General features: G+C 42.8%; 2 protein-coding genes across 2 annotated transcripts in view; both read right to left on the bottom strand.

The window, feature by feature from the left end:
- The window catches only part of gramd1ba (GRAM domain containing 1Ba), a 92,113-nt gene extending 72,351 nt beyond the window's left edge, over positions 1-19,762 (bottom strand). The window contains exons 1-2 of the mRNA XM_060909093.1: positions 19,713-19,762; positions 4,211-4,288 (exon numbers count right to left, since the gene is read on the bottom strand). The gene's annotated coding sequence lies outside the window, so the exon portion shown is untranslated. The remainder of the gene's footprint in view (positions 1-4,210; positions 4,289-19,712) is intronic.
- Positions 19,763-70,794: 51,032 nt separating this feature from the next.
- On the bottom strand, positions 70,795-136,029 carry LOC132873844 (CXADR-like membrane protein). The gene is made up of 7 exons (XM_060909651.1): positions 135,789-136,029; positions 79,709-79,863; positions 78,621-78,819; positions 76,062-76,229; positions 75,483-75,605; positions 74,648-74,789; positions 70,795-72,358 (listed from the first exon to the last, which is right to left on the bottom strand). Exons 1-7 carry the CDS (start codon positions 135,823-135,825, stop codon positions 72,019-72,021), a joined length of 1,164 nt encoding a protein of 387 aa, XP_060765634.1. The 5' UTR covers positions 135,826-136,029; the 3' UTR covers positions 70,795-72,018.
- Positions 136,030-144,179: the final 8,150 nt, after the last annotated feature.

Below are 144,179 nucleotides of genomic sequence, written 5' to 3'. Positions count from 1 at the left end.
TCTGTAACACGCTACAACATGCAGCACCTCTGTAACACGCAGCACCTCTGTAACACGCTACAACACGCAGCACCTCTGTAACACGCAGCACCTCTGTAACACGCAGCACCTCTGTAACACGCTACAACACGCAGCACCTCTGTAACACGCAGCACCTCTGTAACACGCTACAACACGCAGCACCTCTGTAACACGCAGCACCTCTGTAACACGCTACAACATGCAGCACCTCTGTAACACGCAGCACCTCTGTAACACGCTACAACACGCAGCACCTCTGTAACACGCAGCACCTCTGTAACACGCTACAACATGCAGCACCTCTGTAACACACAGCACCTCTGTAACACGCTACAACACGCAGCACCTCTGTAACACGCAGCACCTCTGTAACACGCTACAACACGCAGCACCTCTGTAACACGCAGCACCTCTGTAACACGCTACAACACGCAGCACCTCTGTAACACGCAGCACCTCTGTAACACGCTACAACATGCAGCACCTCTGTAACACGCAGCACCTCTGTAACACGCTACAACACGCAGCACCTCTGTAACACGCAGCACCTCTGTAACACGCTACAACATGCAGCACCTCTGTAACACGCAGCACCTCTTTAACACGCTACAACATGCAGCACCTCTGTAACACGCTACAACATGCAGCACCTCTGTAACACACTACAACACGCAGCACCTCTGTAACACGCAGCACCTCTGCAACACGCTACAACATGCAGCACCTCTGCAACACGCTACAACATGCAGCACCTCTGTAACACGCAGCACCTCTGTAACACGCTACAACACGCAGCACCTCTGTAACACGCAGCACCTCTGTAACACGCTACAACATGCAGCACCTCTGTAACACGCAGCACCTCTGTAACACGCTACAACACGCAGCACCTCTGTAACACGCTACAACACGCAGCACCTCTGTAACACACTACAACATGCAGCACCTCTGTAACATGCTACAACATGCAGCACCTCTGTAACACGCTACAACATGCAGCACCTCTGCAACATGCAGCACCTCTGTAACACGCAGCACCTCTGTAACACGCTGTAAAAGACAGCAACTCTGCAACACGCTACAACATGCAGCACCTCTGTAACACGCAGCACCTCTGTAACACGCTGTAAAAGACAGCAACTCTGCAACACGCTACAACATGCAGCACCTCTGTAACACGCTACAACATGCAGCACCTCTGTAACACGCAGCACCTCTGTAACATGCTACAACACGCAGCACCTCTGTAACACGCAGCACCTCTGTAACACGCAGCACCTCTGTAACACGCTACAACACGCAGCACCTCTGTAACACGCAGCACCTCTGTAACACGCTACAACACGCAGCACCTCTGTAACACGCAGCACCTCTGTAACACGCTACAACATGCAGCACCTCTGTAACACGCAGCACCTCTGTAACACGCTACAACACGCAGCACCTCTGTAACACGCTACAACATGCAGCACCTCTGTAACACACTACAACATGCAGCACCTCTGTAACACGCTACAACATGCAGCACCTCTGTAACACGCTACAACATGCAGCACCTCTGCAACATGCAGCACCTCTGTAACACGCAGCACCTCTGTAACACGCTGTAAAAGACAGCAACTCTGCAACACGCTACAACATGCAGCACCTCTGTAACACGCAGCACCTCTGTAACACGCTGTAAAAGACAGCAACTCTGCAACACGCTACAACATGCAGCACCTCTGTAACACGCTACAACATGCAGCACCTCTGTAACACGCAGCACCTCTGTAACACGCTACAACACGCAGCACCTCTGTAACACGCAGCACCTCTGTAACACGCAGCACCTCTGTAACACGCTACAACACGCAGCACCTCTGTAACACGCAGCACCTCTGTAACACGCTACAACACGCAGCACCTCTGTAACACGCAGCACCTCTGTAACACGCTACAACACGCAGCACCTCTGTAACACGCAGCACCTCTGTAACACGCAGCACCTCTGTAACACGCTACAACACGCAGCACCTCTGTAACACGCAGCACCTCTGTAACACGCTACAACACGCAGCACCTCTGTAACACGCAGCACCTCTGTAACACGCTACAACATGCAGCACCTCTGTAACACGCAGCACCTCTGTAACACGCTACAACACGCAGCACCTCTGTAACACGCAGCACCTCTGTAACACGCTACAACATGCAGCACCTCTGTAACACGCAGCACCTCTGTAACACGCTACAACATGCAGCACCTCTGTAACACGCTACAACATGCAGCACCTCTGTAACACACTACAACACGCAGCACCTCTGTAACACGCTACAACACGCAGCACCTCTGTAACACGCTACAACACGCAGCACCTCTGTAACACGCAGCACCTCTGTAACACGCAGCACCTCTGTAACACGCTACAACACGCAGCACCTCTGTAACACGCAGCACCTCTGTAACACGCTACAACACGCAGCACCTCTGTAACACGCAGCACCTCTGTAACACGCAGCACCTCTGTAACACGCTACAACACGCAGCACCTCTGTAACACGCAGCACCTCTGTAACACGCTACAACACGCAGCACCTCTGTAACACGCAGCACCTCTGTAACACGCTACAACACGCAGCACCTCTGTAACACGCAGCACCTCTGTAACACGCTACAACATGCAGCACCTCTGTAACACGCAGCACCTCTGTAACACGCTACAACACGCAGCACCTCTGTAACACGCAGCACCTCTGTAACACGCTACAACATGCAGCACCTCTGTAACACGCAGCACCTCTGTAACACGCTACAACATGCAGCACCTCTGTAACACGCTACAACATGCAGCACCTCTGTAACACACTACAACACGCAGCACCTCTGTAACACGCAGCACCTCTGCAACACGCTACAACATGCAGCACCTCTGCAACACGCTACAACATGCAGCACCTCTGTAACACGCAGCACCTCTGTAACACACTGTACTGATGTAATGCACTGTACCTCTGTAACACAAACACACAAACTGTACTGATGTAAGACACTGTAACACACCATACCTCTGTAACACACCCCTGTAATAAAGCCTGTATGTCCCAGAGCAGTGTTTAACCTGAGAACAAGCTCAGAGCATGATGTTCCTTCTGCACAGGATCTCAACACACAGCTAAAATATATGGTGAAAGTCGGAATGTGAGAATTTGCTGACGTAAACATTTGCAGCATCTGTGTTCATGCTCCATGAGGCTATAAAGAGGAGTGTGTGTGTGTGTGTGTGTGTGTGTCCAGGAGTGTGTGGACTGTATCACCTGGAGCGATGGAGTTTATAATTAACACAAGGAATGAAACAAGGTCTGATTTCTCATCACCTCGCTGATTAAAATCCTTCTACTGCCATCTACTGGACACATCAAACAACTACAGCACTTTCAATGGGTACAACACACACACACACACACACACACCTGCATTCAGTGCACACAATCTTCCACTAACGTACACAATATTAATGATATTAAATACACAACATGAGCAACTTTCATCCAGAATTCATCATCTACAGGTGAGACAGAAAATTCAGGACGTTTCACTGCTTAATCCGGCGGCGTGAGGCGTCTGAGGAGATAAAAACTGAGCTAGTTTATCTTCCTATTTGGATGAAAAATATTGAGGGTTTTTGGCTTTTTATTCTTTCCTTTCATACAAGTATAAAAGAACAATGATTAGTAGTAGTATTTATTCAGAATGAAGCCACCCTGTCTGACATGTGCTTTGATTTTTGTGGTAAAATTCTTTTTTCTGCCTGATTTTCATGTTAGTGATGTTGTTGACACCTCTGGGAACACACACACACACACACACACACATATATACACATACACACACACACACTGTGTTTTTAATAAAGAACGTCATGACTGACATCTGAATCTCCTCCCAAACACACTTTATTATATCAGCCATGAAAAGCAAAGAGAAATCAGATCTCTCTCACACACACACACACACACACACACACACATATACACACACACACACTGTGTTTTTAATAAAGAACGTCATGACTGACATCTGAATCTCCTCCCAAACACACTTTATTATATCAGCCATGAAAAGCAAAGAGAAATCAGATCTCTCTCTCACACACACACACACACACACACACACACACACACACACACACACAGTAGTAGTAAGTACCTGTCTTCCCGGGCGTTGGGGCTCAGGTAGCGTGTCGAGTCGTCCTCATGGCTGCTCTGTAAGCTGCTCTGCTGGCTGCTGTAACACACAGAGTCCAAACTCAACTGAAACACTTCAGCACTGAAGCCTCTTTCACTACAACAGTGTGTGTGTGACGTGTGTGTGACGTGTGTGTGGTGTGTGTGTGGTGTTTGTGACTGAGTCAGATGTTTGCTTACTACTTCCCTCTCACCCTCAGTGATCAGTGAAATGGAGAAGAAGTGAAACATTTGTTCACATCCATTTTTAAATATCTGCTTTTAACTGTGGCTTATTTACTTCTGCGCACTGGATAAAACAAAACCAGTCGTCATCTTTAAACTGGGAAACGTGTCGACTACACCATGTGAGGATCGCTAACGTGCAGCGAGGTAGCGGTGACGGCAAATCGATTCAGTCAGAAATCACAATTGATTATAATTTTAAATATACAAATAAAAACAAACAAACAAACGTGATTATCTCATCTCATTATCTGTAGCCGCTTTATCCTGTTCTACAGGGTCGCAGACGAGCTGGATCCTATCCCAGCTGACTACAGGTGAAAGGCGGGGTTCACCCTGGACAAGTCGCCAGGTCATCACAGGGCTGACACATAGACACAGACAACCATTCACACTCACATTCACACCTACGCTCAATTTAGAGTCACCAGTTAACCTAACCTGCATGTCTTTGGACTGTGGGGGAAACCGGAGCACCCGGAGGAAACCCACGCGGACACGGGGAGAACATGCAAACTCCGCACAGAAAGGCCCTCTCCGGCCACGGGGCTCGAACCCGGACCTTCTTGCTGTGAGGCGAAAGCGCTAACCACTACACCACCATGCCGCCCACGTGATTATCAGTAAATAAAAATATTTCAAAGAATATAATAAATAAATACTTAATTACCAATATTAAACCATACTCCCCGACACGATCACCTGTTTACATGGGGACAGCGATTCATGGTGAGTTTGAGGAAATGATGAGGAACAGTCCAGAATGGTGTGTTAATGAGGAACAAAATCATATGATTATAAATATATAAATATGTAAATAACTAAACCAACCACAAAAAATCTACCTAATACCAAAGAAAAATTCCCTACAATTCTTTCGTACTACACTACCACAACAACACCACCAAAACCAAGCGGCCACCAACAGGAAGCGGAATTTCCCAAAAATCACACGAAAATTCCATGAAAGGGAAATTAACATCAAAACCAAAGCTCCAGTTCATCCACCAAGAAACGAGAAACAGTAAAAGACGATTTACAGCCGCTGCGACACCACTGCAGTCTCCACACAACAACTCAATTCATTTCTTCCTCCAAGCCAGTTATAGCTGAAACGTTCCTCATGGCTGACGTCCAGACCTCCACAGAAACCATCAAGAGAAATCATCTACACCTGACATGATGGCTACTGAACGGGTTTCCACGAGGTCGCGGCACGAGCACTTCCGAAGCTTCATGTTTTATTTTTAAAGCTGAAGCTCCTCAGAAGGTGGCGTGATGATGAATATTTGATGATGTTCCAGATGCAGAATTCACACTGTGCTATGAGCGAGTGTCACCATGAAGCAAACAGCAGGGGGTTTATACGAGTTCCTCACAGCCACGGTACTGCATCTGGAAGAAGAACTGGACAACAGACCCAGGAAATAACGACTCGATGTGTATCTGAGCTGAGATTTTGGTTAAGGAGAACATACTCCATCAGATATCAGGCATGTGCCAATAATCAGTGGCATTAGATACTGATATACACAACCGACACAACGCGGTTATCAAGAACATGTTAAATATGGTCAATGCACTCCTGAAAAGATTCCTCATGTGTTTTTTGGATAGTTTTGTGTTCTTAATTTGAGTTTTTGGCTCGTCTGAGAGTCATTTCTATTGTACAATTTATATCAACCCTTTAAGATTTCCTCCAAAGAAACAAACAAAAGAACCCTTTATGATGCGACATGGAATCATTCCTCTGGATGTTAAAGTAAATCTTGTTTTTGAACCCAAGCTGTACGCAAGAAACTGTGTTCTCTGTAAACAGTGCTCTGAAAATGGTGTTCCCCTTGGTGAAACCTTTCAAACAGACATACAGTGGTGCTTGAAAGTTTGTGAACCCTTTAGAATTTTCTATATTTCTGCATAAATATGACCTAAAACATCATCAGATTTTCACACAAGTCCTAAAAGTAGATAAAGAGAACCCAGTTAAACAAATGAGACAAAAATATTATACTTGGTCATTTATTTATTGAGGAAAATGATCCAATATTACACATCTGTGAGTGGCAAAAGTATGTGAACCTCTAGGATTAGCAGTTAATTTGAAGGTGAAATTAGAGTCAGGTGTTTTCAATCAATGGGATGACAATCAGGTGTGAGTGGGCACCCTGTTTTATTTAAAGAACAGGGATCTATCAAAGTCTGATCTTCACAACACATGTTTGTGGAAGTGTATCATGGCACGAACAAAGGAGATTTCTGAGGACCTCAGAAAAAGCGTTGTTGATGCTCATCAGGCTGGAAAAGGTTACAAAACCATCTCTAAAGAGTTTGGACTCCATCAATCCACAGTCAGACAGATTGTGTACAAATGGAGGAAATTCAAGACCATTGTTACCCTCTCCAGGAGTGGTCGACCAACAAAGATCACTCCAAGAGCAAGGCGTGTAATAGTCGGCGAGGTCACAAAGGACCCCAGGGTAACTTCTAAGAAACTGAAGGCCTCTCTCACATTGGCTATTGGAAAAATGTTTTGTGGACAGATGAGACCAAAATAGAACTTTTTGGTTGAAATGAGAAGTGTTATGTTTGGAGAAAGGAAAACACTGCATTCCAGCATAAGAACCTTATCCCATCTGTGAAACATGGTGGTGGTAGTATCATGGTTTGGGCCTGTTTTGCTGCATCTGGGCCAGGACGGCTTGCTATCATTGATGGAGCAATGAATTCTGAATTATACCAGCGAATTCTAAAGGAAAATGTCAGGACATCTGTCCATGAACTGAATCTCAAGAGAAGGTGGGTCATGCAGCAAGACAACGACCCTAAGCACACAAGTCGTTCTACCAAAGAATGGTTAAAGAAGAATAAAGTTAATGTTTTGGAATGGCCAAGTCAAAGTCCTGACCTTAATCCAATGGAAATGTTGTGGAAGGACCTGAAGCGAGCAGTTCATGTGAGGAAACCCACCAACATCCCAGAGTTGAAGCTGTTCTGTACGGAGGAACGGGCTAAAATTCCTCCAAGCCGGTGTGCAGGACTGATCAACAGTTACCGCAAACGTTTAGTTGCAGTTATTGCTGCACAAGGGGGTCACACCAGATACTGAAAGCAAAGGTTCACATACTTTTGCCACTCACAGATATGTAATATTGGATCATTTTCCTCAATAAATAAATGACCAAGTATAATATTTTTGTCTCATTTGTTTAACTGGGTTTTCTTTATCTACTTTTAGGACTTGTGTGAAAATCTGATGATGATGTTTTTATGCAGCAATATAGGAAATTCTAAAGGGTTCACAAACTTTCAAGCACCACGGTACATATTCCCTGAGAAATAGAGTTCAAGGTTTCTTTCATGGTTGATTGGATAATTATGGGGTTTTAGCTTCCAAAAATACATTCTTCTTTGAAACCTCTGACAGGAAAGCACTGTTATAGGGTTCTTCAAGAAGAACAAACCAAAGAACTTTTTTTTTTCCTCCAGAGGGGATTTAAAAAAAGGAAAAAAAGTATGATTTTATCCAGAACCTTTAAGCTTTCATACCAAAGAAACCTCACCAAAGAACCCTTTCTGGAGTCGTGTCACATTGCACTGAGAATTTGTCTTGTTTACTTGATGTCAGAGTTGTTTTTGAAGAAGTCTGATCCAGAAAACTGAAACTGTTGTCCTGAAAAGGGTGTTCCCTCTGTTAAAACTCTTAAGTTCTATGTAGAACCCTACCCTTAATTATCCAACAAACCCTTAAAGAACCCAACAAGTATCAAGACAATTTAGATATATGGTCAAGGGTTCTTGAAGAACAGTGGTGTAGTGCTTAGCACTAGCGCCTTACAGCAAGAAGGTTCTGGGTTCGAGCCCGGCGGGGCCTTTCTGTGTGGAGTTTGCATGTCCTCCCGTGTCAGCGTGGGTCCCCTCCGGGTGCTCTGGCTTCCCCCACAGTTCAATGACATGGAGTTCAGTTAACATGGGGTGGCCTTGGGCTAAAGTGCCCTTGAGCAAGGTACTTAACCCCTGACTGCTCCCCGGGCGCTGTAGTGTGGCTGCCCACTGTTCTCTGTGTGTGTGTGTGTGTGTGTGTGTGTGTGTGTGTGTTCACTGCTTCAGATGGGTTAAATGCAGAGGATGAATCTCACTATGCTTGAAGTGTGCATGTGACAAATAAAGGTTTCTTCTTTTAGGGTTTGTTGGATAATTAAGTTCTGAGCTTCCAAGGAAATGCTTTACTCTTTCTGAAAGGAAAACATTTTGTTGCCGGATTTTACATTGAAAAATTGAAGGGTTCCCCCAGAGGATCATACTGAGGAAAGCTTTAGGGTACTACATGGAATGTGTTGGGGTTTTTGTTGTTGTTGTTCTGGAGCCATGTCAGCTTGCATTGAGAGGTCAGCATGTTGAGCTGAAGAAAATATGTTCAAACCTTGGAAATGGAGATCTTGGGTAAACCATAAAGGTTCTATGTAGAACCTGATATGAAAGTGTTTCCCCATCATAAAGGGTTCCATTTAGAAGGTTAAGAACCATTTGTTAACTTGGGTGCCATTCAGGAAACTGACACCATGTTCCTTGCAAACTTTGGTTGTCCTGCTTGGGAAACCTTTAAACGTTTGATGGAGAACCCGACAACAGGAACAGTTCCAAGTATAATCCAACTATCCATCAAACCCTTAAAGAATGCTTTGAGTACCCCTTATAGTTTAGCCAAATGAAACTGTAGTTTTTGGCATTGCTTTTGTCTAAAATTCACCCGCACTATGTGGACTTAATGTAGTATTCTGTATTGAGTGTTGTATTTACATATGGACAGGAAGATAACAGAGTGGGTTCGACTCGGGTGGAAGGGTGGATGGAGGAATGAGGTGCAGTTGTCCTGGTCATACAGACCTGCTCTCACTGCTTTGCTCCTTCTTGTCACTTCCTCGGAGCCATTTCCTCAGGAGGGAGCGCCTTCGGCACGGCGAGGCATTCGGTGTAGATGAGCCCGAGCCGACTGCATCCTCATCGCTTGATGGCGTAATCTCGATGGAAGGGAGCTGCAGGTACTCTTTACAGCCCTCTGTTGGCTCCCTCTCGCTCTGCACATGCTTCATTCGGCGCATCTTAAAACGTTTGCGCCGAAGGGATGTACTGGGTGAGGTGGGATTTTCTCCACTGATAGATCCATCTTGATCCACATCGCAAGGAGCCTGCACTTGCAGTGCTGGGAGTTGCAGAGTTTCACTCATGCTTGTGCTTTTCTTTCCTCAAGTGGGCATTACCTCAGAGTCAGAGGCAAGGAGTTCAAGGGCTTGAGGTCTAAATGGAAGCTTGAGGATTGGCCATAAAGTGCAAGCCAAATTTAGAAGGATCTGGAGGACTGTTCAGGGTACAGTATTCCAGCACGAACCGTCTGAACATTGGTCTAAATGATCCATGAGGTAAAAGAGCTGGTCAGCATGTCTTCACTATCACTGTGGAAGTAGAAAACAAATTCGTTCGAGAGTACATGTTGATGCGCCTCAGAAGACAAGTTTCAGAATTTGCATTTTGATACCACGAAGTGTAGCATTTTGACGGCGCACCATTTCAACACTGAATCAGAAGAATCTTGACCCTCTTCTAGCTTCTTTAGGGTTAGCTTTCAGAAGCGGCTTGTTCCAACTTGCTTGCTTTGTGCAGTCTCTAACAGGAGTCCATAGACACACAAAGATCAGAGGGAGGTCAAATGGTAGTGGTGGGTATAACATGCCCTCATGCTTACACACATTTTAGACATGCTGCCTCACAGACAACACACAGGTAAGACATGAAACTGAGAGAAGTTCCAAGGTTAGAAGCAACCTTTTGCTACTTGCAACTTCTTGCTCCGCTACAGCTCATTATCCATTGCTTTGGAGTCGAGGAAAGGCAAGTGTGTGTACATACGCATATCTGGACACATATGGTTATTTATTCTGACATTTGAAAGCCCAGAAAAGGTACCACTGATTCCAAATAATGAGATGTATAACAGGTTTAGGATACGCGTGATCGACCGGAGCAGAACTCTAAGGATTTTAAATGGGCAGAAAGCCTGCGAGGTAAGTTGCTCTCAAAAAAGGTTTTTCGTCACCGTTATTTACAGTGTAATAGATTACTTGCTTTTTATTGAAGAAACTTGAATGTCAGGAAAAAAACATCAAAATAAAATCAATGCACATCATGTCAACATGTCCTTGTTTCACGTCACCACTCATACCAAATCCTAACCAAGTGCATCTCAAACTCAAGTCACAGGGAAAAAAATCTCATCTCATCTCATTATCTCTAGCCGCTTTATCCTTCTACAGGGTCGCAGGCAAGCTGGAGCCTATCCCAGCTGACTACGGGCGAAAGGCGGGGTACACCCTGGACAAGTCGCCAGGTCATCACAGGGCTGACACATAGACACAGACAACCATTCACATTCACACCTACGCTCAATTTAGAGTCACCAGTTAACCTAACCTGCATGTCTTTGGACTGTGGGGGAAACCGGAGCACCCGGAGGAAACCCACGCGGACACGGGGAGAACATGCAAACTCCGCACAGAAAGGCCCTCGCCGGCCCCGGGGCTCGAACCCGGACCTTCTTGCTGTGAGGCGACAGCGCTAACCACTACACCACCGTGTCGCCCCAGGGAAAAAAATAACCTTCAAAATCAAACCAACTCAACTCAACTCAGCAAAGCCGTGCCTGACTCAACAATCCGAAGCAACCAAGGCAATGTTAAAACAAACTCAATCAACCCAACTCAAATCCAATCCATTCAAATCAATTCAAATCAATTCAAATCAATTCCACTTGGCTGAGGAAGATCCTCACAGTAATTCTGTAGAAATCTACACAAACTCAAATGACAGAAAAACATTAAAGCTGATTCAACTGAGCTTTGCCTTTGTTCTGCTCACTCACCACCACCCTCCTGAAGAAATTCTGATTTAGTTCTAATGCAGAAGAGTAGAAAGAGAACATTGATAGGAAGTGTGTAAGATCAACAGGGCAACGATTTCAGTGATACCCCAACAACGCTGTCCGAAAGTCCCTCCGTCAGCATGCGATGTGATTCTGAGCTCAGCGAGCATTTCTCAGTCTTGGACTGGATTAGTTCTCCGTGTGGTGTGGTTGGGTTGGGTTTGATTTTGGTCCTGTTTCTGCTCTTGTTACATCATTTTGTTTTAATCCCTTCATCAGTTTGTCTACATATAGAGGATATTACATGGTGGCGCAAAGATATGATGTTTATCTTCAAGTAGTGAACATGTTCATGAGTGAGGAGCGAAACAAACGAGTGAAAATATTTTCAACACAAGAAGATAAACTTCACACCTTCATGCAACCGTTTAATATTCTTTATATTATAGAGAAACATCCACATACATGCACACAAAAACGCAAGTTAATCAAAATTATTTTAATTTTGAACCTGCTCTCCATTTTGACAACAAGTGTCCAGTTAGTGGGAAAACACTGGGAGTGATGTCATTGGAGTGAAATATCAGGAATTATATGTACAGGACACTTCTTCGATGGAATAAAAACGTGTTCTTTTCCCTTCTAGCGGGTTTCATTCATTTGGTTTGATAGCATGCAATATTGTTAGCGTATCGCTTATCCTACATGTATTACATCACTCTGCCCAATGGAGAATGAGTGTTGAATATGGTTAACAATATTGCACAGTTGTCAAGACAACATGACGTCACACGTCGGAGATGTAAAACTTCCGCACTAGCAAGTGGCTGTGACAATCTGTAAACAAACATGGCTGCCAGGTTTGCTTTGTTAAATACAGAAGATTTTGAGAAAATTTTGAAAGATAAAGACGCGTTGAACACCTGAAAGAAATGCGTATGGATAATAATAATAATAATAATAATAATAATAATATTGGCTGGCTTTTTTTCATGGTATATCAGATACCATCATCTACTACTCATCTTCGACTCGTTCCATTCAGTGAGCATGATATTGAACATCTGATATACCATGAAAAAAAGCCAGACAATATTATTTAAATCTGTCAGTCAGATCTACGAAGTATTTTGCATGAAAAATGTGAGTTCTTCAACACGAGAAGATAAACTTCATATCTTCAAACCAACGTGTGATTTTCTTTTTATTATAGCGACACATTCACAAACAAAAAGCCCCCGAATTTATCAAAACAACTCATCGATTTCCTCACGAGTGACAGATAGAGATTTACGTCACGGTTTTGGTTCTCCATGTCCCGGATGGAGCTCGGATGAAAAATACCAGTGGTGTATTTCACACTAAAACACTCGTGTCTATATAATATTGAAAGTTATTGTGTTTCTAATCCTTGTTTCCTGAGTACTGTGTTTCAGGATTTTGTCCCTCTCACACATTTCCCTGAGGTTCATCAACAAGCTGCCGGTGTTTTGAGCCGCACGAAAGACTACGAACATGATCCTTATTTCTCAAAAGAAAACAGTATACACACACTCGCATCCTACCTCATTCACCCCAGTTATACAGGACATACCCAGTTCACATAAATATTCACTGCGGAGTTTAAATCCCAAATCTCCATCTTCCAATTTTCAGGTCTAAGACTGCATTTAATAATATTCAATAACAAATTTAATCATCTGTCAACTGAACAAACAAAATGAATATGTTGGCTATAAAACGGTGAACACAGGCACATATGGCTGAGCAACATGCCTCAGATAATATCACACACTCCACTGGTTCCCCCTGCAGGAGTTCTGGACCAGAAGATCCAGACCAATCCACAGCACAGGAGACGGATATGTGCTGTAAAGTTTTTATCTCTTTATCCTGCTGCCTGCTGCCTGGGCGGCACGGTGGTGTAGTGGTTAGCGCTGTCGCCTCACAGCAAGAAGGTCCGGGTTCGAGCCCCGTGGCCGGCGAGGGCCTTTCTGTGTGGAGTTTGCATGTTCTCCCCGTGTCCGCGTGGGTTTCCTCCGGGTGCTCCGGTTTCCCCCACAGTCCAAAGACATGCAGGTTAGGTTAACTGGTGACTCTAAATTGAGCGTAGGTGTGAATGTGAGTGTGAATGGTTGTCTGTGTGTCAGCCCTGTGATGACCTGGCGACTTGTCCAGGGTGTACCCCGCCTTTCACCCGTAGTCAGCTGGGATAGGATCCAGCTCGCCTGCGACCCTGTAGAACAGGATAAAGCGGCTACAGATAATGAGATGAGATCCTGCTGCCTCTGGGCTAAATGTCAGCCGGGTCCTGTTGTATTCTAGCGCTACTCCATCCCAATCTGACCTTCATGAATCCAGAATTTATTGGATAATAAAACTCTCAGTAACAAGAAGGCAATATTCTGGCTCAGGCTCGTAACGCAGGACGTTCTGAATAACTATTTAGTCGTATTCGGTCCTCAGAAAATTCTAAATATGTGGATAAAGTACAAATAAAATAAAGCAAGGCCTCCTATGCAAATATATGCAACATGACAAGGATGCAAGAAGTCACACCGTGATGTGCATCTCTCTCTCTCTCTCTCTCTCTCTCTCTCTCACACACACGTTCTTGACTGCAAACTGCGATCATCCTCCGAATATACACTATAACTACAATCCACCAGCAGGGTAGACCTCACCATCAACATAACTCCATTCGCAGATGCTTAATGTAACATACAGTATCTCGACCCTGCCATACAAATCGCTCAAAATTATTGGCACTCTATGAAAATGAGCCAAAATGATTCATGTGTTTCATATCACTGGACTGTTTATGTCTCGTTGCACTGAAAGCGCTCTGGTTTTTCTCATGATGATGAAGAACAAAGGGATTTTACATGTGTATAATGTCTTATTAATACCTTAGAGACATGGAAAATGGGAAACGGGAAACAGGAAACAGGAAATGGCCCAGGGAAACAACTTGGGAGGACTGATGCCATTTTATAAAACTTTTTCCCCCAAGGGTGACAATGAATAACGTTTTTTTTTTCTTTGGCATGAACGAGAATGGGCTTGGAAGAAAATGCAAGTTCACCGCCAAAGAGAAAAGACAGACAGACAGACAGACAGACAGACAGACAGATGTCATGTGATGAACCACATACTGGAAGATTGTGGGAAATGGAGTGTGTGTTTACAGATCGTGTTTTATCAGAATCAGAATCCTGTTTATTGGCCGAGTATGTTGACACAGGCAAGGAATTTGGTCCCGGCAGTTGGTGTCTCTCCAGCGATACAGAAGGGAAAAAAATGTATTATATAAAATACATTTAAAAGTAGTTGTTACATAAAAATATACACATTCACTGGCCACTTTAACAGGAACACCCATACTGTACATTTATGGAATCAATTTTGTGCCAAAATGTTCATACAATACTTTTGAAATATCAAACAAAAACGACAAATCAAAATACAAAAAAACAAAAAAAAGTCAATTTTTTTTAGACTGGCAAACAAATTATTCGTGTAATCGTGCAAAATATCAGTCTATTACTCTTCAGAAACCTTTTATTTTTGTTCCGCGTCTTTCTCAGTTTTGTTTGCCGTAATTTATTTTGGTTGTGATTCCAGCTTTCTCGTTTGCGCTCCCTGACTTTTTGCTTGCAGTTTTGGCACAAACTTCCCGTGTGGGCGGGCTGTCCAGGAACGCATTCCCATTGGCTAACTTGTGTTTGACTGACAGCTACGCTCAGCCATTCCCTACTCGGATTCTGGCGGACTGTTTGACGAGTGACTGATCCATTAACGGTAAACAAGGATGGAGTGGACTTCAGTGGCGACTATGATACTGAATTAATTCAACAAAGTGTAAATTCAATATCATAGTCGCCACTGAAGTCCACTCCATCCTTGTTTACCGTCAGTGGATCGCTCACTCGTCAAACAGTCCGCCAGAATCCGAGTAGGGAATGGCTGAGCGTAGCTGTCAGTCAAACACAAGTTAGCCAATGGGAATGCGTTCCTGGACAGCCCGCCCACACGGGAAGTTTGTGCCAAAACTGCAAGCAAAAAGTCAGGGAGCGCAAACGAGAAAGCTGGAATCGCAACCAAAATAAATTACGTCAAACAAAACTGAGAAAGACGCAGAACAAAAATAAAAGGTTTCTGAAGAGTAATAGACTGATATTTTGCACGATTACACAAATAATTTGTTTGCCAGTCTAAAAAAATTTACTTTTTTTTTGTTTTTTTGTATTTTGACTTGTTGTTTTTGTTTGATATTTCAAAAGTATTGTATGAACATTTTGGCACAAAATTGATTCCATATACATTCACCTGCAGTTTTGTCTTCTGCAGTTCTGTAATCAGCCGATCCCTCGACAGCAGCACGATGCATCAAATCATGCAGAAACAAATCGAGAGCTTCAGTTCATGTCCGCAGTGTTCAAACATCAGAACGGGAAAAATTGTGATCTCACAGTGAAAGTGTGACTTCCTCTCACTGTGGTATGGGTGTTGGTTTGCGCCAGATGGTATGGTTTGAGTATTTCAGAAGCTGCTGATCTCCTGGGGTTTTCACACACAACAGTCTCTAGAGTTTACACAGAATGGTGCAGAAACAAAAAACACTGAGTGAGTGAGCGACAGTTCTGTGGGTGGAAACAAACGCCTTGTTGATAAGAGAGGGTCAGAGATCAGAAAATGGACAGATTGGTTCGAGCTTTTTTGCCAGGAAGGATATAGTAACTCATATAATCACTCTTTACAACCGTGGTGAGCAGAAAAGCATCTCAGCATGCAACAGCAGACAGAAGAACACATTGGGTTCCACTCCTGCAGCCAAGAACAGGGCTCTTACAATCAACAACAAGTTCCTATTAAAGTGGCCGGGGAGTGTGCATTTGTGTTCAAGTAAATGTAAGTAGTTCCTGGAGTAGAAAATCTGAAATAGCCAATCTTTCTTTCTCTACTTTGTATAAAGTCTGTAACAGAGCATCATAAAGGCTACAAAACACAGTAACGTGCAAAAGTTTGTGCACCCTTACTGAAAATGTCTGTTACTGTGAATAGTTAAGTGAGCAGAAGATGAACTGATCACCAAAAGGCATAAAGGTAAAGACGACACATTTCTTTTCAGCGTTTTCTGCAGGATTTGTGTATTATTTTTGTTTTGTACAATTGGAGAGTGAAAAAAGAAAAGGAACACCATGCGAAAGTTTGGGCACCCCAATACATTTGAGTTCTCAAGTAACTTTTTCCAAGGTTCCAGACCTTAATTAGCTTATTGAGCTGTGGCTTGTTCAAATTCTCCATTAGGAAAGGTCAGATGATGCAGATTTCAAAGCTGTATAAATTCTCTGACTCCTCAAACTTGTCCCTAAAATCAACAGCCATGGGCTCCTCTAAGCAACTCCCTCGCATTCTGAATAATAAAATAATTGATGCTCACAAAGCAGGAGAACACTACAAGAACGTAGCAAAGTGTTTTCAGGTAGCCGTTTCCTCAGATCGTAATGTGATTAAGAAATGGCAGTTAACAGAAACAGTGGAGATCAAGGTGAGGTCTGGAAGATGAAGAAAACTTTCTGAAAGAACTGCTCATTGGATTGCTAGAAAGGCAAATAAAACCCCTGTTTGACTGCAAAAGACCTTCAGAAAGCTTTAGCAGACCCTGGAGTGGTGGTGCACTGTTCTACTCTGCAGCGACACCTGAACAAATATGACCTTCATGGGAGAGTCATCAGAAGAAAACCGTTCCTGCGACCGAGCCACAAAATTCAGCGTCTGAAGTTTGCAAATGAACATCTAAATAAGCCTGATGCGTTTTGGAAACAAGTCCTGTGGACTGATGAAATCAAAATAGAACTTTTTGGCCACAATGTGCAAAGGTATGTTTGGAGAAAAAAGGGCACCAAATTCCAGGAAAAGAACACCTCTCCAACTCTGAAGCATGGGTGTGGATCCATCATGCTTTGGGGTTGTGTTGCAGCCAGTGGCACAGGGCACATTTCATTGGTCGAGGGAAGCATGGATTCGAATAAATACCAGCAAACTCTGGAAGCAAACATCACACCATCTGTAAAAAAGTTGAAGTTAAAAAGAGGACGGGTCCTACAATAAGACGATGATCCAAAACACACCTCAAAATCTACAATGGAATACCTCAGGAGGCGCAAGCTGAAGGTTTTGCCCGGGCCCTCACAGTCCCCTGACCTAAACATCATTGAAAATCTGTGGATAGATCTCAAAAGAGCAGTGCATGCAAGACAGCCCAAGAAACTTGTAGAACTGGAAGCCTTTTGCAAGGACGAGTGTGTGAAAATCCCCCAGGTAAGAACTGAAAGATTATTAGCTGGCTACAAAAAGTGTTTACAAGCTGTGATACTTGCCAAAGGGGGCGTTACTAGGTACTAACCATGCAGGGTGCCCAAACTTTTGCTTCAGGCCCTTTTCCTTTTTTGTCATTTTGAAAACGCAAAAGATGAAAATAAAAAAATTGTTTTTGCTTTAAGGGAATGAGTCATCTTTAACTTTATGCCTTTTGGAGATCATTTCATCTTCATCTTGCTTAAGGGTTGTTTTACAATCAGGGTACGCAAGCTAAAAATCACATTTAACACTTATCTTCAATATCAAAAGGCTTGACTAAATAAACTTGGTTGTTTATTGTAGCCCTGTGATAGCTCTATTTACCCTGCAAAAAAAATTTGGTAATAACATTATTTGGGTGGCACGGTGGTGTAGTGGTTAGCGCTGTCGCCTCACAGCAAGAAGGTCCGGGTTCGAGCCCCGTGGCCGGCGAGGGCCTTTCTGTGCGGAGTTTGCATGTTCTGCCCGTGTCCGCGTGGGTTTCCTCCGGGTGCTCCGGTTTCCCCCACAGTCCAAAGACATGCAGGTTAGGTTAACTGGTGACTCTAAATTGAGCGTAGGTGTGAATGTGAGTGTGAATGGTTGTCTGTGTCTATGTGTCAGCCCTGTGATGACCTGGCGACTTGTCCAGGGTGAACCCCGCCTTTCACCCATAGTCAGCTGGGATAGGATCCAGCTCGCCTGCGACCCTGTAGAAGGATAAAGCGGCTAGAGATAATGAGATGAGATAACATTATTTTTGGTGAATGTATGGCAATATATGTCATATTTAGCAAAATTACTCGTGTCATTTAGAAAAAGTGCTTTTTTGACCACAGGTAGCTCCAAAAGGGATGCACTTAAATCATTTTTTATACCATAAAACAAATATTTGGTTCCATATCATTGGAAACATAGTTAAGTTTTAATGTTGAATGCCAGTAAGTTTTCAGACTATTTTGATCAAATTAGTCTGTAATTGCGTCAAAAAAATGTCCTCTCCGAGACAGCTAATTTTTCAATATAAAATAACATATCTAAAATGATTTTCATCCTAAAATGTGGTCAAGATATTGGGACATAAATATTAGAGACAACTAACACAAAGCTTACAGCCTTATATTTAAAAGCACTATGGAAGTAGTGGATTCTGAATTGTCAAAAAAAAAAAAGTCCTCTCCGAGAATCACTTCATTTGTTTCTCCCATCTTATAGCAGATTACACAAAACTACCATACACACGTCAAAAAATTACCTGAAATCTGTTCTTTAGGCGGCACGGTGGTGTAGTGGTTAGCGCTGTCGCCTCACAGCAAGAAGGTCCGGGTTCGAGCCCCGGGGCCGGCGAGGGCCTTTCTGTGTGGAGTTTGCATGTTCTCCCCGTGTCCGCGTGGGTTTCCTCCGGGTGCTCCGGTTTCCCCCACAGTCCAAAGACATGCAGGTTAGGTTAACTGGTGACTCTAAATTGAGCGTAGGTGTGAATGTGAGTGTGAATGGTTGTCTGTGTCTATGTGTCAGCCCTGTGATGACCTGGCGACTTGTCCAGGGTGAACCCCGCCTTTCGCCCGTAGTCAGCTGGGATAGGATCCAGCTCGCCTGCGACCCTGTAGAACAGGATAAAGCGGCTACAGATAATGAGATGAGAGGAGATCTGTTCTTTAACTTGTCCTTCACTTAAAAACTGGTACAAGAACCAGTTTGAATCAATTTGAATTTTGGACCCCTGTGACACAAACTCTGTCCCCTGATTGTAAAACAGCCCGTAAACTGTTCACAGTAACAGCAATTTTGACCGGGGTGCACAAACTTTTGCACACCACTGTAACTGAACCTGAGCATGCAATAAAGATGTTAAAGCTGTAATAAGTGAAACGCAGTGAACTGAGAGAACACTCTGCAAAATAACATTCACACCACAGCCCTGCAGAGTTCACGCTCAAAGCACGCGCTTTTTTATTGAATTTAATTGGCTGATAAAGCTCACCGGAAGTTGCGTTGTGAATGCAGTGGCCCTGACCGCAGCCCCTTCCGGTAATGAAGCCAAACTGAAGCGGCTCGCGCGCTTTCTTTCTGTTCCTCTTCCCTGTGCTCGGACGAGTCCACTGCGCCTCTCCGCGGGGGGGTCACGGAGAACGGAGGAGAGAAAAAACGAGTTTTTAACTATTTTATGAGCTAACCTCAAGAATAACACGTCTTACAAATAGTTTTATATTTACATATGATAAATTTGTCATTCTAATATGTCTTAAGTGATTTGCATACGCTCTGAATTCGCACAGACACACCCGCAGCTCAAACCAGTCCATCAAACCAGTCACTGCACTGGAGTCTGGTCAGTGTTGCCAGATGCACGATAATTGTCGTATTTGTACGATAATTTTTCCCTCTGTACGATCAATAATGGGAAAAAAATCTGAAATGTACGATAATTTCAAAGTTTTCAGTTGGTTGTCCAAACACGCATCCCTCTCTCTCTCTCTCTCTCTCTCTGACCCCCAAGAATCATTTCGCAGGCTTTCCACTCAGGCGCCATCAAAAGACATACACAGAACGCACACACGTAAACACGTAAACACGTACATGGAGCCAATGGATGTCGATGAATTCTGGAATCACGTTTCTAAGGTGGAGAATTTACAGGGGATTGCTGTGTTCAGTGAACTGGGAGTTTGCCCTGGATGTGCTTGTGTTTCCCCACTCCAATGCATCATGCGAGCGAGTTTTTTCCAAAGTCAACCACATAAAAACAAAATCACGAAACCGGCTCATTACAGACACTCTGAATGGACTTGTGCACACATCAGAGTGTGTGAGGAATGCTGGTGGGCGCCATGCCTTCAAACTGACGAACACCATGCTGCGGTCCATGACGGCTAGCCTGGGCCCGCCCATCCTAAGCGTGACGCAACACGAGGGCCTGTTGCAAGCTTAGTCTGGCCAGGCAAGCTATCTACAGCTCTTCCAAGCTCCTGAAAAATCAGGAACCAATCAGCTTTGAGCATCTCCAAGGGCCCTGGGTAGAGGCGTGTTCAAGGCACTGACGTAGTAGAACTGCGACCGGAAGCCATAGATTGTTTACAAAATCTATGCCGGAAGCGCTTCATTCACGCTTCCACATCTATTACGCATAGATGCTGTATTGAAAGCATTCAACGGGAAGTTCTCATTGAAAACGGAGCAAAGAGCAGCCCTGGAGGTATTTATTGAAAGGAAGGATGTTTTCGCCTTGCTCCCGACCGGCTTCGGTAAGAGTTTAATCTACCAGTTAGCCCCGTCGCGTCGCATACGTCAGAGGAAAGAGTGATGTGATTGGTTTAAGCTTCGTCACAGCCTTTTCTGGCTTCGACCAGTAGCAAACTGAGGCATTTCAGGGAGGCGGGTCAACCATGGGCTCTGGGAAACGGTTGGGCTTAATATCTTGGCCAGACCAATAGCTCGGAGAGCTTTGCAGTCACGTTAGGCAGACTACATGATGGCATCCAATCTCTACCGTGACAGGATTACCCAACCAACAACATCTGCACAAGTGAGCGTGGCATCGCATGACGACAGCGACCTGGAGGTTGAATTTGAATCTTTCTAGTCTTACGGTAATTGTGCATTTACCGTACTTTCTCTTTGTGTCATAGTTTTCCCTCTACTACAGGAATATTGCGAATTACTGTTTAAAAATTTAAGTAATATTATTTGGAAATTAAAATACAGCTAAAATAACTATATTGTATGCGTTTTGTTTGTGTACGATAATTTCTAACAAAAAACTACAATTTTGAGGTTTTGGTACGATACTTGCATATTTTCTATCTGGCAACACTGAGTCTGGTGCTCAGGACCAGTCAGCGCTGGAGTGTGGTGCTCAGGACCAGTCAGCGCTGGAGTGTGGTGCTCAGGACCAGTCAGCGCTGCTGGGAGCTCGTGTGCTGCACAGAAAGCAGTATTAATCTGTACCTGGAATAAATTATGCTCCGTATTCATGTGTTTGTAATCTATAAGGGCTGCACTCATGCCATGACTGCCTTTGAGCGAACTCTCATGATGTGCAGGAAGGTCATGACCATCACAAGGTCATCATCAAGCACATTGTGTTTGTTTAATTAATTACTCATTGCCGATCACTGTAAGATTGTATGTGCTGAATTTTGTCTGATCCACATCTTCTGGACATCAATGGAGAGAGTTTTGAACTTCAGGTTCCTGGGTGTACATGTGGATGACGACCTGTCATGGAATACCAACACCACAGCAGCGTCTGGTAAAGAAGGCACAGCAGCATCTCCATTTCCTGAGGATACTCAGGAACAACAAAAAAAAAAACAGCTAACAAACTTCCGGTGTCCTAATACCAATGTTCTGTTGAAAGTGTGCTAAGTTCCTGCATCTCTGCTTGGTTTGCCAGCCAGTTGCTCAGCAGCACAGAAGAAAGCACTCCAGAGGGTCAACTCAAAAAATTATCGGATGCTCCCCGGAGCGTCCTCCCTGGAGGAAATTTACATAACAGGCTGCCTCAGAAAAGCTCGCAGCATCCTCAAGGACCCATCACATCCTGGACACCACCTATCCGAAATGTCGCCTTCTGGAAACCATTTCAGTGCAATAAAAACGAGCCATAACAGCATGAACACCCTGTAATAGCCATAATACTGTACAACACTATCATTAACCATGGTATGTCCAATACACATAATGAAGATGTGTAATATTGATTGGGAATGTGCAATATCTTTTGAATGTGTGTATTTTTTAAATGTGCCTTAGTATTAATCTTTTATTTATCTTTTATGCTATTTGCACCAACAAAGGACAGCTAACCATTATGATTGTCCTGTACTTGTGCATTACAGTGACAATAAAGGTCTATAAAGGTCTAATGTTCTGTCAAATTATTCTTTGTAATAATTTCCTTCTAATGTCCTGCGTTAGTGGCTCTCTGGGGGGATTATGAATTAATTAATTATAATTTTAAAAAAAAACTCCGGTAAATAAATGTAAAAGTAAACTTTTGTCCTTTTTAGTAGATAAAAAATCTCAGTATCAGTTACTTTACTTGCAGCGAGCCCTGATGACATCTTAAATGGGAATAAAGTTTACAATTAACAATTTTTGGATATTTAAATAATATTGTCTGGCTGTTTTTCATGGTCTATCAGATATATTCCATTCAGCGAGCATGATACTGAACGAGTCGAAGACGAGGAGCTGAATGGAATATATCTGATAGGTGCATAAGGGTAGGAGCAGGCTTCACTCAGTGTGTTATTATTAATTCTGAGAGTGCTGACCTAACATACGGTATAGTCAGTTCAAAAGAAAGGAAAAGAGGCTGCACTATGCATACAGATATTTATTCACACAAACGTGTTTCGGCGTGTGCCTCCCTCCGTGTGCTCAAGTACATCAGTGTTACTCCAAATTTGTCCTTTCTTTTGAATATATCTGATAGACCATGAAAAAAAGCCATTATTATTATTATACATACACATTCTTCATATCAGCATTCTCGAAGGCCAACACAAGCTTCTCCGTGACTCAGTACTGTTAGGGTAGCAGTCCAGTTAGCTTCTAGCTGATGTAGTGTTCACGCAGGCCAATGCTAGCACAGTCAAGCCAAATATTAGATAGATAGATAGATAGATAGATAGATAGATAGATAGATAGATAGATAGATAGATAGATAGATAGATAGATAGAACTTTATTGATCCCTTTGGGAGGGTTCCCTCAGGGAAATTAAATTATTTAATTTTATTATTATTATTATTATTATTATTATTATTATTATTATTATCCCTGTGCAATTCACTGAGTTACTTTTAAAATCAACATCGACAGCAACACACAACAGAGCGACCTGGCAGCCAAAATGATCTCAAAATCTTCCTCTTTTAACGAAGCAAACCTGGCGGCCATGTTTGTTTACCAACTGTCACAGTCACTCGCTAGCACGGAAGTTTTACATCTCCAATGCATCTCTTTTCCAGTTTCTCGATATCCATTGGTATGTCTTTCTCTTGTAAATATGTGCGAAGAATATCGAACTAGAAAAGCACTGGGAGAGCGCAGACCTCCGCCAAGAATCCTTTTAAAAAATCTGGGATCCAGACGGTGATCCGGATCACCACCAAAATTTAATGGATTGTTACTTGTGCCCAGTCACACCTCTGGAAAAAATTTCAGAGCAATCCGTTCATTACTTTTTCCGTAACGTTGCTAACAGACAAACCAACAAACAAACAAACCAACGCTACCGAAAACATAACCTCCTTTGCGGAGGTAATGAAGTTTTGATAGCCTTTCGGGTGTTCAGCGCAGCTTTGGTTTCATGTTTCAGTTTGTTTATTGAGTGTTTAAACCGAGCACTGGATGAGCCTCGTCTTTTCTCTTTCCCATAGAATAAAGAAATGATTGTGTGCATGTGCAGCAGGAAAGTCTTGTCATTGGATCTTCAGATGAGCTGTGACGTGTGACGCCGTGTTATCTTGACAACGTGCAATATTATAACAATATTGCACACTCATTCTCCATTGGGGAGAGCAGCATAATACACGGAGGATAAGCAATATGATAATATTGCATGCCATCAATAAACCCACTAGAAGGGAATAGAACATGTTTTTATTCCATGAAAAAAGTGGCCCATACATATAATAATAAATCATATTATTACTGCTACAGTGGTGCTTGAAAGTTTGTGAGCCCTTTAGAATTTCCTATATTTCTGCATAAATATGACCCAAAACATCATCAGATTTTCACACAAGTCCTAAAAGTAGATAAAGAGAACCCAGTTAAACAAATGAGACAAAAATATTATACTTGGTCATTTATTTATTGAGGAAAATGATCCAATATTACATATCTGTGAGTGGCAAAAGTATGTGAACCTTTGCTTTCAGTATCTGGTGTGACCCCCTTGTGCAGCAATAACTGCAACTAAACGTTTGCGGTAACTGTTGATCAGTCCTGCTGATTGGCTTAAGGTCAGGACTTTGACTTGGCCATTCCAAAACATTCACTTTATTCTTCTTTAACCATTCTTTGGTAGAACGACTTGTGTGCTTAGGGTTGTTGCCTTGCTGCATGACCCACCTTCTCTTGAGATTCAGTTCATGGACAGATGTCCTGACATTTTCCTTTAGAATTCGCTGGTATAATTCAGAATTCATTGTTCCATCAATGATGGCAAGCCGTCCTGGCTCAGATGCAGCAACACAGGCCCAAACCATGATACTACCACCACCATGTTTCACAGATGGGATAAGGTTCTTATGCTGGAATGCAGTGTTTTCCTTACTCCAAACATAACACTTCTCATTTAAACCATAAAGTTCAATTTTGGTCTCATCCATCCACAAAACATTTGTCCAATAGCCTTCTGGCTTGTCCACGTGATCTTTAGCAAACTGCAGACGAGCAGCAATGTTCTTTTTGGAGAGCAGTGGCTTTCTCCTTGCAACCCTACCATGCACACCATTGTTGTTCAGTGTTCTCCTGATGGTGGACTCATGAACATTAGCATTAGCCAATGAGAGGGAGGCCTTCAGTTGCTTAGAAGTTACCCTGGGGTCCTTTGTGACCTTGCCGACTATTCCACGCCTTGCTCTTGGAGTGATCTTTGTTGGTCGCCCACTCCTGGGGAGGGTAACAATGGTCTTGAATTTCCTCCATTTGTACACAATCTGTCTGACTGTGGATTGGTGGAGTCCAAACTCTTTAGAGATGGTTTTGTAACCTTTTCCAGCCTGATGAGCATCAACAACGCTTTTTCTGAGGTCCTCAGAAATCTCCTTTGTTCGTGCCATGATACACTTCCACAAACATGTGTTGTGAAGATCAGACTTTGATAGATCCCTGTTCTTTAAATAAAACAGGGTGCCCACTCACACCTGATTGTCATCCCATTGATTGAAAACACCTGACTCTAATTTCACCTTCAAATTAACTGCTAATCCTAGAGGTTCACATACTTTTGCCACTCACAGATATGTAATATTGGATCATTTTCCTCAATAAATAAATGACCAAGTATAATATTTTTGTCTCATTTGTTTAACTGGGTTCTCTTTATCTACTTTTAGGACTTGTGTGAAAATCTGATGATGTTTTAGGTCATATTTATGCAGAAATATAGAAAATTCTAAAGGGTTCACAAACTTTCAAGCACCACTGTAAATATTAAACATTATTGTATTGCCTATGTTGCATATTTATATCATAATTGATTTGATTAATTAATTGATTAATGATCATAAGGTATGAAATGTTGACCAAACATTATTAAATTCTAAATAACTCTGTGCACTTCATTCCACGGAGAATCATGAACAGACATTGCTGAGTATATTTACAATACGGGGTGGGGTCGTACACCAGAATTATTTGCTGTTCTCTGCTTTTAAATTTCCTGACGTTTCCCATTTATTTCTGCTGCACCAGCACATCTATCTCCTTTCTCACACACACACACACACACACACACACACATATATTATACTCCATTTCCCCTGCAAAGTGCCAGCGCGGCTTTGTTTTCAGCCCTTTTTTTACTCTGACTGATTATATAACAGCCTTCCTGACATAAACCCATACACACTGTTGCTGGATCAGCATGTGGGTAGAACTCAGTGTGTTACTTTCCACTGTACAAAAAAAAGGACAGTAAAAGTTCAATTGATTTAAAAAAAAAATGCTTTAAACAAGCTAAATGACAGTAGAAGTGAACAACAAATTTATATTTAATCGCACCCAGGATGGCAAATTTAACAAAAATAAACAGCGGGCTGAAAACTGAGCCTTGTGGAACACCGATCCACGTTCAAAGAAGAACTATGTCTACAAAGAGATTTCTCGATCCAAAAGTAGACCTGGAGTAGAGCTTTGGAAACTAAGAATGCTTTGATATCCAACAAGTACTAAAAAAAAAAAAACCTTTTACTTTTTTGAGTCACTCGAAAGATTTCCCCGCATGGGCAAGCAAATAACCCTTAAGGAATCATCAAAGGTTCTTCAAGGGTTCTTTGGATAGTTAGATGTTCTTATGCTCCTAAAAAGGCTACTTTCCACTTTCTATGTTCTATTTCCCTTTCAAGAATGGGAACACTCTTTTTTCGGGTTCTCGATACCATGCTTAAGGGTGAAACTGATGAAACCCTGAATGGTTCGAAATTTGACATCTGTTACAATGGATTTTCTAACCGTGGATTTTGAGAGTATTAGACATAAATATTCTCAATATATTGTTTAACAGCTTACTGCTTATTTTTAGTGAATATTTATATAATATATATATATATATTTTTTTTTTAAATGTTGAATGAAATAAAGTCTGACCCCCAGGTTTTATGTCATAGACGTTAAAGTGTATTGAATAAGAAACGTTCCTCCATCACCTCTGTACTGTAAATGGTTTCCACCTCACTTTGGATTGAAATGTTTGGCAAGTGGAACTGTAAAGCTTTCCCAGGGACAAGCTGAGTGTGTCCTAAGAGGACCAATCCCAGCCCAAGAGAAAAATAAAACTCGTATTTACAGTACAGAACAAATGTGCAAAGATACTAATTCAGCGTTTCATCGTCGGTGTGTGAAGAGGAAGGCCATCTGTTGGAGTGTGAACTGTAATCTGGTCAGTGTGACAGCTTCAGGGAGACTCACAGGAACACCACAACCATCTGTGATACACAGCAATATGTTTACCACGAGTCCAAATGACCCACTGGCTTAATTTTTCCTTCTTGAAAAATGATATAATAATCACAGACGCTATTACAGAAATGTTACCACCACCACGGAGTCGAGTATGTTTCCCTAAAAGAAAAAAAAAACCCACCACACCACATGACACAGTCTTTTATTCCTCTTATTCCACAACAACCTGACAATTAAAATTGTATTTTAAAGAATGGCAAGTCAAACAAAAGTTCAGTTGGTTTATAGTTACAAATCGTAATGGAGTGGAAAGTCCATAAAAAAGTTAGTTCCTGTTCTCACGTTCGTGACGGCAGCTATAAAGTCATTCCCTCACTGATTTTTTTGAGAAAAAAAGCTTAAAGTCTTCTGTACTGAAGATGTCAGAAACTTCCTCTGATTGTTCCAAAGCTCCGAAACTGGAGGCTCCTTCCATAAAGACAAAACAGGAGGAAAAAAACAGATTTCATATTCGGGTTAGCCGCTGTTACAGAAAATGAATCAATACCTTCTGCCCAATCAGAATCTAGAATTCAACAGCACTGTGGTGTAAATCAAAGCATTTTCCAGTTGTCACCGTGAGAACTTCTCAATTCATCATTCATTTCTCGAAGAAGATTAAACTGACTTCAGCTCCATTTCTCTCAGGCCACAAGATAAAGGTCAGATCTGTGGAGAGACTCGTGGTGTGATTTATTCTCGTTTTTCTGCACACCATCACACGTTACACACACTGAGCCTCCATAACTAACATCAACGTGGACCTCATGGCCAGATCACAAGAGCTCAGAGGTCCTGTACCATGAAGAGCGCGGCAGTTCTGGGACTCTGAGTCCAGTTGTCGCGGCGTGCACTGGAGTAAGCGCTTTATTTCTGCAGCATTAACAATAACTGAGTCCACAGAGCCTGTAAGTGACGGAAGAGATTTATAATAATGAAGCACTGAGAGGACTGTTAACCAGAACAGGTCTCAGAAGCACATGTCTCATCCCATTATGGCAGCAAATCATCACTGCTACAGTAAATCTTCAGCGGTAAATCAAATAAAGTTATAATTATAGCTGGTTGGTCGGGGCGGCACGGTGGTGTAGTGGTTAGCACTGGCGCTTCGCGGTGAGAAGGCTCTAGGTTCAAGCCCAGTGGCCGACGGGGGCCTTTGTGTGTGGAGTTTGTGTGTTCTCTCCGTGTCTGTGTGGGTTTCCTCTAGGTGCTCTGGTTTCCCCCTATAGTCCAAAGACATGTGATTAGGTTAACATGGGGCAGCCTTGGGCTGAAGTGCCCTTGAGCAAGGCACCGACTCCCCAGCTGCTCCCTGAGTGCTGTAGCATAACTGCCCACTGCTCTGGGTAAGTACTGTATGTGTTCACTGCTTCAGATGGATTAAATTCAGAGGACGAATTTCACTGAGCTTGAGTGTACCCGTACATGTGACAAAAAAAGGCTTCTTATTCTCATCTTATTATCTGTAGCCGCTTTATCCTGTTCTACAGGGTTGCAGGCGAGCTGGAGCCTATCCCAGCTGACTACAGGCGAAAGGCGGGGTTCACCCTGGACAAGTCGCCAGGTCATCACAGGGCTGACACATAGACACAGACAACCATTCACACTCACATTCACACCTACGCTCAATTTAGAGTCACCAGTTAACCTAACCTGCATGTCTTTGGACTGTGGGGGAAACCGGAGCACCCGGAGGAAACCCACGCGGACACGGGGAGAACATGCAAACTCCACACAGAAAGGCCCTCGCCGGCCACGGAGCTCGAACCCGGACCTTCTTGCTGTGAGGCGACAGCGCTAACCACTACACCACCGTGCCGCCCAGCTTATTATTATTATTAAATTGTAGCCAATAACGCAGGCATTACCAGAGAAAAGAAATCTTTTTGATGATCGAAGAAGGCTCATATTTTCTATAAGGCTAAAGGCTAAATTTTCTATAACTTGCAGCAGCAGAACCGTAGTTCTACCTCATTCTATTTTCATTCTACCTGATTTACATCTCTCCACATAACCTCAACGGGCGGCACGGTGGTGTAGTGGTTAGCGCTGTCTCCTCACAGCAAGAAGGTCCGGGTTCGAGCCCCGTGGCCGGCGAGGGCCTTTCTGTGTGGAGTTTGCATGTTCTCCCCGTGTCCGCGTGGGTTTCCTCCGGGTGCTCCGGTTTCCCCCACAGTCCAAAGACATGCAGGTTAGGTTAACTGGTGACTCTAAATTGAGCGTAGGTGTGAATGTGAGTGTGAATGGTTGTCTGTGTCTATGTGTCAGCCCTGTGATGACCTGGCGACTTGTCCAGGGTGAACCCCGCCTTTCGCCCGTAGTCAGCTGGGATAGGATCCAGCTCGCCTGCGACCCTGTAGAACAGGATAAAGCGGCTACAGATAATGAGATGAGATGAGACATAACCTCAACCTAATCACTTAGGGAAGGAGTCTCCAGTGTCAACACTTTATAACATTTTCAGGAGTTTACTCTGCGTGGATTCTCAGTAACATGACAAGGTTGTATAGTTTATAGTTGCTGTAACATAAGCAAGAACAGGAATGGGGGAAGTCATGGCCTAAAGGTTAGAGAAGCAGCTTTGGGACCAAAAGTTTGCTGGTTCAATTCTCTGGACCAGCAGGAATGGCTGAAGTGCCCTTGAGCAAGGCACCGAACCCCCGCCTGCTCCCCAGGCAGCTCTGGGTATGGTGTACATCACTCTGGATAACAGCGTCTGCTAAATGCCTGTAATGTAATGAAATCATCTGAAGCTACATTTAGTTTTAAAATGCATCACTTTTGCTACGTTTACACCCGGCGTCCATGCTACTCCGGAGTTTCCGAGCCCCTAAAGCGAAGTTCTACAAGCCCCATTTTAGTTTGAAAACTCTGGTGTTGTGTTTTATCACAGATGGGCGAAAATGGAGACGTTTACAAACAATGACGCAGAAATCCATGTTACTTCCTGATCGGGTCTCATCAGTCATGATGTATCCTTCCATGATTCGTCACACTTGTATCATGTGACCCTTTTCTGGAAGAAAATGTGTTTTCAGGTGTGTTTATTTCTACGAACGGAGATTGTTTCTAAACCACAAAACAGAGATTTTAATTTTAAAACTAAAATGTATTACCGTGGATGTAGTCTGATTCGAGGATATTCCGCAATATTAAACAGATAAAAAGTAGATGATTCTTTATTTTCATTCCTTAATAAAAAAATGATAACCTTTGGTAAATTGTTAAAGTATAAGAATAATAAACTATTTTGTGTGGTCACAGTAACTCCGCCCTGCCCAATCACTGATTAATTCCCTGTTACAACATGACCCCATGCGTTTTATTCTTTACAGTCGCTCCAGTCCAGAAAACAAAGAAGCACCTGACGTACTGACGACTCACCAGCTGTTGCGAGTCCAATGGAGCGAAGTTCTGGCGTGAGAAAATGACATCACATCATCACATAGCTGTGATTTATTCATATCCCTCCAGCTAGAACCTGGAGCAGTCAGTGAGTCAGTAATGTTCAGGTCCTCACCCAAACACAATCCATCATCATATTAAATTAACACAGCTCCCTTCGCCTCGAATTCCTTTCACATGCTGCAAAATTACCACCTGACCCGGGTTCTTCCACAGCGCTCTCCTGTGGCTGCTTCACTGAAATTGGCTCAGAGAATCAAATCACGTCGAATCAAATTGAATTAATAGAACTGATTCAACTTCATTCGTTCCGGCCCTCAACGCCGCTGTTCTTTGCTCCTTCAGGTCACGCAGCATTGCAGGGAAATAACGTACCTCCTGCTCTTACTGCTCCGAGTTATTTCCCTGGTCCTGATTTCGCTTTAGTTACAGAAATGCTTTTTGCCTTTCGCTGAATAAAACATGCACTGTAAATAGAAATACTGATAAATAATTCATAATACGGGATGTTGAATAACATTCCAAGTGCATGTTCAAGGTTTGAATCTGGAGGATGAAGCAAATCAAGCATGCTGAGGATGCGTCATTATTTTTTGAGATAGATAGATCAATAAATAAATAAATAAATAACTCTAGCATGCTCCATCTCCGAGGACGCCCGACAGCCTACAGTGGGCGATGTGCAGTGTTCTAGAAATCGCTGTCAGTGAGCGTTATGTCAGCGACGATGACGAGCTCGTTAGAAAAGACTTCTTTCAATTACAGTCTTTTCAGCTTTGACTTATTCATTGTGCTTTTCACAATAGCTGTGACGCGATGTGACAAAATAGTCAGAAGTTATTCATTTCCAATGACAGTGACAATTAAATGTTGAGCAAAGAGGATAGAGCAAGCCTCAGATGCCCTACCCACTGTCCAAACAGCGCCTGGTACTGTTCATAAAATCCATTCTGAGTGTTTATCAGCTATGAATTGGCAAATAAACAATATGTAAGCTGAAAGACAACATGAAAAGTCCTAGTAGCACGTCGCTGCAGCGTGAAGCTGTTTTCCTCGAACATCATGTTGCAAAGATTTTTTATCTCAGCAATGACTCTGATTTTCAAATTGCATTATAAAGATGTAATTACGTCCACTTTTTATCAGTTTATATTAATGTTTAATGATGTGAAACATCCACGAAGCGAGTTAGTTCCCGTTCTCAGTTATATTATAGCAGCTATAAACACTCATTCCTTCAATAGACACTGGGTATGACTGAGAGGAGAAATTCCTGTCCTGAAGATGCCAGAAAATTTACAGCTTGACCACTGACTGGTACAAAGTGCTAAACCTGGAGACTCCTTCCACATTTATTCATGTAAAGCATCTGACGTATTAAGCCCCTGTGAATGAGCTGCTACGAAAGAAATGAAAACATATTCAAATAATTGGAATGATGAGGTTAACATGTAAAAATTAATCAACATGCTCTGACCAATCAGAATCAAGAATTCAACATCGTTAACTAAATGTGTGAAAACATCAATCCAAGCTGAAGAAGAAAGAAAGAAAGATCACGTGCATGGAGACGGCTGTTGTACTTTTTAGGTGGTACCAGGAAACCAAAGCAACCGTCTCGGAATAAACATCCAGCTTTGAGTCAAATCCAAAATGGCGCCACTGGTTTTCACCAAGAGGTGCACTGTGTAACCCAAACGGTGTTACTATATACTCAAAAAAATCCTGCAAGTCTTTATACTTTAACACTCATCCTTTTCAGTTCCTTCCAGGGCTTTGAACCAGAATTTTTTTCCTGTTGGTTCGTTTCGAACAGAAACGGAATTTTAACGTTTCCGGTTTTGGGTTCCACCATTAAATAGACGTTCCTGAACCAGTTAGAACAAAAAAATTTTGTTCCCGGAACGGTTAATTACGTTCCCTGTCAGCTGTTTAACAAATGGCTATAAAATTATGTTTCTGTCTCATCCAGCTTAAGCCAAATGTAGGCTAATTCTATTACAACCTTCATTAAATAAGACAAGAAATAATTCAAAACAATTATTATTTCAAATGTTGGCGATTTGGATTCTCAGTATGTTTTCCCATCTACACAAACAGAAAAAGTGCCAAAAATGAAAGATAATTCGTTTAGTGTGTTACCAAAGGCTAGTCAGGCCCTATACAGGGCTTTCCACAAGCGACGGCTGCTGCCATACAGCCGGCACACAATTAAGTCCAGCCGGCTACTTTAATGACTATTATTTTTGTAGCCCACAGGTTCTAAATATTAATTTTCAATTTTAATAAAATTAAATGTTTATCTAACAGACTGACAATAATGTCAAACTGAACCGCACTCATTTAAGTTGTGATTCGCGCTGTTTGTACCGATAATAACCACAAATTCCCCGCCGACTTCGCTGATCCGCGGCCCCGACATGCGGTGTGCGCGTGCGGCGGAGTTTATTTTGTGTTTAACACCCCTCCCAGCTGGCTACTTATTTGTCATGGCTGGCTAGTATGAGCCTTGTGGAAAGCCCTGTATGCATTGATAGGCTAACAGAGGTTAATGTCATTTAATGTTCGCGAGCCTCTCATTAACGTGGACAAATATATTGATATCGTGTTTGAAATTGACGTTTTTGAATAACGATAGACTGCGATATTTACCTCTTATTTAAGATGTGGAGACGTGATAGTAGTCCACCCTCCCGCTCTCTCCATTCAGTCAGCGAACGTCACACAGGAAGTGAACCCCAGCGGGTCATAGAAACTTGCGCAGGAGAAGAATGACTTTTTTATTTGTAGGCTACGGAAACTTTGAGGAACGAAATAAAAACCGGTATTAACCGGTTACCATTATTTTTAATAAGCGTTTCTGTTCCGGAACATAAAAAATAATAAAGTTTCTGGTTTCGTTTCTGTTCCATGTGAAATAGAAAAAGTTCACGGTTTTCGTTTTCGTTCCTTGAACCGGTTCAAAGCCCTGGTTCCTTCACTTCAAATTGTGCTTTTTCAGTTTCTCTGAACTTGTAGTACGGACCACAGCCTTCCAGTTGCCTTCTTTTCTCCACTCATGCAACCTTCCAGTATTTGCTCCTCTTCATGTTCTTCCTTCCTGTCTGTGAGCTTCCACAGCTCCCTTGCATTGATATTAGGTGGAAAATTAAAGCACCACTTCTGTAAAGAGCACGTCTCTTAATCTGTTTAACCCAAAAGAAGATTCTAGAGCAGTAATGAGGTCTCTCATCTAAGACGGGGGGAAAAGAGATTAATGGAAAACTGGGTCAGAGAAACTCATCAAAATTATAAACTGATCCTGGACACCAAATGATATGGTGTATTTTTATAACTTATTACATATTATTCATCTTTCCGAATAAAAGTGTTACTACTATCTAAGTATTATCTCAGGAGCAAATCATTCATGAGTTGAGAAACAGTGATCAACGTGGACAGGAATGTGAGAGTGCAAGCAATTCCACACGCTGAAAAGCGCTCTGTGTGTGAGAGCAGCGACTGTGTGAGAGATAAAGAAGCGAGCGAGATCACCCTCGCGTCCCACAGCAGATGGAGAAGCGTCGTTAAAGCATGGTTGGGAATTTAAATGCAGCGAGACAGACCTATGGCGTTGTTTTCATTTCAGAACAAATGAAACATGAATGCAATCAGGAGACCGTGGATCACAAATCCATGAATCAGTAGTTATGAATTTGTGCACAGCTGCAAATCTCAGATTATAGAACATAACCTCATAACTCATACCAGTGATGCTGAATTCTTGAATGTGATCACTCAGAAGAGTGATTTAATATTAATATTCCTTTTTTAATCCAGTATGTTATCACTTCAGCTATAAACAATCACAAGCGTGAAGTTTTCTGTAAATTAAACGTTTAAGGAAGGAGTCTCCAGTGTCAGGTAACGCAGCCAGTGCACAGAAATACAACTTTGACGAAAACATTTCACAACACGAATGTTTTAAACCGTGGAGTCGAAAGCAAATGGTGTGGTGGTTTGAGCTGTCAAAACTGTAGCTGGGTTTCCATTCCAGTTTCATGCAAAATAGAAGCAATATTTTAAACATTTTTGACAAATCACAATTGTGAATGTTCTGCACTTTCATCGAGTGATGTTGCATGGTTAAATATGTGTTTTCTCCTCTTGAGATAGCTCTTGTAGAGTGATATTTTTCCAAAAGGTCACATTTCCATTTGCTCTTCATGTCGTCACATGACTTAAATGAGAAAAATGTGTTTCCGTTTCAATTTTGCGAAATGTTGCTTTATCGAATCGTCCAAAAAAACCATCTCATGTGAGCATAAAAGTCTTTTTGCGATGTTTGAGAGTTTTTTCCCCCAAATTCATGGTTCCATTACTCTTTTTTTCTTAGTTTGCAATTTCAAATTGTGCGTTAAGTAGCTAAATGGAAACACAGCTTGTGTCAGACTGCACATACCCTTTCCTATGTTTTAGATACGACTATCTCTTAAAGAAGCCGGACAAGCCACACCCACAAGCAACAGTGGGAACCCTTGCCATTGTCATTACCATCATTTAGTGCTGTAGTGAAGACCACTTAAACCGAGACCAGAGTGGATCGAGACTGAGACAAGACCAAGACTTTGAGGAGGTGAGATCAAGTCAAGACCAAGACCAAGGCAGGGTGAGACTGAGTCAAGACCAGGACCAGACCAGTGTGTGCGAAGGGGGGAGGGGGCGGGGTGATGGCCATTAACAGAAACAAAAATTTAGAATTAGCAATGACTCATGTTATTGGTTGCATTTGAAGCAGGAAGTTTTATATCCAATCATGGTAACGATGTTAAATAAATCAGACGATGCACAGGCAATTGAGTGAAATCCCCACAGTTGTAGTCTAGAATCCAAGTCCTCTCTAAAAATGCAGTCAATTCCGAGACGAGGTCAAGACCTTCAAAAAGTGGTCTTGAGACCGGTCTCCAGTACTACAACACTACAACCATTCTCAAAGCGATTTGTCACTTGCTAGTGTAAACGCAGGGTGAGTCCCCTGAGTCTCCTTACTGCCTTGTGTTTTTTCCCTTTTTTGACCATCTGTTTTTTTGTTCAACCACAACCTGTTATTGCTCCATTATCAACCCCTGTACTGTATACTCATATATGATTACATGGGTATCTTGTTTTTCAGGTTCACCTTCTTGCCAAGTCACCTTGTACCCACTTCCTGCTTTCTGTTCCTTTTTGACGACAGGCCACGCTCCCACCCTTGTTTTGTCTCACTTGATTTGGAGCTTGCTTTGTAAAGTGAGTAAGGTGTACACTATACTTTCAACCAGTTGCTTCTCCCTTGGAATCTGTTTGTTTTGATTGGTTGTTCATACCTTTATCTGGGAAGAGCTGGGCACAAAGTGGGAGAATACACCCTGGAAGGGACCATTGCAAACACACCACACATTCAGATTCTCAATCACACCGAGGGACGATTTTGTGTAGCCAATCCACTGACCTGCATGTTTTAGAAAAGTGGGATGGAACCAGAGAACCTGGAGGAAGCCCACACAAACGCTTAAAATAACAGTAACCTGAGCTCAAGATCAAACCAGGGACATTGGAGCTGTAAGGCAGGGACACGTCCCACTGTGCCACCAAGTAGCTTAGCTCAGGTTACAGCCTTTCGCATGCTCTCCCAGACTTTCATCTGTGTGGGCTTCCTCCAGGTTCTTTGGTTTCTGCTCATCTCCAATGAATATATGTGGTGCCTTGTGATGGACTGACATCCCAGTCAAGGTGTAGCCCCACCTCCAACCAGTTCCTGAGATGAGATAGACCCGTGTTACTCACTTCATCCCTGTGTTAGCGAAATAGACCTGGGTCTTGACCCCTACCATAGCACACTTTCAGTACACACCATATACTCCAAAGCAATGGATGAGCTGTTGCAATGAGGATAGAATCGAGATTGGCCAAAAATGAAATCTACTCCATATGGCTGATTCGCCAAAACATTTTTGTTGTCTAGACAAAGCTAAAGCTTTTGTAGCTAACAAGTAAGAGAAGTGTACAATCTCTAATTTACTAAAAAAAAAACGTGTTGCGTCTTTCTCCACAAATCAGCCGGATGGAGTTCTTCGGTGTCTCTAACAGACTTGCTGATGTGGTTGTCTGTAAACAAGGATGAAACGATGTAAAGTTGTAGCACAAATTCACTTCCTCGGGACATCGGGTTCAGGTCGAGGTTGTGACCTCAGGTATAAAGAGTTTTATCCTGGAAGCGAATTGTATGATAATATAGAATTTGTATATTTAATTTTAACGCAGACATATTTGATGATCGTGTTTACATACGAATGTTTCAAGGTGAGCACGGGTGTGACGATGATCACCTTTCAGTACTTGTTAGCAACATTAGCTTTGTAGCTCCAGAGAAAATCTAAACAAACCAAAGTGCATTTAGTGGAAGTGGAGGACGTTCCATTTCTGGCTCAATGATTCCTTTAATATTGATTTTAATGTCCTATGATAGAAAACAAAGAAGCAACTTTACCAGCATTGCCCTTGGTGTGTTAATCAGCATCAGCACCAGCAGCACTGTTCCTGCTCTAATCCCGACAAACACCATCGTCTCGTCCGTTACCTCTGTGCTGAGACTCGTTCTCTCCGTTCAGTCATGTGGACGCTCTCTCTACCTTCCTCTCTGTCCATCCCTCTGCCCTCGCATTAATCAGTGATGGTAAGATCTCTGCTCCTTTCTTTCCCTCTCCTACACGGTCCTCTTTAGTCTCTTCTTTCTTCCTCTGCTGTCTCTTCTCTCGCTCACACTCACATCCCTCTGTTTCTCTCTCTCTCTCTCTCTCTCTCCGTCCCAGCCTCTCTTGTTGTCCCTCACCATGCACCCCTCCCTCCTCTAGTCTCTCTGCCTCAAGTCTACTTACCTTCCTCACACACACACACACACACACTCTTTCCCTCTCATGTCATTTCTCAATCTATCTTCCTCTTTCTCACTCCATCATACTCCCATTCTGTCTCCCTCCATCTCTCTACCTCTCTTCCTTTCTTCAGTCTCTCTCCTTCTCTTCTTGTTTTTCTGGCTGTATCTGTCTCTCAGCACCAAACCACTACACAGCGACTGAGCTCGAAAAGGAAGCTCAAACTTGTCTTTCTTACATCACTAGACAAATGTGGAGCCAAATATATCTCTGTGCCATGTTCGCTCGAATCCGGCTGACGAGTCCCTCCAAAGCTGAGCTTTAAATCAGACACATGCTGCAGTTTCAATCAGACGTATGCTGGTGTTCAGCTGGATGTGATTCAAGCTGTCAGGCTTTTCGGGACATCGTGGATCTTCGAGTTGCAATGGGAACGATTTCGCATGGACAGACATAAATGTTGCACAGTGCACAGATTTTCCTGGAGATTCTTCTGAGCCCTGCAGATTGTTGGCAGAATAAAAATTGACTGTTGTTGTATCTGACACACACACACACCAAATAAATATTTGCAGATGGGGTAGAAAGGTGCCAATACATTTTCCAGAGCATCAGATGAGTTCCAATCTGTAATTCTACTCCTACAATGTGTGCAAATGTTTGTACACTCTGAGGGCAAAATAAGGACGATGCTCAAATTGTGGATGTGGAGATATAAATAGTGAAAAATATTAAACTGAGTTAAATAAAAAATTTGCATCCCTGTTTGTTTGTGTATGTTTTAATTATATTCACTAATAATTCATATATCTATCACTTGCTGTTATAATTATTTGCTTTCAACAACTTTTGTGTAATTTTTTTAATCCTCTCAGTTATATTGCATAGAATGTCATAGTTGAGGGGAGTCAAAACTTTTGACTACCTTTTCTCCATTCTTTTCAACCCAGGCTTCCGTTTGTTTTGTAGTTGCAGGATGTGCACAGGTTTCATCGCTAACTGTTTTTTGCCATGTGTTAGCAATGGGGGATGCAAACTTTTGCACACAACTGTATATAGTACTTCAGTGATTCATCGCATCACATTCCACTGCATGTGCATGATGCGACACAGTGCCATTTGCATACTGAACTGCTCAGAGTAATGGTACTTGTGTGTGAATAATAATAGTAGATATTATGTGTGCGCACGGCACGGTGGTGTAGTGGTTAGCGCTGTCGCCTCACAGCAAGAAGGTCCGGGTTCGAGCCCCGTGGCCGGCGAGGGCCTTTCTGTGTGGAGTTTGCATGTTCTCCCCGTGTCCGCGTGGGTTTCCTCCGGGTGCTCCGGTTTCCCCCACAGTCCAAAGACATGCAGGTTAGGTTAACTGGTGACTCTAAATTGAGCGTAGGTGTGAATGTGAGTGTGAATGGTTGTCTGTGTCTATGTGTCAGCCCTGTGATGACCTGGCGACTTGTCCAGGGTGTACCCCGCCTTTCACCCGTAGTCAGCTGGGATAGGCTCCAGCTTGCCTGCGACCCTGTAGAACAGGATAAAGCGGCTACAGATAATGGATGGATGTGTGTGTGTGTGGTGCTGTAGTGCACCAGTATAATATTCTATGTCATGTTAGCATTCACTCTAAAGAGATTTGCACAGTGTGCTATTAAACCACAGTCACAGCCCAAGGGAACAAACTGTCTCTCTGTGTTTTAGTTTTATATTTCACTGTTTTGTCCCTCAAGCCTGAAAAATGTATGAGACAAGACATGGGACTGGAGACACACAAGTGAATTTTTTGACATTCCAAAGTTATACCATTCCACAAACAATCCAGTATCTTATATTAAGCACACTATACAGCGAAACGTGAAATAAAAAACAGTGGTGATCTCATTCAATTCAATTTACAATTAGATGAGTATAATTAACTTTATGCAAAACATTCCTGCTGAAATATCTGCAAAAATGAGCAATTTGTCTATTTTAGTTCTGTCACAATGTTCCAAAGTAAATTCAGGAACGAATGCAGCCAAAGGCGTTGGTTAAAGATGTAAATTCCCATGTGAACGAGACAGCCAGTTTCACACAGGAAACTTAATTTACACTAAAAAAACCCCACTCATTATGACAAATTTAATTGAAAATAATGTCATTTTGCAAGGAATATTTTACTACAACCCCCCCAAACCTCAGGTACATGTTTTTTACAGATTATATGAAGTCTATTTACACAGAATAAGGATAGGTATACACTGAATTTGTGTTAATAATGAATAAGATTACATGTGCTCTATGATATTGTGCTCCGTGCTCTTTGGAGAGTCACATGCTTATTCCCAAATCAGAACAGATGCCACCCATGCCCTCATAACAAGGGCAAAACGGTCCTCATTTGCATGCGAAACACATACGCAGCTTCTGTGTGTGAAGAGCAAAGTCATATTGTGTGATCACCTCAAAGAAAATGGCCAGTATGATCTGAGAGGAATTCCGCAATCACCAACTGTATGAACTGTAAAGGAAACTCATTCTACATTTTTTCTTTTGCTTTCATGAAGGTTTGCGTGCTGATGTCATTGTGTGATGTGACGACATCTGCTCTGAAAGAAGTCCTCCTGCAGCTACTTTTGTTGTCCTTTAAAGCTCATTAAAATTCCTGCACTGTGGCTCAGTAAATTCCTTTTTGAGCAGCACTTTTGGAGCCGCGGGTTGCACATCACTATCCAATCTCTCTCAGCTCGTCAGGCTTCAAAGGCACATGAGCATGATGGCTCAAAGACGCCGAATCGTTTTTGGATTCTATCTACTGATTCTGATTCTGAATGACTGACTCCTGGGTCAGTATCAGCCTGGAAAAAAACCTCCCAGACGCTGGACACAAGCTTTAATGCTGCGCAGCCTCAATTCCAGATGAGTACATTTTTTTTTAAAGTGTATGTCCTGAAATGGTACAGTGGGGCAAAAAAGTATTTAGTCAGCCACCAATTGTGCAAGTTCTCCCACTTAAAAAGATGAGAAAGTCCTGTAATTTTCATCATAGGTACACTTCAACTATGAGAGACAGAATGGAGGGAAAAAATCCAGGAAATCACATTGTAGGATTTTTAATGAATTAATTGGTAAATTCCTCGGTAAAATAAGTATTTGGTCACCTACAAACAAGCAATATTTCTGGCTCTCACAGACCTGTAACTTCTTCTTTAAGAGGCTCCTCTGTCCTCCACTCGTTACCTGTATTAATGGCACCTGTTTGAACTCGTTATCAGTATAAAAGACACCTGTCCACAACCTCAAACAGTGACACTCCAAACTCCACTAGGCCAAGACCAAAGAGCTGTCAAAAGACACCAGAAACAAAATTGTAGACCTGCATCAGGCTGGGAAGACTGAATCTGCAATAGGTAAGCAGCTTGGTGTGAAGAAATCAACTGTGAGAGCAATTATTAGAAAATGGAAGACATACAAGACCACTGATAATCTCCCTCGATCTGGGGCTCCACGCAAGATCTCACCCCATGGGGTCAAAATGATCACAAGAACGGTGAGCAAAAATCCCAGAACCACACGGGGGGACCTAGTGAATGACCTGCAGAGAGCTGGGACCAAAGTAACAAAGGCTACCATCAGTAACACACTACGCCGCCAGGAACTCAAATCCTGCAGTGCCCCCTGCTTAAGCCAGTACATGTCCAGGCCTGTCTGAAGTTTGCTAGAGAGCATTTGGATGATCCAGAAGAGGATTGGGAGAATGTCATATGGTCAGATGAAACCAAAATAGAACTTTTTGGTAAAAACTTAACTTGTCATGTTTGGAGGAGAAAGAATGCTGAGTTGCAGCCAAAGAACACCATACCTACTGTGAAGCATGGGGGTGGAAACATCATGCTTTGGGGCTGTTTTTCTGCAAAGGGACCAGGACGACTGATCCATGTAAAGGAAAGAAAGAATGGGGCCATGTATCGTGAGATTTTGAGTGAAAACCTCCTTCCATCAGCAAGGGCATTGAAGATGAAACGTGGCTGGGTCTTTCAGCATGACAATGATCCCAAACACACTGCCTGGGCAATGAAGGAGTGGCTTCGTAAGAAGCATTTCAAGGTCCTGGAGTGGCCTAGCCAGTCTCCAGATCTCAACCCCATAGAAAATCTTTGGAGGGAGTTGAAAGTCCGTGTTGCCCAGCGACAGCCCCAAAACATCACTGCTCTAGAGGAGATCTGCATGGAGGAATGGGCCAAAATACCAGCAACAGTGTGTGAAAACCTTGTGAAGACTTACAGAAAACGTTTGACCTCTGTCATTGCCAACAAAGGGTATACAACAAAGTATTGAGATGAACTTTTGTTATTGACCAAATACTTATTTTCCACCATAATTTGCAAATAAATTCTTTAAAAATCAGACAATGTGATTTTCTGGATTTTTTTTCCCTCATTTTGTCTCTCATAGTTGAAGTGTACCTATGATGAAAATTACAGGCCTCTCTCATCTTTTTAAGTGGGAGAACTTGCACAACTGGTGACTGACTAAATACTTTTTTGCCCCACTGTATGCATATTTATTATTTTCCACATTTATTACACTTATTTTATTTATTTTTGTCATGGAGCTGTAGATATTATTTGTATATAAAAGTGCAGTAGTAGAGCCGAAAAATAACAACGTAGTGATGTAATTGGAAACAATGACGAGTTGACGACTTCAAATCAATTAACGTTATAGATCATCGTCATTAACGTCATACAACAGACAGATGACAAATTACCAAAAATAAATCACTCAATTCAATCAGTGAAATAAATAAATATTACACAACTGAAGAACTTCAGCTCAGCTGAAATCACTGATTCTGGAACTGAGAGTGCAACATGGAGGCTCGTGTCCATGAACAGAGCTGTCTTTAATTCTCAATGAGCGATGTTTTGGCTTTTTTTTGTTTTTGTTGAATAGTAGTCGACTATTAAAAATTAGAATAAAAAAGAAAAAAGTCATGCATCATCTAAAGCACTCAATGCCAAAGAGCAACTGTGAAATTCACTTTTGCGTGTTATGCTTCACGGGGCTTTGATATGCCTGAGAGACTGCAGCCAGGATGTCTCCAAAGAAGCTGAGGTGGGTTTTTTTTTAGCATTTTAAAATATATTTGGGAATTGAAACTCCTCATTTTTTGTAAACGATGTGCATGAGCAGCAACTTAATCCATTTCCTCCCTGCAGCAGCAAAACGTTTGTGATTCAGTTCACCCCATTTTCACCATCAAGCCCTCGAAGGCTGAGCAAGCTAAATATAGCAAAACACACACACACACACACACTGAAATATCAGAAAACAAGCTACTCTTTAAAGCTTCCTCTGTTCGCTCAGCAAAGTGAGACTCCTGCCAGATTCTTCTCCAGTGATTTTCACATCAGTTCACACTAACAGCTGCTTTACCGTCAACTAATTAATGAGAAAACTTTGCTAATTGCCCGTCATTTTCCACCAAGGTAGAACAACTGCTCAGGAAGTTTTGAGAATGAAAACATCAGCGACTTTCATTCGGGCTCAACATGACAGCAGCGGCACAGACATTCGTTCACAAGATAAACTCTGACAGCAGCAGGTTGTCAAATCAGATATCAATAAAAATGTGAAATGAAAATAATATCCAACCCTCGACACATCCTCCATCCATCATGTTTTTCAGATAATGCATTGTGAGAGGCCTGAGAGATCACAATTATAAAAAATAAGAATTCAAAACCGTATTCCAACTGATAAACACGTAAAAAATTAAAGCTGTACGGCCTTCCAGATTTTTCAAGTGTAGGTCATAAAAATAATTTTCCCGACACCCGATTATTTTTGTTTAGTGACTGAAAGCTACTGAATTCAAATCACAGACTTTCAGTTTAATTTTTTAAAAATAGAACAATTAATAAATTTATCTCCACATGGCTCTAAATTCTCCGCTATTTTTTCCTGCTTCCCCATGACCCAATTCAAGATACTACGTCATGTATCACGTGGTGGGCTTTCCCCGTTCACGCAAGGCATTGTGGGATACACATTTGAAACAGGAGAGAAAAATGGAGGACGTGAGTGTGCGAATGAAACGTGAAAGAGCGACTACAGTAACGGAAAGAAAGCGAGAAGAAAAGACGTTATGTTCTATACGAAGGAAAGGAAACGCAGGACCAAACTAATAAATATTGGCGCTCAGCGAGCACCTCGGTGTGATCAGCTGTTCGTTTAGCGACAGAATGATGGAACTGTCAGTGCACGCTCAAAGGGAAACCTGTAGATGGCAGTAATGCAACACTGTGGATGCCAGCTGCCGTAAAACCCAAAAGAAGAAGAAGAAGGTAAACCTGCGCATGCGCACACGGACTTCCTCTGTCTGCTTGACTGTGCCAAGCGAGCGATTTCATGCACATTATTTGCTTTAATCCCCTCAAATTAAATAACTTCCCAGCCACAGAATGGCCTGATATTTTGTGAGATATTACAGAAATAAACAGATATCACAATCACCACATTTCAGACGGAACTAAATTTCACCGATTTTATGAAATCAAAAGGCCGTCTATGTTTAATAAACTGCACATCATTCCAGCATATTTGAATAAATATGTCCTTGAGAATTCCTGGTGTGTATTTTTATCTTTTTTCCCCACTGTTACATTCTGTCACTTTCCCTGATATGCTTTTTTCATTGCTTTACCCAATTAATTAATTAATAATTACTATTTTATCTTCATATAATAATAATAATAATAATAATAATAATAATAATCTCTTATTCTTCTTCATCTTATTGTTATTTATTTGTTTATTTATTTATTATCTTACTGCTCAAAACATTATTCCCTGCTCTCTATTTGCGCTCCTGTTTTGTTTTATCTCGTCTCGTCTTCATCCGCGTATCCGGGGCCGGGTCGCGGAGGCAGCAGTCTGAGCATGGAAGCCTAAACTTCCCTCTCCCCAGACACCTCGGCCAGCTCCTCAGGAAGAACACCGAGGCGTTCCCAGGCCAGCCGAGAGACATAGTCCCTCCAGCATGTCCTGGGTCTTCCCCGGGGCCTCCTCCCGAGGGGACATGCCTGGAACACCTCCCCAGGGAGGCGTCCAGGAGGCATCCGAAAGAGATGCCCGAGCCACCTCAGCTGATTCCTCTCGATGTGGAGGAGCAGCGGCTCTACTCCGAGCTCCTCCCGAGTGACTGTGCTTCTCACCCTCTCTCTAAGGGAGCGCCCAGCCACCCTGCAAAGGAAACTCATTTCGGCCGCTTGTATCCGCGATCTTGTTCTTTCGGTCATTACCCAAAGCTCGGTAATGCTCGGGGTGGTTTGCAGTCGAGTGTGAAGTGGCTGGGATGAGAATCAGCACCTCCAAGTCCGAGCCATGGTTCTTGACCGGAAAAGGGTGGCTTGCCCTCTCCAGGTTGCTGGAGAAGTCCTGCCTCAAGTGGAGGAGTTTAAGTATCTCGGGATCTTGCTCACAAGTGAGGGAAGGATAGATCGTGAGATCGACAGCCGGATCGGTGCGGCCTCCGCAGTGATGCGGTTGCTTTACCAGTCCGTCGTGGTGAAGAAGGAGCTGAGCCAAAAGGCGAAGCTCTCGATTTACCGGTCGATCTACGTTCCAACTCTCACCTATGGTCATGACCTCTGGGTTTTGTTTTGTTTTCCTCTGCAGTGTTCTCGTTATGAGCAGGCTGCTGCAGCACAATCCCCCGTGACCCTCTGCACCTCTGTGATGAGTCAGAGATAAAGCTAAGATCTCTGTAAGAAGCTGTTAAGATCTCCAACAGCTTCAGGACTCAGGAGTTTCCACTAAAGCGTTCTGATTTAGCTTCAGTCTTCACCAGGCAACATTTATCTGGAGAACGTCCTGACTGAAGTCCAGAGCGAGGTTATCGAGGACTTCCTGTCCTTAATTAGACATGAGTGAGTGAATCATATGTTACAACCATCAGGAGTGTTGCAGGAGTCAGAGTCGTGTCCCGTACCGCTGCACCGAGACACACAGAGATGTTCAGACGTCTGATGGGTGACGTGATACGACAGCATCCTGCCTTTAGGGACGAGGAAAAAACATGATGTCACATGACACGACGGTGCCTTCCTGCTTCCTGCATGAGCTCATGAGTCTCCTGTTCCATCTGAGAGACAGTAACGTTATAAACATTTCCACTAAATCACACACAGAATTAAATGGCAGAAATGGAAAGAGGTAAATGAAATCACATCAGGATCAATCTGATGTACAAACAAATGAGCTGAAACTGGAGACTCTGGCTGTCAATGAGCTCAGGTCAGAAAAAGCAATTTACACGATTCTGTAGATCATGATATTTAACGCTTTTAAAAGCAGTCTTATTATTGTAAGATATTATAGAACATAATATTAAAATTATCATTATATTAGTTGTATAAACAATAGATAACAAGTAAAATATTAGGCTGTAATTAATAAATTATAGTGTTAATATATAACCACGAGGTTGATGGTTATGGTTCTTCAAGAGGTTCTTTGTCCACTTAAAGGTTCTTAGCTTCCTAAAATGGTTCCACTCTGACAGAGAAACACACTGTAGTTGGGCTCTGTATAGAACATTCATACACATGAACCTCTGAAGCTCCAAATGGGTGGGACTAGCTCCTGTTGGGTGTGACTTGCTCCAAATGGGCTAACATGTGAACATCTGCTCATGTGTCTCAGGAGTGGATGAGTCTATGGGATATCTTCCATAACCTGAACCTTAACCAATCCAATATGTAACCCATTTAGAGCTAGTCATGCCCATTTGGAAATAGTCCCACTGATGTGGAGATAGCCCCACCCATCTCGAGAAAACCCCATCCATTTAGAGCTGGTCATGCCCATTTGGAGATAGCGCCACTCATCTTGAGATAGCCCCATCCATTTGGAGATAATCATGTCCATTTGGAGAAAGCCCCATCCATTTGGAGTCAGTGATACCCATATGGAGATAGCCACACCCCTTTTGAGGTAGTCATGCCCATTTGGAGCTAGCTCCGTCCATTTGGAGATAATTGTGCCCATTTGGAGATAGCCACACCCATTTGGAGTTAGTTATGCCAATTTGGAGCTGGATCCACCCATTTGGAGATAGCCTACTTGGAGATAGCTCTGCCCATCTTGAGAAAGCCCCATCCATTTGGAGTCAGTGATACCCATTTGGAGATAGCCACACCCATTTTGAGGCAGCCATGCCCATTTGGAGATAGCTCTGTCTATTTGGAGATCGTCAGGGCCATTTCAACAAAGCTGCATCTGTTTGTTCCTAGTCCCGCTTATTCTGAGATAGCCCCACCCATTTGGAGCTTGTTATGCCCATTTGGAGATAGCCACGCCTGTTTGGAGGTAGCCACGCCCATTTGGAGCTGGCTCCAGGCTGCAGAAAAACATACTTGAGACTCTGTAACTATGAGGCAGCACAAAAACTCAATCAATCAATCAATCAATCAATCAATCAATCAATCAATCAATCAATCAATCAATCAGGAAATAAACTGAAACATCCTCCCCGTGATAATCTTCACCCTCTGGAGCGTCTCTTCACACACTCCTCACGTTTCTGGAGCACTGATCTCACAATAAAACTTTTTCTTGAGTTTTCTTGACAGACTGTAGAAATGGAGGGACGTGTTTGTTTGTTTTTCCCCCCTCAAAACCCACGGTAGTATTTTAGTGGACATACAAGAAAAAAAATTCAATATAACAGCAATGAAAAAAGGAAAAATCCTCCGCAATTCCTCCCCCAGCACTTATTTCCATCTGAAACTAATGCCACATTGATTATAAAAAGAAATACTCATAAGTCCTTACGGATGATTAATTCTTGGTAATAATGGTTCAGTGGAGAACCGTACACGATCAGCGTGACTCCCGGTCACAGTGTGGGCGTCTTACACAACCCTGAACAAAACAGGCGCATGACAGTCTCATCATAACGAGCCAATCTGTTCATTTCAGCGTCACTGAAAGTCAGAACGCTGCTCTGTTTGTGTGAGCTCATCCTCTCCTTCTCCGAGTCACACTGCTGAAATACCAAGAAATCTCTTTGAGCAAAGTGCTGGGATGCAGCATCCTGCCATTCACACACACAGGAATCATGTTTATTACTCATATCGTATGATCAAATCTTTTCTCTGTGACTCAATAAATGTGGGACGTTAAGAGAAAAAATTATAGAAATATATTTGGGCAGAATGTACGAGGGAAAATGGATCAGTGGCAAGAATGAGGTTCTTCTTTGTGTCTAATCTGATTTTAAATCCCATTTAATATCAGGATAATTTTGTAAACAAGAGTAAAAGTAATAAAACGATAAGGAAAGTAATATATGTGCGTAGGTACATCATTAATGCCATCAAGAATCAGCATTCAGTACTGTCCTGTAACAATAACTGGCTAAAAATAAAATGTACAACTGGAAGTACGGCATCAACTGTAAATGTGAAGCTGAAGGTCTAAATTCTTCGGTTTTTTTCAGGAGTTACACCGAATAATTGGAATAAACCATCAAATCATTCTTATATTTGTTTGTTTAAAAAACACTACTGAAAAATTCATCATGCAGTGTCTCTGCAGTATTGTTCTGAACTCCCTGACTCTGTGTGTGTGTGTGTGTGTGTGTGTGTGTGTGTGTGTGTGTGTGTGTGTGTGTGTGTGTGTGTGAAGCCTGCCATCATGTGGTAAAGCTACAGAATGAAAAAAAAAAGGTTCCTCAGAATCAGTCCAAGCGATTTGGCCTCAGTGTGTGGTGTGGAGACGAAGAAATGAAAAATGAAAAGAAATAAAGAAAATATACCGGCTGTGAAATGTATCTGCATCCTTTTCAACTAAAGAGAAGGAGTCGATATACACAGACACATACTGTATTTCAGAAATGTATTTTTACATGACTGTTGCACATTGACAACTTTTGGCTCCAAACAGCTGAACAGCTGCACACATCTGTGTTATGCTTAGGAGGCTGCTGTCCAAGGTGCTGAGCGCTCTCAACTCTCATAATAGTCTATTAAAGGGTCAGTGTGGACAGCCGTCATGCTCACGACTCGTTTAGATCGAGGGAAAACAAGAAACATCAGGTTAATGCATGAACACTATAGACTACAGCTTTTATGTGCTGCCAGTACAACCAGACATGTGACAGGAAGTTCTGTAGAACAGGGAAATGGTTCACATATTGTGAACCATGGGAAACCTACTGTGGGTGAAAAATGGTTCAGCTACTGTACGTATAAGTTTGGAATCTGAGCCAAAAAAAAAAAAAAGACCCAAATGCAACACCAAAAGTCATCCATGATCCAAAGAGTTAAACATCCAGTCTGGGCTCAGATCTAGACAAGGCCATCACCTTCATCCTCTGGTGCCATGTGTGAAGTGCAGCTCGTGACTCAGCAAAGCAGCAACGTAACCAGTGGAAATGACTCCTGAATTGATTTGTACAAACTGATAATCCTGTGAAAAGGGAAAGAGGAAAGAACAGGACGTCCTCTCTGTAAGCAGGACTTGAAGTTTAGTGGAACAGGGAATAACAGTTCTATGGAAACTGAACAGTCACAGGAGGTCTGTGTGAGACAGGAAGTACTGCATCCCAGGAAGGTTTACAGAACAGAATATAACAGGAAGCTTGGTCAAACAGGAACGGGAAAGACAGCGAGTCTTTCATGGACTGGATTACTTCCTTGTGAAAGAGGAAGTTTTGTGGAAGAGGAAACACTGTAGAAATTAAAATGTTAAAGAAATAATAACGAAGAATGTTCAGAATGCAGAGTCCCGGGCGGCACGGTGGTGTAGTGGTTAGCGCTGTCGCCTCACAGCAAGAAGGTTCTGGGTTCCAGCCCAGTGGCTGACGGGGGCCTTTCTGTGTGGAGTTTGCATGTTCTCCCCGTGTCCGCGTGGGTTTCCTCCGGGTGCTCCGGTTTCCCCCACAGTCCAAAGACATGCAGGTTAGGTTAACTGGTGACTCTAAATTGACCGTAGGTGTGAATGGTTGTTTCCCAAAGCCAGAAATGGGAGAGTCGTAGCAGAAAGAGCATTCAGCATAAAACTATGCTCCAATTAATATGACGTGGATCAGCAGAATCCACGTGGACCCCGACCTGGCAACAGTGCTGGATAAAGGAGAAGAAGAAGGAATGCAAAGTCTCATGTAAAAGGAAAGATCAAAGAAGGTCTTCAGCGTGAAACAGGAAACATAACGGGACATTTTGTGAACCAGGAAATAAGACAGGAAGTTTTTAATAAAGAAGTTACTGGAGGAAAAACTTTGCTGTGGAACAAAACTTCAGACTTCAGTGTAACGTGATCACAGGGTGAATCGAATTTCAGCTCCAGAGAACTTCTCCTGGAGGCCAAAATAAAACACCTCAATAAGGTCTGAGAAGAGAATGTGTGTGTGTGTGTGTGTGTGTGTGTGTGTGTGTGTGTGTGTGTGTGTGTGTGTGTGTGTGTGTGTGTGTGTGTGTCTGCTGCCGTTTTATGAACCTGATGAACATTCGAGAGATTTTTCACCACTTGGGGGTCGAACAGTAAAGCAGAGAGCTGTTTATATGTTTTGTGGCTTCACTGTAATTATATTAAAAATGCGTCGATGATTTCCTCAAACCTCCTGACATCACGTCTTCACCCTCACTGCACGAATGCAGAGTTTATTCCTGGAGCTCAGGAGATCTGTGTTTCTGCCTCAGCATTGAATATGAACTTCACTGAACTGCAAATAACAAACGATCCTCAGTGGATGTTATGACACGACTAATGATCCGTATTTATCTGGATTTCTGCTGAAAATATCACAGGAAAAACATCAAAATCCTGAGATTTGGAGCTGCGGTGGTTTGTGAGAGATCACATTAAATCTCATGGAAGGATTCTGTAAAGAGAGAAAGAGTTCAAAACGATAATAAAGTGGTTCACACAGTGAGAACACACTGAACTACAGGAAGACGAAAACCGGCTGACTGTATATTTATATGGCAAAAGTATGTGGACACCTGACCATCACACATGTTGAACGTCTTGTTCCAGATTTATTCTGTTATAATGAGCTCCACTCTTCTCGGAAGACTTTCCACTCAATTTTGGGGCGTGGCTGTGAGGATTTGCGTTTATTAGTGAGATCAAGGTCTGATGTTGGGACGTTGTTGAGGCTCCACTTCCAGTTCCATCCCAAAGGTGTTCAGTGGGGTTGAGTTCAGTCAGTTTGCAGGACACTTGAGTTCTTCACTCCAACCTTCACACACCAGGTCTTCATGGAGCTCCTGTGCTTTGTGCACAATAGTATTGCCATGCTGGAACAGGACCAGGTTTGGACTCTGAGTTCCAGTGAAGGGAAACTGTAATGTTACAGCGTACAGAGACGTTCTGTACCGCTGTGGGCTTCTGAGTTTGTGGGAACAGATTTGAGGAAGAACTACATCTGGGGTGCACATACTTTTGGTCATCTAGTATAGTACAGTATATCTAATACATGGCTAATACTGACAGATTTCAAGTCTTTTCATAACACATAATGAAATAAACGAAAAGAAAGAAAAAAGGAAAAGGGACCAACATTTTTTAATCTTGCTGGGGGAAATTAATGTGCTGCCAGGAAACGAGAGTAAGGAAGAAAAAGAAAAGAACACAAAAGAAAAGAAGAGAAGGAAAAGAAAAGAATAAAATCTATCTATCTATCTATCTATCTATCTATCTATCTATCTATCTATCTATCTATCTATCTATCTATCTATCTATCTATCTATCTATCTATCTATCTATCTATCTATCTATCTATCTATCTATCTATCTATCTATCTATCTATCTATCTATCTATCTATCTATCTATCTATGTTGTCCACCAGGACGCCCCGCTGACAAGACATGACTTTTCCATTGATCTCTGTCCATCATAGCAGTTCGCAGTTCCTGAGTGTTCGCTATTCCAGAGTCATTCAGTAGGTCGTCTTTATACGTGACTCATCTTCGTCCTCTGTTGACTTTACCTCCGATTGGTTGCCAGAGTACAAGTTTGTTGGCCATTTCTTCTTCATGTCTTACACGATGTCCCTCCAATCTCATTCGACACTGACGAACCTTTGTTGATATTTTGGGGAGTTCCCCGTACAACTCTTCATTTGTGAGGTGATGTCTCCAAGTGACATTGTGCACCATCCTGAGCGTCCGGGTGTAGCATCCATCAAGCAGCTTCTCAGGAGTCTTTGTAAGAGTCCATGTCTCAGCACCATAAAGAAAAACAGATTCAGCTGTGGCAGTGAACAAGCGAATTTTCAGTTTTCTGCAACGTTGGGAGGACCGTATTTTGTGTAGCTTGTGTCATGCACTCCAGGCCAGTCCCTTCCTCACAGAGAGAGCTTTCTCTGTGCTTTCCGTCCAAGCTCTCAAGTATTTAAAATCGTTTACCACTTTTAGCTTCCTCCCATCTTTCGCCTGTCTAGGCTGATCCGGGTTAAATGGTTGCATTTCCATTTTCTTTGAGTTGCAGTGGAGACCAACCTTCGCAGCCTCTTCCTCGAATCTCGACAGCAGTTCCTGAGCCTGGTGTATTTCTTCAGTGATCAGTGCGATATCATCTGCAAAGTCTAGATCAGTAATCATTGCTGGTCCTGTCCTTCAGCTTCTCCTTCTCTCGAACTGGAAACCCAACTCTTCTTCTCTACCACCAGTGGCGCTTCTCATGATGAAGTCCAATACAACTGCAAACAAATATGGAGCGAGTGTGTCACCTTGGAGGACACCCACATGAATCTCAAAGAAATCTGTTGTACCATCGGGAGTGATAACTCTTGCTTTTGTGTTTTTGTAGAACTTCGCAATCATAGCAAGAAGTTTAGGAGGGATATCGTAAGCTTCCAATCACCTCATCATTTGTCCCCGATGCACCAAATCGAAAGCCTTTTTGAAGTCCATAAACACTATGATTGCTTTCCTGTTCCGACTCTTCACTCAACTGTTTTTGAGATTCTGATCTATTTTTGGTTGAATGTTGTTCAAAATCATCTTGTTCACTAATTTTGCAACAACTGAGGTAAGGCGAATTCCCCTGTAATTTCCTGTGTCCCCAAGATCTCCAGTTTTAGGAACAGTTAATAAATCAGTCAGTGACCATTGTTTAGGTTTGATGTTATCATTCAGTAGAATATTTGCAAAATCTAATGTGATTTCATCCAAATAGCATCTTTTTACAACCTCGGGGGGTCCTGCATCCTGCATCTGGATTACTCTCTGATATTTCCTATTATTGAACAGCATTCAATAATAATAATAATAATAATAATACCGCGTGGGTTTCCTCCGGGTGCTCCGGTTTCCCCCACAGTCCAAAGACATGCAGGTTAGGTTAACTGGTGACTCTAAATTGAGCGTAGGTGTGAATGTGAGTGTGAATGGTTGTCTGTGTCTATGTGTCAGCCCTGTGATGACCTGGCGACTTGTCCAGGGTGAACCCCGCCTTTCGCCCGTAGTCAGCTGGGATAGGATCCAGCTCGCCTGCGACCCTGTAGAACAGGATAAAGTGGCTACAGATAATGAGATGAGATGAGATGAGATAATAATAATAATGTTATCTGGTCCACAAGCTTTCCCATCACAAAGAATTTCTTTCACTTTCTTTATGTCTTCTAAGGAGAAATTGCGATCATCTATTTGAAGATTGTTGAGGAATTTGGGGAGGTCGTACAGAAGAAAAAAGAAAAGAAGAGAACAGAATGGAAAAGAAGAGGACAAAAAGAAAAAGAAAAAAGAAAAGAAAAAAGAACAGAAAAGAAGAGAAACAAAAATAAAGAAAAGAACAGAAGAGAAAAGAAATAAAAAGAATAGAAGAAAAAATAAAAGAACAGGAAGGAAAAGAAAAGAAAAAAATGTAAAAGAACAGAAACAAATGGAAAAAAGAACAAGAAAAAAGAAAAGAAGACAAAAGAACAGAATGAAAAAGAAAAGAAAAGAAAATGTCAGTTGTGTAACGTGTCCCTTTTTTGGGGACTTCACTGAAGTGGACACGCCCCTGCTGCAGTGCATTGTGGGACTCCATGAGAACCCTAAGGTTCTCCACTCAGTGAAGTCATGCATTACGGAGTGAGCAGCGAATAAAGAGTGACGTCGTGGACATGAATGTGGACTGATGCTTCTTATCCAGCATGTAATTAATAAAACACTCTGCGTCGTGCTGTTCTGGGAAAATAATCAAGAGCTGCACACGCCTGAGTGTTTTACTCCTCCAGAAACGAAGCCATGTTAGAGTTTTTATCCCTTTCGAGTTACCATCGATGTGTCAGGAACAGATTAACAGATATAAACCTGCGATCTGCGGCTGCACCGCCGTCACAGCTGCTGCTCAGGAAACTGAATCAACACCTGACGACCAATCAGAACTCAGGATCAGTAGCTTGTGATATTTTCAAGGGGAACATGGAGGAGGATCTGATCCCGAGAGTCCGGTGGGGACGTGAGCAAGCTGCTGGACGTCCTTCATCGTTCACCGTCAGGGACGAAGGAACCTGATAAGCAAGAAGCTAAAGGTTTAATTCATTACACTGGAAAAGTAGGTGATGAAGCAACAACCTTGACACAACCTACAGGACACACACACACACACACACACATGCAGGAAAACACACACTACTCCTGATCTCTTATCTCTCTGCTAACCACAAGACTAAAGTGACCTTCAAAGAACAGGATTCTCCACCTCACACACACACACACACACACACACACACACACACACGCGCGTGCGTCATGCCGCCTTCACTCAGTCTCATTTCAACACTGACCGGGGTTTCCTCGTTTGATTCAAAAGATTCAGAAAATAATAAAATCCACATCTTCTCTCGGATAAACGAGCAGACCTGAACTTCCCTGACCATATATGGACGTTATGTTGGTTTTGTCCTGTATTTATTGTGTTTATTGTGTCACATTTAATATCGGCGTGAACTTTTGTCTGTCTTGTCTGTGTGTTCACACAAAACCACCTGTTTGCACGTTATTAAATTCCTGTGTACTTTCTGAATCTGAAAATGAGAAGAGTAAACAAAAAAAATACAAGAAATGAGATAAGGTAAACATTTATTAGCTGCTCCTGAGGTGACTGTGTCCCAGGAGAACGAGAGGAAGAACAGTAAGGAAGAAAGAAGAAAGGAGGAAGTAAAGAACACTGTACACCGCTAAAGCAGGCCAGTTGGATGATGCAGTATCAATATTGTGATGAATTCGCTCACAATACACTTTTCGGAGATATCGCTCCTGGATCTTATTTTTAAACTTTTTGTCTTTTTTTTTTAAATTGCAAAACTGTTTATCAAAACAGTAATAATATAATATCTGTAATATCAATATTATAATTAATTACGTTGATTTTAATTTTTAAAAATAATTATAAACTGAATGAAGGCGGCACGGTGGTGTAGTGGTTAGCGCTGTCGCCTCACAGCAAGAAGGTCCTGGGTTCGAGCCCCGGGGCCGGCGAGGGCCTTTCTGTGTGGAGTTTGCATGTTCTCCCCGTGTCCGCGTGGGTTTCCTCCGGGTGCTCCGGTTTCCCCCACAGTCCAAAGACATGCAGGTTAGGTTAACTGGTGACTCTAAATTGAGCGTAGGTGTGAATGTGAGTGTGAATGGTTGTCTGTGTCTATGTGTCAGCCCTGTGATGACCTGGCGACTTGTCCAGGGTGAACCCCGCCTTTCACCCGTAGTCAGCTGGGATAGGATCCAGCTCGCCTGCGACCCTGTAGAACAGGATAAAGCGGCTAGAGATAATGAGATGAGATGAGAAGATAATGTATAGTTATTTACACGTATAAATATCATGTATCGTCGAAACATCTTTCAGAATGGTGATACGATATTTCTGTCATATCGCCCCCTTCAGTTCAGTTTGAACTTTATTACCTCCGCCAAGGAGGTTATGTTTGCGGTAGCACTGGTTTGTTTGTTTGTTGGTTTGTCTGTTAGCACAAGTAACAATCCATTGAATTTTGGTGGTGATCCAGATCACCTTCTGGATCCCGGAATTTTTTAAAGGATTCTTGGCGGAGGTCTGCGCTCTCTCAGTGCTTTTCTAGTATTTATATAAAATCGCTACGGGTCTCGTCCATACCAGATCACAGCGTGTTATATTACACACACACGCGCATGAGTGTTTTAGTGGGAAATACGCCACTCGAATTTTTCATCCGAGCTCCATCCAGGACATGGAGAACCTTAAACTCTGTGTCATAAATCTCTATCTGTCACTCGTGAGGAAATCGATGAGTTGTTTTGATAAATTTGGGGACTTTTTGTTTGTGAATGTGTCAATATAATAAAAAGACAATCACACGTTGGCTTGAAGATATGAAGTTTATCTTCTCGTGTTGAAGAACTCGCACATCACAGATCTGAGTGACATAATTCTTGATATTTCACTCCAGTGACGTCACTCCCAGTGTTTTCCCGCTGACTACATGCGCGTTGTCAAAATGGTGAACTGGTTCAAAATTAAAATTATTTTTGATAAACTTGCATTTTTTTTTTGTGGATGTGTCCATATAACATAAAGAACATTGCACGCTGGTGCAAAGATATGAAGTTTATCTTCTCGTGTTGAGAGTATTTCCACTTGTTCACTTCACTCACTCATGAAATAAACATTCACCACTCAAAGAAACTTCATATCGACGCACAACTGTGTAATATCCTCTAAGTATGTAGCTGCCAGGAAACTATAGGGGTGCCATTACTTTTGGGAGTTGCACTTTCTTTCCTTATTAGCTCCAAAACTGAAAACAGACAAAATCCTGTAAATTCTGATTGATTTGTTCCTGAAAATTGTTCTGTAATGTGATGTAATTTCTTACTGCATCAGGTCCCTGCCTTCCTCTCGTCCTCGTGTTTCCTGTCCAGCTCAGCGAGTGACATCATCAACCGCCAATTAACTCATTTAATTACAAACTGCCTTGAGTGCGTCATCAAAGAGTGTCTCATGACGAGTGAGGTGGAGTTTCATCACATCACAGGGAGAGGAATGTAGAGATGAAACAGATGAGAACTGATGTCCATCGTGTGAGAGAATAAACAAGAGGTTTTAGAAGATAAAAACTGAATCTAACACACACACACACACACACACACACACACACACACACATTAACGCACTGACACTTTAGACCCAGTGTCAGGATAAAGAGCAGAGACGCACGTCACTCCTCTGTAAAAGGTGAATAAAGTTGAAATATTTCTGGTTTTGTTGAAGATTTGTTTCTGTTCTGAAACAGAAGATTTTCTTGAACAAGTTTCTCACCTTTTTTTACAGAGTTTAATTTAAAACAAGTGACATGAGATTATCACTTTATTAATAATTTCTTATCATAGATGAATCAGGAATGAGAAATTAATTGACTCGAATATAAATGTATTTGTCCAGATTCTGGATGAAAATCCTTTTTTGGATTCATTGCATGAAACAGAAAATTACATGGAGAATAAAAAAGTTTTTCAGACTCTCAGGTGTGTAATGTTGTGTGACTGCTGCACACTTTTTTGCATGAACGAATTTATCTGAAATTATGATACAAATTTATACCATGATATGATACACAACAATACGAACCACGATTAAAAATGAAATATTTTTAAAATATTTAAAAATACCTTAAGTAGATATAAAGGATGTAAATATTCAGGCATGTGGAAGAAGAGATATTTTTATTATTAACCCAGTTTTTGTAATGCTGAAATATTCTTAACTAAAAAGAAATTTTAAAAATAATAAAAAACAATACATAAGGTGACAACAAATTGCTTTTTTCTTTAATGTAGTTAAACAAAAGCGCATCTAATTATTTCGAAAAAAAATAGTAGACTTTTCCTCCTTGAACTTTGTTTGTTTGTCTGTTTGTTTGTTGAAATGCTCTATAGACTTAGACAACCTTTATAGTCATTCAGTCTGCAACAAGAGTACACCGAACGAAATTTAGTTCCAATTTGGCTCAGCACGGAAATAAATATGAAGTGTATTAAATTAAATTATGCAGCATTAAAAATATGATAAAGTGCAATAGTAAAGGCTAGAATAGATGGATGAAGGGATGGAGAGATGGATGGATTGATGAATAGATGAATAGACGGATGGATGAATGGAGGGATGAACAGATGGATGGATGGATGGATGGATGGATGGATGGATGGATGGATCGAAGGATGGATAGATGGATGAATGTATGTATGGATGGATGGATGAACAGATGGATGGATCAAAGGATGGATGGATCAAAGGATGGATAGATGAATGAATATATGGATGGTTGGATGGATGGATATATGGATGGTTGGTTGGTTGGATGGATGAACAGATGGATGGATGGCTCAAAGGATGGATAGATGAATGAATATATGGATGGAGAGAGGAATGATAGATGGATGGTTGGATGGATAGATAGATGAATAAATATATGGATGGATGGATGGATGGATGGATGGATGGATGGATATATGGATGGATGGATGGATGGATGGATGGATGGATGGATGGATATATGGATGGATGGATGGATGGATGGATGGTTGGTTGGTTGGATGGATGGATGGATGGATGGATGGATGGAATGGTCAGGATCGTACCTGTGATGTCTCCTGGGAATGCTCGCGCCCGCTGTGCAGCTCCTGTTCCGGGAAGATGATGAAGATGAAGATGATGAAGATGAGTTGGTCTTCGGCGCCTTTCCCTCCTCGTGCTCGCCCTCCTCCTTCTGCAGGTGCAGCAGCGGGAGGATCCGGCCGGGTCCGGTGGAGGACATGCTGCTGCTGCTGGAGTGACGTCAGACACCGAGTGGAGTCTCAGCGGAAACCACCGCGCGCAGAGTCCAGCTCGGGACAGAGCGCGCGCGCCTTCAGGAAAACACACTTGCGGAAAGTGAACAGCGACCGAGAGCGCGCGCCGGAGCGCAAAGGCACAGTGGAAGGCCAAAAGAGTCATAACACGCAAATCCCTTTCATTATGGAACACCGACATGTCCATAAATATCCATCCATTATCTGTAGCCGCTTTATCCTGTTCTACAGGGTCGCAGGCGAGCTGGAGCCTATCCCAGCTGACTACGGGCGAAAGGTGGGGTTCACCCTGGACAAGTCGCCAGGTCATCACAGGGCTGACACATAGACACAGACAACCATTCACACTCACATTCACACCTACGCTCAATTTAGAGTCACCAGTTAACCTAACCTGCATGTCTTTGGACTGTGGGGGAAACCGGAGCACCCGGAGGAAACCCACACGGACACGGGGAGAACATGCAAACTCCGCACAGAAAGGCCCTCGCCGGCCACGGGGCTCGAACCCGGACCTTCTTGCTGTGAGGCAATAGCACTAACCACTACACCACCGTGTGCAAATCTATATGACAAATCTAATTTCAAGTAAGACGATGAAAATATCAAGCAACTAGATGAAAATTAGATAGATAGATAGATAGATAGATAGATAGATAGATAGATAGATAGATAGATAGATAGATAGATAGATAGATAGATAGATAGATAGATAAAGTGGCGCCGCCAGGCGTACGGCCGTACGCACTAGGCGTACCTTGGGGAGAGAGAGATTTTTTTTAAATTTTAATTGTTACCTGAATGCTTTGGCAATGCAACATAATTTGAGAAAGAGAGAGAGAGAGAGAGAGAGAGAGAGAGAGAGATGTGTGTGTGCCGGCGCATTTGTGTGCTTCAGGAGTGGGCGGGGTGTGCGTGACCAAGAAAGCTCATTGGTCAATGCAGATATACTTTTCTTGCACCACTGAGATTCTCTCCAGTTTTGAGAAACAGAGACAGACAATCGTCAGCAGTCAGAGCTTGTGCGAGATTGACAGCGAAGAGATTATGAGGCAGTTCGACGCTACAGGTAGAAGACGAATTAACTTTAAATAGGCACAATTTTGCTCGGTGATTGGGTGCGCCTTTACCTAGCGCTTGGTGGCCTGGGGACAGGACTGCGCTTGCGGTGTAGGTCTGTGTGTACTCGTGCGTGCGGTAGTGCTGAGCAAGTTCACTAGATTCTAATCGAGGCTATAAAGAGTTTATTGTTTATTGTCGTGTGTAGTTCACATATGTTGTTCAAATATCAGCCTGTGTTCATGGAAGGCTATTGTTCAATTTCAAGTTAAAGTTCTATCGTTGTTTTGTGTATAAGCCTATAGATCGACGCTTCATAGAAACTGCAGCACGCAAGCGTTTTTTTTTTTTTTGGGGGGGGGGGATTACACCGCTAGTGCGTACCTTACAGTTCAACCCTGCAGGCACCCCTGGATAGATAGATAGATAGATAGATAGATAGATAGATAGATAGATAGATAGATAGATAGATAGATAGATTTTTTTTCTTGTCATTGCACAGAGTACAGCGAAATTGGATGACATTAGATTATGACAATTATTGAAATTACAACATAAACTCCTCAATCAACATAAAATATATTTTAAAATAAGTTCAAACTGATGAAAAGTGGTAATGCATGAGGGGTTTTTGTTGTTTTGGTTTTGGTTTTGTTAAAAAAAAATCAGAGTTTTGTGTGTGAAATGGTGCATTGTTGTTGTTGTTGTTGTTAATTTTGCATCCATTCACAAGAATTTACTCTCCAATATGTTGAACTACAATATATTTTTTATCGTTTCATGTCATAGCACTGTTTACAGAAGGAGTCTCCAGTGTCAGAGCTTTGTAACAGTCTTCAGAAGAGAAGATCCAGAAACGGAGTTGAGGCTGGTGAAGGAATGACTGTTTATAGCTGCTATAATGTAAACAGAACAGGAAACAACTTCACCACGGACGTTCCACAAGATTAAATTGGATTAAAGTGTGACATTTCATTGTTTAATAATTAAAAATGTTCCTGTTGGCAAACTGCTGTGGTGTAAGAGGAATAAAACACTTCCAGATGTGCTGTTATGGGAAAATACTCAATGTTTGTGTGATTACCTTCACTCTGTTTCATCACTCCAGCCTGTTGTTGATAATTTTCCAATAACAGTGTGATACACAGTGCTTTATTTCTTACACAGCACCCATTTCTGGGTGTTCATGATGCTGAACTGTGTAATGGACAATCGGATGAGGATGAAGCAGGTATCCTGTGCCTCAAACTGTGGTTCAGAATGAACATTTTAAAAGGCCTTTTTGGGCATCAATGAGGACTCTAATGTGAGAGACTGAGAGGATCTGGAAAGCCATCGTGCCACCAAAGCCACAAGAGTTCATGGTTATTCAAGTTACTGTTATAAAAAGCTTCAGTGTCTGTTTTCATCTCAACCCTGATTTCATCTCAGCATCACGTTTCATTTGCCTAATGCATCTGCTCAATTACAGGAATGGGCTCTTAGCTGATTCAATTAAAACGCATCCCAAATGATTCGTCTGCCAGCAATCTTTTTTTTTTTACTTTTTCATAAATCCCATCTTGGCATGCCGTGCAGTCAGTAATGTGCATTATCTCTGCAGCTTATTCAGGTTCAGACGCTTCTGCAACACGATAGCTGATTGATCTGGAATGTGTTTGTTCTTTCCTGAGTTTTATCCGATAAGAACTCGAGTACCGTTTCAGTGATACTGACTTCCCTGTAGATGTTTGTTAAACAGTAACTGGAAACTGCATTATCATTAAACTGGTCCAAACACGTCATCAGTTACAGCAGCACTAACAAAATTCACTCATTCACTTTATGATGTTACTGAACTATTTCCAAAAATGTCATTTGGACGGATCCATCAAATCTTCATGTCATGTTTCAGATGCCTTCTCATAAAGGAAGTCATGTAGCTGCTGAAAATGAGGCTGGAGATGTAAAGGTGAGTTTGTGAAAGTCAGGAGTGAGCAGATTCATGATTCATGTAAAAGATGAGAAGGAATATGCTGAACAAACATTTTCCTTTCATTTGGAAAAACTCATTTCTCATTTATTTACACGTTGAAGATCTTTGACATTTGCTCTTTTGAATCAATTTGAAATTTATTTCAAGAGTAAGTATTAGAGGAAACATATTTCAGTGTTAATGTGCTGTATTAATTTGATCATTTAATAATGTTTTAGATGATGTGGGATCAGATCTGGGATAAATGAGATCTCTGTCTCAGCTGGTTTATTCCCTGCTGAAATAAAAATGGACGAATGAATGAATTTGTAAATGGATAGATACAGTATGTGAAAGAACAGATGTATGGTTGGATCATCTCATCTCATTATCTCTAGCCGCTTTATTCTTCTACAGGGTCGCAGGCAAGCTGGAGCCTATCCCAGCTGACTACGGGTGAAAGGCGGGGTACACCCTGGACAAGTCGCCAGGTCATCGCAGGGCTGACACATAGACACAGACAACCATTCACACTCACATTCACACCTACGCTCAATTTAGAGTCACCAGTTAACCTAACCTGCATGTCTTTGGACTGTGGGGGAAACCGGAGCACCCGGAGGAAACCCACGCGGACACGGGGAGAACATGCAAACTCCGCACAGAAAGGCCCTCGCCGGCCCCGGGGGTCGAACCCGGACCTTCTTGCTGTGAGGCGACAGCACTAACCACTACACCACCGTGCCGCCATGGTTGGATCAATGGATGGATAAAAGGATGGATGGATGATTGGACAGATGAGTGATGGATGGATGTTTACTTGGACGCATAAATGTACAGATGAATGGATGGATGAATTATTGGATTGTTACTCAGGAAGATGGATGGTTGGATGAATGGATAGGCAGACAGGAAGTATAAAAGGATAGGTTGACAGATGGATGAATACTGATGGTTATTTAGAATTGTTACTTTTAAAGATGTAGGCATGAATGGATAGCCACATGGATGGATGGTTGGATGGACAGATGGATGGATATGGGTTATTTAGAATAGTTACTTGTAAAGATGGAGGGAATAATGGATAGTTACTTGGGCATCTGGATGAATGGACAGGTGGATGGATGGATGGATGGATGGATGGATGGATGATCTGCCAGAAATGTTGTCTTTAAAAGCCCTTTATGGTTCCTGAGCTTCTTTGTCCAGCAGAGGGCAAGATTACTCAACATTTTAATGTCCCAGAGAGAGAGAGAGAGAGAGAGAGAGAGAGAGAGAGACATACAGAGAGATACAGAGAGAGACATACAGAGAGAGAGATCCAGAGAGAGAGAGAGAGATTGAGACAGAGAGAGAGAGAAAGACATACAGAGAGAGAGAGAGAGAGAGAGAGACCTACAGAGAGAGAGACTGAGAAAGAGAGAGAGAGAGAGAGAGATACAGAGAGAGACAGACATACAGAGAGAGATTGAGACAGAGAGAGACATACAGAGAAAGAGAGAGAGACATACAGAGAGAGACAGACTGAGAGAGAGAGACTGAGAGAGAGACTGAAAGAGAGAGATACAGAGAGAGAGACATACAGAGACAGAGAGAGAAAGACACAGAGAGAGAGAGAGAGAGAGAGAGAGAGACATACAGAGAGAGAGAGACTGAGAAAGAGAGAGAGAGATACAGAGAGAGACAGACATACAGAGAGAGATTGAGACAGAGAGAGACATACAGAGAAAGAGAGAGAGAGACATACAGAGAGAGAGACTGAGAGAGAGAGACTGAGAGAGAGAGAGATACAGAGAGAGAGACATACAGAGAGACATACAGGGAGAGACAGAAATACAGAGAGAGAGAGACATACAGAGAGAGAGATACAGAGAGAGAGACATACAGAGACAGAGAGAGACAGACATACAGAGAGAGAGACATACAGAGAGAGAGAGATACAGAGAGAGAGAGACATACAGAGAGAGACAGACATACAGAGAGAGAGACAGAGAGAGATTGAGAGAGAGACATACAGAGAGAAAGAGAGAGATATACAGAGAGAGAGACATACAGAGAGAGAGAGAGAGAGAGAGAGAGAGAGAGAGAGATTATCCTGGATCCTTTTTCAGAGTAATAATAATAATATAAGCCCTGAGGCGCAGATTCTCAGTATGTGTTGGATTAAAATGTTAAAAAGCAGTGTGCACACTTCTCCACACTTCTCCACACTTCTCCACACTGAACCTCCTCCATTTATCCACCATCCTGTTCCTGAAAGGTGAAGCGACGCCTCTGGCTCTGTGTTATTGATCAGTGTGTGCAGAGGAGACGCTCAGGACAGCAGCAGCGGCTAAACGAGAGAAAAATGACCTCACTGTGGCAGGATTAAGGAAAGTGTAATGAAGATTCTGTCTTTGTCTCGGCCCACAGGACGTCCTCGAGCTCTTTCAGCAGGAAACACTCCGGATGGATGGGTGTTTCAGCAGAGACGGGTGGCGTTTATTTTGTGTAGCTAAAGATCCATGTTGGATTTGTTATAAGGAGCAACTTAATGAACAAAAGGAACTTTTACACTCACTAATCTCAGTTTGGATAAAAGTCCAGATTTGTCTTTTTTTGTTGATTATTGGAACAAAGAACAAAGAAAATGCAGAATTTGGGGTTTGTTTTAATGCTAAGCGTATAAATAAATCCCTGGTCTTTACACTTTTGGAACACACACACACACACACACACACACACACAAAGAAATTCTGAAGTACGGTATATGCTACACATTGTACTGTTTGTCTTTTCATCCAATGATCTGTTTATCAGCGCAGAACAAAACACTCGCTCTCATGTTTTCTGTTGGGTTGCAAGAACAAGGTTTGCAAATTCTCATGTTCGGGTCACTGCACATGAATCTTCCAGCTTTTTCTCCTGTATGGAATTGACTCTTCTGCCAAATGACTGTTATTTGCATTTGGTCAGAGACTGCTAATTTAGCGTTTAAAAAAATTGCAAAACAAATCATAAACGCTGGGCTAAACCGTGGATGATGGCTCTATTCAGTTGGTGTTTGTTTCTCAGGGTGACATCTACAACGTAATATTTGCACATCAAGCTCCCTGATAAAACTTCTCCATGAATGAAATGGACACAAGATGGCTATTTTTTGCTTCTTCTCGATATTAGTGTCACATGTTCAGATAATGACGTCTAACGTTCCATGTCAGGAGCGTTAATGGATTATGGATTTATTTCTTTTTAGATTAAAGATGTTTTGGATGATGTTGTGGATGTTAAATCTTTTGATGAGATTGAAGTAGTTATTTCTTATTTTCTCACTAATTTTGGTTAAATTTCAGACAAACGTTTATGATCGGAGTAGCCATGTGCGAGTTCTTTAAATGCAAATTTCCCTCACAAGGAAATTAAAGAAATAATAACAATAATAAGCTGCAAACATGATGACATCATGCTTTCCAGTAGATCTGATTTTGCAATCATAGTAATGAAGCCATGTTTTTGTATCTGGATGAAGATTAAAGAAAAAAAGAAAAAAAGATAAACTGATCAGTAGGCTGATGTTCAGGCAGCAAAGAGTAGAACTTTTGGACGTTGGGATTTTCTCAGTGGAGAAACAATGAAGAATAAAATTAACTGGGATCTTCTTATAAATATAAACAATGGCTTCTGAGCAGCTCGATGGACGCGCACTCTCTCTTACTGATCTTCAGAACCATGAAAATACATTTCATCACAAAAACCAGAGAAACACAAACCGTCATCGTTCCCTTTGCCTTCGAATGCTTTATTATAAACCGAGGAGTAATTCAGATATCGTACAAATATACATTTTCACAGAGTGATTATATGTACATGTTGGGAGTTTTAACTGAACAAAGCATGTCAGAGACATTTCAGTTGTCTCACATGTTCTCAAAGTTCATTCACCGTCATTCAAAACCAAACCAAACCAAAAAGAGTCAAATATAAAATTCTTATTCACAGGAATAGCAATTGAGTAATTAAAAACAAACAAAACAAAATGCATTGGACATTTTGTCATTTTTTGATATATGACATACTTATATTAGCACTGAGGCAAGAAACAAACCCTTGCGAGATCTGAAACATGCATTCCTGTTGCTTTTCGATGCAATAGTGCACACTCAAGATACAAATGCATGAGAATTAACACTCCTTCTCTGCTTATGAGCGATATAACACATCTTTATTCTGCGTGAGGATAAAATTACAACCCATTCCACTTGGATTGGATCATTTTGTTTCATTGAAGAACTTTTTCTCTATTTTATTCTCTCTCTCTCACACACACACACACACACACACACACACACACACACACACACACACACACAATCTGAATCTTGAGAGTAAACATGCAGAAATAAAAAATAAAAAAAAACACGAGCAAAAAGGTGTTTAAGCAGAATCTGGCTCTAAAACCCTGCGCACGCTGCTGTAGCTGATGGATTCGAGGTTCAGGACGAAGGAAAGTTTGTGAATTCAAATCTTTACCGAGGTTTTAATGCCTCTGCTGTGCTGCACCTTGGCAAGACCACGGAGCAAGTTCTATAAATGTATGAATGTGAAGAAAATACTTCACACATCAACACTGAAATGGTATGGAGCAGGCAGATTGAACAAAATAAAATCCTGAACACACTTTAACAAGATTGCAAGCGAGGAGCGTCCACCAAACTCATTCTTTTCATCTTTGGTGGTCAGGATCACGGTGGATCCGGAGTCTGTCCCAGGAATGCTGGGTGTGAGTCAGGAATACACTCTGGAGCTGTCTATCTGTCTGTTTTCAGACACTGGGAATACACTAACATGGACATCGCAAGAAGGTGTGAAACTCCACCAACAGACAGTAATCTGAGCTCAGGATCGAACCAGGAACAATATACAGATACCAAACTGATGGTGACTGAACACCACCCAGATCCCACCTTCCAAAGTCTTGTTCCAGAAAAGTTACAGAAAGCTGGTTGATGCTGTAATTCCTCTCTGGACTTTGGGAAATATGGATCTTGGCTGCTATTTTATAAAACTGTGCCATTTCTTTCCAGAAGGTGTATGAAGATTCAGACAGAAGAAGAAAAAATAAAAATCAACTAGTATCGGATTTTTTTCCCCGCCTGAACATTTCCACTGGAAACTCAAACCCGGTTCCTTTTTCCTTTTTGAGACAAGAAGATCCTGCTTAACTAAAAACAAACAAACAAACGAACAAACAAACAAATCACCCTGCTGAAAGTATGTTCATCACAAAAGCTCTATTAACATCTTTAAAAAATATTTAAAAAACAAAAAAGATTAGAAAGAAGTACACGTCCAGACACATCTGCTTTACAGTGGTGCTTGAAAGTTTGTGAGCCCTTTAGAATTTTCTATATTTCTGCATAAATATGACCTAAAACATCATCAGATTGCCAAATTCTCCATACTCCTTAATACTCCTGCTCTAACCTTTGTAATCCCAGTGGTTATTTTTATTTTATTTTTCATTTTTTTCACACACAGTCAGGTGTTTTCAATCAATGGGATGACAATCAGGTGTGAGTGGGCACCCTGTTTTATTTAAAGAACAGGGATCTATCAAAATCTGATCTTCACAACACATGTTTGTGGAAGTGTATCATGGCACGAACAAAGGAGATTTCTGAGGACCTCAGACAAAGCGTTGTTGATGCTCATCAGGCTGGAAAAGGTTACAAAACCATCTCTAAAGAGTTTGGACTCCACCAATCCACAGTCAGACAGATTGTGTACAAATGGAGGAAATTCAAGACCATTGTTACCCTCCCCAGGAGTGGCCGACCAACAAAGATCACTCCAAGAGCAAGGCGTGTAATAGTCGGCGAGGTCACAAAGGACCCCAGGGTAACTTCTAAGCAACTGAAGGCCTCCCTCACATTGGCTAATGTTAATGTTCATGAGTCCACCATCAGGAGAACACTGAACAACAATGGTGTGCATGGCAGGGTTGCAAGGAGAAAGCCACTGTTCTCCAAAAAGAACATTGCTGCTCGTCTGCAGTTTGCTGAAGATCACATGGACAAGCCAGAAGGCTATTGGAAAAATGTTTTGTGGACAGATGAGACCAAAATAGAACTTTTTGGTTTAAATGAGAAGCGTTGTGTTTGGAGAAAGGAAAACACTGCATTCCAGCATAAGAACCTTATCCCACCTGTGAAACATGGTGGTGGTAGTATCATGGTTTGGGCCTGTTTTGCTGCATCTGGGCCAGGACGGCTTGCCATCATCGATGGAACAATGAATTCTGAATCATACCAGCGAATTCTAAAGGAAAATGTCAGGACATCTGTCCATGAACTGAATCTCAAGAGAAGGTGGGTCATGCAGCAAGACAACGACCCTAAGCACACAAGTCGTTCTACCAAAGAATGGTTAAAGAAGAATAAAGTTAATGTTTTGGAATGACCAAGTCAGAGTCCTGACCTTAATCCAATGGAAATGTTGTGGAAGGACCTGAAGCGAGCAGTTCATGTGAGGAAACCCACCAACATCCCAGAGTTGAAGCTGTTCTGTACGGAGGAACGGGCTAAAATTCCTCCAAGCCGGTGTGCAGGACTGATCAACAGTTACCGCAAACGTTTAGTTGCAGTTATTGCTGCACAAGGGGGTCACACCAGATACTGAAAGCAAAGGTTCACATACTTTTGCCACTCACAGATATGTAATACTGGATCATTTTCCTCAATAAATAAATGACCAAGTATAATATTTTTGTCTCATTTGTTTAACTGGGTTCTCTTTATCTACTTTTAGGACTTGTGTGAAAATCTGATGATGTTTTAGGTCATATTTATGCAGAAATATAGAAAATTCTAAAGGGTTCACAAACTTTCAAGCACCACTGTATTTCCAGCCAATCCATTTCTTTGCTTTGCTTTTTGTGTTGATTTACTGATTTGAGAACTGAACCAATAGCAAAGTGGCTTTCGGGGGGGGGGGTTACGGCACAAATTACTGATGCACTTTCAAGCTGATATTGTCACTTTCGATCTTGTGTAACATCTGAAAGACGAAGCAACACAACGATACCCATGTGAGTGAGGCGGGTTTCCTTTTCCAAAAAAATTAATCTTGGTTCCTTTCAAAGTTTCTTCCAAAAGTTTGATGCAAAGAGAGCTTACTGGAATTGAGACCTACATTTCTGGAAAGCTGCTTTGTAACAATTTAAATTCAACAGACACTTCTCCTCAAAAAAAAAAGATGAACAGTTAATTTCAGCAGATGTGGTGGGAAATGAATCCCAAGACTGTGAGGATGTTCTCCATCTCAGATAATTCCAAGAGCTTCAGGATGTGAGGAAGCACAAAGTCGGCAAATCTTTGCACTTTGAAAGGATGAAAGGAATTCTGAAGCAAATGAGAGCTGCATTTATGATTCAGTCATTTGGCAGACAATTTTATTCACAATAAGCCCTGAGCTTGTGCATTAAGAGCCTTGCTCAAGGGCTCCACATTGACTGTCTGGAAATCCTGGGATTTCAACTGACAACTTTTCCAGACACGAGTGTCGAACCCTGCAGAAGCTGGACTACTAAAGTTGGGTTCCATCCATCCATCCATTATTTACTCCACTTATCTGTCAAGATCTTGGAGGAAACTGGAGCCAATCCCAGCTGACTCTGGGTGGGAGGTGGAGTTCACCCTGGGCGGGTCACCAATCTATCACAGGGTTATACAGAGACCAACAACCATCACACTCACACTCACCTCTGGGGGATTTTGAGTAACCAGTTGTCCGAATCTACATGTCTTTGGACTGTTGAAGGAAATCCACACAGACATGAGAAGAACATGCAAACTCCACACAGAAAGACCCCACCAGGTCATGTGGTTCAAACCCAGAACCTTCTTGCTGTGAGGTGACAGTGATATAAAAAAGTGTAATAATCAGAAAATCGCTGCTGTGGTATCGGTGGATAAAACACTTCGGAAACATGCTGCTATGGGAAAATAATGAACTGCAGGACAGTAAGAGTCACTTCACTTCACTTCACTTCACTTCACTTCACTTCACCACCTTTGTTTGTTCCAGACTTATAATGTCAATTGATGTCAGTCTTCTCAAAAGTATTTATCCCCTTCTCATAAAGATGCTGACCATAACCAATCAGCTTCAATGAATGACCCAAATATTAAAACTTATCTTCCACTTATCTTCTTTCTCAACACTGAGGTGATGTTCGAGGACACTGTGCTATCCCGGAAGGACGTTCACGATCACTCGCTCACAATTATCCTTATTCCAGCTCTATTTCATCCAACAAAAGTACAAGATTGGAACTGGAAAGAACAAAATTTTCTCTGGGGGAAGGAAGCGTTTTACACCGGGTTTATTAAATCATGGCATCAGGGAGCAGGTCGGCTTTAACCAGGTTTATCATGTGAGAGAAATTTAAAAAAAAAACAGAGTGAGAAGCAAACCTTCAAAAAATGTGGAACATCCGAAAATATAGCGACCTGAGCAGAAAGCGTGACACAGTTTCTACAACGAGCTGGTCTGGGATAAAATTACAACCCATTTAGGTCAAGTCTGAATGAAATTACATTTTACGTCTTCGTTTTACACAGAGACAGAAGAGTAAGCAGTGAAGGACACTTGCTCATGGGAATGATAAAGTTCTTCTGAGATTTGAATTCACAACCTTCACAACACCTGAAGTTCTGAAAGTGAACTTCACTCACTGTTTGTCATCTCAAGAGCATGGGTATGAAACTCATATATTATATAGATTTAAAATAATAATAAATCATTTCACATGTAAAACAAGGGCATCACTCTCTGAGCGAACAGAAAACTGAGCTAAACGTTATTGCCATTTGTGTGATTAAATGTTGCACTGAACAGGTAAATTATATCAAAAGTAATGGAATGTAAATATAAAAATGCATCATGTACCATCACAACATTCATAACTGCTTCAATCATGTCATGTTCCTTACTGATTTTCATGGATAATGAACATTTAGTGAAATAAGCTCAGTGACAGATTGATATCTCCATTTAAATAATTCAGGAAAATGAATCCAGGAAGTGAAATGAATGTAGAAAGCTGTGTTTATTATTCAGGGCATAAATCAGCGATCAGTCGCAAACCATCAAATTATAAAATAAGTCAAATTCTAACCGTAAACTTCATAAAATGTGTTTTTATGATCAAATAATTTCAGGAACAGAGCTTACACTATGTGTAGTCGTACGTGCTGATGGTTAAAAAAAAACAACTCTGCAAAGCTGAAAATATAATTTAAAAAGTATTTAAAAAACAAGCATGTAGTTATTACATGATCGAATACGATAAAAGCCAATTAGGTTCCGGTATGCAAACGCAGGATCTGCGAGAACGTTTTCTCGACATGATCTCATGAAAAATTCATACAAATTCAGAAAAACAACAACAACAAAAAAAAAGTCCAAGTATTTGGAATTTGTTTTGATTTCATATTAAATCAAGTCATAAGCAAGTGCATGGACACGAACTCCACTAACTCCGCCCTAATCTGAAACGTCACTTTGCACAATGCTGATTTCCTACACCAGGAGGGCGGAGCATGTCAGATTTGGGGTGTTTCCAGTTTGCATATTAATACATAACTGTTTTACTATTAATCTATTTAACATGTGTGTGTGTGTGTGTGTCTTTACTGCAGTTTTTGAGCAAATGTAACACTTGCAGCGTGATAGTGTTGCGTCTGAAGCTTTTCATCAAGAACAACATGCTGTTTTTGCCATTATGTGTAAAAAATGACTTTTTATGACCTCACTGTACACGTTTTTAATGAAATTTTTAAAAAATTGAGATTTACAAATCAGCCATGTGGATGATTCAATTTCACTTCCTGGTTTGGAGTCAATCATATTAGCGTGACTAGAAAGGAAAACAGAGCAGGTGTTTGGAACAAGTCCTTGCAAACACCTTGAGTGTGTGAGAGCAGAGCCGCTTCGCTGCGTCGCTGGTCTGGAGTTTGAGTAGAGAAAGAGAAAGTTCTCCTCGCGCTGGATGGAGTGTTGTTTTCCTTCACAATGGCTATGTCTTTGTTAAAAATAAACCAACCGTTCCACCGGGCCATGCAGAATCCCCTGCACTGCCATCAAAGCGATAAACAAATGGCGTGTGTTTGGAGGAAACGCCACTTTCCTTTATTGTCGACATCAAGGGGGCAATCGCTTCTTATTTCCTATGTGTGGTGTTTTATTGACACAGCGATTAGGAACGCTTCAAGTGGCTTCACTCTTTATTTCCCTTTTTATTTGTCTTTGCTTGCTTTATTTCTCTTGATATAGTGAGACTGATTGGGTTCAAAGGCTCACAGTGTGTGTGTGTGTGTGTGTGTGTTATGATTTGACTTTCATTAGACTGGGATACATCATCGCCAGTGTGGCGTGGCGCTCGTGTGTGTCAGATAGCTGTCCCCAGAGTAAATCGGTATACAGGTGTGTGTGTGTGTGTGTGTGTGTGTGTGTGTTGATCTCTAGACAGTCTGGAAGGCCTTGGTTTGCGCCGGGATCATCACCGGCATGGCACCCATCCGTGCCAGGTTGCCCGGGCTTAGTTTGGGGCTGCTGTGCAGCTCTGGTAGTTTCGGGGCGACCTGCGTGTACGCTGGGGGCATGGCGGGCAACGTCGAAGGCTGGACGCTGTCTTTCAAAGGCCCCATCGAAGGAGGGGGTGGGTGAGGTTTGTGGCCACGCAGGGCACCACTGGGAACCATGGACTGGGTGGAGGACGTGCCTGATCGAGAGCTTCCTGAACGGGACGAGGAGAGAGAGTTGGGTTTCATCAGCTTGGCCTTGGGAGCCTCAGCATCCTCCCTGTAAAAATCATGCGTTTCAATTAATAATCAATTTATCATTAATATTATTCATAATCACTCCACCTCACAATATAGTCTCTGAACAGTGTGTTGTGGTTGCTAAGCAACATAACAAACAAATATTAGAGCGTTCTATGGACAGAACAATAGCGGAAGTGTCAGTTGTACAAAGATTTGTGTGTGTGTGTGTGTGTGTGTGTGTATTTCAACTTTGAGCCAATCAGATTTCAGAACTATCCCTTTTATAATTACAGATTATTTTGTCATTATGTTTTGTATTATTTTGTCAGTCTGATGTTGGAGATACAGTTTATTGATATTATGAAAGAGAGAGAGATTAAATAGTTAGTCCAGCTGTTACGACTCATTAATCGTTTCTATTATCATTTTTATAGCCTTAATAAACCTGATCAGAGAGAGAGAGAGAGAGAGAGAGAGAGAGAGAGAATGAGTAGGGAGTCCTGCCAGTCCACTTTCACACTCAGCAGAAGACAGGCGGCCTCAACAGCACCGCGTCAGCATTTCATTATATATCACTATAAATCATCCAATATCGTTAAAGCCCTGAGGATGAGGGGTCAGAACGACTTATGGCAACCTGTTCCTGCGCCAGCGCTAAAGCCTCAAGTGTGTTCCATCATCAGCACGACAATAAAGTCAAGTACATAAACAGAATGAGGTGGAGCGTCACTGCGCTGGCGGCTCTTCTCTCTCAACGCGGACAGTTTCAACGCACGTGACTCTCTCAGCCTGCACGATTCATCCACTCACTCGCAAATACACCCCGACGCGTACAGATTTACTTTAGCCACTCTTAATACGAATAAAAACTCTCACACAGAGATCATAAAACACCATAAAGGTACTGAGTGTCAAGAGTTTACCTGATTATTATTATTATTATTATTATTAACACCACAGTGCTGTTGAATTCTCAAATCTGATTGGTCAGAAGGTGTTGATTCATTTTCTATAAGCTACAGGTTTATATTCATGCACTTGTTCTGCTGTGTTATCATTTCTGTTGCAAAGATGCTAACAGGGACTCGTAAATGGAAAAAAACATGTCTTTATTCACATTTTCTGTAAAGAGACGTTTATTTAACATTTACAGAAGGTGTGTTAGAGTTAAAAGTATCGTTCGTCAACGAAAAATCATCATCTGCTGTGGTATAAGAGGAATAAAATGTCATGATATACTGTTTTTTTTTTTATTTGGTTTTGATTTTGTGCCAGTTAAAGGTGGAGTACGAGATTTTTTCGGGAGTATTTTTTACCATATTGCTTGAAAAGCTCCTCACACCCATGTTGCAAGCAGTACAATAGAAGGTTTGACCCAAAAACGAAATATTTTAATTTCAGTCTACAGTGTAAAATAAAGGAAAAACGCCATCCAATCCTATCGAGGTAACCACCTCAAAATGATTGGATACTGACACATCAATCAGACTGAAGCCCGCAACCCCAAACCCCCACCCCCGCCCCTACCCTTGCGCGTACAGTATGCGCAGGGACCACTCCAGCCATTTCAAAGCAACGGATAGATAGCCTACCATGCAATGGTGGCCCTGTTTCTACTCGATAGGTAAGATAACATTATGTATTTATTACATTTTCAGATAGGACAGTGTTGTCGCTTTAACAAGTGTACACCCTGGCAGCGAGAGCATAACCGATGATACGGACCACAATGTAGGTTTTGCTAAGTTAGCATGATTTGCAAAGTTAGCTGACACGGATTGTTATACTAATGCGTATAGTCGTATTACATCCTTGATGGTAGTTTTTCCATGGTATTTATTTCATGCATACAAACGATTTGTTAGCTTAGCTGTATGTGGCACAAACGATAACTCTTATTTATTGTTTTCTTAGTTATGAAGGCATGGCACAAGCCAGTTCGACACCAATGAAGCATGGGTTTTTGAAACCACCTCCTCCTCCCGTATCCACTATTCGTTTGGATTCACTCTCAGGCTCTGACCTGTAAGTACCATTATGTTCACATAAACATGGTTTTGGCAACATGCTTTGGAGGCGCGGGTAGGAAGGGGGGTGGAGATGCGGGGGGAGGGGGAGGAGGGGTTGAGACGCGCGGGGTGGGAGCATGGCGAGGGCGGGCGTGTTTCTTTTCAAAATATGGCTTGCGGGAACCGTTATTCCAAAATCTCGTACTCCACCTTTAAGGTTGTCACATCACAGCATACCCCAAAGTGTGTTAGGCCTTTTTATGCCTTATGTACCATTTATTAACCGTACTGTCGTACCCTGAGCCACTGCGGCTTACCTGATCTCGTTGGGCGTCTCGTCTTCTTCATACTTCTTCTTTTCCTTTTTGCGGAACACCAGCCATACAATGAGGATGAGGAGTAGCACGCCCAAGGACACGCCCACCACAGCACCAGCCATCACTCCCATACCTCGAACGTCTGAACATAACATAACATAACATAACATAACATAACATAACATAACATAACATAACATAACATAACATAACTGTTTTCCAGAGAAATCACTCGAGCTCAGCCATAACCCCTGAGCTTCCCAGTGTCCACACACTTAGCATTTAGAGACACCTGAATGCGCTTGACTGACACGCACTTGCTCACAAATGTGAGTTTAAACCCATCCTGGTGGAGATGCTGCGATTTAGGCAAAGCCTCGGAACAAGCCTCCGTCCACCGCACTGCAGATAGAGTATCTAAAGCAATCTGTCAAACAGTGCCAAGAGAATACACAGCAAACACAACAAGCCATTAATCAAGCAACCAGGGCCACAATTCTCCTGGAATAAAGCAGCGTGTTTCGATTCACGAGAAAGTTTCTCGGTTTCTAACGCCATTTAATGTTACCTCACGAACTTCCCAAATGCTGTTTATGCAGCATTTTTACGTCGACTCTTCAGTTTAAATCAGTTCAAGTATGCTGATAAATCTCTCTCTCTTTATCAGACACACATATTCACGCCTGCTAAAGGATATCAGGAGCATGCTAGCTTTGTGCCACAGTGCCATAATGAGGAGGTGTGTTACAGCAAGCAGGCAAAAATAAACACACTTGTGTGTGTTGGTGAACAGCACAGTGTTTTAATGAAACACACACACACACACCACACTTACAGTGAATTTTGACCTCCACGGTGCAGCTCTCCTCTCCCACATCGTTGCTGGCTGTGCACTTGTAGACGCCCGCACTCTCTCGGCTCAGGTTTCTTAGAGTCACGATCTCCGGGTTCTTCAGGTCTAAACATGCGTTATTTTTAGAAATAAACAATTCCTGAGTGAGAGATTATTTTTGCCGTATAAGTTGCTTTACTATAAATCTCTAAAACATCACTTGAGAGACTACAGATTTTTTTTTTATCCCATTAGTGTTGCTATTGTTCAGTGCTCATATCGTTTGCTTCGCTGAGATCTTTCTACAGCCCTGGAAAAGTCATCATTCACTTTATCACGTTGTCATTACTTTGTATTAGTACCATCTTTGCGTATAATTTCACTGGTGCTTTATCTAAAGAGATGATCCAGGACATCTGACCATTTATTTCTCATCATTGATTCAGCCAATTGGGTGAAATGAAGGATCGGGAAAATATAGCCACAGTGGAGGAGCTGTGCTGATTTACACACAGGTCGAAGGAATTAAAGCTGAAGTGGTGAGAACATCATGCTGGAGCAGTGCAGCTTGGAGGATCGTACCCAGGAGAGCGAGAGGTGGTAGTTTTCCCACATATCTTCCCTTGTCCAGGACTCTCTCCCATTTGTAATGGATGGGGTCGGATCCGTCCGAGGATTTGCAGCTCATCTTCACGTCACTGCCCTCCAACAGCCGTCCCTCCATCCAGCAGCGAGGCTTTGACGGCTTAACTGCTCAAAAAGACACCACGCTGAGATTCAACAGGCATGTTTTTGTCATGGAGGAGATTCAAAATACTTAATCTGTAAGAAGACTTTCTAGGAAAACACTCTGGAGAAAAGTAGAAGACGTGTTCAGGTTGTTTATTTTGCCCAAATCTGACTATCAGTCAAATAGCTAGAATCAGTTACCAAGCTAGCGTAGTGAATGTTTATGCTAGCGTATGGTTTATGTTTATTTTGTAAGAATCGTAAAAAGTTGAAAAGCTTATACACTCAGCTGGTTGTTTAGGAACCCAAACATTTCTCCATAATGGAGTTAAATATCAGTTCATTTCAGCGTACAGTCCTGTCTACCACCATACGGTACATCAAGGTTTTTGTGGTAAAATTCCATTGTTTGCATGTTGGGACAATTAGAGAACAGAAGTCTGAAGCATAGTGCACTAGGATGATAATAAACCTGAAAGAAATTCTGCTGAGGTTCCTGTTCTGCAAGAAAAAAGTGTCCATGAAGAACAGGTACAGCTAAACCTGTAGGAATATTGTGATAATGTCATAAAAATGAAACGATTATAGGATTTCCAAACACCTGCACAGATGGACCTGAATGTCCCGCAAGTGCCGTTTAAGGGCTGCCGGGTTCCACAGAGGACGTTTAATATGTAAGCGTAAAAGAGCCCCAGCTCACCATTAGCTTATATCACATCACCAATCACCGAATCACTCACCCCACCCCACCCCACCCCAGCCCATAAACCCCCAAGTCCCTGCTCCTCGGCTCGGGCTGGTTTGTGCTGAGTCCGGAGAACAGAAATGCATGCTCTCAGGATCTCGCTGCAGGATGCAATTAACGGAGTGGAGCCGGGCAGCAGTGGCCCTTCCATCTTCTCCACTGTCAGGATCACTTACACGAAGGAGGAGGCACTCGGGTCTGCGCCAAAGCCATTATCCTCGTGTTGAACAAGACAAACGCTAATGCCCGTCCCACCGAATCGAAAGTGTTGTCGCAAAGCCGGTAGCAATTTGTATAAATGTATGCGTAAATTTGCTAGCGCGCACTTTAAAATGTCTTTATAGCAAAGAGTGAAGAGTCAGGAATCTGAAGGAGTCGTTTCAATACCACATGTTCCTGCTGCGTGCTATTACGCCGATCAAAGTGCTTCACACAACATAACAGGAACATGTTCCGACGAGAGAACCTGATACTCGACTGAAAATCGTGCAGCATACAGAAGGCTGCACGCACACAGACGAGGTACCGAGCCGATATCAGGCATTAAGTCATTAATACCGTGCAGGCTGCATATGTATGACGTGTTTGTGAGCGTTTGGATTAATGCATAAAAATAAGAACAAACTATATTATTTTACACACGGGACACTTCTTCGATGGAATAAAAACGTGTTCTATTCCCTTCTAGCGGGTTTCATTCATTTGGTTCGATAGCATGCAATATTGTGAGCATATCGCTTATCCTACGTGTCACTCTACCCAATGGAGAATGAGCGCTGAATATGGTTTACGATATTGCATGGTTGTCAGGACAACATGACGTCACACGTCGGAGATGTAAAACATCCGCGCTAGCGAGCAACTGGGACAATTTGTAAACAAACATGGCTGCCGGATTTACTTCATTAAATACGGAAGATTTTGAGAGAATTTTGAAAGAGAAAGACGCGCTGAACACCTGAAAGGAATGTGTAATAATAATAATAATAATAATAATAATAATAATAATGGCTGGATTTTTTTTGTGGTCTATCAGATATATTCCATTCTGGAACAGAATATATCCAATATACCATGAAAAAGCCAGCCAATATTATTTAAATATTTTGCTCTCAGTGTAGCACGTTACACGGTGTGCTGTTCCTCGTCTATACCACAGCAACCTGCCAAACCATTTTTATTCATTAAAGAAAAACATGCTGCACTTTTTATCCATTTGTTGTTACATTTAATCTTGTGGAACGTCAATGAAGCAACTGAATTTCCCTGCAGTGAACTTTTTCACCATCGTGCCTTTCTGTCATGTTATGAGTAATATTCAAATATCTTTTCATAATCAAAGTGACATTCCACGGCTATGGCAAGCGCAAGTGTGTCATGATGCCATGGGGCAAGAGTGCTATTTTCAGCTTGCCATCTGACTGACACAAGACTGTCCCTTCCTGGGACAGGACTTCATTAAGCCTCGTCTCCTGCTGGGGGTCAAAGTGGCCCATTTACTCGTATATTTACTGTTTGATATCATAACCCTCTGAAATAATAATGATTTTTTGGAGCAATTTGGTATTCCCTTCATACCCGAGCATGGAAAAGGCTTTTTCCTCCAGCGATAACAACTAAAGATATGACTGGGGGCAACAAGACAGTTGTAGTGGGAAGGGACTCACCGAGGACGATGAGGTTGACCGTATTCCAATAGTACTTCCCTCCGTTCTTCACCTTGCAGCTGTACTCCCCGGAGTCTGTGAGTGAAAGGTCGCTGATCATCAGCGAGGCGTCGCCTTTCAGATAATCCCCCGCCAGCGTCAACCTGCCTGCCTCGCCCTCACTTGGGTCGTAGATCCGCCCTGCAAAGTAGGTGATGATCTGCAGAGATATCAGGAACCAAAAGGAATTTGTTCGGCTCCAATGTTTTAAGCACGATGATACTTTAGTCTAGCTATTCAGCAATAAAGTGGGTGGGGCTAATCTTGGGTAAAACTTCATACTGTGTTTATCAATCATAAGGCTGACAAACTCCGTCATCTGAGTAATACAGAAAGCAAAAGTTCATCCCGCGAGTAAGAACTACCCAAGACAGTGAAGATAACCTCGCATAGCTGACTGTGCTAACTCTATAATTGTGTGTTTGGTACTTGAGCGATGAAAAGTCCTGACTCTTGAGTGCTGAGTGCTGGAGCAGGCTGAGAGTCTGGGAATGTAGTGCTATCAATCAAATGTGCTTGTTATAATATTAAACCACGCCCGTCAGAAAGTTTGAGACGTGTGTCTCTTTCCTGGACACATGTTTACACGTCTGTATTTATTTAGTGTTCAATGTAATTCAGAATTGTTTTTCTTTTGTTTGGTTTTAAATGGAGAACCCATGGAGTCTGTTGGCTCTCACCAGCGTTACTATCACACGATGGATAATCGATAGCAGGCTATTTGAAATGCAGAGCCATGCATAACAGGAGATACGTTGACTTGAGCTCAAAGTGTGTGTGTGTGTGTGTGTGTGTGTGGTGTGTGTGTGTTAGATAACCAGAGGCCAAACTGGAATGGAAAATGTAAGCGGCTGCCAATTCTGAATCATCCTTTCATAAAAGTAATTGAAGAGGAAAAGCCAGCATCGGCCAGAAAAATGAGCACGGCTTCTAATTGAAGGGCGGCTTCAATGTTCCGAAGCTCACGATGTGGGCCTTCGATGAACACGGTCATAATTTCCACCAAGTGATTGCCATTTTTCAGATTCTGGCAGTGTGTGTTCACTCACCGCTTTCTGCTTGGCGTTGGGTTTCACCAGCAGCCACTCGATGTCCAGCAGTGAGGTGTCGGCATGCCAGAGCTGATGGTGACAAGGCAGCGTGGCGTTATCGCCCACCACTCGCTTCATCTCCGTCTGCCCACTCGCACGCAATACACCCAGCACTGCCAAGACACAGAGAGAGACCTGATGAACCACAGTGTCTCCTCTAGCATCCATAATACACATCATTTCGAGATAAAAATGCTCCAGCTTTTCCACTGACAAACCTAACATCCATTAGTGTGTCTCGTTGGCTTGCATTATTTCTGCATGTTTTATTTATTATGTTTTATTATCTTTATCAACTTTTATTGCTTCTGTTGTTCTGTCATCACAATCCACCATATGGACATATTGATCAAGCAGTTATGAGTTCACTCTTTGCACTGATATACATATAGACACTTGTGATGAATGAGAATTATAAATGTAAGAGAGAGAGAGAGAGAGAGAGAGAGAACGGCTGTGAAGAAGCTCAAAGCAATCTAGCAAACTTCTAGAAGATGAAGATGGACAAACTGCACCAATCATAGCTATATTTATTACAATTAATACAAATGAGAGACAGCAGATAACCAAAAACACTTGGTTTCTTAAAGCCTTAATTTATTGTGCTTTATAGGAATTCTGTATTTGTAGCAGTCCAAAAAAGTTAAAGATATCGATGCAGTATGTTCTTGAGTTTATATCAATAATATGCACATTAGATTTATTCTTTATAATGGCTTTAAAAGAGCTGCAGTTTAAAACAGGCACGCTAATCAAGCGAGAGAATTAAACTGAATAACAGAAAGAGACGGACAGGGAAATGATGGAAGAGGATGAGGGACACGAACGCTGGTTGTAATTCAGATGCCAGGGATATTTACACAACTGCCTGTATTTGAGGGACAGATCTGAGAATTCGGAGGTTGTGGCTGCAGCTTCAGTCTCAACAGAGATATGATTCTGGATCACAGGATCAGATTAATGCTCTGATCGTCTACAAGTGGAAGCAGATGATTGTGGGATTGAGGGACACGACTATCCATCATTTCCCCTGCCATATGCCAGCACTAATCCACAGGAAACTTTTTTCCAGTTGGTTCTGATCTCTTGCCAGTGAACAGTAAAGCCTGCCAGTAACACAGTATACAGTATTCTGTGCTGCTGCCCTTAAAAAAAAAAGCAAACTTTAAGGGTTTTTCAGTTGTCTCTTTGGGAGAACCTTTAAAGGTTCTATGTAGAACCTAACACCAACATTACATCACATTAATGGCATTTGGAGTGACATACAACATACCCAGAGAGCAGTTGGGGGTCCAGTGCCTTGCTTAAAGGCACTTCAATCATTCCTGCTGGTCCAGGGAATCAAACCAGCAACCTTTTGGTTCCCAAGCTGCTTCTTTAACCATTAGGCCATGGCTTCCCAGTGTACTTTCCTACTTCCTTCCAAGCAGAACCAGTTTTGAAAGCTAAGAACCCCCATGAACTCTTCAAGAGTGTCCGTATTAACTAGGTAAGTGAGCAGTACAAACTCCAAATTATTGGTCATTATTTACTTCTTAACATCTACAACCTGTCAGGTGTTTAATATTTAACTCTGTTGATACTCAGGACACTCAGGAATGGATCACTGAGTGTTCTTAGCTTCTCAAAAAAGGTCTACTTGGGATAATTTCTGAGAGGGATACACTCTGGGGTACTTGGTGCACTCTTGAAATGAGGGTTCTTCAAGAGTTTTTGAAGGGTACATTGGATCATTAATGGTTCTTCGCTTTCTAAAAAGATTCCTCTGATAGCCAAAGACTGCCATTGCGTTCTACAAGGAAGCTTGAAAGATTTTCTCTGAGGAACAACCAAAGAACACTGATAACAGTGTATTTAGTAGAACAGTACATATCTTCTATATACACTGTCCAAATAATAATAATAATAATAATAATAATAAAAAGATCAAAACAGGGCATTATGAAGGATACTTTCACTGATGGGTGCCATTTGTTTTGTCTTATCGTTCTAGAATATTTATGTCTCCATCAGAACTGTTGTGTTTATGTCACATTGAGATGCATCACCGTAATAATGATTATGCATCGGTCGCAAATTTTTATGTCTACATAACGTATACTTTTATGAATATTCTATCTTTGTAATCATATTTCTGATTTCCTTTTGGTTACTAAAGACATTGTTGGGTGTCACATTACTGTAACTACAATAAAACACCAGATCCAATAAAATAATGTATCTAATAAAATTAAAAATGAAATAAAAAGCTGATGTTTCTCATTTTCACCGCCATCCATCAGGATCCCAGCACATGACATGCATCGGGTGCCATTATTATTATTTACTACATAATATCTTAAATGTTTTTAAATACAATGATCACGTGGCGCCACGGCATCACGATTAGCAAGCGAGGAAATGTGCTCTCCATGTCAGTCTCTGAAGCCGATTCATCCACACAGCCGTGCCTCACATCGCTGGGTATTGAATGCATATTAAGTTTCTCAGTGGGTTAAATGTAGGCTGGCGGATCTGAAACGAGATCAGACGCATCCAGGTGGAGTCTGTGTGGGGTAGTGATAACTTAGGACACATTTAGGGGTAATTAGCACGAATGGGCGTTTTTCAAAGACGTAAAGATAAGGTGTGTGCTCATTTTCGCCGCCTGATGGGAGAGATCAGATGGATATGAGAGAGGCAGAGAAGGGAAGACTGGATAGAGAGAGAGAATATATTGGTGTGGTTGAAATTTGAGATCCAGTGTGCTCTTTTTCTCCATCCCTCTATCACTTTGCCTCTCTCGTCTCATCATGGAATCTAGTGTGCACCTATTCACCAAAGATGAGGATTTTGGTACATGTTCTTGCACTGGAGTAAAAAAAATGTTGAACTTGTAGAATTCTGTGGGGTTGATCGAGATTAGGCAGAAAAATGCAAATAAATGAGCAAATGATTAATGACCTAACGCCTGATTGTGATTCCATCAGCAAGTTATAAAATTATTCCTGTTTTCAGTCCATAAGACGGCGGTTTCTATGGCTTCCAGTGATGGAATACTTTCGGAGTCGAGTTCCATTACAGTCACAAAGGCCACGCCTTCGACACCAAACTATGGAAGGAATATTCATGTTCCGTGTTTACTCATGAGGCAGGAGGAGTTCTTGCTGGTGGACTCAGACCTACTTTAAGCACTCTTTGTGTGCTTTGGCCTAATGGAGCCTTTCACGATGCTATAATAAGATACAAGTGTGTGTGGGGAGGAATTTAATAGAGCACGACATGCTCCGGGGCTCGGCTATTGAAAACTCTGCTCCTGCACCAGCCTTCGGCTCGACTCAGCCAAAACACCGGCTTCCTATTGTTAATTAGTGCACACATGCACAAAGAGAGCAAGACAGGCTGGTTTTGACTGCAAAGTGCACACTGGGACATCTGGAATCACAGTGCACACTGGGACAACTGGAATCGCAGTGCACACTGGGACAACTGGAATCACAGTGCACACTGGGACAACTGGAATCGCAGTGCACACTGGGACAACTGGACATGATCTGGATCTTGTGCCATTATTCCAAGATCCATTGTATGAAAGATGTGTTCAAATCAGCCGACATTTTGAAAAGATTTTGAGAAGTTTCACGTGGATGTACTGCAATGTGTAAACAGCTCAAGAAGAGAGTTCACGCCTCCTTCACTGAGACCTTCTTCACACCAGAAGTCTTCTATAGAAAAAAAAGTGAGAAAAAAAGAAAAAAAGAGGCAAACAGTGAACTTATGCTTGCATAATCAAGATCATAAACAGCCACCGGGCTTATTTATTATTACGAACAAATCATAAAACCAGCCGCTATTCCTTTTTTAATAACCATTTCCTTTACTTTTCTGCTTCTTATTTTCCCCATTTTCATTTTATAACTGCAGTCCCTTCGGCGGTGGACTGTACCACCTGCTTTTCAACTGTTCTCACTGTGGCCTGCATTTTGCTCGTTATTTATGATGTATGCACTGCTTGGAGAAGAAGGAGGACCTACAAGCTGACATAAAGGAGCACCAGTCTGCATCAAGACGCAGAAGGGGATTACGGGGAAGCATAACTCGCAGAAGAACTGGCTCGCGTACCACCAAAAGTTATATTTACTACACGCCATGCAAATACGCAGTGCAGGGGGAAAAAAAACAAAAAACAAACAAACATTTACTGGTTGCACAGGGAGCATGAAATCGCACTGGGGCTGGGACGAGACAGAACGAGTTTTAGAGTCAGTGATCAGAAGTAAACTAAAAGTACTTAATTGCATGTACTTAAGAGTATTTTACACACCCACACACAATATATATATATATATATATATATATATATATATATATATATATATATATATAAAAATCTCCTTCTCACCCCTGGCGGGGGGGTGGTATCTATGTCATCCTCAAGCTCGGGTCCTCTACCAGAGGCCTGGGAGTTTGAGGGTTCTGCGCAGTATCTTCGATGTTCCTAGGACTGCGCTCTTCTGGACTGAGGCTTCAGATGTTGTTCCTGGGATTTGCTGGAGCCACTCTCCCAGTTTGGGGGTTACTGCCCCAAGTGCCCCCACTACCACGGGGACCACGCAACCCTTGACCTTCCACATCCGTTCCAGCTGCTCTTTCAACCCTTGATACTTCTCAAGTTTCTCATGTTCCTTCTTCCTGATGTTGGCGTCAGCTGGGATCACTACATCTATCACCACCACCCTCTTCTGCTCTTTGTCCACCATCACTATGTCCGGTTGGTTAGCCAGGATCTGTTTGTCAGTCTGGAAGCTGAAGTCCCACAGAACCTTGGCCCTGTTGTTCTCAGCCACCATCTGTGGTATGGCCCATTGGGACTTGGGTACTTCTATTCCATACTGGTTGCAGATGTTCCTGTATACTATCCCAGCCACTTGGTTGTGCCTCTCCATGTACGCTGATCCAGCTAGCATCTTACACCCTGCTACTATGTGCTGGACTGTTTTATATATATATATATATATATATATATATATATATATAGATAGATAGATAGATAGATAGATAGATAGATAGATAGATAGATATACACACAGTGGTGCTTGAAAGTTTGTGAACCCTTTAGAATTTTCTATATTTCTGCATAAATATGACCTAAAACATCATCAGATTTTCACGCAAGTCCTAAAAGTAGATAAAGAGAACCCAGTTAAACAAATGAGACAAAAAAATATTATACTTGCTCATTTATTTATTGAGGAAAATGATCCAATATTACATATCTGTGAGTGGCAAAAGTATGTGAACCTCTATGATTAGCAGTTAATTTGAAGGTGAAATTAGAGTCAGGTGTTTTCAATCAATGGGATGACAATCAGGTGTGAGTGGGCACCCTGTTTTATTTAAAGAACAGGGATCTATCAAAGTCTGATCTTCACAACACATGTTTGTGGAAGTGTATCATGGCACAAACAAAGGAGATTTCTGAGGACCTCAGAAAAAGCGTTGTTGATGCCCATCAGGCTGGAAAAGGTTACAAAACTATTTTGAAGAGTTTGGACTCCACCAATCCACAGTCAGACAGATTGTGTACAAATGGAGGAAATTCAAGACCATTGTTACCCTCCCCAGGAGTGGTCGACCAACAAAGATCACTCCAAGAGTGCGATAGTCGGTGAGGTCACAAAGGACCCCAGGGTAACTTCTAAGCAACTGAAGGCCTCTCTAACATTGGCTAATGTTAATGTTCATGAGTCCACCATCAGGAGAACACTGAACAACAATGGTGTGCATGGCAGGGTTGCAAGGAGAAAGCCACTGCTCTCCAAAAAGGACATTGCTGCTCGTCTGCAGTTTGCTAAAGATCACGTGGACAAGCCAGAAGGCTATTGGAAAAATGTTTTGTGGACGGATGAGACCAAAATAGAACTTTTGGGTTTAAATGAGAAGCATTATGTTTGGAGAAAGGAAAACATTGCATTCCAGCATAAGAACCTTAAACCATCTGTGAAACATGGTGGTGGTAGTATCATGGTTTGGGCCTGTTTTGCTGCATCTGGGCCAGGACGGCTTGCCATCATCGATGGAACAATGAATTCTGAATTATACCAGCGAATTCTAAAGGAAAATGTCAGGACATCTGTCCATGAACTGAATCTCAAGAGAAGGTGGGTCATGCAGCAAGACAACGACCCTAAGCACACAAGTCGTTCTACCAAAGAATGGTTAAAGAAGAATAAAGTGAATGGTTTGGAATGGCCAAGTCAAAGTCCTGACCTTAATCCAATGGAAATGTTGTGGAAGGACCTGAAGCGAGCAGTTCATGTGAGGAAACCCACCAACATCCCAGAGTTGAAGCTGTTCTGTATGGAGGAACGGGCTAAAATTCCTCCAAGCCGGTGTGCAGGACTGATCAACAGTTACCGCAAACGTTTAGTTGCAGTTATTGCTGCACAAGGGGGTCACACCAGATACTGAAAGCAAAGGTTCACATACTTTTGCCACTCACAGATATGTAATATTGGATCACATCACATCACACACATCACATTATCTCTAGCCGCTTTATCCTTCTACAGGGTCGCAGGCAAGCTGGAGCCTATCCCAGCTGACTACGGGCGAAAGGCGGGGTACACCCTGGACAAGTCGCCAGGTCATCACAGGGCTGACACATAGACACAGACAACCATTCACACTCACATTCACACCTACGCTCAATTTAGAGTCACCAGTTAACCTAACCTGCATGTCTTTGGACTGTGGGGGAAACCAGAGCACCTGGAGGAAACCCACGCGGACACGGGGAGAACATGCAAACTCCACACAGAAAGGCCCTCGCCGGCCCCGGGGCTCGAACCCAGGACCTTCTTGCTGTGAGGCGACAGCGCTAACCACTACACCACCGTGCCGCCTATATATATATATATATATATATATATATATATATATATATATATATATATATTAATAATCTATGTGGGTGGATGTATATTGTAACCGTGTATTGATTTCAGAAAATCCAAAATAAATTAAAGCCTGTGCACCAAATTCGTGTTGTACAATCATTCTACAGAAAAATAACCGCTCAACGAAATCACCAAAAGCCCGATATTGTCAAAATCCTGAGCGCACCTGTAAATACTGATGTATTAAAAGCATCAGGAGCTCTCTCTGACGGAAAGCTTGTAGTGAATGCAAAGAACCAACCAACAATTCGAACAATATGATCCACAACCTCACTGATGGGGAACACGAGCAGGCTGAACGCTGACAGAGGAATATCGACTCTTAATGGTGGCTAATCTGAAGTAGAGACACGACACTTTAAAGCTGTGCTTCCTAATTACTTACCTTTTAAACCTTATCAACATGTCCTACTCACCGTGTTTTTAGATTTTACAGTAATACAAGCAAAAAACTTAATATTCCAATTTTTCAACGTATTTTTTATTAAAAAAGTGATCAGCATTGATGGAATGGAGAACTGAATTCTGTCATTCTCTGGAATCCTTTTAAAAATGATATTATTTTAAAATTGTTACAGACCGAGCTTCACATTAGAAACATTACACACAACTTTTAGAAAAATAAATATATAAAAAAATAAATGAATAAAATGGGTCATTCTGACCCAAAAAGAACAGACGGTTTAGTCGTGAGCTTTGTTTGAACAATGCCAGCCGAGCGTCTTGGCCGTGTGTGTGCCAGGCCACATGCCAAGTGTCTTTCCCACAGGCCTGTTGGTTCTGGTCCCAACTTTCACCCAGGAGCGAGTGCACAGCCTGCGGCACACACACACACACACTCCCTTTAATAAGGACAAAATCCTGTAGAGGGAATTGCTGCAGTCTCAGAGGAAAACCCAGCAGAGCTCTAGACACACACACACACACACACACACACACACACACACACAGGGCTCAGTGCCGGTATGGCAGCCACTGAATGGTGTGACACTGACACAAAGTGTACAGATTTCTGTCTTATTCCAGTTTAAGTGCAGATGTTGATCAGAGCACTGGGGTTTTTGACCTGTGTGATTCCTGAGCAAACAGTCTGACAATGTTTCAGGGATGGGAGAGCCACGCCTCTTTTAGTGGGACTGGCAAACACAGAGGCCACACTGATGGTACACCACCTACACTAGAACTGACAGGCCACACCTCCTTCAGTAAAACTGAGTCACAGAGGCCACACCTCCTTCAGTGAGACTGAGTCACAGAGGCCACGCCTCCTTCAGTGGGACTGCTTCACAGAGGCCACGCCTCCTACAGTAGGACTGATTCACAGAGGCCACGCCTCCTTCAGTGAGATTGAGTTGCAGAGGTCACGCCTCCTTCAGTGAGATTCAGTTGCAGAGGTCACGCCTCCTTCAGTGAGATTCAGTTGCAGAGGTCACGCCTCCTTCAGTGAGATTGAGTCGCAGAGGTCACGCCTCCTTCAGTGAGATTGAGTTGCAGAGGTCACGCCTCCTTCGGTGAGATTGAGTAGCAGAGGTCACGCCTCCTTCAGTGAGATTGAGTCGCAGAGGTCACGCCTCCTTCAGTGAGATTGAGTCGCAGAGGTCACGCCTCCTTCAGTGAGATTGAGTCGCAGAGGTCACGCCTCCTTCAGTGAGATTGAGTTGCAGAGGTCACGCCTCCTTCAGTGAGATTGAGTCGCAGAGGTCACGCCTCCTTCAGTGAGATTGAGTCGCAGAGGTCACGCCTCCTTCAGTGAGATTGAGTCGCAGAGGTCACGCCTCCTTCAGTGAGATTGAGTCGCAGAGGTCACGCCTCCTTCAGTGAGATTGAGTCGCAGAGGTCACGCCTCCTTCAGTGAGATTGAGTCGCAGAGGTCACGCCTCCTTCAGTGAGATTGAGTCGCAGAGGTCACGCCTCCTTCAGTGAGATTGAGTTGCAGAGGTCACGCCTCCTTCAGTGAGATTGAGTCCCATAGGCCACGCCTCCTTCAGTAGATGTGGTGCAATCAGACGTCAGTATTGGTGTACTGATTCAGTGAGGTTTTAGTGTTTATGCTGTAAGTCACCTGGAGCTTCTGCATCATTTCAGTGAGGAATAAATGTGAAAGATTCATCACAGAGGGTGTGTTATTGACATTTCCTTTAAGGATGCAGATTACGGGTCATGAAAGATGTGTCAAACAGTATTTCTTACACTCAAGTCATCTAAAAGTCTAGAATTCTATAATAAGCCAGACAGTCGATAGAGCCGTTTCTGTTGCGGTCCAGAATCAATAGAAATGCTCTTTTCCCTCTGCAGGAGTCAATGAGAAAATATTTCTGTCCACATTAACACGGCACTGAAGTGCGAAGTGAATCCATGCCGCTCTGCTCCGTGTCTCTGCCGACATGCTTTCTGTTTCATGACTCCAGCCTTCAGGCCCCGAGGTCTGGCATTGACCCGTGCAAATCGATACGCAGTACGCGTCTGCTCAGGCCAAGTCCATTCTGCTGCAATTTGCAACTTTTATGCCCGTTAGGTAGAAAATGGAGCTGACTCTGTTGCAGAGGGAAATGTGTCTTTGTCTTCTGGAATCAGACGTTAGCTTTATCTACGATCCAGCAATTTTTTTTTACCTCGTCGTCGTGTTCGGGTTCCTTTCATTAAAACGAACAAAAAAAAAATCTGAAAGGGTAGACAAGATGCTTTGGAGGGAAGAGAAAAAAAATGACTCAACGCCAGAACACACTGGCGCATAAAAAATGACTAATTGCAAGAGAAGCCAGAGAAGCCTTAAAGTCTACACTGGTGTTAGCTATGAACTCTAATGGTACACGCTGTTAAAACAGTGGTTTGGATGCTGAAGCAGGAGCCGAGCGCAAACCCGCAATGCGAAAGATGATGGGGCTGTGGAGCAGCTGTACACGAGCTCACCACTTCAAGGACACAAACAATTTGTTGTGTGCTTTTCACTAGTAAAGACAGGCTAGCACCAGAGGCTTGGGGTTTTCAGAGGGGAGTGAAGTGTGTGTGGCGAAGAGGAGGAGGAAGGGGGTAATAGTTTTGAAAGAAAAAAAACCCACCACTGTTTGAACAAATGTTAGACATTCCACAGGTTAATTAAAAGCAGACTTGGAGGAAAAACCTGGAGGGAAAATGCTGCTTTTGGAAAACTAAGTAAGGAATCATATAACATGCTGGAAAACGTTTCAGCGTGAGCTGCTCCACGTGTAAAGACTTCACCTGGTTTCTATATTCTGATGTTTGTTATACTCTGTCTATACACGTTTAATTTTATCATTTCTAATTAACACGATCTTCAACGGCATACAAAATTTATTTTGTAATCGAATTCTGTTCAACTGCTCCCCTTTCCAGTCAGATTTAACCCTCGCTTCATCTCAACCTGAAGACAGTGATGCGGCGGTGCTTTAGACTTTTCATCATTCCAGCTCACTCACTTCTCATCTGTACACCCGGTTCAAATGGATCAGCTTCCAAACACCGCTGTCGAAATTGTAGATCGCGAACTAACCAAGCCAAGTCTCTGCCGTCACCGCATTGCATTCAGGGACTTTGAGTCCAAAGTTTGCACCAACAACTCCCTCCGCTTCTTCTATGCAGCGAAATCTGACCACTGTATGTTTGAAATCAACTCAAATGTCCACGTGATCATTTCACATGCCATAATTTCAGAATGCTAATCGTAGCTTTCAGTGGAATCGTGGTAAGAAACAAAACAGCATGCTGTATTGTACCGTTATAGGAAAATAATCAACATCAGCATCAACATCGGCGTGATGAAGTGGGTGGAGTTACTGTTACCGTTTTGAAGTGCTCTCTTACACCACAGCAATTTGCCAACAATATCAATTATTATTCATTAAAAAACACACACATGATGCTTTTTGTCCGTTTCTAGCTACATGTACATGCCTGCAGAGACGAGTTCACTCCTCCTCTCACTCGTGTCACAGCAGCTACTGGATAAATATTCGTTCCTTCATGAGCATCTGTTCTGATTTCTCTCGAACATGTCACTGGAGACTCCTTCCATAAACCATAACGTCCATAAACGTCTCCTCACAGAAATATTCACCTTATTAATGATGACAAACAATAAAAAAGTAAACTCATCGAAACACTGTTTGTTATACAGTACAAGTCCTGAGAAATGTTAACATTTTATTAATACGAACCTAATGGGAAAAAAACCAAACTATCCGTCTGAGTGGATAAGTGTGAGGGGAGAGGCTGTTTAGAAGCTGATAAGAAAAGTCTCTTGTGTTTTCAGCCCTCGCTGGCCTGGACCTCAGAATCCTGCTGCGAAGTGAAACAATGTGTGGAGAAACTGGGCCAAGGACTCAACGTCCATCACCAGAGCACGCAATAAAGGCTCAGGAGCGCTCCATGGTGCAGCTCTTTACCTCCGACTCGGAGGAATCGTGCTGAGAACACCACCACATCAAGACTCAGAAACCAGAAGCCCTCAGCAAACTGGAAGACATTTCAGTCCTGCTGTAGGCCGCCGTCGGTGTGCGTCTGTCATGAGGGTTATGAAAGTGTCAGTCATAACAACAAGATGGTATTTATTTATTTATTTATTTATTCTTGGAATGGCCCCAATACCATTACTTTCCTTCTCTCAATCCAACAACACAGCTCATCCAGGTGAACACACACCTCTCTCTCTCACACTTCGGCTTTAGAGTCACACTCGAGCACTCAAGGCATTATGACGCTTCAAGTGTAATCAACGCGCGTCCACTTTTAGCTCTCTGAGTCCCTGAGTCCAAACTAAATGGAGGTTGTGTTTGTGCCGCGGTGTAAAGTCTTATTTCTGCCCTGCCTTGTTGAGTGCTTTGTTCACAATTAGTTTCTATTAACTAAAAGGAGGAGTGTGTGCGGAAAAATTAAGACGACGTGGTGATGCATTTCAAGGCAACAGTTATGTTTAGAGCTGCAGTACCTGACAAAAGTTTTGACACACCTCCTAATTCAATGTTCTTTATTTTTATGAATTAAAAGTCACGTCATGCCTTAAAGTAATGATGGATGTCGTTTCTATTTACTGAGTTCTTCAGTTCTTGATGTGATACTGTATGGATTACTGTAGTCACGGTGTTGGACAGGGCTACTTTATGACAGAATATTTTTATTATTGATGATTTACTGTTTGATCTCAGATGCGGGCGGCACGGTGGTGTAGTGGTTAGCGCTGTCGCCTCACAGCAAGAAGGTCCAGGTTCGAGCCCCGTGGCCAGCGAGGGCCTTTCTGTGTGGAGTTTGCATGTTCTCCCCGTGTCCGCGTGGGTTTCCTCCGGGTGCTCCGGTTTCCCCCACAGTCCAAAGACATGCAGGTTAGGTTAACTGGTGACTCTAAATTGAGCGTAGGTGTGAATGTGAGTGTGAATGGTTGTCTGTGTCTATGTGTCAGCCCTGTGATGACCTGGCGACTTGTCCAGGGTGTACCCCGCCTTTCGCCTTTCTCCAGCTTGCCTGCGACCCTGTAGAACAGGATAAAGCGGCTACAGATAATGAGATGAGATCTCAGATGCAGTCAAAAAGGTAAGAAACTCGTCCACTAATGACCTTTTGATGAGACACACCTGTTAATTGAAAAGCGTTCCAGGTGACTCTCTCATGAAGCTGGATAAGAGGATGCCAATAGTGTACAAAGCATCAAGGGAAACGCTGGATACGCTGAAGAATTGAAAATATTAAACATTTTGTTGTTTTCACACTTTCTTTGTTTACTGCATAATTCTGTATGTTCCAGATGTTATTTCATAGTTTTGACGTCTTCAGTTTTGTAGAGAACAGTCCCAATACAGAAACATCTACAAATGAGTAGACTAGGGGTGTACAAACTTTTGACTGGTACTGGAGGTGTGTATGTGTAAAAATGTTTTCGGAACGTCATGTGTCTGGAAACTATGAGGGAAATTCAGGGGTTAAATACGCAGTTTAGAGCGAGAGCTGGAGCTGAGAAATTCCGCAAAATGAATAAAAGAATGAATAAAAATATATCAAAATATGTTGCAGTGTATAAAGATTTTTTAGGACAAATAACTAGTAAATTAAAAAAAAGAAAGACTATTTAAAATACGGTATGTAGATGTAGCGGAAAGATGTTCACAGAAAAAATGCAAAAAATGCACTAGAAATGTTGTGTAGCTGGAAAACACTGTCTAGAAAAATAAAACAAATAAAAACAGAAGAAAAATGAAATTTATATATGATGGAAATGTGATGCATGTGAAAAATGTTATATGACAAATAAAAGAAATAAAATAAAATTGTGATAGAAATGCTTCAGCTAAATAACTAATACACAATTTAATTGCAAATAAAAGTGTCACATGACTAATGATTTAGGGTTATTCATCAAATTTCAGTTCAGCAGTGTGTGTGTGTGTGTGTGTGTGTAAGCTTTCTGAACTGAAAACATTTCTACAATGTTTTCAATGATCTGGGATGTAACACGGCATCCTCACAGAAACCGAGCTGCTGGAATCATCGCTTCTCATAATCATATTTTAGGAAACAAAATCGCTGCTGAAAATACGTTTAGTAGAGCGAAAGTAAACTCTACTTCATTGCTCCAGGGCCGAGGGGTTCGATCCTGAGATTCCACACGTGGGCTGAATCTGGGGTTTCAGTTCTCAGGAAAAAAAATGATGAGACGTAGAAATCGAGAACAGAATGCAACACACTGGATTAAAATGTGTAGTTTTCATAAAGCCTTTTCACTGCTGAATATCTGAGCAAAAAAGTTTGACTCTCACACACACGTTATATCAATCACACCAGGATTATTACATTATTGTGTATTAAAGCCTCAGGGATTTACAGTAAATGATGATTTGGGATTTCTCGCTCGATCATTTTCACGAGTATAATGAAAATTGTGCTCGGCTGACCTTTAGCGTGAAGTTAATGATGCTATGCTGATTCATTTACTAATGAACTCAGACACGCGATATTAATTTTATGAACGAACCGGTGGAAACACTGCAGTGGTGAGAAATCAGGAAGGTGTGTGATGGCAAACACCACACACGACTACAAACAGAGAGAGAGAGAGAGAGAGAGAGAGAGAGAGAGAGAGAGAGATTAGAAGCTGTGTTTCTCTATCGCCAAGCAAATGTATAACCTTCCTTCACGCCTCGCTGAGAAAATCAGCATTCCGTCTGTTTTCACACCACTTTCAGACTTCATTAGATTTCTCAGTGACTCTTCCACTAATAGCGTCACTGAAATAACAATTGAAGAAATGATGATTGCACACACACACACACACACACACACACACACACACACACACACACACAGAAACACGCCGCCGCCGAAGTTAGCACTTGGTCACAAAAACCCAAACACACAGTCAGATGATGTAAGACCTTCTTGCAAGTTCGGCCTAATTCCAGCACCATGACTGCATTTCTTCCTCGACTCAATTACCACAAATGGCCAAATCATCCTCAAGCATGCACGCTGATCAGAAAGAAAAGCAGCAGGAGGTTCGCACTGACGCTCACCAGTAAATTACAGCCTCCGGCTCGTGCATTCCAGCAGCTCTGATGCAATTTCTTCAAGTTTAAAAAAAGCCGAGAGCTGACATATCTATGAATGCATGGAGTCAGAGATCAGATCTTTTGGAAGAAATACAAAAACTTTTTTCCCCCCTTTTCTTCTTTCTTTAGTCCTGCTCCAAAACTCATCATCTCATCTCATTATCTGTAGCCGCTTTATCCTGTTCTACAGGGTCGCAGGCAAGCTGGATCCTATCCCAGCTGACTACGGGCGAAAGGCGGGGTTCACCCTGGACAAGTCGCCAGGTCATCACAGGGCTGACACATAGACACAGACAACCATTCACACTCACATTCACACCTACGCTCAATTTAGAGTCACCAGTTAACCTAACCTGCATGTCTTTGGACTGTGGGGGAAACCGGAGCACCCGGAGGAAACCCACGCAGACACGGGGAGAACATGCAAACTCCGCACAGAAAGGCCCCCGCCGGCCACGGGGCTCGAACCCAGAACCTTCTTGCTGTGAGGCGACAGCGCTAACCACTACACCACCGTGCCGCCCAAAACTCATCATCTTTGGTGAAATTTTCCCTAACGAGATGTTTAGTTGGCACGGTGGTGTAGTGGTTAGCGCTGTCGCCTCACAGCAAGAAGGTCCTGGGTTCGAGCCCCGGGGCCGGCGAGGGCCTTTCTGTGTGGAGTTTGCATGTTCTCCCCGTGTCCGCGTGGGTTTCCTCCGGGTGCTCCGGTTTCCCCCACAGTCCAAAGACATGCAGGTTAGGTTAACTGGTGACTCTAAATTGAGCGTAGGTGTGAATGTGAGTGTGAATGGTTGTCTGTGTCTATGTGTCAGCCCTGTGATGACCTGGCGACTTGTCCAGGGTGAACCCCGCCTTTCGCCCGTAGTCAGCTGGGATAGGCTCCAGCTTGCCTGCGACCCTGTAGAAGGATAAAGCGGCTACAGATAATGAGATGAGATGTTTAGTTCACATTTAAGTCCGGAGTCTCCAGTGTCCGTGTTTTTGAACAGGTAAACCTGTATCTTTAACTTTTCCAACATGAAACAGATTCATAAAATTCTTCAACAAATAAAAAATTGAAACCGTTGGTATCTATTATATTGTTTGCTGTTGTATAAGAGATTCACCCTGGAGTTGTTGTTATTTATAGTAAAGACATACATGCTCGAACATTAATTGCTAATTAAAATGGTTTAAAAAAAACCTTCGTACTCAGCCATCAGCTTGAAGATGTATTTTACAGACAATTAATTTTTAATCTCTGAGCTTGAATGTCATGAAGCTGGAAGTAAACAGCAGGGTAAATCCGGACTGACAGCAGCACTGCTTGCTCAGGTGGAACACTCTTACTAAATTTTTCACATCTTGTTAGATGGGTCTTGACAACTTTGCTCAACAACTCACTCGAGTTTTACAGTTTTCCTTCTCACGGTTCACCAACAGGGCTGCCATTATCATGATGTGTTGTTTTCTGACAGAAAACAGCAGCTGAGCTGCAGCCAGTGGCTTATCTGACAAATAAAGTAGCTAAAAAAAAAAGTGAGATAGAATTTCCAGAAAACAAGTTTATACCTGATGGAGAAGCTCAACTAATAATAAGGGATACGCTCACCGGCCACTTTAATAGGATTCTAAGATCCCTGTTCTTGGCTGCAGGAGTGGAACCCAATGTGTTCTTCTGTCTGCTGTTGCATGCTGAGATGCTTTTCTGCTCACCACGGTTGTAAAGAGTGATTATATGAGTTACTATATCCTTCCTAGCAAAAAAGCTCAAACCAATCTGTCCATTTTCTGATCTCTGACCCTCTCTTATCAACAAGGCGTTTGTTTCCACCCACAGAACTGTCGCTCACTCACTCAGTGTTTTTTGTTTTCTGCACCATTCTGTGTAAACTCTAGAGACTGTTGTGTGTGAAAACCCCAGGAGATCAGCAGCTTCTGAAATACTCAAACCAGTCCATCTGGCTCAGACCAACACCCATACCACAGTGACAGAAAGTTTTTCTCATTCTGATGTTTGAACATTGCGAACATTAACTGAAGCTCGTGATTTGTATCTGCGGGATTTGATGCATGGTGCTGCTGGCGAGGGATCGGCTGATTAGAGAACTGCAGGAAACAAAACAGCAGGTAGATGTATGGGTGTTCCTAATAAAGTGGCAGGTGAGTGTATTGCTTCCATAGATCCAGAGAAGCAACTCACATGAGTGTCCAGTGAAGGCTTAATCATTAATGTTAGTTTACAATGATAAATACGATCATGAAGAATATCAGTTTAAAGTGGTGACACGCTGCATATTTTTCTTCATGGAGCTTCATGCTGCTACTTTTGATTTGTGCCACAAATACACGACGCACATTCGTTCTGTTCTGCGCTCCACCAGATCATGATGTGTGCCGTATGTATAAATGGCAGCACCTTCACAGATACAGGAAATGATTTATATATTATTCATTATTCCTAAGAACCTCTGAGGAACCCTTGTTTTCTCCAAGTGCAGATAAGCTATCGCTACTAGTGGAAAATGCAGCCAAGCCGTGATGTCTGAAATCTTCGCCCTGACAGAACAGTAAGGATTCCAGTGGACTGTTTGTGTTCACTGAAGAGGGTTGTGACCTTATGAGTGGTACAACTTCAACAAGGCCAGCAGAAAGCTTCACGCGCTGGCCTTATACAGGCATTAGTGAGAAATCCTCCTTTCATGGCAGGAAGAGAGGCAGTTGAGTTTAGTCAGAACAGACTCTCTATTAAAAAAACAATGTGGGGAAGAAAGATTTTGGTCACAGTGGGGGGTTTTATGAAGAGTATCTGTGACCTTTGCAATATTTTGGTTGAAGTAGTTGATTGTGACTCGTATCCTAATCAAAATATAGAACGAGACTACTGATGCTCAGACTCGGAGAACTTCGCTACAGCGCAGATCTCGCCTTCGCTCAGTCCAGGATCGACAGATCCTCCTCTATTTCTTCTTCCATTTGCCTGAATTATTAGGTCATGGATCACGGACTTGCCAAGCATCAGCACTTCTACCCAGCGAGCTGCCCTGCGTTTATTGCACACAGCCTCCGTAAATTTGTTCAAGCCTGTCCGATCCCCACATCCCCACCATGAACAAAGATCAGCTTATTGATTTTTGATAATTCAATGCCGAGGCTCACTGAAGCTTGAGTTGTTGCAGTTGTAGGAAAAGAAAAAATGGTGGCGAAGACCTTCGACGAAGTGAAGCTCGGCACTGAAAACAGGGCGTTTCATGGATCTTCATGTGTAGATTGTAGAACTTGTAGCAGTAGTTGTTATAAAATTAATTCAACCTGCGTCGCACTACACAAAAACTCCTGGATGATCCAAATACAACTCATTACAATTGCTATTAAATCTAAAGTGGCTTCATCTTCACACGAAGAAGACACAACATGCTGCTTTGCCTCTTCATTTGGCAGTTTCCCACAATTTCTCCATCCATGATTTTCCATAAAGAGTCCATTTTCCATCAACATGTCGTAAATTTATTTAGCTCGAGAGTCACGACTCATCACATTAAAGCCGATCATCCATAAGAGGCTGAGGAATTTCCCTTTTTGAATAAAGGATGAGGCAGCAAGCGTTCTTGAGAGGCTCCTAGAAAATAAAGTACTGTACATGTACGTTTCTTTTCCCACATGCACTCTGAAAGGTATAAATTGTAGCCCTTACGGTCCAATTACTGTATGCACTTTATGACTTTTAAAGGTCATCAGCAAGGGTCGGAGGTGAAACATAGAATATCAACTTTATTGTCTAGAAGAACGACCCAAAAAGTGAATTCAATCGTCCTGGTGTCTAATTTGCACCATAAAATTGAATAAAATGGTTAAAATATACTGTTTTGCCCAATTTCTGAAGGTTTGTTTACGTCTCACTTATGCGCACTTTCACCGCCAGGGGACTGTCGTCGTGACGTCTGTGGCAGCGGGGGTGTGGTCAAGCGCCGGTCTGTGACCGGAGGGCGGAGTCAGGGAAGGTAAGTGGCAGAATCACTACAACTGATGTCAATTAACCTGTGTTTGTGTGTCTTCCCAGCGACCACGCCCGATATAAGGAGAGAGAGAGAGCAGAGGAAGAGAGCTCTCTCCGCAACCAGATGGCTGATGTGTGTGTGTGTGTGTGTGTGTGTGTGTGTGTGTGTGTGTGTGTGTGTGTCTGAGTGTCTGGGAGAGTGAAAAATGCTGAAAAGTGTTAATAAAGAGGTTTTGGAAACTCAGTTCTGGCCTGCTGTACTTCTGTGCTCCACCCACCAGTGCAAAGTTCTACAGTGGTGCCGAAACCCGGGATCGGAGCACAGAGGAGAACAGCCCCATGGAGTCCTCCCCCTTCGTAGACCTGGCCCACGCCCTCGCCACGGCCCAACAGAGCCAGCACCAGGTGCTGCTTGCCCTCCGAAAGGAGCAAGAACAACGGTTCGAGGCTCTGGTGCTGGCGCAACAGGAAGATCGTCAGGCGTTCCAGCACCTCCTCGCATTGGCGGGGTCCACCACCTCCACCGCCGCGGGCCCACCCCACCTCACCCTAACGAAGATGGGCCTGCACGACGACCCCGAGGCCTTCCTCACACTATTTGAGCAAGCAGCAGAGGCCTTGGGCTGGCCGGTGGAACAACGCGCGGCGCGCCTCCTCCCCCTGCTAACGGGCGAGGCGCAGCTGGCCGCGCTACAGCTCCCCGCCGACAGCCGGCTGGTCTACGCGGACCTGCGCCGGGCCGTCCTCTAGCGTGTGGAGTGCACCCCCGAACAACAATGCCAGCGCTTTCACGCTCTACACCTAGAGGAGGTCGGCCAGCCGTTCGCGTTTGGCCAGCAACTCCGGGACGCCTGCCGGCGGTGGCTGAGGGCTGACAACCGCGACGCTGAGGGAATCATCGATCTGGTGGCACTGGAGCAGTTCATCGTCCGGCTTCCTGAAGGAACAGCGGAGTGGGTCCAGTGCCATCACTCGGCGTCGCTGGATCAGGCCATCAAGTTAGCGGAGGATCATTTGGGGGCTGTTCCCATGGCAGGACAGCAGATCTCCTCTCTCTCTCTCTCCTTCTGTGTCTCGTCCTTGCCCCGTTCCCCCACCGCAGAGACGGGGGCCAGCTCCACGCCCTCCTGTTTCCCGCTTCCGTGTCTGTCTCTCCCCCCCTCAGGTGAGTGAGCCCCAGTGCAGAGAGAAAGCCTGGGCCGGTTTGCTGGCGCTGCGGGGAGCCGGGGCACCTCCAGCATCAGTGCTCGGTAATGGAGGTGGGCGCGGTGGTCTGGATCCCCGACGCGCCAGGAACCGCCCTTGATCGGGCCGGAGTGTATCGCATGCCAGTGAGTGTCCAAGGGGATACGTATCAGGCTTTGGTGGACTCTGGCTGTAATCAGACCTCAATCCACCAAAGCCTGGTGCAAGGAGAGGCATTGGGGGGAGCACAATTGGTGAAGGTGTTGTGTGTGTGCACGGGGATGTTCACAACTACCCTTTAGTGTCGATCCACATTCTATTTCGAGGGGAGAAATCTAGTGTAAAGGCGGCGGTTAATCCTCGCCTTACCCACTCGATAATTTTGGGGACTGATTGGCCGGGATTTCGGGAATTAATGACTCATTTAGTAAACAGTGGGTCCTGTCGTAGTTCAGCAGGGGGAGGTCCCAGAGTGGCATTGGCGGGAGCAGCTGTCACAGAGCCGTCTACGTCATCTTCGCGTCACAGTGAGGAGCAGCAGGCTCCTCCTCCCTCTCTCGGGGAATCCCTTGCGGATTTCCCATTAGAGCAGTCACGAGACGAGACTCTGCGGCATGCATTTGACCAAGTGAGAGTAATCGATGGTCAAAAGCTCCAGCCAAACGCCACCCCGTCCTTCCCCTATTTCTCCATTATGAGAGATAGATTATACCGAGTGACGCAGGACACTCAGACTAAGGAGACGGTCTCACAACTTTTGATCCCAAAGAGCCGCTGGGAATTGGTATTCCAGGTGGCTCACTTTAATCCCATGGCTGGACAATTGGGGCAGGATAAGACACTAGCCCAAATAATGGCCTGGTTCTACTGGCCAGGGATTCGCGGCGATGTCCGTAGGTGGTGTACGGCGTGCCGCGAATGCCATTTAGTAAATGCAGCGGCCATTCCAAAAGCTCTTTTGCGCCCTCTACCATTAATCGAGATCCCGTTTGAAAGAATTGGGATGGATCTCGTCGGGCCATTAGATCGGTCAACACGAGGGTATCGCTTTATTTTAGTCCTGGTGGACTATGCAACGCGATACCCGGAAGCAGTGCCTCTTCGCAATATCTCAGCACACAGTATTGCGGAAGCACTCTTCCACGTCATCTCCCAAGTCGGAATCCCCAAAGAGATTTTGACTGATCAAGGCACTTCGTTTATGTCATGCACATTGCATGAACTGTATGGGTTATTGGGAATTAAGCCCATCCGCACCAGCGTTTATCACCCACAAATGGACGGTTTAGTCAAACGGTTCAACCGCACCCTCAAGAATATAATTTAAAAATTCGTAAGCGAGGACGCACACAATTGGGATAAATGGCTCGAACCCCTGTTATTCGTAGTGCGAGAGGTCCCACAAGCCTCCACGGGGTTCTCCCCATTCGAATTATTATATGGGCGTAAGCCGTGCGGCATCCTAGATGTACTGCGGGAAAATTGGGAGGAGGGACCTTCACCGAGCAAAAACGAAATTCAATACGTTATTAACCTGCACACAAAACTCCACACACCTAACCCAGGAGAATTTGCAGCAGGCCCAAGAACGGCAAATCCGCCTGTACGACAGGGGTACGCGCCTTAGGGAGTTTGCACCGGGAGATAAAGTACTCATACTGTTGCCCACGTCAAACTCCAAATTGATCGCCAAGTGGCAAGGACCCTTTGAGGTCACATGGCGAGTCGGGGACGTTGACTATGAGGTGAGGCGCTACAGATTTACCACCTCAATCTGCTTAAACTCTGGAACGAGGAGGTCCCCATGGCGTTGGTGGTTCCGGAGAAGGCGGAGCTGGGGCCGGAGGTTCAAAAAGGAACACTGACATCACTTACCTCTCCGGTTGCCTGTGGAGACCACCTCTCCCCGACCCAACTCACGGAGGTTGCCCAGTTGCAGACCGAATTTTTGGATGTGTTCTCGCCCCTGCCTGGCTGCACCCGCCTCATAGAACACCACATTGAGACACCCCCGGGGGTGGTAGTGCGCAGCCGCCCTTACAGGCTACCCGAACACAAGAAAAAGGTGGTTTGGGAAGAACTCGAGGCCATGCTCGAAATGGGCATCGTCGAGGAGTCCCACAGTGACTGGAGCAGCCCGGTGGTCTTGGTTCCCAAGGCCGACAGGTCGGTCCGGTTCTGTGTGGACTATAGAAAAGTCAACGCGGTGTCTAAATTTGATGCATACCCGATGCCTCGTATTGACGAGTTGCTGGATCGACTAGGCACGGTTCGCTTTTATTCGACACTGGATTTGACAAAGGGTTATTGGCAGATCCCCTTGACTCCATTATCCTGAGAAAAAACGGCCTTTTCCACACCGTTTGGCTTACACCAATTTGTCACACTTCCTTTTGGGCTGTTTGGGGCGCCCGCTACGTTCCAGCAGCTCATGGACAGGGTCCCCCGCCCCCACGCCACCTACGCGGCCGCATACTTGGACGACATAATAATCTATAGTAATGACTGGCCGTGGCATCTGCAGCACCTGAGGGCCGTCCTTGGGTCGCTGAGGCGAGCGGGTCTCACAGCCAACCTGAAGAAGTGTGCGATTGGGCGGGTGGAAGTACGGTATCTGGGCTTCCACTTGGGCAATGGGCAGGTGCGTCCCCAAATTAATAAGACAGCAGCGATTGCGGCCTGCCTGAGGCCCAAGACCAAAAAGGGGGTGAGACAGTTCCTGGGGCTGGCTGGCTACTATCGTAGGTTTATACCTAATTATTTGGATGTCACCAGCCCACTGACTGATCTCACTAAAAAGGGGGCACCAGATCCGGTCCAGTGGACGGAGCAATGCCAGCGGGCTTTCTCGGAGGTGAAGGCTGCACTGTGTGGGGGGACACTGTTACACTCCCCTGACTTCTCTCTCCCCTTTATGTTGCAGATGGACGTGTCGGACAGAGGGCTGGGGGCTGTTTTGTCCCAGGAGGTGGAGGGGGAGGATCGCCCCATGCTGTATATCAGCAGGAAGCTGTCAGTGCGTGAGGGGCGCTACAGCACAATCGAGAAGGAGTGCCTAGCCATCAAGTGGGCGGTCCTCGCCCTCCGCTACTACCTGCTGGGATGCCCTTTCACCCTCTGTTCGGACCACGCGCCCCTCCAGTGGCTCCACCGCATGAAGGATGCCAACGCGCGGCTCACCCGTTGGTATCTGGCACTCCAGCCCTTTAACTTCAAGGTGATCCACAGGCCGGGGGTGCAGATGGTTGTGGTGGACTTCCTCTCCCGTCGGGGGGAGTCAGCTGCAGGCCGGACGGCTGCCCGGCCTGAGTTGGGCAGTGGGGTTATGTGGCAGCGGGGGCGTGGTCAAGCGTTGGTCTGTGACCAGAGGGCAGAGTCAGGGAAGGTAAGTGGCAGAATCACTACACCTGATGTCAATTAACCTGTGTTTGTGTGTCTTCTCAGCGACCACGCCCGATATAACGAGAGAGAGAGCAGAGGAAGAGAGCTTTCTCCCCAACCAGATGGCTGATGTGTGTGTGTGTGTGTGTGTGTGTGTGTGTGTGTGTGTGTGTGTGTGTGTGGGAGAGTGAAAAACACTGAAAAGTGTTAATAAAGAGTTTTTGGAAACTCAGTTCTGGCCTGCCGTACTTCTGTGCTCCACCCACCCGTGCAAAGTTCTACAACATCATTTAAGCCAAACAGACCGGGAGCAGCTCTGTGTTTACCTGCGAACCAAGCACACGTGTACGGACTTTGGTCGTGAGAGGTTGTGTAAAATGTCTGAAAGCGAGAGCGATTTTGAAGTAGGAACTCTCCAAATTGAATATCGAGAGGTGAAACCGTATATGTATGAACCTATGGCCATTGCGAAGCAATCGGTGAATGTGACTCACTGGTTTGACCGCGCGGCCTCGGAATCGGACAGCGACTCGGCCGACTCTGATCGCGGCGACCCCGGACCTCAACAAGACTCGCGCCCAAACAATTTATCCTGGTAGTTATGATAAATTCCTACTTTTGTCGTAATACTAAATAAGAGCCCTTTTGAAGAATAATTAAACCGCCCTCCCTAGTGGATATAGGGAACGATTACTGGACAGCGCGCCGGTAGGCCACATTAGCCTGCCATCCGCGGCATTATACTATTTATAGCCGACTCTAAGTGAGGAAATATCCCTTTGTCTCATTTCCACAATGATTGTACAGGATCCCTCAGGATTCTTGACTTGTCAATTGCAAGCAAAAGTAAAAATGTTTACCTCCAATCTTCTCCTTTTTGCTTCAGCGTTGCTGCTCCGTTTCTTCTTTGACTGCTTGATTTTGTTTCACACGCACACAATCCACTCTCTCCGCCTCTTCTCCTCTTCTGGAAAAAGCCAACCCTCTCGCTCCGCCTCTTCTCCTCTTTCGGAAAAAGCCAACCTACTCGCTCCGCCTCTTCTCCTCTTCTGGAAAAAGCCAACCCTCTCGCTCCGCCTCTTCTCCTCTTTCGGAAAAAGGTAAAAGCTTCTTCCTGAACCGGTCCCGTTGTTACAGTTCACTGCACAACAATAAGGCATGGGGGTTTTTCTTTGGAAATTCCTGAATGCACGTCTGCACTCAAGCCGAACGGCAATGCAAGTAAACGGAAGTGGACTCAACTCAAGCGGTTTGTTCGTCTTAAATGACGTCACGTGCCGAGTGGTCACGAAAATAGCCGAACAGAAATTCACCGCGATCCGCGCTAACTTATTTTAATTATTACTTATGATCAATACTTCTTGGGACCAGAATAAAATTAGAGTGTTTTTTAACATATAAAGTTTCAAATGTGCATAAATTGAAAACCGTTGCCTATGACCTTTAAGGATATTCACTTTCGCAGGGGAAAGATGTAACCTTGAGGGTTCTATTCCAGAGTTTTTCAGGAGATCCAAAAAGTGTGCATGCACAAGGTTCCCTATACTCATCCTGGAGAACCTTCTATCCTGCAGATGCTTAGTGCTTTCCTGCTCTCAATACATTTGATTCAACAAATCAGCTAATTAACACACTCCCTTGAAGAGTTGAGGAGTGTGTGTGAGAGCAAAGGAAACAAAAATGTGCAGCAGGTTCTGCAGGACCAGGAGTGGGAACCTGTGGTGTAGTGGATCCAAAGGTAACACACTTCTGCACATAAATCAGTGTGCTGGATCACAACCATGGAATATAAAAATCATGTTTTGCGAGAGAATTTGAATTAGTCTGATGTTTTCTTCCAAGTGGTTCCCTGACTTTCTGGTCTGACATCCAACAAATCATCAAAAGAAAACAGAATTCAGTGTGCCTTTCCAGAAACTATGACTGTATTATTTGAATTATCTTCATCCCATCCATCCATCCATCCATCCATGTACAATGTGATTCATTTATTCGCTTCAGTGAGCATTTTATTTTTGTCAGGGTTCTGGTGGACTCCAGGAATGCAGTCTGGATGGTATGCCAGTCCATCACGTTCATCCCTTTTTGTAGCTAATCCACCTCCTGGTGTGTTTTTTGGGAGATAGAGGACACCAGAAAACCCAGAGGTAACCCACAAGGACATGGGAAGAACATGTGAAACACCTGATCTCAGGATCCATGAATCATGGAGCTGTGAGGCAGGATCAGTACGCCTTCAGACGTTTCAAACTTGTTAAGAATCAAAGGTGACTCACACAATCTCAGGAATAAAAGGGCACTAATCTGTACCCTTCCTAATTGCTGGGGTGATACCATCAAATGTACAACCTTTGTACGATTAGAACATTTTAAAGTTTTCATTTAAAGGTGCAATGCATAAGTAAGAATTGGCCACCTGGTGACTCCAAATAGGTAGGGGGCGGTATATCAAAAAGAAACCTGGGCGGGTCATTCCTATCAAAAGAAACAAGGAAATGCACAGTTTCAAGAGTTTTTATTTTTATTTAGTCTTTCAATTTATTTTCTTTTTTATTTCAGTTTAGTTTCAGGTAGCTTTACAAGTGCATAAGTAGTTTTATTTTTAGTTTCAGGAATTGACTAGTTTTAGTTTCGTTTTTATTTAGTTTTAGTTTTTGAGGTAGGGCAGCACGGTGGTGTAGTGGTTAGCGCTGTCGCCTCACAGCAAGAAGGTCTGGGTTCGAGCCCCGGGGCCGGCGAGGGCCTTTCTGTGCGGAGTTTGCATGTTCTCCCCGTGTCCGCGTGGGTTTCCTCCGGGTGCTCCGGTTTCCCCCACAGTCCAAAGACATGCAGGTTAGGTTAACTGGTGACTCTAAATTGACCGTAGGTGTGAATGGTTGTCTGTGTCTATGTGTCAGCCCTGTGATGACCTGGCGACTTGTCCAGGGTGTACCCTGCCTTTCGCCTGTAGTCAGCTGGGATAGGATCCAGCTCGCCTGCAACCCTGTAGAAGGATAAAGCGGCTAGAGATAATGAGATGAGATGAGTTTTTGAGGTACTGCACAGCAAGCACCTTCTGCTTCTTCAGAGCTGCCGGTGAAAAACAACAACTTCTCTGACGTTGGACTGAAGGCAGTCTGGATGCTACAGTGACTCATTATTGCCTCCTGAGGTACAAAGTGGTATGACAAGATGGACGGTGTGTCCTGTCTCAGCTCGAGCTGGTTAGCATGCTAACTTCAGTAGATATCTCTGCAACACAATTCCTCGACGTCTTTGACATAACGTCAAAGCTGTTACTTCTTCACGTTCTGTTGGTAACTTTCATTCTTTCTTTATTTTTTTCCATGCTTTACACTTAACTGTTTACAAATTCTTACACAAATCCCATTTAATATGTAAATTTTTACTTTTTACTTTTTTCCAGGTGAAAGATGCATGTAAAAAAAAAACAAAGATACACAAGGGAGACAAACCACCCCAGGAAAAAAGCAAAGACAACCCCCCCCCTTTTTTTTCCTGAGACTGCAGTGGTCATTGCATTTAAAGTCCAACATATGGATGCTGTCTGTCATAAAATGAAAAGTATTTAAGGGCTGAGATTAAAGAGAGGGAGGGAGACAGGCATTTCCTCCTATTTGTGTTGGAAAGTTTGAGGAGCAGTCCAGACGGTGGGGACTGCAGTGGAGAAGACAGCCAGATAAAGTGCATCAGTACTCGGCAATGAGGGAGGAAAAGAGGAGGATTGTTTCAATGGAAAAGTTCCCTAATGTAATCAATGTCTGGACTCGGCACGCTCTACTCTGCAACTGTTTCGGATGAAGGAACTGCCATGTGGCCAAAAGAAGCAGCTGGGGCTGTGTGCCAAAAATCACTCCCTTCCTCCTTCCCTCCTCCCTCCTTAAGCAGCAGGGTGCTCTGGGAGGCCCTTTCATTAAAATGAGCTCGTCTGATTATTTAATAAAAACACACGTCTCCTCATGCTGGAAACATTCCACCTGGGATTAGTGCACAGGCTGATGATAAAAATGCTCGACGTGCTCGTCCATGTCAAAAGTATTATAAGAACGCAAACTGTTTAGGGAAATTATGCTTGAAGCTGATTGGATGATCGCAAGTAAACCAGAGTTGCCATAAGACATCAATTTATTTCCAAACAGCAAAATAAGGATATAATGTGAGTGTGAATGGTTGTCTGTGTCTATGTGTCAGCCCTGTGATGACCTGGCGACTTGTCCAGGGTGAACCCCGCCTTTCGCCCGTAGTCAGCTGGGATAGGATCCAGCTCGCCTGCGACCCTGTAGAACAGGATAAAGCGGCTACAGATAATGGATGAGATGAGATGAGATGAAAATAAGGATATATTAAACATCTTGTAAGTCTTGAGAGCTTCTCTCTCTCTCTCTCAGCTTGGGAAACATCAAGTCAACAAAAGTCTCTGTATATAAACAGAACCAAGTTTTCTAAACTGTTTAGTTTTGTTCTGAGTCATCTCCGCATCCCGATTATACAGTGATTAACTACACAAGCTCGTTAAAGTGTGAAGTGAAAAATGGCGCAATATTAACTTTTAGTTGAATAACAATTCATAAGTCTAATGCCAAAGTGTTCCTCTGAGCTCTGACGGAGCAAGTCTGTAAAACGATATTGCTGCTTAAAAATGCTTACGGGAGCTGTGATCCAATATGATGAGCTCATCTTGGGGGAAAAGTAATTAACTCAGAACTAAACTAGCCTCACCATGCACAGAGCCAAATCACATGTGGGCTACATCATGGAGTTTAGCAGATAGAATCCACGGTACATTGCTTGGCGATGTGCGGTGTAGTGGTGTAGGTTGTAGTGTTCTTGCTAATAATAATAATCATCATCCATCCATATTTTTTGTGGTTTGCTGATCTCAGCTTGAATATCTGAGGATTTCTGCAGCTTTAGCTGCACCATAATTATCCACCATGTGCTGGAGAGCAACATTCCTTCAACATATATGATGCTTCAGCATTGATGGAGCATCCAGCTGAGCAGACGGTGCTCACATGAAGGCATATGCTGCTTCACAGGGATGGGTGATGGGATGTGATTGGTGGAAGGTTGAATTTTTGTGACTGGGCGGCAAGAACAGCAAACAAACCTCCACATCTATGGCACCAAATGAGATTTTGGAGAAGGGTTAAACAATGCCTGGTCTGCCAGAACATGCTGTCCTGCCATGAACTCCATTTCCATGATCAGTGGAAAGCAGCGAGCTTTGTGACTGAGTGTTCCATGGAGAGGCTGAACAGACTGGGAGGAAGATCTTCTCCATTGCCAATGGCACCAGCAGCATTTCATCGACTTGCTGGAGACATCCTGCTACCTACTGATAACAGCTCAACCCACCACTAATCCATCCGCCCAGCCTTACGGCCTGTGTGCTGAGTAACAGCAAGGCCAACTGGATGGTAATGCTCCATATGGAAGCTTCACCAAACACTGATGATCTCCAATACAGGCTGCACAGAGAAGCTAAAGCTGCGGAGGTCCAGCCAAGTCAAACGTGTCATTGCAGAACTGGTGGGAGTTTGTTCAGCATGTGTCAATTTGTCGGCATGTCTTCATAAAGACTGAAGAGTCATTACATTGCTGTTGGAAACGTTTCTGATACTGATTCTGATAGTCAGAAGGTGTTGAGTCATTTTCCCCCATGTTTTTTTTTTAATCTTTGGCTTTTTCCAGAGAGAGAGAGAGAAAGCCACGTCTAAAAATGTCAGACTGAAATTTTTCAAAATCAATCCAACTGCATAAGTGTGCAAGTAAAACTTTCTCTTCCCTCCTGCCTTCTTCTTCTTCTTCTTAATGAGCTCTAAAATGAACTGGCGCTCACTCGCCTTTCCGCCGCTCTCAGAAAAGTGAAGCAAAATAAATCACACCAGTAGCTTGATGGAATTTCAAAGAAACACCATCGACCACTGGGGATAACAAGGACATGTCATGCTGCGCTCTAATAAGAAGAACCAACTGTGCCACCTACAGCAATATCACACTACCACTAAATACGCTCTGGGATTCAAACAGCATCATCGCAGCCAGGAGTTAAACTGGGAATTACAGTTACAAGAGACAGGAGACGCCAATGGGAGCCATTTCTTTTCTTCACTTTCACACATCTAAGTAAAAACATTTAAATTGACCTTTTTTTAAAAAAAATCTACACATGATAAAAGTTCAGATGGATTTACTTTTTTTTATTATAGCCAGATTTTTTTTCCAAAAGTAAGTGCCCCCTTGTAGACTCATATGTATTTCCACAAGAGTTTTCAGATAAAATTATGCAACACAATAAAATAAAGTATAATGCATATTCTTTTGTTAATATTATATCGTTAAATTAGTTCATGTGTTATTAAGTCGGCCCACGTCTCCTCTTTACACTGCAGTGCGTACTGTATTTTCTTCTAAACTCAAAATTTCAAAATACTGACTTACCTTCAACTGAACTTCATCAATCCTCAAGTTTGTTAATGATACGCAGGTGATGAAGTCGACAATGCACGAATGTGCTCACGTTATTTACACGTCATCTAGTGTAACGTTTATTTAGACATAAAGCCAAAAGGAAGCTTTGTCGCTCGAGTATAATGAGCACTCGATTTGCTCCTCTTTAGAAAACGGTTACAGAAGCACAAAACCTCCAGGACATTTCAGCAAATTAGTGACATTTATGATTTTATGATTTGGGTGGAGATTGGTGTCCAGTGCTGAGATTAACCAAGAATTCAACGATGTAACCGAGATGGATGTGATTTAATATTTTAACATTTATAACATTAATATCATTAATGTTGATTAAATAATATCATTAATTCCACAGGGGAGCTGCTTAAGTCCCCTTTTATTTTCAGTTTTTATAAATGATTCACCATCAGTTGTTAAAAATGCTGACGAAGCGATGTATGCAGATGAGACGACTCGACTATATTTACTGCCTCACCAACATTGGTGGAGCTGAGAAAATATTTTAATGTTGAGCTGTAAAACATAACAAGATGGGTGAGGATGAATAAATTAGTGTTGAACATAATTAAGACTAAAAGCATTGTTTTTGGTCCGAGGAATGTCCTTGCTAACGCCACCATTCTCAATTGGTCAATTGATGGCACGTCTATATACCGGTAGCTGGTTATAAATGCAGAACTACTAGGAGTTAACCCTTTGATGCAAAACATGGGTCAAAAGTGACCCGGCTGAGTTTTTATCTTCTATATCTTTGCAATAAATTAATTCCATCATTCAGTATTCAAGGTATTCCTCAATTTACTTGTTTTTGATCATCATACATCCTTGTTTTATTTTTTCCTTTCTTACTTTTTGAATAAAAACCCTTTTTGTATCACTACCCTTCTAATGCACAACATGGGTCAAAAACGACCTGCATTCATTTTCCAGGTTATTTCATGTATGGCTGAGTGTTTCTATGATATACTTTTGAAATAAATTCATTTTGTCACTTACTTTTCCAAATATGCAGTAAATATCTTGTTTTTGTTTAGCACAAATCATCATTTTTATTTTTCCTTTCTTAAGTTATGAACAAGCACAGCTTTTGTAATTCTACATCAAGTTTACACACATGGGTCAGAACCGACCCGCATGCATTTACTACAGCGTTTGGTGGGAACTGTGAATTGTGCTTTCTTAATTCTTAATACTGATGCAGGCAAAACATCGGTCCTGGTATTACTGGACCTCAGTGCAGCTTTTGATACTATTGATCAAAACATACTGCTATATCGACTTGAACACTGGGTTGGATTGACTGGTAAAGTTATCAATTGGTTAAATTCATACTTAAAAGATAGAAGCTTCTCTTTTACCCTGGGAAATTGTTCCTCAACGTCAATGTCCTTGACCTGTGGTGTCCCCCAGGAGTCGATTCTTGGACCATTACTTTTCAACCTTTATATGCTCCCACTTGGGCAAATTATCAAGAACAATTCAATTTTGTATCACTGCTATGCAGATGACACCCAAATTTATTTCGCTCTATCACCTAATGATTATGCCCCCCTTGAATGTCTCTACCAGTGTATCGATCAAATCAATAGCTGGATGTCACAAAATTTTCTTCAGCTGAACTCAGATAAAACAGAAGTAATTCTATTTGGAAAAAAAGATGAAAGACTCAAGATTACCACTATTCTTGACACAAAAGGGATTAAAACTAAAGAAATGGTTAAAAATCTTGGTGTTTTCATTGACAGCGAGCTAAACTTTGACAGTCACATGAAAGCAATCACTAAAACGGCATTTTATCACCTAAAAAACATTTCCAAACTAAGAGGACTTGTGTCAAAAAATGATCTGGAAAAACTAATACACGCCTTCATCTCTAGTAGGGTTGATTACTGCAATGGCCTTTTCACAGGCCTGCCAAAAAAGACCATCAAACGACTTCAGCTGGTTCAAAATGCAGCAGCTAGGGTTCTCACACGAACAAAAAGAACAGAGCACATTACTCCAATTCTAAGGTCCCTTCACTGGCTTCCAGTAAGCTACAGAATTGACTTTAAAGCATTGCTGCTGGTGTACAAATCTCTAAATGGTACAGGGCCCAATTACCTCTCTGATATGTTGCAGCGGTCTAACCCAATCAGAGCTACCAGATCAAAACAGAAAAATTTACTATTAAAACCAGTTGTTAAAACAAAGTGTGGTGAAGCAGCTTTTAGCTACTATGCAGTGCAGCTATGGAACCAACTGCCAGAGGACATCAAAAATGCTCCTGCTGTTGGCAGCTTCAAATCTAGGTTAAAGACCAAGCTGTTTTCAGATGCTTTCTGTTAAATAATTAATATTGTCTTCTTTTTTTTATAATTTTTACTTTCTCTGCATGTTTTAAATTTACTTTAATTTTAACTTTATTCTATTTTATTCTTTATTCTATTCTGCTGGTTTCTTTCTTTTTTTTCTCTCCTCCTATTTCTACTTTATTTTATTATTTTATTTCTACTATTGTTTAATTCTTATTATTTTCTTTTAATTCTTTTAATTCTTTTAATTAATTGTTTTAGAATAAAAATAAAATTATTTTATGTAATTTTATTTCTCTATTGTTTACTGTTTTTGTTTTTACTTCTGTAAAGCACATTGAACTGCCATTGTGTATGAAATGTGCTATATAAATAAACTTGCCTTGCCTTGCTTGTGTCGGACATTTCACAGCTCAGCACAGCGCCCTTTGCCCATCTAATACATGCAAGGAATGTTTTTCAATTGTTCTAACATTACCTTAGAAAAAAATTGATGATGTTTAGGTTCCCTTGAGAGTGAGTAGATTACCTGTCAGAAAGTTACAAGTAATTACTATTAGCTACCGAGCTGTCGACATATTCTACTTTAGTTAGCTAATTTTATTGTAGTTGGCTTAGCTAACTACATAGTTAATAAATAAATAACTGGCCCCATTCACTGCTAAAGTAATTACTTGAAACAAATTATTATTATAGTATTAAGACATTTAATTTTAAATCACACTTGGATGACCCATGTGTAGTAATATAAAAAGTATTTTTGTTCATAAAGTAGGAAAGAAAAAAATAAATTTATGATTTGTGGTAATTAAAAATAAGATATTTAAAGAATACTTGGAATATTCAATCATAAAATAAATTGATTTCAAAAGATAGAGCAAAGAAAAACTCAGTCAGCATGAAATAACCTGGAAAATGAATGCGGGTCATTTTTGACCCATGTTGTGCATTAGAAGGGGTGTGCATATGTTTTGCATCAAAGGGTTAAATTAGATAATCCGCTTTCTTGGTCCGATTGATCATATTGCTATGAAAATGGGGAAAGGTGTCACTATTCTAAGAAAATGTTCTTCATATGTTCCACCCACTGTTATGATAGAGGCAGTCAGTACAATTGTGCCGTCACATCTGGAGTAACCTACTGCCCAGTTGTTTGGTCAAGTTCTGCTGAGAAGCATCTTAAAAAAACTTCAAATAACTCAGAACACGGCGGCCAGATTCGCCCTAAATTGTTCTTTCTGTACAAATGTGTGTGAGATGCACAAACAGTTATCGTGGCTAACTGTGGAAGCAAAGTTTGAGTATCATCTTCTACGGTTCATGCATAATGTGCTTTGGAAAAATACGCACATTTTTTCTGCGATAAGTTACTATTGTCTGTTTTTTGGCATACATACAAAACATGTCCAGTGAGCACTGGTCTTTTAGTAACACCTATTCCACGCTCAAATTGGATGTTCCGAACTGCGATGGGTTTCTCAAAAGCCTCTTAACACTAAAAGTGTCTTAACTAGGAGAGAGAGTGTTAATTGTGCTGCTCGCTCAACCATTTAATGATGATCTTTGTGCTGTGATGCTTTTGGGAAACCCACCCCTGATCTTTCTAGGGCTTCTTTAAGTTGGAATACGCTGCCTGAGGACATCAGAAAAATTGAGAATAGTTTCTTACATAAGAAGTGACTAAGACAGTATTTTTTAAATCATACGCAGGTACAGTATATAGTGTAGCTGCTTTGTGAAAGCTACATTGGTTTGATGATGTCCTGTTGCCCAGTAGTTCCTGTTTTTGTCTTTTGTTCTATTATTTTCTCTTTGTGTATATCATACTGACTTTTTCTTTTGGTGTGTTTGTTCATTTCTCCAAATGTAATATTCTTGTATTATCTGTTTTTATCAGAGTGTAGTTTTTTTTCACTATGGCCCCCAGGAAACCATGAGTTGGCCTAGTGGTTAGTGTGTCCGCCTCTCGACTGGGAGATTGCAAGTTCTATTCGTGGTTAGGTCATCATAAAAATGGTACCTACTGCCATCTGGCAAGGCACGCTGCAATATAGATGTGAGTGGGGGAGTCAAACTCTTGTGGTTACCAGAGGACCCGCCCCCCACTGTAACCCTAGCTGTATAATAGGTGAGAGGTTGAGGGCTATAGAAACGGAGATTGGTGCCACACCCATGTGCCTTAAGGAATAGAATAGAATGCCTTTATTGTCAATGTACAACGAAATTTAGTTAATCCTAGGAGAGCAAAGCCGCTGCATACGTGTGCGCCGCCACTCTTGGGCACTTCAGCCCAAGGCCGTCCCATGTTAACCTAACTGCACGCCTTTGAATTGGGTAGTCGTGGGACAGGAGACTGCCAAGGAAGATCAGATCCTGGTATGGAAGGGACTTGGACTCCAGGAAGTCAGCAACCGCTTTGTGGAAGCTAATGGGGATCCAAATAAAGAATAAGAATAATCAGTAGGACATGTGACAGGGCAGAGAGAGGAGTTGAAGGTGGAGCAAATTAATTAAATACAAACAGCTAATTTCACTCACTGAGAAAGTGAGAGGAGTTTTATGAGAAATAAAAATAATAACAATAACAACAGGGATTTCGGACAGAAGTGAGTCAAGAGTTTTATAGATCTGGTGGTTAAATAATTCATTTGCTCAAATTAAGATTTTTGTGTTTTGAATTCACAGATATCGACAACAGCTTTCAGTGAGAATTGGCCTGAACATGAGTTGAGCAATTTGCTGAAATGATTCAATCAGAATGTATTTGGCAACCCAAACAATGCGTCTCAGTAGCTGCAGTGCGTGTGTGAGGAAATAACCGAACCGGTCCAGCAGCCTGGCATCGACTCAGTGAGGCCGCTTAAACAATCAATGAAGCGCGGAGGAGGAAGAGAGCGAGTGATTAAAAAAGCTGCTGACTTAAGGAGGAGAGATGGATGGCATTCCAGGAGGCGGAGAGAAGCCTCAGTGTCATTTCCCTCATTGGGATTTTACAGTAGGCACATGATGCAGTGAATGCTACGGTGTGTGTGTGTGTGTGTGTGTGTGTGTGTGTGTGGCTTGTTACAAGAGAGAGTATCCACTCATAAAATCATCAGAGATGGAGGACAGGATCATGCCGCAATGATGGGGTCTTTGTACAGTGAGGAGGTATCAGAGAGAGAGAGAGAGAGAGAGAGAGAGAGAGGTTTGACGACGGTGCAGCAGCAGCAGTACTAGAACAGGTTGAACTATGAGAGAGAATGAGAGAGACGTGCCAACACTGCAGAGATGGAGGGAGAGAAAGACTGGGGAGGTAGATGCGGAGGTAAAGAAGGTGAGCTAGAAACAGAGATGGAGAGGAAAAAAGTAGAGATGGAGGCAAAGATGAAGAAAAAGAATTTTAAAAACAAACAGATGGAGTTAGAACAAAAGAATAAATAGAGATACAGAAGAAGGAAGAGCTAGAGATGGAGGTGAAGATGAAGACAGATGAAGACATGGCAGTGATGGAGGGGAACAATGGTGCAAAGATTTCCATTTCGTCAAGAAAACGGAGGTAAAGAAGGGAGAATGGGTAGAGATGAGAGAAAAGAAAGAAAATAAAAAAGAAAGATGCAGAGGCCAAGAAAGAGAGACTGACACAGTGTAAAGTGTAAAGAAGGAGAAATGGAGGGAAAGAAGAAGAGAGAGGGGGAAATAGAACGAGACATGAATGTATAGCTGGTCAGAAGGAAAGGCTTTGACGGAAAAGGACACCTATCTATCATTTCATTTCATTTTTCTGTCAGAGGTTCGTTTAAATGCTCTCTCTCTCTCTCTCTCTCTCTGCCACGTCAGCATTCTGCGGGATGTGAGAAGCTTGATCGCAGCACGTAAGCTGAGTCATGCCTCTCATTAGCACACAGAGGTGGTGTGTTCATCAAAAAGCACACCCACCCACAGAGAGAGCAGTGTGTACAGTAACAGTAAGGTGATGGGAAGGTTATATTACTAGCAGTGCGCAGTACAGGCAGCGCTCAATACCAGAGAATCCAATACACCTGAGATCAGACAGACAGAGAGAGAGAGAGAGATCAACTGTCTCAACACCTCGGAAAACCATCGTTTTCTTCATTTGTCTTGCCTTTCCACTTATCACAGAATTCTCAGTAACACTGCGAATAATAACCTTCATTAAACCACAGCGCTGCTGAATTCTCGATTCTGATTGGTCAGAAGGTGTTGATTCATTTTCTATCCCAGCGGTGCTGACAGTAGTGCAGCTGCAAATCACGTTTCCTGAATATTAATGCCTTTGTTCCAATACGTTCTCGTTTCCATAGTAACGAATCATTCACACACTCTGAGAAAACAAAGTCCCTTGAGGGGTACAGCGGCTTGTCATTGGATCAGTACCCTTTTAGGGATTCAAATAAAAATTCTCAGGCATTTAGCAGACACTCTTATCCAGAGTGACGTACAACACACCCAGAGCAGTCTGAGGAGCAGTTGGGGTTGGGTGCCTCGCTCAAGGGCACGTCAGCCATTCCTGCTGGTCTATGGAATTGAACCAGCGACCTTTTGGTCCCAAAGCTCCTTCCCTATCCATTAGGCCAAGGCTTTACATGCTACTTGGGAGCATATTATGTACCTTTTTGACCCTAAAAAGGTACATGTAGTTCCCCTGAAGTCCAATAATGAGCCCTACATTAGTGTAGACTGTACCCTGGGGGACAGAAATGGACTCCTAATGTACCCCTGTTTCTGACAGTGCAGGAACTTGTTCAGCAGATGCTCCACATCAATCAATTTTTGGCAAAAAAAAAAAAGAAGTGTATAATCATTGATAAGGAGAAGTTTGTTTCATATTTACGGAAGGAGTCTCCGGTGTCAGTGCTTTATCTGTTTTCCTTTGTTGCACAAGACCACACGTAAACCTTTCAGCCTGAAGAAGAAGATGAGTAATGGGTCTGAGTAAATAAAGCTCCCACACACACTATAAACAAATGCCGTGGAAGTGCGCAGTCACAGCATGCAGCAGGAATGAGTTTCATTTCTCAGGAACAGAGCGATGGTGAGCGATTATGGAAAGGCACTGTAAGGCGTAAAAGAGAGAGAGAGAGAGAGAGAGAGAGAGAGAGAGAGTGCTCAGGTAGGTGTCGTGTTTCCCAGTCGGACGGTGGACAGAGTGCAGCCTGTAATGATGACCTGGATAACAGCACAGAGGAAGTGAAGTGACAGAGCAACACAGCGCTAGCACATTTCCAAAACGCTGCATTGGCTTTTCTCTGGTTAGCGCCCACGTAAACCCTGCTTACACCATCCAGGCTCGCAGAAAATGGCTTGTCTTGTTAGCTATGTATGCTAAGAGAGTGCATACATTACATTCTGCTTTACACAAGCTAATTCTGGCTAGCTAGTAAAATGTCACATGGATGTAGTGTCAAGTTGTAAAGAAGCAGAAATGGTTTACAAAATGCTCGTGATACTTTTAAATCCCTGAAGTCACCCTGAAGCTAAAGAGCAAAGCGAAATGCAGCACCGTGATAACATGCTAATATTCATGAGTTATTCCTAGCCGTTATGGTTCAGCTGTTACATTATGGAATTACGTTAGCATGAGGAATAAAATGGCGCAGAACAGGATGATTAGATGTTTGATAACTGTAATAAAGTTGTATAGTATTCAACAGGATAGAACATAATGGCTAATGCTAACAGTGAACAGGAGGGATGAAGAACTTGTCCAAATCCACATTAACCAGCGAGCGGTCAGTTCAGTGTTCCGTTAAAGCCGCCAGTGGTATTAAACTGCGAAAGCACACCCCTGGGCCATTATCATCCTGGCGAAGAGCGATCCCTCAAGCTGTGTTACAGCACAAAACCGCTTAATACGATTCCTCTTCTCTCAGATCACAGTCGAGCTGATAAAAAAGAGCAAGCAGCTTAAGTGTTAAAGAAGCTTTTTCTTTTCTTTTTTTGCCTGGGAATCAGCAGCCGTCGTAGCTGAGTCATCACTTTACCCTGTTTGCCCCCTCCAGCCCCAGCATGGGTGGATTTAATTGGCTTGTTAACGAGCAGCTTATGGAACAGACATGTCCTGCTCCGTGTCATGAGCGGAGAGGTTAACAGAGCACAAAGCATACGGTCATACGCTCTCCTGATGAGGCTTTAGGAAAACGTCCACTCGCCCAATTAGAACTTCTTCATCAACGTCCTCGGGGCCGTGAGATCGCATGAGGCTGCGGGTTTATAAAGCAGCAGGAAGTGATGTGCTTCAGTTAAAGCCTGGGTTGGATTCTGACTGAGTTACAACATGGATAGGAAACATATAACGGATATATGGTTATGGGAATGTATGCAGTTGAAGAAATAAAACGAGGAATGTCATGCCCTTATGGGAAAATCATCAACAGACAGGGTGATGTGATCATGAAGCAGAATTCCTGCAACCATCCTACAGACGACTGATCGAGTGTGATTGATTTTCTAATAGCAGCATGTCATGAAGTGTTTTATTCCATTTGTACTACAGTAAAAGATAACACAAAGAAGTTTTTAAATGAACAAACAAACAAACAAACAGGATGTCATACTTTTTATCCGTTTATATTCACATTTAATTTTGTCAAACATCCCGGAAACAGGTTCCTGTTCTCTTTTATATTATAGTGTGTTCCCACATCACCCTTTCTTTTTTCTTTCCAATTTTTTATGCCTCCGCCACCTTAAGGTGCAGGAGGCATTATGTTTTCGAGTTGTCCGTCCATCCGTGCGTCCGTGCGTCCCGAAACCTTGTGAACACGATATCTCAAAGGCTAATGAAAGGAATTTCACCAAACTTTCACCATTTGTGCGCTTTGGGACAAACATGAACTGATTAGATTTTGATATCAAAAGGTCTGGGCGGCACGGTGGTGTAGTGGTTAGCGCTGTCGCCTCACAGCAAGAAGGTCCGGGTTTGAGCCCCGTGGCCGGCGAGGGCCTTTCTGTGTGGAGTTTGCATGTTCTCCCCGTGTCCGCGTGGGTTTCCTCCGGGTGCTCCGGTTTCCCCCACAGTCCAAAGACATGCAGGTTAGGTTAACTGGTGACTCTAAATTGAGCGTAGGTGTGAATGTGAGTGTGAATGGTTGTCTGTGTCTATGTGTCAGCCCTGTGATGACCTGGCGACTTGTCCAGGGTGTACCCCGCCTTTCACCCGTAGTCAGCTGGGATAGGCTCCAGCTCGCCTGCAACCCTGTAGAACAGGATAAAGCGGCTACAGATAATGAGATGAGATGAGATCAAAAGGTCTTAGGTCAAGGTCACTGTGAGGTCAAATGTCTGTCCGAAAACCTTGTGAACACAATATCTCCAAGGCAAATGAAAGGAATTTCACCAAACTTTCACCATTTGTGCATTTGGGGACAAAGATTAACTGATTAGATTAATGGCTGCTAATTTCACCAGGTCAAGATTACTGTGAAGTCAAATGTCCATCCCCAAATCACAACTTAATAAGGCATGTAGTCTACCAGGTGGAGGCATCCCCATCGACACCGTTGGCGTCAAGTTCTATCTAGTTTCACTTGTCATGTGAGTGAGAAACTGAAACGCGTGAACTCCTCCCTTACTGACACTGGAGACGCCTTCCATCAATGTTAAATAAGCAGGTGTGACTAAACAGAACAGAAACAAAATACACAGTAAAATAATTGAGGACAGTTTATTAGAAGAAGTCTTAGTTTATGCGCGGCGTCCATCATGCAAGTCGCTGTGAATGAGCTGTTATGATAGAAATGGTAACGTACAGTACAGTGCAAAAGTCTTAGGCACATGTCAAGAAATGCTGTAGACAAAAAAAAAAGGCTTAAAAATAATGAAATGAAATGTTTCAACATTAAAAAATATATATTATAAACTTTAACCAGTAAGCCATAATAAATGAAACAAAGTGCAGGTAAGGCAAATCCCTTTGCTTAAAAAAAAAAAAAAAAAAAAAATATATATATATATATATATATATATATATATATATATATATATATATATATATATATATATATATATATCCATCTGAGGTCCAGTGAGTGCAGTTTTATGTGGAAATGATCCGTAGGTCTTCCTGAGCATCTTACAGAACCAGCCACAGTTCTTCTGGACACTTAGACTGTCACACTCACTTCTTCATTTTACACCAAAACCCAGCAGCCTTCATTATGCTTTCTTTTTTCATCTGAAAAGTGCGCTCTTATTGGATGGAATATGCTGCTCAGATAGAAGCTTTTTTTCTATAACATTTAATTTTGTGCTGGAAAAAAAAACAAACCCCGAACGTTTGGACTCTAAAATGTTTTTGTAATGTTTTGACTCGATAATGTAGAAGTCATAAAACAGAAATCTATAATAAAGTTTGTATGAAAAAAAAATAGGGTGCAAAAACTTTTGCACAGTACTGTATAAATATGAACAAGCACATGAATATAAACCTGTGATTTGCCTTGCGGTTTCTGAAAATCATTTATTTTGAACCTCAGCGCTGGACGTCTCCTGCTGTCCCTCCTGTGTGTCCTGGACTCTAAATGCCGCATTGTTTTCTAAATGTCACATGCGGACACACACCGCGCTGCACGCACAGACCTCCGGCTTTTCCATTCCCAGCACTGCAGTTACGCTGTCAAACAGCATGAGCGGGAAGGTAAAGGAGCCCGGAATAAACACAGGAGATACGACGGCTGAACACGGAGAGGTGGTGGAAACACGACGGCACCTGCATTAACCGCCGACTTTGACATAATACCACACTGCCCGCTCAAATAAAGGCTTTCAGAACGATGCGAGCTATTCCGAGCAGGCGCTGTGTGTAGGAAGTGTGTGTCTGCTTCTGAACGTGAGACAAGCTGAGGCATTTCTTAAGAAAGTAAATGATAAAAAAAATGAAAACAGAACCAGAAACAAGGATGAAATTTTTTAAGGGTGTGTATCCAGAACATTCTGGGATTATATCCCAATTTAGCCAGACCATTGCACCTCTTAAAAACGATTCAGTACAAAATAAGTAAACTTTTTAACACTCAGTTGAAGAAAGCTTGCTGTTTGATCATCCAGAAATCTCTCAGCAAACAATTTCTCTGTTTTTTATTGCCATTTTTGACAGGTTGCATTTGTTCTTCAAGTTGTTGTTGTTGTTTTGAGCATATCATTAACAAATACACAATATGTGTTTATCCAGCATTCATGCTGAATTACAGTGGTGCTTGAAAGTTTGTGAACCCTTTAGAATTTTCTATATTTCTGCATAAATATGACCTAAAACAACATCAGATTTTCACACAAGTCCTAAAAGTAGATAAAGAGAACCCAGTTAAACAAATGAGACAAAAATATTATACTTGGTCATTTATTTATTGAGGAAAATCATCCAGTGTTACATATCTGTGAGTGGCAAAAGTATGTGAACCTCTAGGATTAGCAGTTAATTTGAAGGTGAAATTAGAGTCAGGTGTTTTCAATCAATGGGATGACAATGAGGAGTGAGTGGGCACCCTGTTTTATTTAAAGAACAGGGATCTATCAAAGTCTGATCTTCACAACACATGTTTGTGGAAGTGTATTATGGCACGAACAAAGGAGATATCTGAGAACCTCAGAAAAAAGTGTTGTTGATGCTCATCAGGCTGGAAAAGGTTACAAAACCATCTCTAAAGAGTTTGGACTCCACCAATCCACAGTCAGACAGATTGTGTACAAATGGAGGAAATTCAAGACCATTGTTACCCTCCCCAGGAGTGGCCGACCAACAAAGATCACTCCAAGAGCAAGGCGTGCAATAGTTGGTGAGGTCACAAAGGACCCCAGGGTAACTTCTAAGCAACTGAAGGCCTCTCTCACATTGGCTAATGTTAATGTTCATGAGTCCACCATCAGGAGAACACTGAACAACAATGGTGTGCATGGCAGGGTTGCAAGGAGAAAGCCACTGCTCTCCAAAAAGAACATTGCTGCTCGTCTGCAGTTTGCTAAAGATCACGTGGACAAGCCAGAAGGCTATTGGAAAAATGTTTTGTGGATGGATGAGACCAAAATAGAACTTTTTGGTTTAAATGAGAAGCGTTATGTTTGGAGAAAGGAAAACACTGCATTCCAGCATAAGAACCTTATCCCATCTGTGAAACATGGTGGTGGTAGTATCATGGTTTGGGCCTGTTTTGCTGCATCTGGGCCAGGACGGCTTGCCATCATTGATGGAACAATGAATTCTGAATTATACCAGTGAATTCTAAAGGAAAATGTCAGGACATCTGTCCATGAACTGAATCTCAAGAGAAGGTGGGTCATGCAGCAAGACAACGACCCTAAGCACACAAGTCGTTCTACCAAAGAATGGTTAAAGAAGAATAAAGGTAATGTTTTGGAATGGCCAAGTCAAAGTCCTGACCTTAATCCAATGGAAATGTTGTGGAAGGACCTGAAGCGAGCAGTTCATGTGAGGAAACCCACCAACATCCCAGAGCTGAAGCTGTTCTGTACGGAGGAACGGGCTAAAATTCCTCCAAGCCGGTGTGCAGGACTGATCAACAGTTACCGCAAACGTTTAGTTGCAGTTATTGCTGCACAAGGGGGTCACACCAGATACTGAAAGCAAAGGTTCACATACTTTTGCCACTCACAGATATGTAATATTGGATCATTTTCATCAATAAATAAATGACCAAGTATAATATTTTTGTCTCATTTGTTTAACTGGGTTCTCTTTATCTACTTTTAGGACTTGTGTGAAAATCTGATGATGTTTTAGGTCATATTTATACAGAAATATAGAAAATTCTAAAGGGTTCACAAACTTTCAAGCACCACTGTATTTCTTTTTTAAAAACTAATAATTGATTTTGAATCAATAATTTGAGTTCCAAGTTTTGTGCTGAAGTGCAGAAGAAGTGACAGAATCAGTACCACGATACGAAACGACTGAAAAAAAGAACAAAACTTAGTGAAAATAATTTTCCTTCTTCTTCTCATGATCTTCAGGAAATTCACACGATGTAACTTGCTGCTGAATGTGTGACCTGTAGAATGTTCTGAACGTGTTCAGGTAACAGGTTTGAGTCGAGCTGATTCTTATAATTAACAATTATTTAAATAATATTGTCTGGCTGTTTTTCGTGATCTATCAGATATATTCCATTCAGCTAGCATGATACTGAACGAGTTGAAGACGAGTAGCTGAATGGAATATATCTGATAGACCACAAAAAACAGCTAGCCAATATTATTATTATTATCATTATTATTATTATTATACATACACATTCCTTTCAGGTGTTCAACGCGTCTTTCTCTTTCAAAATTCTCTCAAAATCTTCCGTATTTAATGAAGCAAACCTGGCGGCCATGTTTGTTTACAAATTGTCACAGTCGCTCGCAAACGTGGAAGTTTTACGTCTCTGACGTGTGACGTCATGTTGTCTTGACAAACATGCAACATCGTAAACCATATTCAACGCTCATTCTCCATTGGGTAGAGTGACGTCATACACGTAGGATAAGCGATACGCTAACAATATTGCATGCTATCGAACTAAATGACATGAAACCGGCTAAAAGGGAATAGTACACGTTTTTATTCCATCGAAAAAAGTGTCCTGTGTGTGACTGATATTCACTGAGCCTGAAGCAGATAATTGTTTTAGTATAAACAGACAGACGATTATTTTTAAAAAATAAAAATCATATTAAATTTTAAAAAAAAATGTATTTCAAACTTCAAAAGCAGGATGTAAATGTAATATTGGCACAGCGCAGACTTGTGTCACTTATCAACGCCAAGTCACATAAAATACTTTATTTTAAAATAAATCCCAATCCCACCTTACCTTTAAATAGTTTTAGACCAAACTTTGGAGCATCTCTAGTGCTTTTAGGAACAGCATTTTCTTTCATCATTTGTAATTCTTCCTCACTTACGGTGACAAATCGATTAGCCGCCATTTTGCGAAGTCGCTCGAGGTGATTATCAAGAAATAGTCCGAATTTCTTGACCAATCAAAGCGTGGTTTTCTATAATCTCATCTCATTATCTGTAGCCGCTTTATCCTGTTCTACAGGGTCGCAGGCGAGCTGGATCCTATCCCAGCTGACTACGGGCGAGAGGCGGGGTACACCCTGGACAAGTCGCCAGGTCATCACAGGGCTGACACATAGACACAGACAACCATTCACACTCACATTCACACCTACGCTCAATTTAGAGTCACCAGTTAACCTAACCTGCATGTCTTTGGACTGTGGGGGAAACCGGAGCACCCGGAGGAAACCCACGCGGACACGGGGAGAACATGCAAACTCCGCACAGAAAGGCCCTCGCCGGCCCCGGGGCTCGAACCCGGACCTTCTTGCTGTGAGGCGACAGCGCTAACCACTACACCACCGTGCCGCCCCCTCCGTATTTATACTACACATATTTAGCTTTAAGTGAAAACACACACCTCCTTCTTTTACAACACCAAAAGAAACTTTGTGCAACCTGCATCCTTTCCAGATGTTTCTGCTCCGCAGTGCCTCCATGACAGACTCTCACTGACCACAAAACGGAAAAAAGTGTGTGTGAGAGATGAGCTGCCGAAATTGCTAAATTGCTACCAGACCGATGAGGAGAAAACAGGAAGAGCTGATTTGCTTCACCCTCCTCAAATGGTTTCTTTTTTTTTTTTTAGACATAATTCACTCCACCTGTGTGCGTCCACTTGGTGCGCTAGCTGTAGGAATATAGCTGTAGGTATTGCAGCGAGACGATAATAAAGAAAAAAACAGCTTAAAACACATTAAACCAGGGCTTTGAACCGGAATTTTTTTCCTATTGGTTCGTTCCGAACAGAAACAGAATTTTAACGTTTCCGGTTTTGGGTTCCACCATTAAATAGACGTTCCCGAACCGGTTAGAACAAAAAAATTTCGTTCCCGGAACGGTTAATTACGTTCCCTCTCAGCTGTTTAACAAATGGCTATAAAATTATGTCTCTGTCTCATCCAGCTTAAGCCAAATGTAGGCTAATTCTATTACAACCTTCATTAAATAAGACAAGAAATAATTCAAAACAATTATTATTTCAAATGTTGGCGATTTGGATTCTCAGTATGTCTTCCCATCTACACGAACAGAAAAAGTGCCAAAAATGAAAGAGAATTCGTTTGGTGTGTTACCAAAGGCTAGTCAGGCCCTATAGAGGGCTACCGCATGACGTCACCGCGCCGCGAGATTTTGTTAGGCACCATATTGGAAGACCAAGTACACATCTATGCAAGTACATACATACATAAAACAAACTACACCTGAAATGTAGCCAGGGCCGGTTCTGCCCCAATCTGGACCCGGGTGCAACATCGCACAAACCCCCCCCCCAAAAAAAAAAAAAACCACCAGTCTAAATCAGGACAACCATCACATAACTATAACTATAAACATTTTATATAAACTATTTTAACTAAATGGGCTATAATAAATAAGCCTGCAGGCAGCCACGGCAGGCTGCCTCAGAAAAGTAACCATTTGTCCTACCTTAAAACTCGTTTTGCATTTTCTGCCTCCTTTTTTGTATTTTCGACCCTCCATTTATTTTCTTTCCTTTTCTGAAAACCCGATTTGTGTCCAGACATTTTGTTCTGCTACCAACGAACTAACTCGTCAGGTCTCGTCTCTCGAGCCCGCGATGATTCCCGTGGGAGGGGCAACAACTGATACATTTTTACAAACAGCCAATAGGGAGGTTGCAACATTCAGGCTCTCCTTTGCTCAGACACTCAGTAATGCACTTACTCACTAGTAGTCCACCTTCCCGCTCTCTCCATTCAATCAGCGAACGTCACACAGGAAGTGAACCCCAGCGGGTCATAGAAACTTGCGCAGGAGAAGAAGGACTATTTGTAGGCTACAGAAACTTTGAGGAACGAAATAAAAACCGGTATTAACCGGTTACCATTATTTTTAATAAACGTTTCTGTTCCGGAACATAAAAAATAATAAAGTTTCTGGTTTCGTTTCTGTTCCATGTGAAATAGAAAAAGTTCCCGGTTTTCGTTTTCGTTCCTTGAACCGGTTCAAAGCCCTGCATTAAACACATAAAAAAAAAATCCACCTCACACAAGCTAATGTTTATTTATTAGCTCTTGCTAGCTGGAATCTATTGCTCACAAATCCTCACAGGAAATGTGGAACAATTTCTGGAAACCAAGGTATAATTACAAGCGAGCGCACAAGCTAGCGCTAAACCGTAATCAAGACACTTAGCTAAATTCTAACAGTGTGAACAATCATATCATTACTTTCTTTTTACACGTTATTTATAAACCAACTGCTCACATAGCATTATGGGTAAAACTACTCCAGCTACTCCGTAACTCTTCCATAATCAACATACAGAAGTTAAGAAAACAGAACAGGACGCTGTCTCGATGCCTGAGCTTGGAGTTATTGTAGCTTATTTAACATCTAGCTAATATTTTGCTTGCTAGCAAGCCATGTATGAGGTGATAACAGGAGGAAATAAGAGACGCAAAGAACATCAGGATGTGAAGCAGATTATTTTGCTGAGTCATAACTGAATATAGGATTCATTCAAGCTTAATGTTAGCATTATGGTAGCAGAACGAGTGTTATTGTGACAATCTGAGAGCTAAAATCTAGTGCTAGAGAATCCTGACAGAGAGCGGTGACATTAGAATAATGTTTATGACCGCGTTCGAAAAGATTTTAGCAAAAAAAATAAAGAAAGAAAATGTAAAAAAGAGTATTGTTTCAATGTCATAATATAGCTGTCTCATCTCATTATCTGTAGCCGCTTTATCCTGTTCTACAGGGTCGCAGGCGAGCTGGATCCTATCCCAGCTGACTACGGGTGAAAGGCGGGGTTCACCCTGGACAAGTCACCAGGTCATCACAGGGCTGACACATAGACACAGACAACCATTCACACTCACATTCACACCTACGCTCAATTTAGAGTCACCAGTTAACCTAACCTGCATGTCTTTGGACTGTGGGGGAAACCAGAGCACCCGGAGGAAACCCACGCGGACACGGGGAGAACATGCAAACTCCGCACAGAAAGGCCCTCGCCGGCCACAGGGCTCGAACCCGGACCTTCTTGCTGTGAGGCGACAGCGCTAACCACTACACCACCGTGCTGCCCCATAATATAGCTGTGTGTAGCTTATTTATGTAGCTTATTTAATGCTTTGCTAGCTAGCAAGCTACGTCTGAGGTGATCGAAAAAACAAATGAAAACATTTGTGAAACATTATGGAAATGTTAGCATTATATGAGCATGACTCTTGCTACCATAGCAATACACTTGTTATGCTAACATAATGCTAATGAAGGAGTGGTCATTTTTCTTCTTGCCACTTAGCAATAAGCTAACCACGGGCGATTGCTCTAAGACAACGAGGGAGGCTCAGCCTCCTCTAAAAATGACAAACATCGTGTAGGATGAATTGCGCTAGGCTTATGTTATAGCCGACCTTATAACATTGCTATTTCAGATCCAGAATCATAGAAATATATGTGGTCAACCCACTACAGTGCAAAATCATTCCGTTATAACTTTCCCCAGTTCGCCTAATGTGTGCGTGAGTTTTTCCCCCTCGTGACAGCGCGATGCAGCCCAGCCTCAGTGCACTTCAATGGCATTTGGGAGCTCTGCGCTTTGCAATCTCAAAATGCAAGACGGTTATTGGACAAATACTGCGAAAATGCCCGCCCACGGACTCCCAGCCTTACAGTGGGAGGCAATGAGAGGGACATGGCAAAGCTTTCCGCGAGGAGACTGGTGATTGGTGAAAGCGGCCGGATATTTTCTTTGATTGACAGCTCGTTTCAAATATAGACAGGCAGCGGTGAATCTCAGTTCAGTCCCATGCAGATTCGCAAGTGCTGTGGCGTATTGTAAGAGATCAGCTTACATTTCGATTTCATTCATTACATACGGTTTCTACCGGCTTTTTTAGTTTGTATATATTTTCATTGTAAATAAAGTGTAAATATAGTGTTGTCAAGTTTGCTATCTTAGTTCCAGAAATTTCGTTTATTTGAGTGACTGAACTTGAACTTGAGGGGGCTAGTCAGCTAGCAAGAAAGCTGCGCACGGATGCCAAGCATTGCTGATTTAATTTTGGCGAAGCCATTTGCCAGTCTTCCTTTCGAGGAAAAAGTTAAAATTAAAGAGCAGGGTAGACCAACGCCTCAAATTGACTTGGTGAAAAAGGTAGGGAATAATACTCGTTCCTTTCAGCTCTCCTGGTACGAGAAAGTGAATTGGCTAACAGCAAGTGATCCACATCAACAACAGTAAATAGGCTACTTTAGTAATATGTCATGGATGGACCAAAAATATAGAATCTATTTAAAATGTTTTGCTAAGTATATTATATTGGAATATATATTTCTCTGGATATGAATTAAACACAGCTACAATTTGGAAAACGTTTTTAAACAAAAACACAGCCGAGAACATTTCACACTACAGACCTGGATTAAAAGTGAAGGGTTATCAAAATTGTCAATAAAACATTTCTCAGTCAAAATAAGTAAAATATAGGGAAAGTGTCACTGAATGAAATGTGTAGCACCCAGCTCTATGTTTGGCTCCCCAAGGTCAGTGCTTGTGCCTATTCCAGAACACTCTGCTGTTACTGCTGAGGTTCCTGACAAAGAGCTGCTTTCAATAATGATCAGTTTTTAAACAACATGCCACAATTTTAAAATATAAAATATTAAAATATACCCCCCCAACACCACCATCATGTATATTGGACAGTAGGCTAATGGGCCAAAAGAACCTGTTATTTCACAGTTTGTGACCCTGCCAACAATCAGCCAGATCAGAGGCAAGAGTATGGGCAAAACTGATGTGTTTTTTTTTTCTTTTTTCTTTTAAAATCTGGAAATATCGTAACCGACCAGCCTCCCCTGTTTGAAAGACTACCAGCCGCCACTGAAGCTAACGTACACTACCGTTCAAAAGTTTGGGGTCACCCAGACAATTTTGTGTTTTCCATGAAAAGTCACACTTTTATTTACCACCATAAGTTGTAAAATGAATAGAAAATATAGTCAAGACATTTTTCTGGCCATTTTGAGCATTTAATCAACCCCACAAATGTGATGCTCCAGAAACTCAATCTGCTCAAAGGAAGGTCAGTTTTATAGCTTCTCTAAAGAGCTCAACTGTTTTCAGCTGTGCTAACATGATTGTACAAGGGTTTTCTAATCATCCATTAGCCTTCTGAGGCAATGAGCAAACACATTGTACCATTAGAACACTGGAGTGATAGTTGCTGGAAATGGGCCTCTATACACCTATGGAGATATTGCACCAAAAACCAGACATTTGCAGCTAGAATAGTCATTTAGCACATTAGCAATGTATAGAGTGGATTTCTGATTAGTTTAAAGTGATCTTCATTGAAAAGAACAGTGCTTTTCTTTCAAAAATAAGGACATTTCAAAGTGACCCCAAACTTTTGAACGGTAGTGTATAAGCTAACCTGTTTATGCTTGTCATCATGGCAACATCGTTGGCTTTCTCAGTCTTTGTAGCAGTGAGTACGTGTTCAGCGCTTCCTGCTTGAGCTAGCCTTTTGATGGAAATCAAGATAAGCCAAATTTAGACAGAGCGAACATAAATTTTTAATCTTTAAAACTTATTGACATCACTCACAGTGCATTATGGGTAATACAGTACTTTCAGACTGTAAGTGACTGAAATGGCACTGAAAATGAACGAGTGTATTTTGTTAGCATACGGTAAGGAATCTCTTTAACATGGCTGACGTTCTGAAGAAAGATGCGCCTTGTAGTATTTGTGAAACTTTATGTAAATATCTTTCCTCAGATTTATGAGTTAGCTTGGCAGGCCGGCTTCGCAGTGGGGGCGGGGGAGGGGGGTGTTAGCGCCAGGCTACCTGAGGAGAATGTTTATAGAGAAAACACACAGCTTTATTAAAAGCATGTGCTTCTTTTTCGGCCACCCTGAACTCAAACCCTACATTTGTGGAGAAGTGGATAAGAGCAGAGTGTCTGGCCACGAAGGTTCACCTCATCTCCAAGATGAAGAATAATCACTGACGCAGACGATTAGCATGACGCTCATTCATCTGAGAGATAAATCGCCGAAAGATTTTACGCCAGAGAACTGTGACTGATTAGTGCTTGTGATGTAGCTGTTGATTTTGTTTCACATTTAACCTGAGCTTAAACTGCAGAGGGCTAATGTTAGCACTTTCCTTCCTTCCTTCCTTCCTTCCTTCCTTCCTTCTCTCTCTCTCTCTCTCTCTCTCTCGTTCCTCTTGGCCAGAACTGAACAGATGGTGCCACTATTTCGGTTTGTTTCTGGGTTGTTAAACAAAACTCCTTAATGAAACTGAGCTTTTCAACTGTTTTGCACTTGTCTTTATTTGTTTGTTTATTTATTTATTTATTGGTCAGCTCAAAAATAACATTTAAGTTATGCATGTTTTTTATAAGGATATTATCATGCAACTCATAGTTACAGTGAAGGAGGTGTGGCCAAAAGGGGAGGGGCTATTGTGCATGGAGGAATGCTCTCTCTGTCAGTTAGAGGCGTGGTCTCTATATCTGTCAGTAACTAATGATAGAGGTGGAGCTGTTGGACACGTCAGTCTCAAAGAGGGGGCGTGGCCGCTGTGCCTTTTAATCACCGTGGAGGAGGTGTGGCTTTTATAAATGTCAGTCTCAAAGAGGGGGCGTAGCTGCGCTACATGTCAGAATCTAGTAAAGAAGGCTTGGCTTTTGTACGTCTGTCTCAAAAAGGAGGCGTGGCCTCTGTGTTAAGGAAGTAAAGTTCAAGGTTTTTTTCTCTGATAAAAATCAATAATTTGTACGATATTGAATCACATCTTTGTTGTTGTACGCGTTCCATTCATTCACGGCATCATGTTTTAAAGCGACACACAGCCCTGAAATCTTCTCCTTCATCAGTTATTTGTTTTAGAAGCGCGTACACATCGCTGAAGTGTATCCATGTTTATTATCTCATCTCATTATCTGTAGCCGCTTTATCCTGTTCTACAGGGTCGCAGGCGAGCTGGATCCTATCCCAGCTGACCACGGGCGAGAGGCGGGGTTCACCCTGGACAAGTCGCCAGGTCATCACAGGGCTGACACATAGACACAGACAACCATTCACACTCACATTCACACCTACGCTCAATTTAGAGTCACCAGTTAACCTAACCTGCATGTCTTTGGACTGTGGGGGAAACCGGAGCACCCGGAGGAAACCCACGCGGACACGGGGAGAACATGCAAACTCCGCACAGAAAGGCCCTCGCCGGCCCCGGGGCTCGAACCCGGACCTTCTTGCTGTGAGGCGACGGCACTAACCACTACACCACCGTGCCGCCCTCCATGTTTATTAAATTTACAAAATCTGTAATCAAACATCACACACTGAGCAAAGCCACAATCTGCCTCCAAGATGCTTTACACGAGGACGATCTTCAGAATGTTCCCCATGGACGAGATGAACTTCAGGAAGATCAAACATGAAGCAATGGGCGAGTAGAGTGTGTGTGTGTGTGTGTGTGTGTGCTACTTTTATGAAACTTCTTTGAAGTTCTCTCTTGGGAATCGTAGTAGCTCGAGTAGCACATCCCTCCTGCAGAGCGTGTTTTCTAATAAAAGCAGACACTAACGGCTAGTTGTGAACTCTGTGTTCAGTCCAGCTTCACATTGTGTGTGTGTGTGTTTGGTGGGTGGCTGTGTGAGTCCCCAGAGGAACGTACTGCTGTCTTTAATTAGCAGAGCACATCTCAGCAGGGGGACGCCGCTCACCGAGAGCCGTGTCACAGCGCTTTTCCAAATCAGAGTGGCATCCATGTCCTCCCACCACACACACACACAGCATGTCATCATCCTACATCCAGTTCCACCTGCATGACGTGCCGTGATCGGTTCATGGCTGTTTTGTAATCACATGATATCACACATATTCAATTTGTTTGTCGTTATTTTTAGTGAAAGGCCACGCCTCCTTCACTGGGATGAACAGACACAGTGACCCTGCCTCCTTTACGGTACTGATGTACTTCGACCACACCTCCTCTCCTGGGACTGACAGACGCAAAGGCCACGCCTCCAAATGACATTCTTCTCTGTAGCTTATTTGTATAAATAGTCTATTATGATTGTAATTTCATTCAAAAAAATTCTTAAAAATGGTTACAGTTACGTTTACACACAGGATTAGCGTTAGTAGCAGCGAGATGCTAACATTACCAACAAGAAAGCATTAGCATTACTCCAGTACAAGGAGCCAAACCAAGTGAATTAGCTTATGAATTAAAAAGAAAAAAAACCTGAATCACTAAGTAATGAAGGGTCAGATGCCAAGCTGTTCAGCATTCCAAGCACCTCATGGAACCTGTCGCGAATGCTAATCACCTCAAGAGGTTGTCGCACGAACACGCAGGGTCAAACAGGCCGAGCTGCTCCATACGCTTAACTACCTGACTTTTTCCAGCTGTTGTTATTCCAGTGGTTTGGATGAGGGACTCAGAGTGCAGGCAGGAGAAAAGAGAGAGGAGAGAAGAAGTACAGGGTTAGCGTGTAGCAAGATGTCACTTCCTAAACTCCGGCTGTGCATCTGACCGATACTTCTGCTGCCCCAGAGATCCAGCTTTAAACACAGACCTGAAACTCATCTTTAACTTGTGCTTTAAACAGATTCACTGTTTCATGTGCAGGACTGCAGGAACAAAATAAATCAAGATGTGAGCAGGAGGGAAAAAAATCAGGTTCTTGAGCCATGAGAACTCAATGTCCTGAACATTCTGTGAGATACGATGTAGTGATGGTACTGTTCCCACCCAGAAGTGGATTATTTTCCGATAACAGAACGCTCAGGAGTGATTTATTCTTCTTATCCCACAGCGTTACTTGTGTTATAGCAGCTATAGACAGTCGTTCCCCCAACAGCTTCTGTTTTTTTCTCTAACTTGACATTAATACAATAAAAAAGTGCAGCTTGTCATGTTACTTTGAAACTACAGAAGTCTAACTTCCTCTGTGCTGAAGATGCCAGAAAACAAAAAAGTTACAGCTTTACCTCAGACTGTTACAAAGAACTGACACAAGAGGCTCCTTCATTAAAACGTTCAATAATGTCTCCTCAGTGTGGGAGCAGTGCTGGTTGGTGTGGGAGCAATGTGAGTTGGTGTGGGAGCAGTGCTGGTTGGTGTGGGAGCAGTGTGAGTTGGCGTTGGTTGGTGTGGGAGCATTGTGGGTTGGCATAGGAGCAGTGTGGGTTGGTGTGGGAGCAGTGTGAGTTGGCATTGGTTGGTGTGGGAGCAGTGTGGGTTGGTGTTGGTTGGTGTGGGAGCAGTGTGGGTTGGTGTGGGAGCAGTGCTGGTTGGTGTGGGAGCTGTGTATGTTGGTGTGGGAGCAGTGCTGGTTGGTGTGGGAGCAGTGTGAGTTGGTGTTGGTTGGTGTGGGAGCAGTGTGGGTTGGTGTGGGAGCAGTGCTGGTTGGTGTGGGAGCAGTGCTGGTTGGTGTGGGAGCAGTGCTGGTTGGTGTGGGAGCAGTGTGAGTTGTTGTTGGTTGGTGTGGGAGCAGTGTGGGTTGGTGTGGGAGCAGTGCTGGTTGGTGTGGGAGCAGTGTATGTTGGTGTGGGAACAGTGCTGGTTGGTGTGGGAGCAGTGTGAGTTGGTGTTGGTTGGTGTGGGAGCAGTGTGGGTTGGCATAGGAGCAGTGCTGGTTGGTGTGGGAGCAGTGTGAGTTGGTGTTGGTTGGTGTGGGAGCAGTGTGGGTTGGTGTGGGAGCAGTGCTGGTTGGTGTGGGAGCAGTGTATGTTGGTGTGGGAGCAGTGCTGGTTGGTGTGGGAGCAGTGTGAGTTGGTGTTGGTTGGTGTGGGAGCAGTGTGGGTTGGTGTGGGAGCAGTGCTGGTTGGTGTGGGAGCAGTGTATGTTGGTGTGGGAGCAGTGCTGGTTGGTGTGGGAGCAGTGTGAGTTGGCGTTGGTTGGTGTGGGAGCAGTGTGGGTTGGCATAGGAGCAGTGCTGGTTGGTGTGGGAGCAGTGTGAGTTGGTGTTGGTTGGTGTGGGAGCAGTGTGGGTTGGTGTGGGAGCAGTGTATGTTGGTGTGGGAGCAGTGTATGTTGGTGTGGGAGCAGTGCTGGTTGGTGTGGGAGCAGTGTGAGTTGGCGTTGGTTGGTGTGGGAGCAGTGTGGGTTGGCATAGGAGCAGTGCTGGTTGGTGTGGGAGCAGTGCTGGTTGGTGTGGGAGCAGTGTGAGTTGGCGTTGGTTGGTGTGGAAGCAGTGCTGGTTGGTGTGGGAGCAGTGTGAGTTGGTGTTGGTTGGTGTGGGAGCAGTGTGGGTTGGCATAGGAGCAGTGTGGGTTGGTGTGGGAGCAGTGCTGGTTGGTGTGGGAGCAGTGCTGGTCAAGTCAAGTTTATCTGTATAGCACTTTTAACAATAAACATTGTTGCAAAGCAGCTTTACAGAATTTGAACGATTTAAACATGAGCTAATTTGATCCCTAATCTATCCCCAATGAGCAAGCCTGTGGCGACGGTGGCAAGGAAAACTCTTGCTGGTTGGTGTGGTAGCGGTGCTGGTTGGTGTGGGAGCAGTGTGGGTCAGTGTGGGAGCAGTGTGGGTCAGTGTGGGGCAGAGTAGTATCTCCTCTGAAGGGCATATAAAGAGAAATTATTGCTAGTTGGAATACATTCAAACACTGGACGCTCAGAAGTGTTTGATGGGCGTGTCTCTGACTGAGTTTGAGTGTATGTGGATGAACTGACAGATCGGATCAGGTGTCTGGGTGTAAGTATTGAAATTCCCAAATGTTGCTTGATCACGGATCTACAGGACCATAGCTGATGGATTTCTGTAGAACTGCAACTGCAGAATGTGAAGTGTGTGTGTGTGTGTGTGTGTGTGTGAGTGTTCAGCTCTGCCACAGCAGACTGCAAGTCCATCAGTAAACACGGCTGAGGCAGTTCTTCACTTCTGCCCTAATGGACAGTCCTGTCCCCTGCTGAAATTCCCAACGGCATGAGGCCAGGCTCTTGAGTCAGGCCATGATTCAACAATGGAATATCATAATGTCGGCAAATCTGCACCACGAGGCAGAATGCTAAATCACAGAAACCACACAAACCATCCATCTTCAACTTTTACACAGACTCTCGCTGCTGATTAATAAAACACCACATCAAAACTAATCAGAAGTAAATCACAGCCGGTGGGTGAGTCGCCAGTGACACCAACACCCTCATTCACTGGAGCAAAAAGTCAAACAGTACGAGTTCCTCAAGGTAATGAAACTGAAAATAATAATTACAAAAAAATTAAAAATAAAAAGGTATGAATATTGTTATAAATAGTTGCCAGCACTTACAGAATGTGTCATAACAATACATGAGTAAAATGAATAAAGTAAATAAATCATGTGTGTAAAAAGTTTGAAGGTAAGACTCGACTGAAAATAAAAGGTCATCTCATTATCTGTAGCCGCTTTATCCTGTTCTACAGGGTCGCAGGCGAGCTGGATCCTATCCCAGCTGACTACGGGCGAAAGGCAGGGTTCACCCTGGACAAGTCGCCAGGTCATCACAGGGCTGACACATAGACACAGACAACCATTCACACTCACATTCACACCTACGCTCAATTTAGAGTCACCAGTTAACCTAACCTGCATGTCTTTGGACTGTGGGGGAAACCGGAGCACCCGGAGGAAACCCACGCAGACACGGGGCTCGAACCCAGACCTTCTTGCTGTGAGGTGACAGTGCTAACCAATACACCACCGTGCCACCCTCAAATAACAGGTAAATAATTTTTTTTAAAAGGATTTTGTAGGGCGTCAGCAGTCAGATGCATCAATAAGTAAACATATAAATTGTAAAAAAAAAAAATCACAGTGTGATATTCATATAAAACAGAAAGCAAAGACATAAATAAGTAAAGAAAAAAGCATTATGGGATGCGGATGATAAATAAATAAATAAATAAACATTTTGCATCAAAGTTAATGCCATAATGTGGAATTATTGAGATTAAATAAATAATTAATATATTAAAAGATTAAATAAATAAATAAATAAATAAATAAATATAGCAACAAAGTATGTATAATTCCACACACTAAAGATATGCATAAGTAAATAAAGGATTTCAAAAAGCACTACGGGAAAGTGAATGGTTAACAAACAAACAAACAAACAAACAAACAAACAAACCCGTGCTGTAAGCTCCTCAATGCAAAACCTCAAACTCACCCAGCAGCAGCATCAGGGGCCCCTGGGGAGCGGACATCGCGAGGGTCCCGGACAAACCCTGATGCAGTGGCGCGCACAGGACGAGCCCGGGTCATTCAGGGGAAAAAAGAACAAAAAGAAAAAGCCGGATCAGAGGTCGGTCTGTGCAAGCGCAAGACTTCGGGAACCGCCGCTGCGTCTTGTGCGCATCCTCCTCTCCGCCGCGCAGCAGCCCAAACCGGGGAAGTTCCGGTGCGCTGAATTCCCTCCTCTCTCCGGCGGATGCGCGGCTCCGTCCTGCCTCGCGTGCGCTCCCGTTCACACACACACACACACACACACACACACACCGGCGAGCGCGCGCAGTCCGGGAGCCGTGAAGGTGTGTGAGTGTGTGAGGAGAAGTGGGACCTCTACAGTCTGAAACCGCACACACACACACACACACACTCCTTCCACGGACCTGCAGATAGGATTTGTCCATTTTGTGCTACAATCCATCTGCATGTGATGATCCACAGTGGGGTGCATCAGCTGCCCCCTAAAAATGAAAAGTTCCTCCGATCATGATGCATTTTTGTTTTTATGTTCCTTTTGGTAAGAAAACACACTGGGTGAAATATTTTGACAAAATTCAAAAGTTTAATGGTGGCACCAGGAGCTCAAAGTTATGGAAAAAGCTGCTATTTTATGACTTTTATGACAAAATTTCGATCACTTTTCATGAAACATTATGGCACCTTATAGAGTATACCAAATATCTTAGATACACATTTTTAGTACATATTCTAAATATATTATCAAGCACAGTTTGAGTTTTAGCTGCTCATTGAATCATTGTTCAACTACTTTTAAACAATACAAATGTATTATGAATCACATTAATGCTTCTCAATCCCTTGCAAAGGTTCTTAACATCATCTCTGGCTCACAAGAAATCAATAAATGGAGTTCAACATTGTGATTCAAACCTTACGCGAAAACATCTCATCATCTCTAGCCGCTTTATCCTTCTACAGGGTCGCAGGCGAGCTGGATCCTATCCCAGCTGACTACGGGTGAAAGGCGGGGTTCACCCTGGACAAGTCGCCAGGTCATCACAGGGCTGACACATAGACACAGACAACCATTCACACTCACATTCACACCTACGCTCAATTTAGAGTCACCAGTTAACCTAACCTGCATGTCTTTGGACTGTGGGGGAAACCGGAGCACCCGGAGGAAACCCACGCGGACACGGGGAGAACATGCAAACTCCACACAGAAAGGCCCTCGCTGGCCATGGGGCTCGAACCCGGACCTTCTTGCTGTGAGGCGACAGCGCTAACCACTACACCACCATGCCACCCATGCAAAAACATAAAATAAGCAAAAAATGAACCTCATGGTGCCACCATTAGACTTTTGAATATGGTCAAAAAATTTTACAGGATGTCTTTATTGGTGAAAAGGAACACCCAAACAAAAATGCATCAGATTTTATGAAAGTGAGGGCAACTGATGCACCCTAATCCACATGTCAAACAATCCTTCTGTACAATATTTACATCTCATCTCAGAAATGTCAAGACAGCACTGAGCTTTAAACCTTCCACCTGGATTATATTCGCTTTTCACCAACTCAGGCTACGGTCGCACGACAACTCGCAATGGTTATCGACGAAAATGATGCATTTTGATGACGACATGTCCTTCGTTCAGGCGAGCTAAAAGTTGTGGTCACACACCAAGCGAACGCTTGCCTTTTTCTTTTGAGGAGATCGACCTGGCGTTTTTCCTCAGAGGCATGCTTGAGGGTTTTGTATGTATCGATATCTGGCGGGAGAATGATCGCCGATGCCTTGCTCAATAGATTTCAACAATGCATGACATCAGCACCAACCAATCAGCAACTATCACAAATGTGTCATCTAACCTTCGCCAAACATTTGCAGAATATTCATGAACCCTTCGCCCAACCAATCATGAACCTTGGTGAAGGATCGCCAAATGTAAATGCACTTTTCTTGGTGAAGGTTAGGCTCTGCCTGGCCGCTGTGTCGCCGAGGCCCCAGCGAGCATCAGGGATATGGATTTGAGACAAATACATCCCAAGAGGCTCCTCAAGGTTCCCTGAGCTTTGGGAAGTATTCCCAAACCTATCTGCAGGTATTCACCACTTAGTTTGCCGATGAAAACATCACCACCAAATTTCAGTGACATTTTTTATGACGTTTTTGGTTACTCACGAAGCAGAGACACACCAAAAAACAACTCACAAAGCTCAGAGAACATTTGCCATGCATCGGTGGTGATGCTGCCAATTTTTCATTGCCACATATTCACAAACCCATAGTGAGCTGTAGTGTGAAAAGGGCCTAAGGTTAGATGTCCATGTGGTGCGATACCAAAGTAAACAGTGGGGGTACTGTAGTATGATGGACATACTGTCCTTTCTCAAGATTTAATAGCCTTCTATGCTGATGTCGGTGTTGACATTTGCTTCGTCTTCACATGCTAAACTAGAAGGACACTCGGTAGAGTGCAGACCTCCGCCAAGCTACGTACAGTATTATCAACATCGAAATCAAATCACTTGAACCAAGGATAATACTAAAGCTGTCCACCAAGTTTCATCCAAATCCGTTCACTACTTTTTGAATTACATTGGGAACAAACAAACAAACAAATGGAGGCAAAAACATAACATCCTCCGACACAGTTTGCAGAGGTAACAATAACAGCCTCCTCTACAAACTCCATGTTCATTTTTGACATGCAAAATTACAAGTCGTAGTCAAGAAAGCTGTACCAATACCAGCCAGGGATGTTTCACCCCAACACCGCCCCCTAGTGGACACTGATTTTAATCCTCTGGATACATCTAAGGTATGCAGATGATGATATTAATAATGTTGCTTGCATAGAACCATGTGTAGTGGTCAGGAAATTTGCAGCTTTATTCATTTTACTATTTTGTAAACAATGAAAAGGCATTAAAAATAAAAATGTCTGCGATGTCAACAATACCCAGATATGATGTGCAAGATAACAAGGTCACATTCAGCTTGTTCGGAAAGACATTAGCACAACGCTGTTTTTTTTTTTAATAACATCTGCTCATTTCAGCCATTCTCATGTGTGATCAACATTGTAAGACAGCGCTCCTTCTTGGTACGAATAAATTAAATTACACTCTTCGCATGTGATCGGCAGATTCAGAGGACTTCCCTATAACCTTCCCTCCTGTGATTTGTCATAAACCACTTCAGCTAGATAACACATGGCTGACTATAGTTAGCAAGTCCTCCCAGCTTTAAACACAGCAGAATATTAAGCATAAACGAGTATGCTGTGGCGGCGTCTTCACTGTTAGTAAACAAGCTAGTTCAGACATTGCTAACACATGAATTGTACATGATGTGCCAATTGGAAGTGTACTTTACCACCATCTTGTTCTGCACCACAGGTGCTGTTGCTCTGCGTCATCCTGCACCAGGAACATCATCATTCTACCTCTGACCACACCAAGGAGACCAACACTCCACCTCTTCCCACAGCAAGGGTGCCATCATTTCATCCCTACCTCCACTTAGGATGCCATCAATCCATTTCTTGCTGTTCATAAAGAAATCATGCCATTCACTTAGCATCCATGTTACTCTCTCACCTCTAGGCAGTAGGTATTTCATGTTCCTCCAACCCTCTGCTGTGCTGGCTTCCTGATCCTTCTGCTGGTTTCATTGATCTTTGCTCTACACATTCCCAGACACAACAGCTAGTTTATCTGATGTTCAGTTTCCCAGACTCTCCAGATGCATTCGATGAACTGCTGGTATCCAGGTTGCTAGATCTTCCAGACAGCTTAGCTGATCTTTTGGTCTTCAGGTTCCCAGACCCTCAGATGCATTACCTGATCTGCTGGCAACCAAATTCCCTGATCATACAGAAGGCTTTGTTGGCATGCTGCCCCTTGCCCCTCAAGCTGGCTTCACTGACTTGTAGATATCCTGATCCCCTGATCCTCCCGTCACTTTTGATGACCTCAGTACAGATGGTCTTTATACAAACAATGAGATCAGTGTGTGGGTTTCATAACATTCCAGGTAACTTCATGCATCATGCATCAGCATCATGAAAAGTTGTTGATCTGCTCCTCAGCATCCCATGCTGTCACCTGTGTCCATCACTGTACCTCCCATGGAACACCTGCCTTCAGTCCCGGTGGCTGATGAGGGGCCTGGGACACTCTGTCCCGTCTGCTCTTGATGTCAAAGAGAAAAAGTGAGGTTCTGTCATCATTTCCCTCCTTGATCACACTGGAGTTCCCATGGCAATAAGCACTTGATATTGAAGTTTCCATATTGTGTTCATCTGTTCCTTGATTCCTGGTTTTGACCATAATTTATTTGTCTGTAGTTACAGATGCAGTTATGTACTTGGGCCCAACTTTTAAAGCCACCATTAAAATCTGTAGTGTTTATATGATCCCCCGAAAAACATGGTCGGAATGCTCAAACAAGTGGCAGGCAGATCAAAACCCGAGCACAGACCCAGGGGGTGTAGGATTGTGAGAATGAACAGTTACTGGAAAAGCTCAGCACACAGATGTACAAGTGTATATGAAATGCACTGATAGTCAAAAGTTTGTACACCCCTGCACATAATAATAATGAGGCAACACAAGTGAGTAGACAGCACGGGTTTTCTAAGGACAATCCAAGATTTATAACCAGAGTTCATTGCTGGGGTAAACACACCTGCACACAGGGTTAATCAAGGATAATACAGGGTCAGGGAAGAATATATTAGATGCAGGTCAAAATGAGAAAATACCAAGAGACCAAGAGTGAGGAACACAGATCATTAAGGTTTTTGCTTAAAGACACAAGTACATGATTAGACTTTGCATGGAACAAAGAGACAGCAGGGTATAAATAGAGACTGGGCATTAGACAAATGACAAGATAAACGAGGGGTAGATTCAGGACCAAAACAGAAACCAAAACAACAGAACATGGGCCTGGAGAAACCGTGACAAATCACGAAGATAATACGACTATCCAAACTATATTATATTTTTAATTCTAAAGTGTTCCTGATGAAGGTTTGTACACTCTTGGCATCTTCACAATAGAGGAGAACGAAGGAACTTGACCCAGAAGGTCCTTCATTTTCACACTCACTTCACACACTTTTTCCAGACACGAGGCCACTTGCCCCAAGAGTTCATCTGTTCACACTTCATTTGGCGAAGTGTGAAAGCTGTTTTTGAGCCTGGGAGATGTCCAGATAACCAATTTGTCTGAGGCTTGTCTTCACCAAACCAAGTAATCTGATTGATTAAACTTGTCATGTTACTTCCTGTTTCAAGTTTCATGATGGATATGTTTTTGGTCAGCATAGGAGACCGAATGCTTTATTGACATAAAAAAACAGACTTTTATAGGACTGGAGCATTGCAATTAGGTTACCTCAGGTCAGCTAATGCATCTGGAGAGTTTGAGTGCTTGGACTAATCCTGAGAGACAGACATCTTATTCATAGCTACATGACTAAAAATAGTTTTGTGGCTGTCCGTTTGCAGGTATTCCTTGTTGGGACCAAAATAAAATAAAATAAAAAAGAAAGCAGCAGAACAAACTGGGCGGCACGGTGGTGTAGTGGTTAACACTGTCACCTCGCAGCAAGAAGGTTCTGGGTTCGAGCCCCGTGGCCGGCGAGGGTCTTTCTGAGTGGAGTTTGCATGTTCTCCCCGTGTCCGCGTGGGTTTCCTCCGGGTGCTCCGGTTTCCCCCACAGTCCAAAGACATGCAGGTTAGGTTAACTGGTGACTCTAAATTGAGCGTAGGTGTGAATGTGAGTGTGAATGGTTGTCTGTGTCTATGTGTCAGCCCTGTGATGACCTGGCGACTTGTCAAGGGTGAACCCCGCCTTTCGCCCGTAGTCAGCTGGGATAGGCTCCAGCTCGCCTGTGACCCTGCACAGGATAAGTGGATAATGGATGGATGGGGGAAAAGCAAACTGATGAACCTAGTGTATACAAAAGTGACACATGGAATTACACAAATAATCCATGGTGTGGAAGGATTCAAGATTCCCCCTTCCCCCGCAACCCCCCACATGAGCCCAAAATTCATCCTTGGACTCAAGCATTCAGGCCAAGTGCGAGATCTTCAAATGCTGAGGAACAGCAAGTGTGATCCTGGATGGGACACCAGTCCATCGCAAGGCGCCATGCACACACACCCACACATTCACACACCTATTTACAACTGGGGGCCATTCATCGTAGCCATTCCATCTGTTGGCATGCTTTTGTGAGGTGGAAGGAAACCAGAGAACTTGAAAGAAAAAAACTCCATGTGAACGTTTCCACCATGAACCTTAACCAAAAAGGTTTCCATCCATCTATTAACCATAAGCGCTTATCCTGTGCAGGGTTGCAGGCAAGTTGGAACCTATCCCAGCTGACTCTGGGCGAGAGGCGGGATACACCCTAGACTAGTCACCAGGTCATCGCAGGGCTCCTTAACCAAAAAGGCATTTTTTAAATAATTAAATATATAAATATAAATATTCAATCATAGTAGTAGTGTATATTTAGTGTGCATACGTTGCAGGTGTAGTCCTGCTCCGAGTCCAGTATTCCCATGATTTCTGTTCAGATTCCAGATTCCCTACAACTGTGACCAGTGCTTATTGAAGATAAATGAATGAATGAATGAATGAATGAATGAATGAATGAATGAATGACACAGTTGCATTGTCCATTTCCTCAAACTTGGAACGCTTTCCCCAAATAAACATGAACAGTAGACATGTGTAATACTCTGGGTTCTGACAAGTGACACATTTACACACATTATATTTATGTGAAGTAAATCCGCAGTGATGCTTGCAGTAACTCATATTATTCTTCCTGTTGCCCAGTGTGATTCATTTCAGGTCCCAGCATGAGAAACTTCAAAAGCTTACTATTTTCTGTTTTTTTATTCTCCCCTCCTTCCAATTATTCATGAAGGTCTCAATAAGAAATGCATGGTGGGAGGACGAGGCATGTAATTAGAATAAGCCAGATTTGACGAGTAGCAAAAATTCAAGAGGAATATATCATAATAGTGGGGTGAAAAAAAAAATAGGTTGGGGCTTTAAAAAAAAAAAAAACCCTGACGACTGGGATCATATAATCGTGCATTATTTATTCTGTTTTATGGAGAGTGAATCTTCACTCTGGGGTTCACGTCTTTCTAGATTCAAGTGCAATTTCCCTTCCTTGCACTCCAATTAGTTGCCTATTCTGGGCACCAGCTATACAGGACAATGTTCTCTCTGCATGATGTGATTAATTCAGCATGGCCTCAGAAAACAGGCATTTAAGTTTAGCATCCCAATTTGGGTCAGACAACAGAGTGAGACATTCCTGAGAATCCAAACGGCTGTATAACTCCAGCATGGACATTTTAATGGATGCAGATTTACCCCATATTGATATCATATCAGGCGTATCATGCCTTGAAGATGACACTGGTGTTTAATTAAACTACATGCAAACGGTATGAGAATGGCCATGCCAAAAACAAATCAGGAGCTAAGCTCAAGGTTTAAACGTAAGCAGACGCATGGCGTAAAAGTGATTTTAAAGCTTGAGACCAATATAACTGCTCATGGGATTGGAGAGGAATGAGGGGCTTAAACCAAAGCTCACTTCATCCCTGCTCAAACACTCACTCACAGCCACCATCCTTGTTTACAGCAAGTTGTGTGAGGAATGAAAGATGTGAGGGTTACGTTGTCATAAATCTGCCCCTGCTCTGGTTGAAGCTGCCGAGTGGGACCCACAACTCTCCAGAAAGCGTTCGTCAATCAATCGGCTCAATTAGTAATTGTCCTGGACTGAAGTCAACGTTAAATCATCCAACTCCGCCTCACACCGAGTGGGATAAAAGACAAAAGTCAAATCCAATTTATTTTTTTTTTTTATTTTGCAATAACCTGCTACTTCATTCAGCTCCATTCTCTTCTCTGGCCTCTTTTTCCATGCTAGAATTCCTAAGCATAAAAAGACATCTCTCCACCTCTGGTAGTTTTAAGAATATTCTCCTCATGTGTTCTGAAAGACCAATCAGACATAAGTCTGAGTAAAGGAGTCACGGAAGTCCTAAAAGAACGCTCGAGGATGACACGACCCCAACAGGTTTCTGACTCGTGAAATGAGTGAATCACCAAAGAACTGAAAGGGCTGATGGGAAAATCTGCACCAAAATCAGAGATGTCGTCTGTTTTCTTTCTCTACAAAGGCCACGTTCGAGGCTTGGCTGTCAGAGAGATGTGCTGCAGCAGATAATTTGTTTGACAGAGGGCCCGTGGAAGAGAAATGAGTGCGCAGATGACGCTGGGATGAGTGATGCTCCGAACACGGCAATGCTTC

Source organism: Neoarius graeffei, chromosome 25 (assembly GCF_027579695.1).
Source record: "Neoarius graeffei isolate fNeoGra1 chromosome 25, fNeoGra1.pri, whole genome shotgun sequence".
Lineage (NCBI taxonomy): Eukaryota > Metazoa > Chordata > Actinopteri > Siluriformes > Ariidae > Neoarius > Neoarius graeffei.
This window is presented reverse-complemented; position numbering and strand designations above follow the sequence as displayed.

Excerpts from the sequence above, each read along its gene's own strand:
- LOC132873844 (XM_060909651.1), bottom strand. The coding sequence starts at position 135,825 with ATGTCCGCTCCCCAGGGGCCCCTGATGCTGCTGCTGG. Across the intron at positions 75,606-76,061 it reads ACCACCTCTCGCTCTCCTGG|ACCTGAAGAACCCGGAGATC; the intron begins GTACGATCCTCC and ends ACGCATGTTTAG. Across the intron at positions 74,790-75,482 it reads CGTGGAGGTCAAAATTCACT|ACGTTCGAGGTATGGGAGTG; the intron begins GTAAGTGTGGTG and ends TGTTATGTTCAG.